This window comes from Lissotriton vulgaris, chromosome 11, assembly GCF_964263255.1.
Source record: "Lissotriton vulgaris chromosome 11, aLisVul1.2, whole genome shotgun sequence".
NCBI classification, from domain to species: domain Eukaryota; kingdom Metazoa; phylum Chordata; class Amphibia; order Caudata; family Salamandridae; genus Lissotriton; species Lissotriton vulgaris.
The window spans coordinates 892,471,977-892,616,155 of NC_141699.1; the positions used below are offsets into that span (position 1 = coordinate 892,471,977).

The window sequence follows — 144,179 nt, forward strand, 5'->3', positions numbered from 1 at the left end:
ATGACTGCCCCAGAGAAAAGAATTGAATTTTCTGACCGCCCACCAGCAGGCCAATAACTCTTTCTCGATGACCGAGAAATTCATTTCTGCACCACGCAACACTCTTGACGCATAAGCTATGGTGTTGTCGACCTGACCATTCTTCTGGGTGAGCACAGCCCCAAGACCAAACCCACTGGCATCAACAGTCACCACACATTCCTTATTGGGGTCAAAAGCTCTGAGAACACTGTCACTCACAAGCTGAGACTTGATCCAACGAAAAATTTCATCACAATTCACATCCCACACAAAGGGTACATTTTTTTTGAGCATGTTGGTTAAGGGTTGAATTTTTGATGCATAACCCTTGATGAATCTAGAGTAGAATTCACTCAACCCTATGAAAGATTTCAAACCAGGTTTATCCAAAGGAGGAGAGGCATCGACAATGGCTTTAACTAACCCTGGACGTGGTTCAACCCCCTTGTGAGAGACTACATGCCCAAGGAATTCCATTTTCTCTTTAAGGAAAACACATTTCTCCCTTTTGAGAACAACGCCTTTACTTTGCATAATGCCTAACACCTGATCCAAAGAAACGTCATGTTCCCCTTTGCTTGGCCCAAAAATTAAGACATCGTCTTGGAAAACGATCACTCCGGGAGTGTCCTTGAACATCTGACTCATCAACCTCTGGAAAACTGCTGCCGCAGAGGCAAGACCAAAGGGCATTCTACAGTATTGGAAGCTGCCAAAAGGCGAAACGAAAGCAGTTAGGTGCCTAGAGGACTCACTCAACACCACCTGGTGGTAAGCAGATGCCAAATCCAACTTAGTGAACCACCTAGCGCCCCTAGTTAGAGACAATAAATCCGTGATCTTGGGCAAAGGGTGCGAGTCAACCCAGATGTTTCTGTTAAGGCTGCGTAAGTCGACACAGACGCGTAAATCCCCATTCCTTTTCCTTGCAACAACAGGGGGAGACAACCACAACGATGACTCGATGGGTTCAATAATACCCTTTTTGCACAAATCCATGAGTTCCTTTTCAAGACTGTCCCTGACACTAAAAGGGACACCCCTTACCTTATGCTTGACCGGAATGGCCCCTTCCTTAACTCTGATTTCGTGTTCGAAACCTCTAATTGTTCCAAGGCCTTTACTAAAGACTGAGGGAAACTTAATTGCCAAACCCACAACATAGTCATCAGTTTCTACAACTGCCAAGCTCTCAGGAATTAAAACATCCTCTTCCATTCCAACCTGTTCTCTTGCACCAGGTCTTAATATTAACCGAAACAAACCACCATGGAACCACCCCAAAATGTTAAGACCCTTGCAAGCCACATAAACTTTCCCAAAGATTTTCCTGCCCCTGAACTGAATGATATCCTCAAAATACCCATCTAAAGCTATTCTGCGCCCCTCAAAGGACAAAGGAGCTCTGTCGGGAGGTTCAAGTTTTCTTCCTGGCCAAGTCTCATTAAATAGTTCTTGGGTGATCATAGTGACCTTTGCTCCTGAGTCTACTAATAAAGAGATTACTTTGTCACCCACACCGAAATTTTCGTATGGATCAACACAATCCGCAGGGTCACCAACAATGACCCCATCATCACGCACAGCTATGACCATGTCTTTGTCGACTTTGGTAGACACATCAACGGAAACTTCGCCCTCATGAACCACAACAACCATATCTCTAAGGTCATCTTGGATGGTACTAATGTGATCTTCCCCCCTGCTGGAGTTATCATTGCATTCTGTAACACAACCTACTCCAGAAGTGTTGACCTGACTCTGTGGTTTGTTGCCAAAACTCATATTTCCCTGCCTAGGGTTTTGACAAATTTTGGCAAAATGACCAAATTTTCCACAGGTGCGGCAAGTAGCACTCCTAGCTGGACAGAACTTATTATCCTTATTGTGAGAGGGATTCCCACATCTATAACAAATGTCCCGTCTAGAAAACAGATTCCTATCGTAGCGTTGTGGATAAGAAGAAGAGTTCCTCTCAACAGGTTGTTGACCAGGTCCAGTTCTGGATTCTCTGTTCTCCTTGGACCTCACAATGGAGACTGTTTCTTCATTCTTCCTTTCAAGTTCTTTAACTTCTTTCTTTGATAACTCAATGCTTTTTGCAGTGCGGATTACTTCTTCCAGAGTAGGATTCCCTAACGTGAGCAATTTCTGTTGTATCGACCTGTCTGTGCACTTGCAGATGTATTGATCCCTGATCAATTGTTCTCTGAAACCTTCGAACTCACACTCAGCACTCAATTGTCTCAGAGTGGATACATAGGTTTCCACATCTTCGCCTGGGAGTTGATCTCTTTTGAAGAACTTATGCCTGATCACGACGAGGCTAGGTTTCACGTCAAACCTCAGCTCCAATTTCATCCTTGTCTCAACAAATTCATCGATGTCATCTTCATTGTTTCTTGGAATAGGAGGTAAATGTTTGAAGATTTCCCTACCCTCGAAACCCAAAGAGTGCAAGAGAAGACACTTCTTCCTTTCTGCGCGGTATCTAGACGCGCCTATTGCACCAAGGTATGTTTCGAAGGCGTCGAACCACTTCTTCCAAATAATTGGCGGATTCCCTGGTGTTTCCAGGAAAGGTGGTGGAGGCGAAACAGATTGCATCGCTTGACCAAGTAAACTGGAATTGAAAAGAGAAAGAAAGAAAACAAGTCCTTTGATGTCGCTGTGCCAATTGAAGAACAAATCTCCCTTTGAACGTTCAGAATGCAGGCTTGTAAAGCAACGAAACACGATGCAGAGAAGGAGACTTGTTTTGCATTAAAGATTCCGCTTTGCTGGCTTTCCTTGAATTAATTTTATTGACAATAAACTGTGAATGTAGAAGTATCACGTTATGGAGAAGAGGGTTGTTAAGGTTTTAAAAGTACTTGTAGCGCAACAGTATTGTGGTTTGCCAACCACGTAGATTTATTACTTTTCGCGTCTTCAGAAAACAGCTGTCCCAGAACGTGTAGCGCAACAGTATTGTGGTTTGCCAACCACGTAGATTTCGGGAGATAAAATGGCCGCTGCGTGCGTGGACTCGCGTTGCCAACCACAAGCGTCGCCGTCAAAATGGCCGCCGGGTCGTACGCAGCGTGCCTTGCGCTGCCAACCACACGCACCACAGCGCCAACCACGACCGTTGCACTGCAGCTCTCCGCCCCCTAGATGGACGCGCAAGGAAAACAAGACGGAGCACTTATCTGGAAGTGTCCCTCGTCGTGCGCTCCGAACAGGACAGGCTCCTTCTGTGGGTTCCGCTCTTCTCCCTCAACGCGATTCTTCTTATTTTCCGGCGCTAGGGCACACCGACCTTCACTCAGGATTCTCCTTGATCGACGAGGTAAGGCAGTAGGTCCGTTTCATGCTCTTGAGCATCGTCGCCACATTTCTGTAGTGATAAATAACGAGTCGCAGGCGTAGGTTGCTGTTAGTAGGTTTAATCCGCTCAAGAGCAGCACAGCGACAGCCTCAAAGCACAGCATCCAACTGCCAGAGCAGTCAACATTCTACTCGAAACCACGGAACTCCCAACACTCAGGGTTCCAACTAACAGTGCCAAGAGGGCACAAACACAGAATACTACACACACCCTGTAGGACTTTCCCCTGCGCTGGGGCACAATTGGCTGCCATTCACCAATGCAGGCACCTTTGCACCATGGTGCAACGGTGCCTGCATTGAGGGGTGATTTTTTTGTGCAGGAAGGGACACCTTCCTACACAAAACAATCACAAGAGGTGTTTTCCTCTTTCTCTGCATGGACTGCAGCACACATAGAAAGAGAAAAAAGCAAGGAGAAATAATAGTATTTCTCCTTGTTGCACCTCGGCATAGGAGTCTGATGCATTACCAGGTTTGAGAAACCTTGTAAGTCTGGGAATGCAGCAGAGTCCATTGTTACTGCGTGGGAACACCCACAGCACACCTATGGCGCACCCCTTTCACGCAAAGTGCTGCATGTAAAGGGGACGTATTTACAAGGACACGAAAAGCCACATAGGGTGGCTTTACGTTTCCTTGTAAATATAGAGCACCAAATTGCGCTGCTGGTGAGTCACAAAAAGTGACGAACCAGCGGTGCAAGGGGCTTGTAAGTATGCCCTCATGTTCCTAAAGGGAGCTTCCCAGACCCAGCATTATTTTTCTGTTTATTAAATTACCATTTCAAGGTTTAATGGTGTTTGGCGAGACCCAGAACCAGTTTAAACATTAAGGTTAAAACAAATGTTTCATGATTGTGAAGCAAAAACATGGCATTGTTAACAGAATAGTAGCACAAAATTTAAACTGGGCAAAGCAAAGAACATATTTTGCTGACATTAAAGTGTTATAAACTGTTGTAAAATATTTACCTGATGCTGTGTAATTATGGTCGCCACTATTTCACTCGCCCAGATCCAACAACAAATGTAGTCCGTTGTCTGTTTTATTGCATGGTAGCATGGCGAGAGATACACTCTGTCTACAAATCACTGTAGCCAGAGTGGGCATGCTGTATCCAAGGTCAAGGTAGCACCTGACAGTTCTTATTATAAAAATAGACTTATATCTTGCATTAAATAAATTGGTAGGAGATAGGCACAAGGAAGCTCTGTGTTTAAAAAATAATGCATATTTTTTTTATCCATACCTGCAATTTGTTTGTTTGAATAATAAAGGCTTGTGGGGGTCATTTGGATGTCGCCAATTGTAGCAGCTGCCTTGTCCTGCTGGCATTTCAGTGGCACAGGAGGTGTACTTGCCACTACTGGCCTCTAAGGTAGCAGGGGCAGAAGCCTTGTCAAGGGCAATGCATCAGGGGTTAGACTAACACATTTTTGTGCGGGTGTCCACATCACTGCATTAACATGCATTAGTCAAGCATTGGAGCTCCCCCTTTCCAGCTACTGTGAGGAACGCTCTACCATGCTGCACTAGTCTACAGCAAATGCGCTGGTAGTGAGTGCACTAAGTATGTGTAATAACTTCACCTGATAAGCCAAGCCCTGCAACCACCACCACGTGCCTTCTATCAGTGGTGCACGGTGGTCATAAACAGTATTAATTTCAGTCCGAGCACCGACTAGTCTGAGTGCCCATGTGGAAGTGTGGCAAGAGGTGGCGCCTTGACTGTTGCTTTCAGGTATGGTGCCTGTCACTCTGTAACCATGCAGCAGTGATTGCCAGGTGAGACTGGAAAGTCAGAGACACTCAGGTTGCGGACTGCAGCTTTTTTACCTGCTGTGCCCCCACAGAAAAACTGACTTCTGTGCCTGAGGCTGAGCCACCGACAGAAGGACGATGGATGTTGCCTCAGGCAAGTAATGGATTTATCATTTTTAGGTTGAGCCTGAGTCAGCGTGCATGCGCTGCTCTGCGAGACTTGCTGTAATAGAGTATGGAAGAGACACCCCGCCCACTCGCCACCCATATTTGTGTCTTTGTCCTTCGTAAATGCTAGATTCAGTAATTGGTCTGTTAGTCCCTCCTTAGTACGGCCTTGTCTTCATTTATAACCTCCCATTGCTACTGGCCCTTTTACTTCTGTTGTTACATGGTACATCTGTTTAAGTCCGTAAGCACTACTTTCTTTTTTTAGTTTCTACTACTGTCGGCCCGACATGCTTTGCTTGCAGCCGGGACAATAGCAGCCAGTTCTTTACAATGTCCTTGCAAATTTTTTTTTAATCTTTATTTACTTTGGTTGAAATCGCTGCACTCGTGCTTCAAATGCAAACATCCTAAGCTAAAGCGCTGGTGCTGCGATTGCTTTAAAAATAAAGAAATAGATTTTTTATTTTCTATCTCTTAACTTTTGAAGCAATCAAGGCACCGTGCTTTAGCTGAAGAAGTTTACAGGTAAAGCGCGAGTGTGACAATTGTTACAAAAGGTAATAAGGAGAGAAACAAGCATTTGCAATGCAATTGTTCTTCCCTTTGGGACCTTATATGTATTTAGCTATGCAGCACATTAGCCTGGATGCTGAAACATCTACTGTTCTTTAACATGGAGGGAAAGTAAGCACCAAACTACGGGACACTGCAGGTATGGAAACACATGGAGAGAAATATTGCCTTTCAGCTTGAAATTGTATAGTCCAAAGCTCTGTTTTTAAAATAAAATCAGGGTCTTCCTTGTCATATCACTGAAAATACAAGATTTGAAAAGATTATTATTGTCTATGAGTGCTTGTAGAAGACAATTTCTATGGACTATAATCAGAATGCTAAAGTGATTCTGGTATTTTACTGACCTCTGCTGGTCATTTTCTATCAAGAAAGTTGAATTTAGGCATTTGAACAGAAAAAAAGTCCCTAAGCGGAAGCAGACAAGTCTTAGGGCTGATCTTCAGAGGCCACAAAGTACATACACATATAAGTACATACTAAAGTATATACAAGAGGTCATGAATGCTCTACCTAAAAAGCGTGCGGCCCGTATTTTCTTCTCTTTATTTACGTTGGTTATAATCGCGGAACTCGTGCTTTGGCTGTAAACATCATAAGCTAAAGCGCAGTGCCTCGATTGTTTCAAAAGTAAAGAAATAGAAAAAAAGTGTTTTTCTATTTCCTTACTTTTCAAGCAATTGTGGCACCCGCACTTTAGCTTAAGATGTTTACAGCTAAAGCACGAGTGCTGCGATTGCATTCAGATGCTTGTTAAGGGACTGTACCAGGGTTTATTGTATTTCCCAAAGAGGAGAGTAATATTTAAACTCAAGTGAGGATGGTTTTTTCATTACAGTTTCATTTTCTCTAGTGACAACCAGTTTCCCTTTTACAGTACAGGGAAATGACATTATCGGTTTCCTTTTCTCTGTTTTGTGACAACCAATAGGAAGATTACCCGATCGTTCTAGGTGTGATTTTCAAATGTTGCAGTGAATCCTCATTTTTTTTTTCTATGTAACCAATCTGCTGTAATGTCATGTTCCTGTGTAAGCGATTGTTCTAGAAATGGTTTATTCATAAATAAAGACACCTAATCACACAGATCTGACATAATTTGAGACTTATGTCCTCCATTTGATTCCTTACTGAAATAGTTACGGTATAAAATGGTAGGTTTGTGAATTCTTAAACATTGTCTACCTGATTTTTGAAGTTCAGAACTCTAAGCAGGTGGCAGCACATTTGAACCTCTGCTTACCTCCTTGGTAGGTTGCCAGCAGGACATGCTGATCCCTTGTGGTTCCAGACGTCCTATTAACACTGTCCAAAGTGCAGTTTTGTGGTTTAAGTCACTTGGGTTTTGGTTTTTAATGTGCAGGTGGCTGCATATTTATAGGCAGCTCGGAGAGACCTATTTTACAGTGTGCATACGATGTTCATCTGAGCCGGTGCACTGTGCGTTGCTCGCTGGGGTTGCAGGTGTTCACAAATCAGTATTTTGAAGGTTTACTTGTCTTGTAAAAAAGGTTTCACTGACTCAGTGTTGTAGCAGTAGACATGGTCCCTTAATCTGCCTCATATTTTAGGCAGAAGGGATCGTATTTATGACATATAGAGACTATAAAAGCACACTTTCCGAGAGCAGCACAAACAGCCACGCTGCACTTATCTGCGGCAGCCCTCCGCAAATTTACATTTTCCCATTTGAGTGCTCATTTTTCTGTAACAAGGCCTTTTGAAGACACTATTGTTATATGGCCCACTTGGGGTCATTTGTTTATGCAGGTCATAAGGCAACTATTTTTAGTGGCTTTAATGAGGGCCACTGAAATTATGCAGCAGAGAAGGCCCAAATTATGCAGCAGGGTTGGCTTAATTATTGGGCAAGCAAAGGCAAATTATGCACCACATTTTGGGAAAGAATCTGTGAGAAGTTGGCCTGATGAATGATGTCCACAGCTCTGTGGGCACCCTGTATCAGTCCAAACAATCCCTTATGGTGGTGGTTGTAAAGTCAACCTTATAGACAAGCTATCCTAGGGGTAGCATGGACTAAGCAGTCTTAGGCTAAACTCAAGAGGGCATGTGAAGCCAGCTGTTTTACCATATGCAATCCTGTAATATCAAATGAAAGGACACCACACAAGTTATTTATTATAAAAATATATGTATTTATTACTAGAATAATCCTCTGTACTCTTTATGAGTGCAGAGGCACAAGCGTTGAAACAAAAGCACAGTCAAACATTCAAAAGTTGCACAATTTTGGATAGGCCCGGTGGCCACTCAAACCATATACTAAAATAGTGGTATAAGTACCACCTCTCGAACAATGGTAAGGCCTAGGGCGTTGTGAATCACTGGGACTACTTGGGACTAGCAGTGATGAAGTCAGGAGAGGCCCGCGGGACACGGGTGCAGTGCCTAAAGCACACGCATGCATCAATGCAAAGTCAATGGTGCGAAAAAGTTAAAGAGTTACTATTTTGGAAGTCTTCCAACTGGAATAAATTACCCCACTTTAAACTAGGACACTAGAGGTGTAAACCACTACAGGAGCACCGGTGTTAGTTCGTTACATCACCCACAGGAAGCGGGTGCATAGTTGCCAAAGTGTGTCGGGTTTCGTCGTGGCGATCTATGAAGCCTGGAGATGAAGATGCTGCAGGCAGCCAGGAGAGAAGAGTCCGGTTGGATCCAAGGGTGGATCGAAGATGTAGAGTACCTGAAAGCAGAGGGGACAGAGTATGGGTCACTAGCCAGTAACCAGGATGGAACCAGGAAGGAATCAGGCAATGTCGGGCGCAATCAGGTGGTTGTTGTGAAGCTTGTCTCCGCTGCCACGTGGACTCTGGGGTATCGACGATGACCAGGAGTGGAGCATGTGCTGTCCCACAAAGGCTCTCGCTGTTGGCGCTGTCGTCTTCCAGATCGGAGTTAACAGGCCTTGGGAAATGCAACCAACGCAGGACTCAAAGATCACTTCTTACTCGGACCAGCAAGGTCAAAGCGGTGGCTCCTTTTCAGGGGAGTGAGGGCCAGTCTGGAGCAACCAGACTAGCAGTGTAAATTGTAAGGTTCATTGGTTCTGGGGCCACTAGTCAATGGGCAAGCGACCGGACCAATGCGTCGAGCAGGGAAATGCAAAAGGGCCCAAGCAGCACTCAATGAGTGTGGAGGGGAGATCTTTGGTGCACAAGCTGCTCGGGGCTGGGGCTTCTCAAACCCCAATGCACAGCTTCGAGGGTGCCTTAGAAGCTGCACGGTCAGCCCTTCGCAGTCTTTCCAAGATGGCCGGCTCCACACTTCACGTTGCCTCCACGTGTCTCAGATTCACTGGGACTGTGAATCAGGCTGTTAGAAGTCAGGGAAGCTGGGTCTTGTCTAAGGGTGGGCGTAAAATCCGTTTCGCGGGTGAATTTGTGGATTTTCCGCGATTTCGCGATCCGCAAATCTCGCGAAATCGCGGTAAAATCCGCGAATCAGCGGGGACGAATTTTCAGCCAAGCAAGGGTTATAGCAGCAGGTGCAAAAGTTGAACCTAATTTCTTTTTAACCTTTTACAAAGGGGTTACAAAGAAATTAACTTCAACTTGGGCACCTGCTGCTAAGTGCTTCCTGGCGCCTCGTTGCCTACTTGCAACTATTCTCTGACCCTGCTCTGACCCATGAAGCAGGGTCAGAGAATAGTTACAAGCTACGTTCCCAACAAGCCGCGCGGCCGCGCGCTTCTGTAACCCCGATCGCGCAGTGCCATGTGTGGCGCGCGCACTCATAGCACATCCCGCGAGAGTTTTCGCGCCGCCGCTTTTAAAAGGCGAGCGGCGCGAAAAACGGGCATTTCCTGATTGCGGTGGACGGAAGACTTTCCTGATTGCGGTGGACGGAAGACTTTCCTGATTGCGGTGGTCGGAAGGCGGCGAAAGTGATCACCTTTAAGTGGCAGGTACGTTTTACAATATGGGCACTTGCATTTGTTGCTTACCCCAGCAGCGAGACCTGCCGCAGGCGCTTCTGGATTCAGCTGAAGCCCCGCACAGTATCATTTTGCTTATATGCAACCTTTGCGGACAGGGTGCCAGCTGTGCGGTTGGAGGCACATTTGAGAAGTGTTTACATGTGGCTCTGAGGATGAGAACTTTGATGTACTGTATTTCCCAGTTATACAGCGTGAAATCGACCGGAGGCAATTGGAGCGCTAGCGCTGTACACGAGCAACACTAAAAACAAACAAAAAAAACACTGTTTTATGCATTTTCGTTTTTTTGGCGGCCTGCTTTCTGCATTAAAGTTTGTGCGCCGGCAGAACCGGGTCAGGTTGGAGCATGAAAATAACAGTAGTAGCTAGCAAGCCTTCTCCATCTAAGTGACGCCACCGCCGAGCTCCGTTTACACTTTTAATTTCCTTCGCCGCCGAGCCCCATTTACACTGTTAATTTCCTTGCTCAAACAAGCTTCTGCACACAGTGTCATTGCATTTGGTGGGCCACGCTGTCTATGTAGCATTTCGCCAATTACTTCTATGGGTCTTGTCATTAATGATAACATGTAATTTAATTAAATCGAAGCCCAGCGGCCGTGATTGGTGACGAGTGACGCCCTATTGTACATGAACAGCGCCGAGCAGGCTGAGTTCTTTTAGCATCCTTTACTGGCAGGCATGCTGGAGGACATGGGACAGCGACAGGTGGTGCTGGGCGTTTTGGGGAGGGAGGGGGCAGGGGGAATACTTTTCCATACCCCATCAGGCCGAGCTTTTCTCTTCCTGCTAAACTGCCACATATGGAATCTCATTGCTTCCTGCTATCTCAGCTAGCTCCAAGACGCCTTTTTTTGGATTCAAGCGCTTTAAAAGAGGTGAGAAGCTTTGGATAATTAGGCCGACATTACAGAAGTGTGGAGTTACATGCACCACAAAGAGAGGGAAAACTCTGCCAGGGGAGACAGAGGGGGAGACAGGTAGGAGCAGACAGAGGTGGTGATGACTGGAGAAGAGGGAGGAAGGCTTGGTACCGAAGGATAGGCAGACATTGAGGGGAATGGGGGGGTGCAGACATGGGGTACCCCTTTCCTTCAGACGAGTATTTATTCTTAAATTCTGTTTGTTGTTTTATATAGCACAGACTTCACAGGATTTCAGAGCGCTGTACATAGTTTGTGTGAAAGCACCTGGCAGAAGTCAACAAAGTGTTAACTGGACACAGAGCAGAGAAAATACTACTTACATTACAGCTAGTGTTTGAGGAACGCATGTGGGTTAGTTGCAGTGATATAAGGGGTGGATAATAGGGCATTAGGTTAGTTCAATGCAGTGTATGCTGGATATCACGGGCCAAAGGAGCCCTAGATTAAATATTAGACATGATGTCACATATAGATGCAGCAGTTTCAGGTGTAGGTAAATTAGAGCCTAGGATGAAGCAATGATTGCCAAGTACCGAAACCAATAAATCAATCTATAAATCAACTACAGCAGCAGTGTGTGTGAGGCATGCGTATTCATGCAAGAGGGACGTATGAGCAAATACTCTAGAGTAAAGGTTCAAAAGCATAGGAAAATGCACGAGGACAGAGTAAGACAAAACAACGCTGAATAGGGCATAATTGGTGAAAAGAGGCCTCAGAGGGTAGAGATTAATGGCAAAGGAATGGTAATGGGAGATGGTTGATCCCAGAAATGGGGGAGGTTTGGTAAACACAGAGCTCTGTTCCCCAGCAACGACTGACGAAGACAGCGGCATGTACCAACTTGTGTCTGTGGGGTGGACGAGTCCCCCATCTATATGTCCAAGAGCGGGAATCCCACACTTGTCAGAGTCCAGCCCTACTCTAAACTTCACATGAAAGTTGCCAAAGAACTCCATGTGTGTGCAGTTCTGCGGGGCTGGCGCATGCAGGCCATTAGGATTGGTTTCCTTTTGGGGATATATGTTAGTGTCTTTGAAAGAATAAAAGTGCTGTGATTTTTTTACATATATAATTGTTTGAATCGAAGTGACATTCCTTAGTCCCAGCACCACAGCGTACATTTTCAAAGTAATACGAGTAAGGTTTTTGTGTCTGATTATACACTGCATTATAGGTCTGATAGATCTCATTTCAGTACATATTAGGAGGGTGGTTGATATTTAGGGTCAGCCCTTACAACAACTAAATTGGTACACACTTTGAGTCTTGATATATTCCATTTTGTGCTTTTCGTTTATAGCAGAGAAGGAGTCCTCTTGCAGGATTACAGCTGGTGTGGTTTGTGGCACACTAGCAGAAGCAGAGGAATAGCTGGCAGGTAAGCTCAGAGCAGGGCTTTCGGGTCAAGTTTGCGCTATATAAAACTTCAAAAGAACCAGGCCTAAAATGTGAGTTGTGCTGCATGGTTACACACAGACAGACAGACAGACAGACACAGACAGACAGACACAGACAGACACAGACAGACAGACGCACACAGAGACACACACACAGACAGACACACGCACAGACAGACACACGCACACAGACAGACACACGCACACAGACAGACACACGCACACAGACAGACACACGCACACAGACAGACACACGCACACAGACAGACGCACACAGACAGACAGATGCACACAGACAGACGCACACAGACAGACACACGCAGACAGACACACGCAGACAGACACACAGACAGACAGACAGACAGACACACAGACAGACAGACACACAGACAGACAGACACACAGACCGACAGACACACAGACAGACAGACACACACAGTCCGACAGACACACAGATAGACAGATAGACACACAGACCGACAGACACACAGACAGACAGACACACAGACAGACAGACACACGCACACAGACAGACACACGCACACAGACAGACACACATACACAGACACACGCAGACAGACGCAGACATACAGACAGACACACAGACAGACAGACACACAGACAGACAGACACAGACAGACAGACACACACACACAGACAGACACACACAGACCGACAGACACACAGACAGATAGACACACAGACCGACAGACACACAGACAGACAGATAGACACACAGACAGACCGAGAGGGCCGACCAAACAGTCATTGGGCACTTTGGTGTGGGCAAACCACTCCTCCCCTGCTCGGAAAGCAGAGCAGTCCGGCCCACCTGCCAGCTGCAAAGCAGCAGGACACGTCAGGAAGCATAAAATGATAATAACTTAAAAGTTATTATAATATCATGTTTCTCTTCTTTACACTGCTTAAAAGCGGTGGGGGATGCTCCACTGCCAAAGAGGAGGATCCGCCCCTGATCAGTACAACAAGAAACAAGAACAACCACATGCAAGCATCCTTTCAATCAGGATATAAAGCTCATCAGAGCACCAAACTCAAGCCCAATCAAAATTGTGGATGACTCCTTTGAGCTAGTTTTACACATCACAGAAGGTGTAACACATAATGCAGATTTTTAGACCAGTTTAACGTAATGAATGCTAATAAGGAAGTACCTGGGCACATGCCTATTTGCCTAAACTGGAATCCCAGGTAACTATTTGGTTGTTTTTTCTATTGGAGTATCTGGCCAGTCCCATTCATTGTTTGTAACTCGTAGAGCCTTTGCTAACCATCTTGTTTTCAATTGCAGGTTTGCAGTCTGTTAGGTATTCGGATTTGAATAGTCAGGCGTGAGTACCCACAAAGACAAGGTAATTCTGTTTATGTTCCACATTTGATTTTGGGGGGTGCTGGGTAAATAGATTCACAATCTGCACCCCATTTCTTTTGCAGGTTTGTGAGACTGTGTTACAAATACAGTTGTACAGGCAGACGTGAGTAGAGGCAGAACAAACAGGTAATTGTTTAGTAGAGTTAAATTGTGGTGCATCTTATACATTGTAGTATAACAACATACCTTACATATGTTTTCTTCCATTGCAGGTTCTGTAGACAGTACCCCACACATTTGAACGGGCATACGTGAGTACAAGCACAACAGGTAATTGTTTGATAGAGGTAAACTGTGGAGCATCTTGTACATTGTAGTATAACAACATACCTTACCTATGTTTTCTTCCGTTGCAGGTTCTGCAGACAGTACCCCACACATTTGAACGGGCATACGTGAGTACAAGCACAACAGGTAATTGTTTGGTATAGTTGAACTGTGATGCATCTTGTACATTGTAGCATGACAACATACCTTACCCATGTTTTCTTCCGTTGCAGGTTCCACGGACAGTCCCCCACACATTTGAACGGGCATACGTGAGTACAGGCACAACAGGTAATTGTTTGGTAGAGTAAAATTGTTGTGCTTCTTGAACATTGTAGTATAACAAAATACCTTACCCATGTTTTCTTCTGTTGCAGGTTTTGCAGACAGTACCCCACACATTTGAACAAGCATACTTGAGTACAAGCAGAACAGGTAATTGTTTGGTAGAGTTCCCTTATGGTGCACATGGCATATTGCTGTATCACAAATTCGCAATGTGCTGAAATAATCTTTACTTCTATTGTAGGCTCTACGGACAGTGCTATATTTAAGTTTGGAAGAGCAGGGCAGTAAACAGAAAAATCCAGGTAATTGCACTCTATGTTTTGCCGGCAAAGCATCAGTACTATGTGACAGATTGCAATCATGAGCATAGGCATCAACTTTAGCCATGTTCCTTTATTTTGCAGGCTTTGTGGCGTAGCAGGCTAAACCCAGTTCTCACAAATATGTTCAAGCGCAAAGCTGTACCTTCTGCAGAGTGCGATGCTTCACCACAAAGGAAGAAATGTTGCCTTGTTTTCAAGGAAGAGTGGATGAAAGAAATTGTGGAGGCTGAGACACAGAAATCCCGAAGCAAGGTTCGCGTCCAACTTGGGGAACTATTTCAATACAGTCCAGACGTGGGCTTGATTTGCAAAACATGTGCCGAAGCCAAGATTGTTGGGGACTTTTCTACAGGGAAGAAATGCAGTGATGGCTGGAAACTGGATTACCTGAACCGTCATCTAATTAGCAAAGTTCACAAGTCTGCCATTGTGATATTGAGAAACAGAAGTGCTGCTGCCAGGTTTGTTTTTGGAGTGCGAGCAATGCTGACAGAAACTGCCACTGACAAAGCAAATAGAATAGAAGTAGTTGAACGACAAAGATCCCTGCCTGATGAAATAAAGATTCTCATCAACAACGTGTTGCTGGCAGTCAAGATGAACTCTTCAATGTTATCTGTACAAGACATCCATGACCACCTAGCTTTGTATGTGAAGATACCAGACAGCTGGAGGAGCAAGAACTATGCCTTTGAGTTCCTTGAGGCCATCAATAGCGTGATACACTGTGAAGCTATGGCAGAACTTCGTAACGCTTTGTATCACACACTGATAATTGACGAGAGCACAGATATTTCTGTTACAAAAATGCTCATCCTGTACTTCAAGTTCCGACCTGTAACCTCAACAGAGCACAAAACACTGTTTGGGGGCATAGTGAAGCTGACTAGTTGTAATGCTGAGGCTATCACTATTGCTGTGAAAGAATTCTACACTGCCAATGAACTGGACCTCATGAAAATGGTCATGTTCACATCCGATGGTGCGTCTGTGATGCTGGGTAAAAATAATGGTGTTGCTACTCGCCTTAAGCAATCCATTCCCCATCTAGTTGAGCAGCATTGTGTCGCTCATCGTGAAGATTTGGGAGTTGATGATGCCTGGAAGAGGGTTCCCATGATTAAAGAGATGGAGACATTATTGAGGACTGTCTACACTGTGTTCTCCAGATCTCCTGCAAGGAAGTCCAAGCTGGATGAAATGGCATCGGTCACTGATTGTGAAGTGGTCTCTTTTCGACCATTGAATGAAGTCCGGTGGCTTTCAAGGCATTTTGCAGTTGGTGCACTTATTCGGAATTACGAGGTTGTTCTTAAGTACTTTGAGCATGAGAAAGTTGAAGAGAATGATCCAGTAGCTAAATATTGTTACAAAAAGCTATCTGACTCAAACTACCATATTTCCCTTGCAGTCCTTAATGATATTCTGAGTGAATTTGCATCTTTGTGCAAACTGTTCCAAAAAAGTTCTTTGACTACTGTAGAAGGTGTAGAGTATGCAAGAGCAAAGATTGGCCAAATTAGGCAACAGTATTTGGGGGACACTGTCTTTTGGAGCAGCAATGTAAGAGATCTGATGGTGTTGTACAAGGAAAGGCAAGAGTTTGACAGTGGGCCTATTTTGTCTTTTGTTTCCCTTCTTTGTGAGCACATGCAAAAAAGGTTCCCTGAAGATGAACTGAAAGAATGGGCAAGTTTTGAAATCCAGGCAATAGCAACACAATCCCATTTTGATTTTGGGACTGAAAATATACAAAGACTTGTTAAAAAGTATAAAAATGTCTTGGTCCTGGGTGATTGTGAGACACCAGAAGATGTTGTACGACAATACAGAGACTATAAATATGTGGTGGCAGAACATGTAAAGGGTGGGTTATTTACCACCTTTCAAGATACGGTGAATTTCACTGTACGCAATGCTGCTCAGTATAGTGTGGTGTCTCAGCTTGTTGATATCTGCGCAACATTTCAAGCTTCTAGTGCTGATTGTGAACGAGGATTTAGCCTCATGAATACTATCAAGAGCAAATTGAGGAATAGACTAGAGCAGAAGGATTTGGATATGCTGATGAGGACAAAGGCCTACCTCCTGAATGGGAAAGTTGACCTTGACAGAGTTATCAGCACTGGAAAAATGGCAAGGATCGCCGTGAGAAGCAACCCTGTAACCCATCTAGTGATGCCACTTGACATGTCTGACCGGCCCTCTCCCACAGTCCATGTTTGCCTAGATGTCAGTTTTACAAACTATGTGTGGAGGGATAGCCCAACGTTACTCAGTAGTTTTCACTTCAAATTGTAAATATGTTATGTCATTTTTGTAACTTATTGTGTATATGTGATATTGTATAGGCTCTCAACATTTCCCCACCCAATGAACAGTGCTCCAGTTAAGAATATTTAGTAAAATCTTATGATGGTACCATCGTTGGAGTCTTGTGCTTTTTTAACCATTAAGTGTACTTGCCTGTGTAAGCAGTAATGTTTTGGCATGTATTTCCAATTCGCAAACCGGCCTTAAGACCCTTAAAGTGGTGCTGTATGTGTGAAAATGCACCATCTTTTCACTTTTTTAAGTACACGTTTGGGGTGACATTTGGCGCTGCGCGCGGGGTCTGGCTCCTAGCGCACACAGCCATGGTTGCAGCGCACAGAGACCCTCCACTGCCGCACACAGAGGAAAATAATTAGAGGGAACATTGGTTACAAGTAGGCAACGAGGCACCTGTCCAAGGAATTAAACCTCATCAGGAAGCACTTACAGATATAAAAAACAGGAAGAAGGGAGAGGATGGCAAATACACCCATTTTGAGTTGTCAGGAGGGGTTAAACTAAAAGAGACCTTTACAGCCTCTCTTTCTTTCTCTCGTTCTCTCTCTCTCCCTCTCTTTCTCTCTCTTTCTCTCTATCTATCTCTCTCTCCCCCTCCTTTCTTGCTCTATTTATCTCTTTCTCTCTCTCTTTCAAGTTCTTCCTCTTTCTCTGCTTATCTCTTTCTTTCTCCGTTGTTCTCTCTCTCTTTCTCTCTATCTCCCTCTCTTTCTTTCTCTCTCTCTCACATCCTCTCTTTCTCGCTCTCTCTTTCTCTCTCTCTCACTCTCCCTCTTTCTCTCTCTCTCTTTCTCTTTCAATCTCTCATCCTCTCTCTCTCTCTCCCTCTCTGTGTGTCTTTCTCTCTTTCTCTCTCTTTCCATGTCTCTCTCCCTCTTTCTCTCTCTCTTTTACTTTCTTGCTCTTTCTCTGTCTCTTTCTTTCTCTCTCGTTCTCTTTCTCTCTCCCTCTCTTTCTCTCTCTCGATCCCTCTCTCCTCTTCTCTCTCCCTCTCTCTCTCTCTCCCTTTCTCCCTCTCTTTCTCTTTCACTTTCTTGCTCTTTCGCAGTCTCTCTCTTTCTTTCTCTCTCATTCTCTCTCTCCCTGTTTGTTTGTTTGTTTCTTTCTTTCTTCCTCCCCCTCTCTCTCTTACTCTCTCTTTCTCTCCCTCTCTTTCCCTTTCTCTCCCTTTCACTTTCACTTTTTTGCTCTTTCTCTGTCTGTCTCATTCTTTCTTTCTCTCTCTCTTTCTTTCTTTCTTTCTTTTTTCTTTCTTTCTTTCGTTCTATCTTTCTTTCTTTCTTTCACTCTCTCTCCCTCCCCCTCTCTCTCTCTCTCTCTCTCTCTCTTTCTCTCTTTTGAAACATTGCAAAGATCTTGTAGATGACAAAGTACAAACAAGCATTTGCAATGCAATAGGTCTTGCATGTTTTGTATTTACGTGACTTAGCTGTATTGATATTACAAATTACAATGGCTTTTAATTTTTTTAAATAATTAATACTTAAATAAAAGTGATTTTAATTTATAATGGCAATAGCTTAAACTTTTGTAAATAACTTTTGTGAAGATTATGTTCAGTGTATTTTATTGTGACGAAAATCCAAGAACAGAAGTGCAATATTAACATCTTTTTGTGACATTTGTAATAAAGTTTGAAACATTGAGAGAACATATTTGAACCAGTTGTTGTTGAATGGTTGCGCAGATTGATGCTGGGGTGGCGCTGAGTGGTGCTGTGGTGGTGCTGAGTGGTGCTGTGGTGATGCTGAGTGGTGCTGTAGTGGTGCTGAGTGATACTGGGATGGTGCTGAGTGATGCTGGTGTGGTGCTGAGTGGTGCTGTGGTGGTGTTGAGTGATGCTGTGGTGGTGCTGAGTGATGCTGTGGTGGTGCTGAGTGGTGCTGTGGTGGAGCTGAGTGATGCTGGGGTAGCGCTGAGTGATGATGAGGTGATGCAGAGGGCAGAAAGGCACAAAAAGCAGTCTAAGAAAGGGCAGAAGGGCAAAAAAACAAGGGAAAAACGAGTCTAACAGAGGGCAGAAGGGCACAAAAAAACAGTCTAACAGAGGACAGAAGGGCCGAAAAACAAGGGAAATACGAGTCTAACAGAGGGCAGAAGGGCACAAAAACAAGTCTAACAGAGGGCAGAAGGGCACAAAAACACGGGAATAACAGGGCAGAATGGCACAAAAAACGAGTATAACAGAGGGCAGAAGGGCAAAAAAACAAGGGAAAAATGAGTCTAACAGAGGGCACAAGGGCACACAAAACGAGTCTAACAGGGGGCAGAAGGGCAGAAAAACAAGGGAAAAACGAGTCTAACAGAGGGCAGAAGGGCAGAAAAAAAGGGAAAAACGAGTCTAACGGGGGGCAGAATGAATCCCGCCCTGCATGTTTGTCCACGAAGATGCCACCTTTTTGTGCAATACCTCTACTCAACTGGAGTACTTTCTACTGTCTAATCAGTAAGTGCTCCCTTGTTGGCTAAATGTATAGGGGCAGATTTACAATAACTGGCGCATCCCCAGGGATGCACCAGTTATTGTGCGCCGCAGCTCCGCCACCATGTGGCAAAAACGGCACAGATGCGTCACGCATCTGTGCCGTAAAAGCAGCGCATTGCTGGAGCTGCGTTGCGCTTGCAACGCAGCTCCAGCAATGCTCTGGGGGGCCCTATCTCCCCAATGCTGCATCAAGCCTTGCGCCTGATTCAAGCAGGCGCAGGGTTTTGACGCAGCATTGGCCTAAAAGTGACTGAGTGAAATCTTGTAGATTTCACTCCGCCACTATTAGGAGGCTGAGTCGGAACGCCTCCTGATGGTGCATGGCTTTACAACGTGACGCATCTCACAGAGAGATGCATCACGTTGTTAATACCCAGCACCATGGAGCTGCCGCTGCGTCACAAAAGGTCTCGGTAGAGGGTGGCAGTGGTGGACCAGAGGGTGGCAGTGATGAACCAGAGGGTGACAGTGATGAACCAGAGGGTGGCAGGGGTAAACCAGAGGGTGACAGTGCTGAACCAGAGGGTGGCAGTGCTGAACCTGAGGGTGGCAGGGGTGAACCAGAGGGTGGCAGGGGTGAACCAGAGGGTGACAGTGCTGAACCAGAGGGAAGCAGTGCTGAACCAGAGGGTGGCAGGGGTGAACCAGAGGGTGGCAGGGGTGAACCAGAGGGTGGCAGTGATGAACCAGATGGTGGCAGGGGTGAACCAGAGGGTGGCAGTGGGGAACCAGAGGGTGACATGGGTGAACCAGAGGGTGGCAGTGGTGAACCAGAGAGTGGCAGTGGTGAACCAGAGGGTGGCAGTGCTGAACCAGAGGGTGACAGTGGTTAACCAGAGGGTGGCAGTGGTGAACCAGAGGTGCTGTGATGAAATAGAGGGTGGCAGTCGTGAACCAGAGGGTGGCAGTGGTGAACCAGAGGGTGGCAGTGGTGAACCAGAGGGTGGCAGGGGTGAACCAGAGGGTGGCAGGGGTGAACCAGAGGGTGGCATTGCTGAACCAGAGGGTGGCAGTGGTGAACCAGAGGGTGGCAGGGGTGAACCAGAGGGTGGCAGGGGTGAACCAGAGGGTGGCAGTGGGGAACCAGAGGGTGGCATGGGTGAACCAGAGGGTGGCAGTGGTGAACCAAAGAATGGCAGTGGTGAACCAGAGGGTGGCAGTGCTGAACCAGAGGGTGACAGTGGTTAACCAGAGGGTGACAGTGGTGAACCAGAGGGTGGCAGTCATGAACCAGAGGGTGGCAGGGGTGAACCAGAGGGTGACAATGCTGAACCAGAGGGTGGCAGTGGTGAACCAGAGGGTGGCAGGGGTGAACTAGAGGGTGGCAGGGGTGAACCAGAGGGTGGCAGTGCTGAACCAGAGGGTGACAGTGGTTAACCAGAGGGTGGCAGTGGTGAACCAGAGGTGCTGTGATGAACCAGAGGGTGGCAGTCGTGAACCAGAGGGTGGCAGTGGTGAACCAGAGGGTGACAGTGCTGACCCAGAGGGTGGCAGGGGTGAACCAGAGAGTGGCAGTGCTGAACCAGAGGGTGGCAGTGGTGAACCAGAGGGTGGCAGGGGTGAACCAGAGGGTGGCAGGGGTGAACCAGAGGGTGGCAGGGGTGAACCAGAGGGTGGCAGTGATGAACCAGAGGGTGCTGTGCCCATAAACGACTGCAGGGGTAACTTTACCGTGCAAGCGGCCCGCGAAGACGCAAAAAGCCCCGCGAACACGCAAAAAACCCCGCGAACACGCAAAAAAACAAAAATCCGCAAATTCGCACAAATTCGCGAATTTTGCGGATCGCGAATTCGCAAATCCGCAAATTCGCGGATCGCAAATTCGCAAAATTCGCCCATGCTTAGTCTTGTCAATCTCTGTCGCTCGAGTTCTGGCGGGAACTGCAACAAAGCAAACCGTTGGGCGCTGGATGGTGCCTGTTTGCCCAGGGTGGTCACTCCTTGACCACAAGGGAGATTCTTCAGTCTTCCACGTCGAGTGGGATGTCGAAGGGTCCAGAGTTCTGTATCAAAGTTTCGTTCAGGATAATCTAATGCTCCTGGGCCCAGCTCCTACCTTTATTCCAAATCAAGGGGCTGGATTACCTGCTAGGTCCCTCCTATGGGTGGAACCCAGGAAGGGGGTGGTTACACCCCTTTCCCTTTGTCCAGTTTAGCGCCAGAGCTGGGACTGGAGTGTCCCAGCACCGGTTTGAACTGGACTATGCATGGGAAGCCTTGTAATCCCCAGGCAGTGTCTAGTTTCATTCAACCCTCCCTGCTACAATCCACTGTCTCCTGTCTGGGGTGTTGTAACACCTACCTGTGACAGGATATCTATTGTCCAGTCCTCCCCTGCCGGAGTTTCGGTCAGCAGCAGGAGGCCAGACTCGTGTCTGTGGCAGCAGCATCCATTTTGTGATGCTGGGGCTTTGGTTAGATTTAACTGCGTTTAAGCAAAGTAACATGTCTTCTCCCTCTAGAAGGGTGGAATGCTACCCCCGTCGCCAGGACTGGCGAGGGGGTAGTATTCCAAAGTGTATGACACCTTACACGACATGTTTTGATAAAGCCAAACCAAAGTTAGCAAGTAACCGCAAGGATTATAATGCACTTAAGAGCAATATCCCGGAACAGCTAAGGGAGTTGGTCCCGACAGCTGCAGACAGGCTCAGCTCATGCTAGAGCACCATCTCACATAAAACCAAGCACTCTGCCTCCAGGATTGTTAAGGCCTGCCATAGAAGTGACTTATAAGTGTATATGTGTCCAGCTATAGGTTCAGATATAGGTATACTATATCTAAGCAAGGGGTGATTACACGACCTTGCCCCAGCTGAGTGATCAGTCAGTTGTGTCAGTTTGGATAGCCAGCCAGGAGTGGCAAAAGATATGCTGCAGCCCCTGGTAGGCCTTGGATACACCTATGCCCTGGGTACCTGTAGTACACTGTACAGGGGCTGATAAGGTGAACCAATGTCCAAATGGGTATGTACCTAAAGTACATGGATGTGAATTTAGAGAGAGAACAGCAGGCTGTGGGTCTCATTAGCAGGCCCACAGCCACATTATGTCGAAAACCAGTGAAGCAAAAGCAAAAATCTGGGGTGACCATAGGAAAGCAGACCCTTCTCTCCTACATACCCTCCCCCACCCCCAAAAGGCAGGGACATTAAACTTAACCTTGACCAGATAAGTCTTCATGTTCTAAGTGGAAATACCTGGAGAGACCATCTGCATTGCCATGGTCAGTCCCTGGTCTGTGTTCCACTGTGAAGTCCATCCCATGTAGGGAAATGGACCACCTGAGCAGTTTGGGATTCTCACCCTTCATCTGATTTAGCCACAAGAGGGGCTTATGGTCTGTCTGAATTAGGAAGTGAGTGCCAAACAAGTATGGTCTCAACTTCTTCAGGGCCCAAACCACAGCAAAGGCCTCCCTCTCAATGGCTGACCAACGTTTCTCTCTAGGGGTCAGCCTTCTGCTAATGAAAGCAATGGGCTGGTCTTGACCATCTACATTAAGTTGTGAAAGCACAGCTCCCACCCCCAACTCAGAAGCATCTGTTTAAACAATGAACTGTTTGGAGTAGTCAGGACTCTTCAGGATAGGTGCAGAGCACATGGCCTTCTTCAGGTCATCAAATGCCCTTTGACAGCTAACTGTCCACTGAACCTTTTTTGGCATCTTCTTGGATGTCAGATCATTCAATGATGTCACAATGGACCCATAGTTCTTTACACATTTCCTGTAATACCCAGTCAGGCCCAAGAAGGCTCTGACTTGTGTCTGGGTAGTTGGAGGAGCCCAGTCCTGTATGGTCTGGATCTTGCTCTCCAATGGTTGAACCTGACCCCCACCTACTAGGTGGCCCAGGTACACAACCTTGCTCTGCCCTATCTGGCAATTGGTAGCCTTGATTGTCAGGCCTGCCTTTTGCAGGGCCTCCAGATCTTTCTTCAGGTGGATCAGGTGATCCTCCCAGGTGGAGCTGAAGACAGCAATATCATCTAGATATAAATGGGGGTGGGGTCGCACACTACTCACACACCGGCGGTGTCGCCCCTAAGGACTCTGGTCAATGCAGTAACGTGTTCGCGATGCATCATCTTTCGATCTTCTGCTATCTTCGCTGTCTTCGCCATCCCTGGACACGTGTTTTGGGGTATTACCCCTCATCAGCAGGGATAGGCCGTGTTCTGGGGTTGCCGATGGCTGCCAATATCTGCCAGGTATAGTACCACTCCGGCGCGTAGGTGCGGGATCCCAGGCTCGTCAGCCCGCTGCTCAAGGGAGCTTTAAAGTTACAAATGGGGGTGGGGTCGCACACTACTCACACACCGGCGGTGTCGCCCCTAAGGACTCTGGTCAATGTAGTAACGTGTTCGCGATGCATCATATTTCGATCTTCTGCTATCTTCCCTGTCTTCGCCATCCCTGGACACGTGTTTCGGGGTATTACCCCTCATCAGCAGGGATAGGCCGTGTTCCGGGATTGCCGATGTCTGCCAATATCTGCCAGGTATAGTACCACTCCGGCGCGTAGGTGCGGGATCCCAGGCTCGTCAGCCCGCTGCTCAAGGGAGCTTTAAAGTTACAAATGGGGGTGGGGTCGCACACTACTCACACACCGGCGGTGTCGCCCCTAAGGACTCTGGTCAATGTAGTAACGTGTTTGCGATGCATCATCTTTCGATCTTCTGCTATCTTCGCTGTCTTCGCCACCCCTGGACACGTGTTTCGGGGTATTACCCCTCATCAGCAGGGATAGGCCGTGTTCTGGGGTTGCCGATGGCTGCCAATATCTGCCAGGTATAGTACATCTCCGGGGCGTAGTTGCGGGATCCCAGGCTCGTCAGCCTGCTGCTCAAGGGAGCTTTAAAGTTACAAATGGGGGTGGGGTCGCACACTACTCACACACCGGCAGTGTCGCCCCTAAGGACTCTGGTCAATGTAGTAACGTGTTCGCGATGCATCATCTTTCGATCTTCTGATATCTTCGCTGTCTTTGCCATCCCTGGACACGTGTTTCGGGGTATTACCCCTCATCAGCAGGGATAGGCCGTGTTCTGGGGTTGCCGATGGCTGCCAATATCTGCCAGGTATAGTACCACTCCGGCGCGTAGGTGCGGGATCCCAGGCTCATCAGCCCGCTGCTCAAGGGAGCTTTAAAGTTACAAATGGGGGTGGGGTCGTACACTACTCACATACCGGCGGTGTCGCCCCTAAGGACTCTGGTCAATGTAGTAACGTGTTCGCGATGCATCATCTTTCGATCTTCTGCTATCTTCGCTGTCTTCGCCATCCCTGGACACGTGTTTTGGGGTATTACCCCTCATCAGCAGGGATAGGCCGTGTTCTGGGGTTGGCGATGGCTGCCAATATCTGCCAGGTATAGTACCACTCCGGCGCGTAGGTGCCGGATCCCAGGCTCGTCAGCCCGCTGCTCAAGGGAGCTTTAAAGTTACAAATGGGGGTGGGGTCGCACACTACTCACACACCGGTGGTGTCGCCCCTAAGGACTCTGGTCAATGTAGTAACGTGTTCGCGATGCATCATCTTTCGATCTTCTGCTATCTTCGCTGTCTTCGCCATCCCTGGACACGTGTTTCGGGGTATTACCCCTCATCAGCAGGGATAGGCCGTGTTCTGGGGTTGCCGATGGCTGCCAATATCTGCCAGGTATAGTACCACTCCGGCGCGTAGGTGCGGGATCCCAGGCTCGTCAGCCCGCTGCTCAAGGGAGCTTTAAAGTTACAAATGGTGGTGGGGTCGCACACTACTCACACACCGGCGGTGTCGCCCCTAAGGACTCTGGTCAATGTAGTAACGTGTTCGCGATGCATCTTCTTTCGATCTTCTGCTATCTTCGCTGTCTTCGCCATCCCTGGACACGTGTTTCGGGGTATTACCCCTCATCAGCAGGGATAGGCCGTGTTCTGGGGTTGCCGATGGCTGCCAATATCTGCCAGGTATAGTACCACTCCGGCGCGTAGGTGCGGGATCCCAGGCTCGTCAGCCCGCTGCTCAAGGGAGCTTTAAAGTTACAAATGGGGGTGGGGTCGCACACTAATCACACACCGTGGGTGTCGCCCCTAAGGACTCTGGTCAATGTAGTAACGTGTTCGCGATGCATCATCTTTCGATCTTCTGCTATCTTCGCTGTCTTCGCCATCCCTGGACACGTGTTTCGGGGTATTACCCCTCATCAGCAGGGATAGGCCGTGTTCTGGGGTTGCCGATGGCTGCCAATATCTGCCAGGTAAAGTACCACTCCGGCGCGTAGGTGCGGGATCCCAGGCTCGTCAGCCCGCTGCTCAAGGGAGCTTTAAAGTTACAAATGGGGGTGGGGTCGCACACTACTCACACACCGGCGGTGTCGCCCCTAAGGACTCTGGTCAATGTAGTAACGTGTTCGCGATGCATCTTCTTTCGATCTTCTGCTATCTTCGCTGTCTTCGCCATCCCTGGACACGTGTTTCGGGGTATTACCCCTCATCAGCAGGGATAGGCCGTGTTCTGGGGTTGCCGATGGCTGCCAATATCTGCCAGGTATAGTACCACTCCGGCGCGTAGGTGCGGGATCCCAGGCTCGTCAGCCCGCTGCTCAAGGGAGCTTTAAAGTTACAAATGGGGGTGGGGTCGCACACTACTCACACACCGGCGGTGTCGCCCCTAAGGACTCTGGTCAATGTAGTAACGTGTTCGCGATGCATCATCTTTCGATCTTCTGCTATCTTCGCTGTCTTCGCCATCCCTGGACACGTGTTTCGGGGTATTACCCCTCATCAGCAGGGATAGGCCGTGTTCTGGGGTTACCGATGGCTGCCAATATCTGCCAGGTATAGTACCACTCCGGCGCGTAGGTGCGGGATCCCAGGCTCGTCAGCCCGCTGCTCAAGGGAGCTTTAAAGTTACAAATGGGGGTGGGGTCGCACACTACTCACACACCGCTGGTGTCGCCACTAAGGACTCTGGTCAATGTAGTAACGTGTTCGCGATGCATCATCTTTCGATCTTCTGCTATCTTCGCTGTCTTCACCATCCCTGGACACGTGTTTCGGGGTATTACCCCTCATCAGCAGGGATAGGCCGTGTTCTGGGGTTGCCGATGGCTGCCAATATCTGCCAGGTTGGCGAAGACAGCGAAGATAGCAGAAGATCGAAAGATGATGCATCGCGAACACTTTACTACATTTACAAGAGTCCTTAGGGGCGACACCGCCGGTGTGTGAGTAGTGTGCGACCCCAACCCCATTTGTAACTTTAAAGCTCCCTTGAGCAGCGGGCTGACGAGCCTGGGATCCCGCACCTACGCGTCTGAGTGGTACTATACCTGGCAGATATTGGCAGCCATCGGCAACCCCAGTACACGGCCTATCCCTGCTGATGAGGGGTAATACCCCGAAACACTTGTCCAGGGATGGCGAAGACAGCGAAGATAGCAGAAGATCGAAAGATGATGCATCGTGAACACTTTACTACATTGACAAGAGTCCTTAGGGGCGACACCGCCGGTGTGTGAGTAGTGTGCGACCCCAACCCCATTTGTAACTTTAAAGCTCCCTTGAGCAGCGGGCTGACGAGCCTGGGATCCCGCACCTACGCGCCTGAGTGGTACTATACCTGGCAGATATTGGCAGCCATCAGCAACCCCAGTACACGGCCTATCCCTGCTGATGAGGGGTAATACCCCGAAACACGTGTCCAGGGATGGCGAAGACAGCGAAGATAGCAGAAGATCGAAAGATGATGCATTGCGAACACTTTACTACATTGACAAGAGTCCTTAGGGGCGACACCGCCGGTGTGTGAGTAGTGTGCGACCCCAACCCCATTTATCATCTAGATATGCTGCACAAAAGTCATCCAACCCAGCAAGGACTTGATTCACCAACCTTTGGAAAGTGGCAGGTGCATTCTTCCAACCAAAGGGCATTACCACAAATTGATAATGTCCTCTGGGGGTTGAGAATGCTGGTTTGGCTTTAGACTCCACAGCTAACCTGATTTGCCAATAGCCAGCTGTCAAATCAAATGTCCTCAGAAATTTGGCAGAAGCCAACTTATCTATGAGCTCATCTGCCCTTGGAATAGGATGAGCATCTGTCCTAGTGACAGCATTGAGACCTCTATAGTCCACACAAAATCTCATTTCTCTCTTTCCATCTTTGGTATGAGGTTTGGCACAAGGACTACTGGGCTGGCCCAGGGGCTCTCTGATGGCTCAATTACTCCAAGTTCAAGCATTTTCTGCACCTCAGCCTTTATACAATCCCTGACATGGTCAGGTTGCCTGTAGATGTTATTCTTCACAGGCAGACTGTCACCAGTGTCCACCTCATGGGTGCACCAGCTAGTTTGACTGGGTGTGGGAGAAAACATACGTCTATGAGCCTACAACACCTGTCTGCAGTCCCATTGCTGTTGGTCAGTGAGGCTGCCTGCCAAGGCTACTCCATCCACTGAACCATCATCAGGGGTTTGGGATAACAGGTCTGGGAGAGGGTCACTCTCTTTCTCCTGGTCCCCATCTGTAGCCATAAGTAAACCCATGTCTTCCCTGTCCACAAATGCTTTCAATCTGTTTACATGGAGTACCCTGTGGGGCTCCTAGGGGTGCCAAGGTCCACCAAGTAGGTGACATCTCCCTTTTTCTCCAGTATGGTGTAGGGTCCAGACCATTTGTCTTGGAGAGCTGCCGGGGCCACTGGCTCCAACACCCACACCTTCTGCCCTGGCTGGTACTCAGTCAGAACAGCCTTTTGGTCATGCCAAGCTTTCTGTAATTCTTGGCTGGCCTCCAGGTCTTTTGGTTGCCCTCTCCATGTATTCAGCCATCCTGGAGCGGAGACCAAGTACATAGTCCATAACATCAAGTTTAGGCTTTTTGAGAGGTAACTCCCATCCTTCCTTCACAAGACACAATGGACCCCTTACAGGGTGGCCAAACAAAAGTTCAAAAGGGCTGTAGCCAACCCCCTTCTGTGGGACCACTCTGTAAGCAAAGAGTAGGCAGGGTCAAAGGATGTCCCATCTTCGCCTGAGCTTTTCAGGGAACCCTTTTATCATTCCCTTTAGGGTCTTGTTGAACCTTTCAACAAGCCCATTGCACTGTGGATGGTAGGGTGTGGTAAACTTATAGTTCACTCCACACTCTTTCCACATTGCTTTCAAATATCCAGACATGAAGTTGGTACCTCTGTCTGAAAGTACCTCATTTGGAAAGCCCACTCTGGAGAACACTCCAAGTAGGGCCCTTGCCACAACAGGTGCTGTTGTGGTCCTCAGGGTAATTGCCTCTGGATACCTGGTGGCATGATCCACTACCAACAGTATAAATCTGTGCCCAGGTGCTGTTTGGGGATCCATTGGTCCAACAATGTCTATCCCAACTCTTTCAAAGTGTACCCCCATCACAGGTAGTGGTATGAGGGGGGCTTTTGTGGTGCCACCTGATTTGCCACTGGCTTGGCAGGTGACACAGGAGCGACAAAACTCATTGGTATCTTCTGACATGTGAGGCCAGTGAAAGTGAGGGACAAGCCTGTCCCAAGTCTTGTTCTGGCCTAAGTGTCTTGCTAAAGGAATATCATGGGCCAAGGTTAGAAGGATGCCCCTAAATTGCAGAGGTATGACCAACCTCCTGGCAGCACCATGCTTGGGGTCTCTAGCCTCTGAATAAAGGAGCCCATCATCCCAATACACTCTATGGGTACCTTGAGCATTCCCAGCAGCCTCAGCAGCAGCTTGCTGTCTGAGGGGTTCAAGAGAAGGGCAAGTTAACTGAGCCTGCCCCAGATCTGCCGTTGAGGGTCCCCCTGTCCCCAGAAACTCAACTTGATCAGGTTCAAGCTCTTCAGAGACAGTCTCCTCTTGGATCACAGAATCAGACTCCTGTGAGGTCTGATCCTCAACCTGGGGCAAGTGGGAAGGCACTGCCTAAACCCTCTTGCTCTTCCTCTTGGGTTGTGATTGGTCTATAGTTTCAAGATCCACCACAGGTTCAGGTAGGCACTTCTTGGCCTGGGACCTGGTTACAGCAAGGACATGTGCTGAAATACCTAACATCTCTGCACGAGTCCTGTACTCCATTTCTGACCATAAAGAATTCTCTAGATCATTGCCCAAAAGACAGTCAACTGGGAGGTCTGCACTCACAACAACTTTCTTGAGGCCATTTACCCCTCCCCAGGAGAAGTTAACAACAGCCACACTATGTGTAGTAGTGGCATTGCTAGCGTTGGTCACTAGGTAATTCTCACCTAGTACAATTTGTCCAGGGCCCACAAAGTTAGGTGTCACCATAGTGACACTGTCACATGTGTCCCCGTAGGCCTGAGCCAGTTTCTAATTGATCAAAGGTGTCTGCCTATACTTGCCCAAAGTATTGGGACTCATAGTAGTGGGCATGGATATGTCCACATCATAGAGCAGAACTGCCTGAGTAGGGATTCTGACTAGGCCAGACTCCATCTCAGTGCCCAGGGTTAACCCTACTATACCCTTTGGTTGTGTACCACCACTGCTGACTGTACTAGGGGGTGCAGGTGCCTTAGGGGCTGCAGTGGTAGGGACTGGATTTTTCTTGGTGCATTTACTACCCCAGTGTGAAACTGATTTACAGGTATTGCACCAAGGTTTCTTTGGGACATCATTCTTCTTCTTCTTGTTTCCATTCTGGGAACCACCCTCCTTATTAGAATTATTTTGGGAGCCTAAAGAAGACTTCTGGTCTTTTTCTTTCTTATCTCCGCCCTTCTGGTCTGCCTTTTTCTGATCACCACCTTGGTTCTGGTTTTTCTGCTTAATCCTGGTTCTGACCCATTTGTCTGCCTTCTTTCCCAATTCTTGGGGAGAGGTCAGATCTGAGTCAATCAGGTGTTGATGCAACAACTGGTTCTAGCAATTATTAAGGATCTGTTCTCTCATTATTAGATTGTACAATCCTGTATAGTCTGAAACTTTACTTCCCAGCAACCAACCTTCCAAAGCCTTAGTGGCACAATCAACAAAGTCAGTCCAGTCCTGAGTCTGAGCTTTTTGGGTATCTCTGAACAACAACCTGTATTGCTCAGTGGTTAAGCCAAACCCATCAATTAGAGCACTCTTCAGGACAGTGTAGTTTTTAGCATCCTCGGGTCTAACAGTGAGGAGCTTATCTCTCCCTTTCTCAGAAAAGAAGTGCCATAAGATTGCAGCCCACAGGTCTTGAGGAACCTGCTGTACCATGCAGGCTCTCTCAAGAGCAGTTATCCACTTGTGGATGTCATCCCCATCTCTGTAGGGGGGCACAATCTTGCTCAGGTGTCTATTATCATAGGACCTGTCTTTATCTCTAGGGATAATGTTGCTGCCACCAGTGGGATCTAATCCACACAATTTTTGCTCCCTTGCTAAAGCAAGTTTAGCTTGGGCCAGGGCTACCTCTTCCTTCTCTATCTGGAGTTGGACAGTTCTCATCCTAGCTTCATGTTCTCGTCTCTGGGAGGAAGTCATTCCCCTTTGAGATCCCCTTGAGGCATTAGAATGTTTAGAGCCTCTGGAGGGGGATCTAATCCTTCTATTGCCATGGTTAAGTCTACTATTGGGCCTGGACAGGTGGGCACCTCCTCCATTCCCATGTAGGCTTAAGTTGGCCTGGTTCAATATTCCAACTTGAACCTGGTCATCCCCCCCCCTCAGTCATCTGACTCATCTCCATCCTCATCTTCGTCTACCTTTGCAGGTACAACTTCTGGGACATCAATGTTATCAGGGGGGTTTCCCTCTCCTACCTTACTTGAAGGACCTGAAGCAAATTCCTTCTCAAGATCAGCTTTCTCTAGGATTGCTATAAGGATAGGGATGGTGGGGTTGTGACCCCTTTTCAACACCCTTGAAGTGCATAAGGCACCCAAGTCCTTGTGGCTGAGTTTTTCATAACTTGATGGTGCCTTTGGCTGGTCACCCACAGGTAGAGAGCTTGATGCTTCACCTGTGCCAGGCATGACTAGTGAGGTGTAAGTGGTGCACTTACCTACACTAAGTGTTTTCCTACTGGAACCTTGCTAGTGAGTTGTAGGCATGGGCGGATTTTGCGGATTCGCAATCCGCGAATTTGCGGATTTGCTGATTGCGAAAAGCCGCAAAATCCGCGAATTCTCGCGGATTTTGCGGATTTTTTTTTTGTGTTCGCACGGGTTTCTGCAAGTTCGCGAGGGTTTTTTACAATTTCGCAAATTGCGAACTTACTTGTCGGGTCGCCAGTTTTGCAAACTTGTTGTTTCTACGTGCCCAGCCTGTTTGCAAGCCTTTCTTCATCACTGCCACCCTCTGTCACCACTGGCACTCTCTTTGTTCACCCATGCCACCCTCTGGCTCACCCATGTCACCCTCTGTGTCATCACAGCACCCTCTGGTTCACCAGTGTACAATATTGGGGGAAAGCAAAGCACTGCCATCCTCTGTCAACACTGGCACTCTGGTTCACCCATGCCACCCTCTGGCTGGCACACCCATGCCACCCTCGGTGTCATAACAGCACCCTCTGGTTGACCAGTGAGTGTACATTATTGTGGCAAAGCAAAGCACACCTGCTAAGTGCTTTAAATTTTGCAAAATTAAATTACAACAACACCTGCCCTGCCCCAACTGACATTAATGAAGGCTGGCACCTGCTTGTCTGCTCCCTTTACTTTGTGTTGCAATGTAAAATTTTTTTAACAGGATCTTTGTTGCCAATGGCATACTTGTAACTATTCTGTGACTGTCAGAGCAGGGTCTCACAATATTTGCAAGTAGGCAACCGAATTCTGGAGGGCCCCCTCAGGAAGCACTACAGGGAATCGTTACAAATCATGAGGTTGACCTTATGCACCTGCTCATTGCTTTTGCAAAAATCGTTTTTTGGTAATTTCGCGCTATTCGCGAGGCGCGGCGTCGTGCGAAACCGACCGCGGAAGCCGCCAATTCGTGCGAATGAGCTTTATATTTTTTTGCGGCGTGTTATTTTGCGATGTTTTTTGCAGTATTCGCGAGCCGCTTGCAGCGCAACACGCGAATTTACCCCAAGGTCGAGTACGGGCGCGGCCATTTTGTTTGCGTGACGTATTTCCGTTTCCGCCCGCTATGTATAATCTCGCGAAGTAAGCGCATTGCGAGTACAAGTTCGCGCGAGATCGCGAGGAAAATCGCGTGCGAACTTACTTTCGCGCTCGTGAACGGGCGGCCATCTTGTTTTTCATTCATTTCCTGTGTCTGGGCATGGTGTTTATCCTCTTGCTATCTTTGCCATCCTTTGCTTGTTTTCAGTTTTTTTTCGAACGATTTTGCTTCTTATCTATCCCTCTCTTTTCCTAGCTGTATATTTTTGTCTTTTCTGTTATTTTTGTTTACTTTTAAACTACTTTTTTAAACTCTTTTCTTTTCTTCTTCCCTATCCTATTCCTTCTTAATTTTCTACTTTCTACCTTACCTGCCCAGACCATGGTGAAGTAAACAAACAAAGTGGCCGGACAGCTTGAGTCTCTATGATCATTCACCACCTAGTTTGATTAGTTACTAGGTTGGACAAACATGTGTCTTGAATCACTTTTTATTTTATAAAAAGGTTTAGAAAAAGTTTTTTTGGCGTCGGAAGACACAACGCAACATTTACAGAATTTACAAACAATACATTCAATAGATTGAAAGCAACATAACAAAAAATAAAAACTTAGACCAGAGAAATTCAAACAAACAGTTTACATGGACAACTGTGCTATGCCTCGGGTTAATCAATCTTTGAGGCACCAATCCTGAATATAGAATGAACAAGTGGACTAACAGAATGAAATACTAGCCTACTTGTTACCACCTACAAAAGATACACAGTATATTTGTCACCAAGTGCTACAAAATAGGAATTACACAGAGGCTGCTCAGCAATTTGCACATGTATTAATTACATTCCTATTGAGCCTTAATTCATTGGTATCTTGCAGGTAAGAACGTCGACGCATTTCGAACCCAACCGTGTTTGACGGGTTCTCCTCAGGACATGGACTGGGGGTTCGTTGTCACTATGAAGTAATTACAAAAACGGTATCAGAGAAGGGCTGACTAATATAAACTTCTTGCATGGACTCACACACTTTAAAGATAAAGGTACCTTTTTTGACGGGGGGTTCAGATCACTCCCTACAATTGAAAAAGTATAAAGATCCAAATTAAAATCGTGCCTCCAGTGTCCCTATTACGCTACAATTATGAACTACAACGTCCAAGACATACCTCGAGGATGCGCAAAGGTAGCGATCACTGGGGAGGGTGCCGGCAAACGTCAGTTGTTCGGTGTGCAGAGCTAGAGAACTGAAAAAAGCAGGGGCACCTATTAGTAAGCCCCGTTAAGACTTGGTGGTGTTGGAAAAAGTTTAAACGAAAATGGGTCCTACCTAGGTATGAGCGGATTTTGCGGATTGGCAATCCGCAAATTTGCGGATTTGCGGATTTGCGGATTGCCAAAATCCGCAAAATCCTCGAATCCGCGCGGATTTTTTTTTTTATGTTCGCACGGGTTTCTGCAAGTTCACGAGGGTTTTGTACAATTTCGCAAATTGCGAAATTGTACAAAACACGTGCGAACTTGCAGCAACCCGTGCGAACACAATTCTATGAAGAGAAAGAAGCTCCTGGTCACAGGAACAGCACGGGGATTGCGCTCATGAAAGTCAAGGATGCAAAGGCCTCTACCCAGCATCACAGCTGATTTTCCACAGTAGATTTGGGAAGAGGCACACCTGTCCAGCCTCGAAGACGCTCATGATTGTTTTTGGGCTAATGAATGAGTCACTGATTTTGAGCATCAACTAGTTCGAGTGACCATGTGTGTGTTACTATGCAATCGCCCTGAAGGGCGCAGGGGTCCCTTGAGTGACCTGTGTAAGGCTGTGCCTGTAACTATTTTACAATGGCGCCAGCAAGCTGCCAGCGCCGTTGTAAAATAGTTACAAAGTTAGCTTGCACAGGAAGCACTTAGATAAAATAAAGCAGCACCTGCTTCGTTTTATCTAGTGGTTCCTGTGCAAGCTAACTTTGTAACTATTTTACAACGGCGCTGGCAGCTTGCTGGCGCCATTGTAAAATAGTTGTATGAGTGGGGGTTCAACTTTTTGAACCTGTTACGTTCGCGGATTTTTTTTGCGGATTTTGCGGGAAATCCGCAAAATTCGCGGATTGCGGATTTCCCAAAAATCCGCAAAATCCGCGAGCGTAACGAATTTCCCGCTCATGCTTAGTCCTACCTTCGTTATTCGGGCATGAATCCCTTCGCTGCACGCGTGTACAAGCGGCAGCCGCCGCCTGGGCTTGTGCGCTGTTGAGACACAAAGCGGGCGTTTTAGTAAAACGTAATATTCCACTCTCTTGATGTGGAATCTATTCAAATACGGTGTCTTACTTCTCTATGGCGTTTGAAAGCGCTTCAGTCCGGCACCCAACTCATTGTGAAAAGACAGCTTGTGACTCAAGGGGGCGTGTCTAACTGTATTTGAATCCGCCGTGTAGGCAGTGTCCCACTTCCTGAAGAAAGCACACTCGGTCAATGACCTTAAATGGACAATTTTAGCAAGTATCAAAAACACCCCAGGGGCCGGTGGAGACCCAGATGTACGACTGGCACAAAAAGAGGCCTACCTCATCCTAAAATTTAATACTGCCATGGCTGGATTGAATGATCTAAATGAATTCAGAAACCTCTAAACTCTGCATGTCCGCTACGTGTTTCTGCTTCTGCTTGCTGCAGCTCATGTGACTGTGGCATACTAAATCTGAAAGTTTTACAGCTAAAGGACTTTCCTTCCTTTTTATCAAGTTATAATAGATCTATATATGCCTCCACGTAACACTCTTCCTTTGTTGCACCGTATATTCTCACCTCTTCCTATAGAGAAATGAGTTTAAACGAAGGTAGGACCCATTTTCGTTTAAACTTTTTCCAACACCACCAAGTCTTAACGGGGCTTACTAATAGGTGCCCCTGCTTTTTTCAGTTCTCTAGATCTGCACACCGAACAACTGATGTGTGCCGGCACCCTCCCCAGTGATCGCTACCTTTGCGCATCCTCGAGGTATGTCTTGGACGTTGTAGTTCATAATTGTAGCGTAATAGGGGACACTGGAGGCACGATTTTAATTTGGATCTTTATACTTTTTCAATTGTAGGAGTGATCTGAACCCCCCGTCAAAAAAGGTACCTTTATCTTTAAAGTGTGTGAGTCCATGCAAGAAGTTTATATTAGTCAGCCCTTCTCTGATACCGTTTTTGTAATTACTTCATAGTGACAACGAACCCCCAGTCCATGTCCTGAGGAGAACCCGTCAAACACGGTTGGGTTCGAAACGCGTCGACGTTCTTACCTGCAAGATACCAATGAATTAAGGCTCAATAGGAATGTAATTAATACATGTGCAAATTGCTGAGCAGCCTCTGTGTAATTCCTATTTTGTAGCACTTGGTGACAAATACACTGTGTATCTTTTGTAGGTGGTAACAAGTAGGCTAGTATTTCATTCTGTTAGTCCACTTGTTCATTCTATATTCAGGATTGGTGCCTCAAAGATTGATTAACCCGAGGCATAGCACAGTTGTCCATGTAAACTGTTTGTTTGAATTTCTCTGGTCTAAGTTTTTATTTTTTGTTATGTTGCTTTCAATCTATTGAATGTATTGTTTGTAAATTCTGTAAATGTTGCGTTGTGTCTTCCGACGCCCAAAAAACTTTTTCTAAACCTTTTTATAAAATAAAAAGTGATTCAAGACACATGTTTGTCCAACCTAGTAACTAATCAAACTAGGTGGTGAATGATCATAGAGACTCAAGCTGTCCGGCCACTTTGTTTGTTTACTTCACCATGGTCTGGGCAGGTAAGGTAGGAAGTAGAAAATTAAGAAGGAATAGGATAGGGAAGAAGAAAAGAAAAGAGTTTAAAAAAGTAGTTTAAAAGTAAACAAAAATAACAGATAAGACAAAAATATACAGCTAGGAAAAGAGAGGGATAGATAAGAAGCAAAATCGTTCGAAAAAAAACTGAAAACAAGCAAAGGATGGCAAAGATAGCAACTAATCAAACTAGGTGGTGAATGATCATAGAGACTCAAGCTGTCCGGCCACTTTGTTTGTTTACTTCATGAATAGTGGTCCAGGCCGGACCGCGACAGGACCCAATCCTTTCCCAGTTTTCCCCAGACCATGGTGAAGCCAGGCGCCGTGAAGCTGCCCAGGCACTTGAGGGCCGCAGCGGCGGCGGGGAGGAGGAGTCCTGGACCCCGTGCCAGGACAGCATGCGGGCGATTGAGGGGGGGAGCAGGTGACGCGACGGGAGATCTTCAGCCCGGAGGAAGTGGGCACGCTGGTCTTCTTCGTCCAGCGCCGCCTGCCCAGGACCATCGCGGCAGGCGGCAGGATCACGGCCGGCTACAACATCCGGGAGCGCCGGAAGCGGTGGCAGAAGGTGTGCTGGGCCATGTCCCAACTCTCCGGGGTCCAGCGCACCTACAGCCAGGTCACCCACCGCTGGACAGACCTCCTGGACCGGGAGCGCGACCTGCTGGACCAGCTCGGCTTGGAGATCCCCGGGCTTGGTGAGTAGTAGTAGCTATTTCATCACTCACTACTATGTTTTCTCCTGCTCTGTGTTGTTGTATTGCAAATATTTGTTTTTTACATGGAGCAAGCCAATAATGCTGCTGACGATTACATTTTAGTTAAATTATATTTCAAAATCTTCTGTGCATTTCAGGTGCACTGCTCTCCTTCTCAGTGGCGTTGCTACTATGCTTATTTGTTTTCTATTTTGTGGTCTCATTGGCCTGAGTAACTATTATGTATGAGTGTACTTTACAGAACTGCGTAATGCTAGACACTAGGGGGCAGATTAAATTTACAAGCCCCTTGCACCACGTTTACGTTGCCTTGCGTGACGCAACAGCGGCGTAAACGTGGCGCATCCCTGTGAGTCATTTACAGCGTGACGCATCTAGGGAGATGCGTCACGTTATAAAGCCATGGGCCTGCGCCAGAATGGGTGCGTTCCTAGTACGCAGGGTGGGCGGTCCGGCGGCTGTGCGCCTCGCAAAAGTGCCTGCGTGAAATCTACAAGATTTAACGCAGGCACTTCTGCGACGCTGCTACGTCAATTCAATTCCTTATGCCTGCTTGAAGCAGGCGTAAGGACTGACACAGCATGTTAAGTATTGGGTGGCCCTGAGCATTACTGGAGTTGCATTGCGTTGGCGACGTGACTCCAGCGATGCGCCGCTCTTACGTGACGAGATGCGTCACGCAAGTGCCTACCCTTGCGCCAGGGCGCGCCGCATTGTAAATGAGGCGCATCTGCCGTGTCGCAAGGGTAGTTTTGCGTGACGCATGTGATCTGGCGCATCTCTGGAGATGCGCCAGAACGCGTAAGTAAGTATGCCCCTAAGGGGCAGAATTGCAATTACCGTTGCATCCCTGCAAAGTAGCAGGGATGCGCCAGTAATTGTGCGGCCCGCTACCACACCAAACATGGTGCGCCGTATTTGCAATGCGGCGCACCATGGGCCCAAAACGTCACCGAAGCTTTACTGCTGGAGTTGCATCGCAACGATGGCGCAGCTCCAGCAATGCTCTGGGGTACCCTATCTCCCCAATGCTGGGTCAAGCCGTACGTCTGCTTCAAGCAGGTGCAGGGTTTGTGTGATGCATTATTGTCCTAAAGGTGACTGATTGAAATTTTGTAGATTTCCCTCAGCCACTTTTAGGATGTGTTCCAGCGCAGGAATGCCCTCCCTTGCGCCGGAACGCCCCCTGATGGCGCAGGGCTTTATAACGGGATGCATCTCCCAAATGCGTCACGTTGTTATAATATTATACGCCGCACCATGGAGCTTCTTTTGTTCAGTTGCTGCGTCACAAAAGTCACGCAAGAACGGAGCAAAAGAGCCGAAAGGGGCTTAAATTTGCCCCTTCCTTTGTACCCCTGACAATAAGAAAAATAGTGGCGGTGGATTGATAGTTTGACTATTTAAATGACTGGTTATGTAGCAGGCAACTGTTAGTGTTGTCACTGATCTGACTGAAATCACAATGGAGTTTGTCTGTCACTTTGCGTCTTGCCTGCGGACTGCTGCCTGCCAGTCCTAGGTGAACCTTTCAGTACTTTGTTTAGTGAGTTACGTGACTTTCGAAGTCGCAGGTCCGCAAATCAATGAAAACTAACCCTAATCAATATAATTTCGCGGAAATATTTTGTTATTGTTGTTTTGAAATGTTTGATTTGGTTGACATTGACAAGCAACAATCATCCATGTTTTCTGTTCTTTCTTTCATGTTGTACGTCAGCTCCCCCCAGGGGCGAGGGGACACAGGAGCAGCAGGCGGCGGCGGATGCTGTTGAACAGGGCCAGGATCGGGCAGGCGAGGGCTCCTTTGCTGGCCCCAGTACGTTTTCATTTTAGACTAGTACCTATTTTTCCTAGCGTTCCTCGTTTGATTTTTTCAAAATCGTCTTTGATCTTCTTGTAGACTGTATCTAAATTCTTATCCTGCCTCTACTATGACTCCCTGTGGTATTACTAGATTATTCTTATTAGTCTGTCTGTGTAGCTAACTAAGATTGCACGGTTGGCGAAACTCCCATTCTAGTCAGCAATAGCTCTATCAACTTAGTGCAGTCCTCTGGGATTGTCCATAATGTCTTTTGAAGTGTTCTATCTGCTTTGAAAATTCCCAACTATAAAATGTGAATGACCACCAAGAAAGAATAAGATACTACCTTTTGGTTTGGATAGGAGGACAATCCATACCACTACTGTTGCGGGGACAATTCTTCTGCAGAAACAGAACTATGGACAATAAATAGTGCATTGCTTATCAATTATAATAGGCGCTGTTAGAGTTTCCACATACCTCTGTGATAACAGACTTTGAACCCCCAATGTCCTTACTGACTACATTGCGAGTGGGCAAGACAAGTAATTGATAGCCAGGTTGGTGAGCTCTCGCCATATGTTTCTTTTCCCATGCCAATACGCCAATGGGTCCTCAGTAATATTGACCGCTGTTGAGTCATCCAGATAGGCCTGCACCATTGAAACAATGTTCTCCCGGATTCCTGTACTTTGCACTTCTGTGCCCTTTCTGGGACAAGGAAACCCTAGCTGACTTAGCCAATCCTCTTCAGACATATCGCCTGGGCCTGGTGCAGATGATACGGTTGCTGGTGTGGTTAACGGCTCAGAGGAAAGGTCACTCACTTCTGCCACAGGCACAGATGCAGAAGTGCTTTTTTGGGACGCCTGATGGCCTGCTGATTCACTAGTAGTACCGTCTTCTCCTACAGTTTCCTTCCGCTCTCTTTCAAAATGAATGGCTGACTGAGCTAGCCAACCTTTGTACTCTGTAACATCTGATGTTTCAAAAGGAATTAATACTTTGCCAAACAATGGCTTTTTGGAACGTGGATCCAGAATAGTAGCACAAATGTAGTGCGGTTGTTTCTTGATATTTACAAGACGTTCATTGCTAACTAGGCGTTGTAATAATCTCTGCGCCAACTCATATGCTTTATTCGTTCCAGCATCCTTTAATTTTGAAGACACCGCCTTGACTTGGTGCTCGAGCTTCAGCAACAATGGGATAGCTTTTCCCAAATTACAGTCCTCCCTGCTGACTTCACGCGTGAAGACCCCAAAAGGACGAAGCATGTCTGTCAGGCTTTTAACTAGCTGCCATTGCTCCACCGCTAGCATCATTTCTGTCGTAGCACCACCCAGGTTTTAGACATACTCATTGACTACTGGAAACAGCTCATGCAGACGCTCAAGCATGTAGAAGGTTGAGTTCCAACGTGTTGCCACCTCCTGGATAAGTGCTTTCACTGGCATTCTACGTTCATTTTGCTTGCGCCTCAGCTCCTTCCGGGCCTTAAAAGAATGGTTGAAATGGGTGCATATTCTTCTGCAGATGGTCAGTATTTTGTCGATTGCAAGTTCTTTTTTCAAGAACTTTTGCACGACCAGGTTTATACAGTGCGCCAAACACGCCACTCTGAAATAGTCACCGTCCTCCATGGCCTTAACTACATTGCTGCCATTATCAGTGGCAACATAACCAACCTTGCATTTTCTTGGGGGCAGCCATTGCGAGACCTTTTTGTTAAAGTCATCCAAAATGTTATCTGCAGTATGACTTTTCTCCAAGCCAAACATGGCTAATGTTGCATGTTTACGAGCACCCTTAAAAATCTCGACCAAGTCACCACCTGCATTTATCTGTTTTGCAACCCCTGAAAAAGAGACCCAGTGTGCAGTGAAGCACATGTAATCAAGGGCTTGGCAACTGGTCCACATGTCTGTTGTCAGGTGTATAGTGTGAACAGCACTCTTCTGCAAAGCTTCCCCAATCAACTCAAGCACCTCTTTATGTAGTGCTGGAACAGCAACCCTGGCAAAATAGAACCGGCTAGGAACCTTCCATTTAGGGGCCAGTGTTGCCACGAGTTCAAGAAAACCCACACCTTCGACAAACGAAAAAGGGAGAAGGTCCACCGCTAGCATTTTAGCCAGCTTAGTGTTATACAGGCGCACAATTGGGTGGTTGCGTTGAAATGGCGTATCTGAGGAGAACATGGCTGTAATGGTGCACTGGACAAATTTACTGGATGATGCTGATGACTTCTTCGACCCAGTTGTGCTCAGTGTTGACATTTTCCGCATTGGTGTGTCTCCCAGACTCTCAGTGTGCCTCCTATGTGTTGCGGAGGGTGTGGTGCTGCCAGGGGTACTGGGTGCGACCGGACAAATGTCTGACGCTTCTTCTACCTCCCCGTCATATTCAGATGAAACACCTAGTACGGGTATATTTTGGCCACTTGCCCTTTGGGATTGCTTTCCCTTGATGTTTGCTAGGTGCGCAAACCATTCGACAGCGTGCCTTCTTTTAAGATGACCTATCTGGCCTCCGGTACCATAGTTGGCACCAGTCTTACCACGGCTAACTCTAGTCTTACAAATAGAACAAATGGCTATGTAATCATGCTTTGCATGGACACTAAAAAAGTTCCAAACTGGGGACTGGAAACTTCTGGTTTTGCCGCACGAGGTGATACTGCCAATGCCAGATGAAGCAGTGGTGGATGAGCCTTGCAGACATCTACTGGGTTGTGCAATTATTGCAGCAACCCTACTTGAGGGAGTCGAGCTGGATGGAGCGCCACTCTGGGGAGAAAATATGGGAGCTGTAGGTTTTGTTGAACTTGTTGTACTACTTGACTGCGTTGGTGGTGCTACCAGTGCCACGTCGCCAGGGTCACGCTCAGCATGACGTCGGGATAGGGTATAAATGTCTGTCTGCTGCATGGCCGGTGTGGCTGGAATGACGTGTGTGATGACTAGGTCATTGCTGTCATCCTGTTCATCAACATCAGAATGCACCACTTCATCAAGTCCGACGTTCGGATCCATAAGTATGTGCTTTCCGGGGCCCTTCCTTTTAACATTTGATACCTTTCTCAGCTCATGGTGTGCCTCCCTCTCAGACGTCGGAGATGGTTGCCAATCTTGATCCAGATCATCTGATGGAGCGGGGCTTGAAGAGGAACTTCTACACACCCTCCGTGATCTTTTCCTTGCTGGGGAGCTGGGAGAAAATGAATCATCCGGAGGAGTGGCTTCGTCTTCCTGACATGATACCCCGGCTCCAAAGTCAATTTCCTCCTGTGCCCCTACTTCTGGAAGAACAACCATTGTGGGCACTTGCACCGCTCCATGCGCCGCTACATGGGCCTCTTCACTGACCTCTACTTGCAACTCTCCATGGACCTCTCCTTCTCGGCCCTCTCCTTCTCGGCCTTCTCCTTCTCGGCCTTCTCCTTCTCGACCTTCTCCTTCTCGGCCTTCTCCTTCTCGGCCTTCTCCTTCTCGGCCTTCTCCTTCTCGGCCAGCTCCTTCTCGGCCAGCTCCTTCTCGGTCAGCTCCTTCTCGGACAGCTCCTTCTCGAACAGCTCTTTCTCGGACAGCTCCTTCTCGGCCAGCTCCTTCTCGGACAGCTCCTTCTCGGACAGCTCCTTCTCGGACAGCTCCTTCTCGGACAGCTCCTTCTCGGCCAACTCCTTCTCGGACAGCTCCTTCTCGGACAGCTCCTTCTCGGACAGCTCCTTCTCGGACAGCTCCTTGGACAGCTCCTTGCGCATGTACTTGTGCTTGTACTAGTAGCCCATGCAGTTGTTGTTGCGGCTTTGGTTGTTGAATAGTACTTGTGAGATGAGTTACAACTTGTGTTGATTGTGTGCTGCTACTTTCTTGCAATGAGCCAACATCACTGGTCGTTGGTGATTGAACCACTAAACAGGCTACCTGTGCAGCACTCATGGTGGACTTTTGTTTTTTCCACAAAAATGTAGTGGTCGAGGCACCAGTCTCCTTGGTAAGTGGTGCCACTTGCTTCTTCTTCTCCTTAGTAGAGACATCTTTCTTGCAAGAGGAGCTACGGGCACCTCTTTTTGGAGCCATCTTCTTCAGATGTCGGAACAGCAGGCCGCAGCAGGACTTCTTCCTGGCACTGATGCTCAACGATGATGCAGAGTTCTTGACTTTGTGCACCTAAAAGCAAACGAAGACAGAGGAACATCAGTTAAATATATGTTGCATATGTAGCGCTTCAATTAATAGTTTGCAAGTAGGCATTTATGAATACACACGTGCACACCACAATATGGCAATATCAAAAATAAGAATTGCTAAATTTTTGGGAAACAGGAATTTAACATTGATCCAAGAGAGCCCACAGAGAGGGTTGTAGTTTCATGTACCACTGACTCCCCCTGGGCACAATGGGTGAAAGCAAGGCAAAATGGGTGCAGGCCTATGGCACAAAGCTCACTGCCTGCCTTCAAAATGGCTGCTTGACCCCCATCCACATGGCCAGGACCATGCCTCAAAATGGCCCCCACCAACATAGCCATCCCCCAACCCCTACTCCAAAAAGTCAAAAAACACAACACAAATCACCACAATCCAATGCCATCCATCAAGTTTCAGAAGGTTTATGCTGCCTGCTGGTGGTTTTCTGGTGCAGAATTGCAATTTTTGCAATTTCGCGAGTGCGAGATTGTTGCTTCACGATGCGAACGTGGCGATAGACCCGCAAAATCCGCGAACAGACCGATTCTGGGCCCCCTGGGCATAATGAATGAAATCAGAGCACACTGGGTGCAGGCCTATGGCACAAAGCACACAACCTGGCTTCAAAATGGCCCCTAGACCCCCACCCACACGGGACCAGGCAATAAAATGGCCCCCACCCACATAGCAAGCCCCCAACACCACCCCAAAAAGTCGTAAAACACACAAAAATCACCACAATCCAATGCCATCCATGCCCTGGGCAGAATATTGTTAAAATTCAACAAAACAGTTGAATCATGCACCCATAACTAAGCCTGGTCCATATGGATACTGTGGCTAGCCAGTAGCCACTATATAATATTTTACTTAATGTTTTGAAAAAAGTTCCAAAATTGTAGCTAATGCCCCAAACAAACATCAACTTATCAACTTACTTGTGAAATCAAATTTCTAATCCAAAAGTAATCCAAAGATAGTCAAAAAGGCCTCAAATCCAAATATCCAGCAGCATCCACAATAAGTAATCCTTCCCAGTCAAGATCAAATTCAAAATGGACAAAGCAATGGGAGGAGCTTGCTGGACAGGAACAGGAAGAACTTGGTGACTGGGGCACTTCCTTCACCCCCTCACCCCCACCCCCCCCCCACAAAATGGACTCCTTGCAATTAATTTTGGTGCCTGCTGGAGGTTTTCAATTCATGTGCAGAATTGTAATTTTTGCAATTTCGCGAGTGCCAGATTGTTGCTGCGCGGGACGCGAGCAGTGCGAACACATGCAAAAAAATCCGCAGCTCGCGAACTTGCAGATTTTCGGTAAATCCGCTGGAGTTCTAGGCCCCCTGGGCATAATGAATGAAATCAGAGCAGACTGGGTGGGCCTATGGCACAAAGCACACTGCCTGACTTCAAAATGGCCGCTTGACCCCATCCACATGGCCAGGACCTGCAGGACCATGCCTCAAAATGGCCCCCCACCAACATAGCCAGCCCCCAACACCACCCCAAAAAGTCGAAAAACACACACAAAAATCACCACAAACAAACAACATCGACTTATCAACTTACTTGTGAAATCAAATTTCGAATCCAAAAGTAATCCAAAAGGCCTCAAATCCAAATATCCAGCAGCATCCACAAAAAGTAATCCTTCCCAGTCAAGATCGAATTCAAAGTGGCCAGGAAATGGACTAAGCAATGGGTGGAGCTTGCTGGACAGGAACAGGAAGTTGGAGACTGGGGCACTTCCTTCACCCCACCCCAATGGGAGGAGCTTGCTGGACAGGAACAGGAAGATGGAGACTGGGCCACTTCCTTCACCCCTCCCCAATTGTAATTTTTGTAATTTCGCGAGTGCGAGATTGTTGCTGCCCGCGCCACGGGCCGCGAGCAGTGCGAACACAAGCAAAAAATCCGCAGCGCGCGGATTTGCGGATTTTCGGTAAATCCGCGAGAGTTCGCGGATTGCGGATTTACCGAAAATCCGCAAAATCCGCGAGCGTAACGGATTTTCCGCCCATGCTTAGTGAGTTGTAGTCAGGGTGTGCTACTCCCTTTAGTCTACAACTACTAAGTTCAGTAGAACTTAAGTATGCTAAGCTTTTGCTTTATATGTACCTATAGTACTTAATGTGATCTTTCAAATGATATACAGATTGCAATGGTAGAACAAAAGCAAGCTCAAATCCCAACCGCTGCACACCAATGTGAGAAGTTGGCCTGATGTATGATGTCCACAGTTCTGTGGGCACCCTGTATCAGTCCAAACAATCCCTTATGGTGGTGGTTGTAAAGTCAACCTTATAGACAAGCTATCCTAGGGGTAGCATGGACTAAGCAGTCTTAGGCTAAACTCAAGAGGGCATGTGAAGCCAGCTGTTTTACCATATGCAATCCTGTAATATCAAATGAAAGGACACCACGCAAGTTATATATCATAAAAATATATGTATTTATTACTAGAATAATCCTCTGTACTCTTTATGATTGCAGAGGCACGAACGATTAAACAAAAGCACAGTTAAAAATTCAAAAGTTGCACAATTTTGGATAGGACCGGTGGCCACTCAAACCATATACTAAAATAGTGGTATAAGTACCACCTCTCGAACAATGGTAAGGCCTAGGGCATTGTGAATTGCTGGGACTACTCGGGACTAGCAGTGATGAAGTCGGGAGAGGCCCGCGGGACACGGGTGCAGTGCCTAAAGCACACGCATGCACCAATGCAAAGTCAATGGCGCGTAAAAGTTGAAGAGTTACTGTTTTGGAAGTCTTCCGACTGGAATAGAATTACCCCGCTTTGTAAACCACTACAGGAGCACCAGTGTTAGTTTGTTACCTCACCCACAGGAACGGGTGCATAGGTGCCAAAGTGTGTCGGGTTTCGTCGTGGTGATCTATGGAACCTGGAGATGAAGATGCTGCAGGCGGCCAGGAGAGAAGAGTCCGGTTGGATCCAAGGGTGGATTGAAGATGTAGAGTACCTGAAAGCAGAGGGGACAGAGTCTGGGTCACTAGCAAGTGACCAGGATGGAACCAGGAAGGAACCAGGCAATGTCAGGCGCAATCAGGTCGTTGTCATGAAGCTTGTCTCCATTGCCACGTGGACTCTGGGGCATCGACAATGACCAGGAGAGGAACAAAAGCTTCCCACAAAGGCTCTCGCTGTCGGCGGTGTTGGCTTCCGGATCGGAGGTAACAGGCCTTGGCAAATGCAACCTATGCAAGACTCAAAGATTGCTTCTTACTCGGACCAGCAAGGTCAGAGCGGTGGCTCCTTTTCAGGGGAGCGAGGGCCAGTCTGGAGCAACCAGACTAGCAGTGTAAATTGTAATATTCATTGGTTCTGAGGCCACTAGACAACAGGCAAGCGACCGGACCAACGTGTCAAGCAGGGAAATGCAAAGGGGCCCCACGCAGCACTCGATGAGTGTGGAGGGGAGATCTTCAGTGCACAAGCTGATTGGGGCTAGGGCTTCTCAAACCCCAATGCACAACTTCGAGGGTGCCTCAGAAGCTGCACGTTCAGCACTTTTCAGTCTTTCTAAGATGGCCTGCTCCACGCTTCTTGTCACCTCCACAGGTCTCAGATTCGCTGGGACTGTGGATCAAGCTGTTAGAAGTCAGGGAAGCTGGATCTTGTCGATCTCTGTTGCTCGAGTTTTTGCGGGAACTGCAACAAAGCAAACCATTGGGTGCTGGATGGTGCCTGTTTGCACAGGGTGGTCACTCCTTGACCACAAGGGAGATTGTTCAGTCTTCCACGTCGAGTGGGATGTCGAAGGGTCCAGAGATCTGTATAAAAGTTTTGTTCAGGATAATCTAATGCTCCTGGGCACAGCTCCTACCTTTATTCCAAATCAAGGGGCTGGATTACCTGCTAGGTCCCTCCTATGGGTGGAACCCAGGAAGGGGGTGGTTACACCCCTTTCCCTTTGTCCAGTTTCGTGCCAGAGCTGGGACTGGAGTGTCCCAGCACTGGTTTGAACTGGACTATGCATGGGAAGCCTTGTGCTCCCCAGTCAGTGTCTAGTTTCATTCAACACTCCCTGCTACAATCCGCTATCTCCTGTCTGGGGTGGTGTAACACCTCCCTGTGACAGGATATCTATTGTCCAGGCCTCCTCTGCTGGAGTTTCGGTCAGCAGCTGGAGGCCAGACTCGGGTCTGTGGCAGCAGCATCCATTTTGTGATGCTGGGGCTTTGGTTAGATTTAACCACATTTAAGCAAAGTAACATGTCTTCTCCCTCTAGAAGGGTGGAATGCTACCCCCGTCGCCAGGACTGGCGAGGGGGTAGTATTCCAAAGCGTATGACACCTTACATGACATGTTTTGATAAAGCCAAACCAAAGTTAGCAAGTAACCGCAAGGATTATAATGCACTTAAGAGTATATGGTATGGCAATATCCCGGAACAGCTAAGGGAGTTGGTCCTGACAGCTGCAGACAGGCTCAGCTCATGCTAGAGCACCATCTCACATAAAACCAAGCACTCTGCCTCCAGGATTGTTAAGGCCTGCCATAGTAGTGACTTATAGGTGTATATGTGCCCAGCTATAGGTTCAGATATAGGTATACTATATCTAAGCAAGGGGTGATTACACGACCTTGCCCCAGCTGAGTGATCAGCCGGTTGGTTCAGTTTGGATAGCCAGCCAGGGGTGGCAAAAGATATGCTGCAGCCCCTGGTAGGCCTTGGATACACCTATGCCCTGGGTACCTTTAGTACACTGTACAGGGGCTGATAAGGTGAACCAATGTCCAATTGGGTATGTACCTAAAGTACATGGATGTGAATTTAGAGAGAGAACAGCAGGCTGTGGGTCTGATTAGCAGGCCCACAGCCACATTATGTCGAAAACCAGTGAAGCAAAAGCAAAAATCTGGGGTGACCATAGGAAAGCAGACCCTACTCTCCTACAGAATCACTTCATTATTTCTAAACGTGTTAACACTGTCTGGGTATTAGTTGCAACTCATTAGTACCACTTTTACACCCAAACACAGCCATAAGTTACAGAATTATGACCAGTCAACCTTTACAAAGTATCTTCTACTGCGTAGCAATACCTTTTGCTATGTTTTTAATACATTTTGAACTGTTTGAGCTCGAAACTATTTGTTATTAAAATCTGCATATAATGCAGTAGATGATGGATTATGTGGCAAATGTAAAATTGTATGAAAATCGCTGCAGCAGCATAATCACATAATTCCAGTTGCCCTGGACTTAGTGTTGCTCTAGCTCTGAGCACAGCTTCACAGCCAGGCATCCCTGCTACTGACACATATGCTAGTGCTCCGCCCCATTTGTGACGTCTGACATGACGCTATGCTCCATGTTGAGCAGAGCATATGAGTGACGCACTGAAGGACATGCAAGACAACACACATCTCTTTTCCTAAGCCTAGACAGCAGACTTCAAACCACCCAAATCTCTGGCTATACACCCAATTTTCGGAAATACTGGGAGTACTTTTATTTATTTTAATTATGTGGTATTTCGAACTCGAAGAGCTGCTTTATTTACTAATACTCAGGGAAAATACCTTGAGAGAAATGTGCTTCAGAATAAACTGGCCACATTGATTTACAATAGATTTGAAATGCAGTAGGTCTCGCCTTTAAGCGAGTTTAAGCTACTGTCATTGTAAATGACAATGCCTTTTATTTAAGTTTTAAAAACCGGAACATAAATAAAAAGGCATTGTTATTTACAATTCCAATAGCTCAAACTTGTGTAATTGGAATACCTATTGCATTGCAAATTCTTGTTTTGCTTTGCCCATGCACCATGCAATGCGAAGGCAGGGTGACGCAAAACCTAAAATCAGATTTGCCAAGTCGCTCAAGGCCACCCTGTATGACTTGGTGAATCTGGTGTAACACAATGCAGCCCAAGTGTCTGCCTTGTGTGGTTGAGGGGTTTCTTGGGTGGAGCGTGAATGTTTCCACCCATCCACCCATGCATTCTGATGCATTCCTAGCTTTACAACACTAGTGGGCCTGCGTCAGAATTGTACGCCTTCCCACCAGAGGCACAACGAGGAGAAATGTCTTTATTTCTCTTTGGTGTTTCCTCTTTCTAAGTGTGCTGCCTTTTCCAACACACTTAGAAAGGGGAAATTGCTTCTATAATTTTGTGCAGGAAGGTGTGACAAAATCAATCCTGCCTGCAATGCAGGCAATCCTGGACCACGACATAAGGGTGCCTGTGATGGCGCTAGGCTGCACTCAATATGCCAGCTCAAGGAGAGGACAGGAATGTGCCATATAATGGTAAATGTGGGGCATAGCTACCCTATCCTTTTCACCCAGCGCAGTAAGGTGTCTTGCTGTGTTGCGTTGCATGAAAAAATTAGAACTATGGGCCATAGTTTGTTCAACCACAGCACATAAAGCATTTTCGTCTGGGCTTCCCCCGTGGATCCTCCTTCAAGGTATCCTCCACTGTCAGCTTTATATCCTCGACCATGCACAGCAGCGCAAATATGACCGTGGGCTGCTGCCCTGCTACAGACTGGCACATGAAATTCTTTACAGTCCTGTGGCCCTGGCAGAGCTGAGAAGTGGTGACCCAGGCTTGGTGGCTGGTGTGCAGTGTGAGTCCTTTCACATTGTGTGGGCAGCATACGTTTGTCACTCGTCCATGGGGCAGTGAACATGTAAATATTATGCATGTTGTGGTTTATATTTTAGAGATCGACAAGTGGGTGTGTGTCTAAACAGACACATTTCCTTAATATCCATCCCTTTAACATTATGCAAACACCAAGGCGGTCTACAGAAGCAGGACTTCATGACTTTTAGGGCCATATGTATCATCAACCTGATTTGCAATTCTGAAATAGCGATTTTTTAGAAATCACTATTTCAGAATCGCAAATTGGGATGTATTTACAAATTTGCTATTTTTTTCAGAATTCTTAGTATTCCTTAATTGCGATTAGCAAATTGCGAATTGCCATTAAGGAATACTTTCCCATTCATTTCTATGGGCCAGGAGGCCCATAGGCATGAATGGGAAGTTATTCTCAATTTGCAATTCGCAATTCGCAATTTGAGAATCGCAAATTGAGAATAATTTCAAGGGTGCAGGGGTGTCCAAAGGACACCCTGTTGCACCCCTGAAATAAGCATGGGTGCACATGTGGCGCACATACATGCCCTAAGGGCATGTATGTTCGTCACATGGCACTTTGAAAAATGCAGAAATGTGCATTTTTCAAGGAATTCGCAACTTACCACCAACTTGAAGTTGGTGGTAATTTGCGATTCCTTAAGGACAATTTGCAATTTTTTTTGCTTCATACATTGCATTTAAGGAATCGCAAAATTTGCGATTCCTTAAATGCAATTGCAATATAAGGAATCGCAAATTTTGCGATTTCTTATTTTGCACCAGATTTTCCTTAATACATACCATTTAGCAAATTCGCATTCGCAAACACCAAAATTCTGCGAATTTCGGCGTTTGCGAATGCGAATTTGCTTGATACATATGGCCCTTAGTCTTGATTTAGCATTCAAATTAAAACACATGTTAGTTTCTGTGCTGCAATCACGTTCTGTAGCTTTTTGTACTAAATCGCATATTTATGAATTTGCAAATTTGTGTTTTCAAAATACCAAATTTGAATAATGGTTTAGAGAGACACGAGGTCTGATTAGCCCCCACAGGCACTGGATGCAGAGCATAAAATTCCCTCACATTCCCTGATGTTGGGGGGAGGGGCAGAGAGAGAGAATGAATTTGTGGGCAGCTAGAAGAGAAGAAAGATAGCAGAGAAGTAGGAAAGGATCTTTGGTAAAAGCAGATAGCTGTAAAAATTAAGAGAGGGAGAAACAGTGGAGAAAGTTGAATGAGTTTAGGTGTGAAAAAGCGAGAGAATGGAAAACAGTGAATGAAGGAGAGTGGGAAGTGAAGTAAAGAAAGTGTTGTGTTTCTATCTAGGACCCTAACTCAATATTCCCGATTTATGCCCTTATGTGGTTATAATAAACTATATCCTTATAAAGGCATACGAATCATATCCATATTTAGTAATAGCCCATGCAGTCCGAATACAGCGCGGCTACTCCCCTTAGACTCCTAGAAAGTACAACGCGTTCTTTAAACAAACCAAGTCTCCAGCAGCCCGGGAAATCCCCCCTGCTTTTGTTTTGATTTGAACAAGAACTCCTGGAGTACAGAAAGAACTGTTAGTTCTTAGTGACGTCTTATGTCCAACCTTACGTCAAACCCGGCACCTTCCAGGTATAAAATACCAACAGTTGCCTTAAGCAAACACACGCTGGTTTGGAGCAGAGCGGCCATCTACTTGCCCGAGAGCCCAGCTGATGCGAGAGCCCACGGAAGCCGCCCCTCCTGTTTGACGCACTGAGAGAGACGCTGTCTTTTTCTCCAGCCGAGAAAATCCAGCTCCGGTGTTTCCAGCCTACCCTTGCGGGTTGCTGGGATATCGAGTCCTGAGGAAAAGAGATGCCAGACCTCCCACATTCTATTACCAAGGTACAGAGCTGACTAAACCCTTGAGAGAATTCTTGATGCAGATTCTTGGCAAAATAATCTTAACCAACTTAACTTAAATTGCTACTTACTTATCCCTTCCCACGTATTAGGCTTAGGTCAGGTACACCGGGGTAGGCTTAGTTAGAAGCACCAGTTGAGTACGTTAGTCAATGTATTTATGTATGTATATATTTTATCCTTTTTAAAGTATCATATGGCTAAGAAACCATATCAATGCTTTTACAGTATTATTTCATAATACTACTTTTACTGTACGCACTTTACTTTACTTTAAGTATTGCAATTGTGGCAATTCATTTCTCTTGCATGAGAAAGAAGACTGCTCAATAAATAACACCTTTTAATTGAAAACGCCCGTCTCTCTATTTCTCTGCATTCTGGTGAAACTAAGTATGCACTTCTGACTGAGTGAAATAGCTGTCTATTGTTTTCACAGGACTCTAGAGATATACTCTTATTCTGAGGGAGCAAAGTTGTCATGTTTATGCGGTTGTCGGAAACTGAATCCCTTCTTGTCTGAGCCAGGGAAGCTTGTCCCTCCCTATTCATTCAAGAAAGTTTCCAGTGACCTCTGAGCTAGCTGGCGCAAACCTAAATTAAGTTTAACATAGTCAGTAGAGACCTAGATGACCTCAGTCCTACGTCAACACTGCTGTTTATGTTATTCCAATGCGCAGAGCCTATTGGGAAAATAGGAACTACACTACAAAAGGAGTTCAAAAGGTGACAGCAGTGAATGGTGAAGTGAAGGAAGGACAAATAAAGGAAAGAGTGTATTAGTAGTTTCCAGGATTGTATCAATAAGAGGACAGATAGTGCCTCACATGCACTATCTTAGTTCAGCAGTGTAATGGGCTACTTTAATGTTGGGTGGTAAGGCAGAAATCTGGGCCTGGATTTATCAATAGCTTGCATTACCTCTCCGTCGCCCAAGGCAATACAACCCCTTAAGTTAGATTTACTATACCACACACAGCCACCTTGCAAAGCTGTGTGTAGCGTAGTAAATCTGGAGTAACGCAAGGCAGCGCAAGTCACAGGAAAGCGATCCATGTGTGGAGCATAGGTTTTGCCACGCATCCACCCATGGTTTTTGTTTGCATTCCCACATTTACTAAGACCAGTGTACCTGGGAATGTGTCAAAATGCTACACCAGGTGAGGCATAAAGATAAGTATCTTTATTTCTCCTCGTTATTTCCTCTTTCTACATTTACTGCAGTCTGCAGCAAGCATAGAAAGTGGAAATGCTTCTGGAGATTATTTTCGTACAGGAAGGTGTCTCTTCCTACACAAAATCAATCCTAACTGTAACACAGGCAGGTACCCTTGCACCATGGTGTAAGCGTGCCTGAACTGGCACTGGGCAGCCACAGGTGCACCAGCACAGAGCGAAGGAGCAGAAACTTTAGTAGATATGGCGTATTCCTGCTCTCCCCATGTGACTCAGAGCAGCAAGTTATGTTGCTGCAAGGCGCTGCATCAAATCGTAGTAAATCTGGGCCCCGATTCCTAAAAGAATTGGTGAACCTCACAGAGAATCAATCAATTGATAGTTTCTTCACCATTCAGAAAGCATGGTGCAGAAAATGCTACTGGCATACTCTACTCCTGTTTTAACATTTCATTAGAAAATAGCAAACTCTAGATTAGGAATGGGCCTGTCCACTTCCAGAAGCAAAGCAGGACCCTTAATAGTCGAAATCTGCAAATACCAGTGTCCAATACAGCAGACAGTTAATGATTGGTAGCGTATGGGTTAATTTAGGATGGGTTATCATGACTGACCCTCACCCTCCATCCTGGTGTAAAACTTTACCCAACACAGGGCCAAGAAGACACGTAAATGTCATCACTGCTAGGTGGCCTGTAAGGGATAGGTTAGTGATCACGTATGAGCAGTTCAGGAGAGCTAGAGCCGTTTTACAACAATATCTAGACTATGGCATTGCTCAGAAGGAGCCATTCTGATACTTCTCTCATTACATTCACATAACTGATTGTTTTACTCCCTACATGGTGTCATTGTAAGTGTCACACATTCAGCCTCAAGTGTCACACATAAACACGCTCAAAGAATGGAAATGTCACACATAGGCAAGCTGAAAACTTGGCAGCTGTGGAGCAGCGTGATGCGAAGCGCAGCAAAACAGAGATCTAAAGATTCCATGTGTTGCCCCTATTTTACATTACCAGAAAATAGCTGTGCACTTTTGTTTATTAGGGTGGCAACAGTATCCTGACCTTATGTGCCACTGATGATTGGCACACTGCTGCTGTGCGATGAGGGGCATTTTTCAAGGATATTTCTCTCTTCCCATGAACATAGCAGTGACTGTCCTGCCCTTATAAAGTCGTGTATTATGAAATCATGTACTGTCACTCTGTTCATTCAGTTCGACCCCAGAGCATGTCTAAGTTAGGCTTGAATAGGGCAACCACTCCTGCTGTTCTTTTCATGATGGTTGTTGCAGTGGGTTGCTTTTATTTAGTGGGAAAAACAAAACAACATGCACCAGAATGGAAAAAGTCCTGATATGCCACTGCTATGTGGAATAAAAGTACACCACTGCTGTCCTTTAAAGTGTACATTTTGTAGTGCACTTTCAGAAGCCCCAAGAGATACAAGCCATGAGATTGCCTTCCATAGGTACAGTGGGCTATACTGAGCTTAATCTTTAAGCTGTAGAATTTTGAAACCAGAATAAAACGTGGGCCAGATTATCGAAAGTGTAACCCTTTTTTTAAGCCAGTCCTGCCAACATGACCTTGATGTGCAAGATCTACCAATTGCTTCCTTAGAAAACTTGGGGGAATTAGCCTGTTCCCACGCAGCACCAGTTCATTATCTATGGAAAGCCCGTCTTAGGCTTTGTAAAATGGTCTAATATCAACAGTCATGTTCCTTTCCTGAGGACAACCTTTAGTAATGGACTGTCTCAACTTGTCTTGCCATTTGTCTTTCCCAGCACACTCCTTCCATTCCAACTACGAAATAGTTTTACTGGCAAATACCACACCATCCACTTTCCCAACAACACACTCAACCTCATCAACCACAGCCTATACATCACTGTTCTGAATAGGACACCTAGGTAGAAAGTCCTCACTGGCATTCTTGGGGCCCGATTCACAGAACTAACCTAAGACAAACTCCTAAACTTACTACTTTTGGTATTCACAGAAGTTAGGATTTTGTCTTAAGTTTGTCTTAAGACAGACCTAAGACAAAATCCGAACTTAAGTCTGTCTTAAGTCTGTCTTAACCGCATGCGCGCTAGCGGAATTCCGCTCCTGTGCTGAGTTTTTTAAAGCCGCACTTTACGTGACGAGCTGGGCTCGTCATCAAGGTGCGAGGAGGCTACGCCATGACGAGCCCAGCTCGTCATCAGCGTGGAAGGGGTTAAGTTTGTCTTAAGACAAACTTAAGACAAAATCCTAACTTCTGTGAATACCAAAAGTAGTAAGTTTAGGATTTTGTCTTAAGTTAGTCTGTGAATCGGGCCCATAGTTCCGGAAATGTGTTTTACATCAAAACGTACCTCATACATTCTCGCCAGAAGCGTCCCCAATCTGGGACTTGCCTTACTCAAGTTGTCTTCAGAAATCAAAAATTCTAAAGGCTTGTGATCTGAAATGAGGGAAAACGTGCGTCTCCATAGATATGTGGAAAACTGGCTAGTCACCCAAACACAAGTCAGCACGTCTTGTTCTATCATACTATAGTTACTCTCAGTCACGGACAAACGCCTAAAGGCAAACTCTATTGTACATTCTTTCGCTTCCATCATGTGTGACAGCACTGCCCCCAAACCAATCCAGCTGGCATCTACTGTCAAAATTGACATAACATCATCTTTAAACGGAAATAAGTTAGGAGCATTAACAATTAACTGTTTCAAACCTTCAAATGCTTCATGTTCCTCAGTTCCCTAAGCATATTCAGTCCCTTTTCACAAAATTCTCCTAAGGGGCTCAGTTTGTAAAGCAAAATTCTGTACAAATCTAGAATAATTTTCACATAAACATAGGAAGTTTCTTAACTGATCCTTGTCTGTGGGTTCTGTTTAATTGTATCAGCCAAATCGGATTTGGGTTTATACCAGCTTTGGACAAAATGTGCCCTAAATACTCCACCTCTGGAGCCATGAAGCAACATTCATCTTTTTCAGTTAGTCCTTATTTTTCAGGGTGCCCAATACAATATTTAAGGCTTTCAAGTGATCCTCCTCATTGGTAGTGAATATTAGGATATCGTCTTGGAATGCCAAAACCAGTTTATTATCTCCAAAGAGTTTACACATTAGTTTCTTAAAGACTGATGCAGCCAACGCTAGGCCAAAAGGTAACTGCAAGAACCTGTATGCACCAAAAGGTGTATTAAAGGTGGTTGAGGTTCTGGAATTAGCACACAAATCTATCTGGTTATCTGGTGTTACGCTGCTCTCAGGTCAATAGTGGAAAATGCTTCAGCATCACCCAATTGTGCTAATATCTCTTGGATTTTGGGAAGGGGAAAACAATTCACTAGAATGTTCTTGTTGATAGATTGGCGGTTCATACAGAGCCTCATGTAACTATTTTTTGTTTTTGCTACCACTATGGGGGAAACCTACTCTGAGGAACTGTTGGGCTCAATGACTTTAGCTTAGCACAGTTTATATACATGATTCTTCAATTGACCCCTAACACTCAATGGAACATTTCTTACTTCATGCACAACTGGTATTCCATCTGTTTTTAAGAGGATATCGTGCTTGAACCCCTTCACCAATCAAAGGTGACCTTCAAAATGAGATTTATGATTATTAAGTAACCTTGTCATTGTTTGGGGTTGAGATTTATGATCTACAAGTAACCATGTTATGGGTTGGGGGTTGTACCACATGATCCACTAAGGATATGGGACATTCAGTTACTGGTCTGAGCACAATGCCAAGTGCCCCCTGATCACTTCACCCCAAAATATTGTAGCCCTTTACTGCAAAATAAATCTTGGTAGAGATGGACTTCCCTTGTAATGAAAATACATTCTCAAAAAAAGCTCATCAAGTTAATACTATGACCACTGAATGCATTTCTGTGTTTGTCAGGAGGCGACTCAAGGACTTAAAAACCTCTGAATGGTATATTTTGTCAGTAATAATAGTGATGGGTGAACCAGAATCAACCATGACCTTTAACTTAGCTTTACCAATACAGATATCACAAATCAGATCTCCACTTTTAACATTACCTTGACTACCCTCCACCATCTTTTTGGATGACACTACCCTGGTGTCTAATTCTTTTGCCAACTCTTGATACAGAAGGGACTCTTCTTCCTTCCCAAACCCCAACTTTTGCACACTCCTGCACACTTTTGCAAAATGGCACAACTTTTTAGATTTCCAACACAGTTTATTGGCCGCAAGTTTTGGCATTGGCTAAATGGTTGTTAGAACCACACCTAAAGCATGTTTTGGAATTACCACTAGATCTCCCACCCTTCCTTGAATTTTTATCAAGCGAAATATGGTATTTGGCTTGAGTGTGATTGCATGTACCTGTTTTGTAGTTACTTGTTCCTTGTCTTTGTTCAACTCCTTCAAAGCCTGGATCAATCCATGAATTCTTCTGGCTATCTCTAGTTGTGTATGGACATTGAGATTGCGACAGCATAGTAATTTCTGTTGGATACGCTTGTCAAAACAATTAACCTCAATTAGGTTCTTGAAATAATGTTCCAGGCTCCCATCAAACTCGCATGCTGAGGCTAACACTCTCAATTCTGCCCAAAAATGATCAATGGATTAAAACTGACATTATGTTCTGGTAAAAAACCTATGTCTTTCCACTCTGATGGTGGAGTAATTCTTTAAATGATTTTTAAGTCTATTAACTGCCTCCGTGTATGTATCCCACTTCTGTGGCGGTAGGACAGAGAGCTGTGGATAAATGGTCAACTGTGTGTTGGCTTTCAGCACCTAAACAATTGTAAAATAGGGCCAACTTCCTTCTTGCATTAAATGTATCCCCATCAATAGCAATTAAATAGCTGTCAAAGTTTTAAAACCATTGAATCGACGTGTACTTTTGAACTGCAGCTTAGGCTAAGAATGGTGGCGAAATATTGGCATTTTGCATCTTACACAAATAAAGGTAATAATAAAAACACAGATATAAACACAAATATCACTTTACATACCAAAGTACTTGAATGTGAGACACCTCATTTGTAACACACAACTGCATCACCCACAACAACATATATGAAAGGTATAGAGCTAAAGAATGACCTAAAAGCCTATATGTTTGTTTCCACAAAAGTAAAAAAAAATAGAGTAAATTTCTAGAGCATGTCTGTCGCTGAATAGAAATCCAGTAGGGGAAATACCTGACCACATGAGCCAAAACACTTACAAAGCTTCAGGGCTCTCTGGTGTGCTTCCTTTACAGGAGACAAGAGGCAACTTCCACACAGCAAATCTGTGAAAAAGAAGCTTCTGGGTGACAGTGAGGTGTGCTTATCGCTAAAGACAAGCCAACAACAAAGCAATATTTTGTGCCTCTCGCTGCAAACAGGCAAACAGGCAATAAATCCTGTAATTGACAATAGGGTGTGCCTATTGCCAAGACAAATGCAAATAGAGCAATTGATGAACAGAATGATGCACAATGTCAAACATTCAGCCAAGTACAGAGATCTAGGCCTAAATACATTGTGTTTTGTTCCCCATGGCTTTCCAGTTCCGACCCAGCCATATGCAAATCAATCTTGACCTTGTTCCCCATGGGAACATTCTAGCCTTCACTGCCAGGCAAGGTCCTCCCTGGACTGGAAACAAGCATCCTGGGACCTGTTTCTTGACTCCAGTGGCATGGAGAACACAGGATTTTGGCACCCCCAGGAGTCCTCACAGGGTACTCCATGTCAACAGACTAAAACCGGGGGCGGAGCTTGCCTGGCTGGAAAATGGCTGCTTCGTATCAAGGCTTCGCCGCACACCACAAATATCTGGCATGAATCTGTGAATTCCTCACCTTAATCCGCTGCTGTTATGACGGATATGCCCTTCTGAGCCCTCGATCCCCCCGAGGCTGTCTTTGTCTGCCTTGAATCACCACTGGGAGACATTGCATCGCTGCCAGGGGATCGCAGCATGGTGTGGCCTGCTGACCGCACGCTCGTGGGAGGGAACTGCCCGAGTTTATTGCTGCCCGGTCTGTGATCGCGACGCTGGGGCTGACGACTGCCCTGGTTTGTCCCGCTGCTGCTGTTGCTCCCCTCCGGGCCAGCTGCTGTGCTGCGCTGGCTCCCCTTGCGCTGCGGGGGCCACGACGCACCTGAGATCTGGGAGCGGCCCGGGCAGCCTGGGAGACTTTCCTGATCAGCGCCTGGGGGACGGCGCAGCTGCTTTCTGCATGCCCGGCCCAGCGGATGCTCTGCAATATTTGCCTCTTCCCCGCTCCTCCAGGACTGCAGCACCCGCGGAGCATTGCTGGCGGCACCATCCACGGAGATGAGATGACCTTGACCCGAGCTGCGGGAGGCTGGCTAGGTGTCTGCCCTCTTGGGCACTGTGTGTCCTCCCCTGCAGCCTGGCCTCACATCCTATCTGAGCCTGAGGCAGGACTCTGCTTCCTACGTTTGTGGGCAGCTTTGCACCTGCAGTTTTTCTGTCTCCTGCGGGTCACTCCACTATATCCCATTTGGGGTTCCCCGTGTCTGGCTTTTGGACTGGCAGCGGTCCCTATTAATTCTGTCTCGGTGATTGCTGCTCTGTGGTGATGCTGGGGATATATTGGAATTTACCTTCGCCCTTGCATAGGCATATGCTCTGTGCTCCCCTTCCATCCTGGCGTGACTGTGGGATTGTTGGTCGCTGGCTGTCTCTTCTTAATTGCTGTGTCTGCGTCGCCCATCAGGGCCTGACTCTACGGGCACGGCATCCGAACGCCCCTGGTCTCCACCTGGCCGCTGACTCTGGTGTGTGTTCCCCTGGGTTGCACATTGTGTGAGAAACTGATGATGGGGAAACCTGATGAGTCCCAACCCAAGCTCGATTTTGAGCAGAGCAAGTCTCAGCGCTACGAGGAGGTGGGGGACAATGCGCTTTCCAAGTCGGAGGCCCCTGCTGAGGACCCTGTCGGTGACATCAAGCACATTATTGCACCAAGCAAAAGGGGCTCACTGCCATCAACGCCAAGATAGACATGCTGGCATACAGAATGGACAGGATGTCCGAGAGGGTCGATAAACACTCAGAGCGCATAGATATGGCTGAGGACCATATCACCGAGATAGAGGAGTCCCAGACCGATGCGGGTGGCACGCAGAGGCGGGTTGAGCGCACACTGGCTGCGCTACAGGATCGAGCTGAGGATTTGGAGGCCAGGTCGCGCCGCAGTAACCTAAGCACTACGGGCCTTACGGATTCCACAGTTACTTGAAACATGGAGAAATTTGTGGAAAATCTTTTGACCTCCCTGCTGGCTGCGGATACCTTTTCCCACCTATTCGTCCTGAAGAGGGCACATCGATCGCTTGGCCCCCACCCACAGCCTGGTGCCCAGCCTCGGCCTATAATAGCAAAACTCCTCAACTACTGGGACAGAGATGCTGCGTTGCGCAAGGCACAAGAACTGGGAACTCTGCAATACGAAGGCTCTTCCATCTCTCTGTTCCCGGATTTCACCCTCAAGGTATAGGAGGCCAGGCGGCAGTTAATTTCCTTGAAACAGAAACTGCATGAACACCATATTGAGTACGCTATGTTATACCCGGCACGGCTCAAAGTTTTGTTCGACGGCAAGCCCAGGATATATTCGGACCGGCAGACCCTGCAGAAAGCGCTCCGGGACTGTGAAAAGCTGGCAAATGTGCGAGGGATCAGAGCGTGCCCCTGTATTGGACAAAGTTCCTGGAAGCCTCGACGATAACGACTGAGATAATGCTTACATTCCGTAAATAGTATGCTGCTTTGTTCGTGTTTTTTTGTAATAGTTTTGCAAAGTTATAACGTGCTTTTTGCATCGCTGGCCCGTCTAGCGGAATAAACAATATGAGGTAGAGGAGAAACGAGTTTGTCGCAGGTCAGTTTATTTCCACCAATTCCATCTCCTGCCTCTAGGATGTTCCCTGGATTGAGGTAATTTGTTTGCAGGTTGCATCACAAGGAGGTGTGTATTTAGTGCACTATCGGTACCAACATGGCACGTCCTTATTTGCTATTCACCATTTATTTCTTGCTGTGTGACATGTAATTACGAGGTTCTTGTAATCCGTCGGTGGTGTAGTGGCAGTGGATTGGTTTAGTTTGTGTTGCTGGGTAACGTCTGCCCCACTGCGTTTATCGCTGTATTATTTCTCCTTTTTGAGTTTGTTTGCATTATTCAGGATGTGATTGCATTTTGGTTGTTATTTTCTGTGGTATGTGGGAGGGTGAATGCTCGCCTTTGCAAAGTTGGGGTGTGCAAGGCGTGGGTATGGGGCGGTATGTTTAATCTGGTTGTCTACTCTCCTTTTTTCTTTTCTTTTAGGGATCACATGTTCATTTTCTATATGCGTGGTGGTGTGGGGGTGGGGGTATGCAGGGGGAGATTACACTCTGTGCAATTGTTGACAACATGACAGAATCTCAGGCTAGGGCTGGCTTGCCCAAACGTATGACCTTCATGACATGGGACGTCCAGGGTTTAAATGGCCATCGAAAGGCGCGGAAAATTATCGCTTACTTGAAACTATTGATGTGGCATTGCTTCAGGAGACACATTTGCCTCCGGGCTCTGCACTCCTTACTGGTAGCAGATTGGCAGGGATTTCTCATGCGTCTGGCTTTACCTCCTATTCTAGGGGTGTACTGACATGGCTTAACCCTAAGGCTGGCTTCAAATTAGATCCACTGATGACGAACCCGACAGGCAGATATGTAGTGTCCCGATGTTATAGTCCGGAGTGGGAATTCCAGGTTGTTAACTTTTATGGTCTGAATTATGATGATCCGGGGTTCTATCGCTCCCTCTTTGCTTTACTCAAAGATCGCTGTTCCCTTCCGATATTCTGGGGGGGGATTTCAATTGTATATTAGACTCCACTCTTGATCGTTCGAAGGGCCCAGGTCATCCTCTTTCGAAGTCAGCGAAGGCTGTGACAGATACTGCTTTACAACTTCAGCTCACTCAGGCGCCCGTGGGGGGTATACACATTATTCTGCGCAATGTGATATTCACACGCGCATTGAATATTGGTTTATTTCACAAACCCTGCTGCCTAAGGTGTTGGATTGTGCAATTCTGGCCAGCTCTTTCTCGGATCATTCCCCGGTTAAGGTCACTGTTGCAGTGCCTCCTCGTTCCCCTCCTCCTTTTTTATGGCGTTTTCCTCCCTATTCTTTATTAGATTTGGTTTTCCGCTCCAAGTTGATTGACGCGATCGGGGAGTACTTTGATATCAATGTGGGGTCGGTTGATTCCTTTGCCACAGTATGGGAGGCATTTAAAAAAAATTTCAGGGGCGTCGCTATTAGTAAGCAAGCAGGCATCCTCCGGGCTATTTGTGGTATGCCTCGCTTTGCTGGAGTCCCGTCTAGCGGACCTAGAGACACGCCTAATACTCACTAATGATCCTGGAAATACGTGAGCCGCTTAAGGCCACACTGACTGAATTTCAAGAAGAAGCTGACAGCGAAGTCAAGCATATGGCCAAGTACGCTTTCGCTAGAGTTTATGGAGAGTCTGATCAGCCTGGCTCAGTGTTGGCGGCAATGGCCCTTCACCGACTTGACCCTGGCGGAATTGTGGAATTGGAAATTGATGACGGGATGGTCTTTGACGGATCATTCTGAAATTAATGCACAGTTTTGCTCTTATTATCAGGAGTTGTATTGCTCTAAACTCGCCCCCAGTGATGATGATATCTCTAACTACTTAGAAAACATACAGCTCCCCTGGTTACAGAATTGGCAACGTGAGTTCCTGGTGCACCCTGTTGAGGCGACGGAGGTTCGCCTTGCCTTGGGTTCAATGCGTGAGGGCAGTGCCCCTGGGCTCAAAGACCTTACGGTCACATTTTATAAGGGCTTCAGCGATCTTCTAATTCTGCATCTTATAGCTCTGTTTCATGAAACGGCTGCGGACGGTATCATGCCCCCATCCATGCGTGAGGCGTTGATCATTACTATGCTTAAGCCCAATAAAGATCCCCACAGATGCCCCTCTTATCGTCCGCTTTCGTTACTCAACGTGGACACTAAGCTGTTCGCGAAAATCTTGGCGAACCGTCTGTCGCCGCTTCTCCCTCAGCTCATAGGTCCTGAACAAGCTGTGTTCATCCTGGGTCACGCGCTCTCACACAATCTCCGCACAGTATTCGGGGCTCTGCAGCATGTCCGTCTGGAGGTCACGGCCACCGCGGTTTTCTTAGATGCCAAGAAGGCTTTTGATTTGATCGAATAGAAATTTATGTACGGTGTGTTGCGCCGACTTGAGGTCGGTGAAGTTTTCTTGCAATTTGTATCGGTGCTATATAATTCTCCAGTTGCTCGGGTGCACACGGGTGATGTGGTCTCTGTTCCTTTTCCAATCCGGCAGGGTACTCGGCATCGGTACCCTTTGTCCCCGTTGCTGTATGCAGTAGCAGCTGAACCCCTGCTGCGGGCATTGCGTGAATATCACGGGCACAGAGGACTTCGGTTTCCTCAGTACAATCTCATTACCTCTGACTACGCGGATGATACGTTTTTATATATTAGAGATCCTGAGATCCATTTATCACCTGTGATATGAGAGGTATTGCGCTTTGGTTGTCTTTCCGGCATTAGGATTAATTGGAATAAATCCATACTGTTTACGTTGACGCCCTCCACAGCTCCGTTTCCGGTTGAGTTTCCACTGCAATGACCATTATCTGGGCGTTCAGGTCCACTCTGATGCGGATGTGGTGATTAAAGCCAATTTTGGCAAAGTGATCCATAAGCTTGGCAATGATATAGAAAATGGATATGACTCCCATTGTCCTTGGCCGGTAGAGTTCCTTGATGAAAATGGTTGTGCTTCCATGCCTGCTTTTCTTTTTATTAATATTCCCATAGTGGTGCCTCAGCAAGTGTTTCATGAACTCTGCTCCCTGATGGTCAAATTGGCGTGGGCTGGTAAGTCCCCTAGGGTTGCTTTGGACACCCTCATGCTCCTGTACACAGCTGGCAGACTGAATGCTCGGAATTCAAACTATATTACAGGGCTGCACAAGCCTCTCATGCGTACAGTTGTGTGCATGGCCCCCATGATTTGCCGCATCTGTATATCGAGAGGGCTACCGCCGCCATGCACTTCCTGCCTCGTTTCCTAACGCAAGCCCCAACGAGGCACTGCGGTATATTGGACTTGAACAACTCTGTTGTTCATGCGTGGAATGCTCTGCTTGTAATGTATGACGGGGCGCAATTATATTCACCCCAAATGCATGTTGAATGGTGCTAATGGGTTGCACGTAGTTCGGAGAAAGGGACCCTGTACTCCCTCAACAGACTACACATACAGAATATGGGTGACGTCTTCAAGCATGGGCGGGTGGGTTCATGAGAAGAAGTTGCAGGCACAGATAACGTGCACTCTGCACTGACCAGATTCACCTTTTTCAGAACCCGTCATGCTCTGCGGGTAACGCTAGGGGATGATTTACAGGAGCCCTTGGCCATTCCCCCTTTGACAGTTCTCCTGAGTGCTCAGTCCCCATGTACGCTAATTTCTAAACTAAATGCCTCAGCCCTGGTAACGAAGACTCCCTCTCTTAGCAGGGCTAGACAAGCCTGGCATTTGGATGTTTGCACTCCTATTACAGATTACATGTGGTTCTGTTGCTGTGAGGTTACCCGTAAGATTTCTATTAATGGGCATCATCGACTTGCCTATTTTAAATTTTTAAATAGAGTTTACCATTGTCCCCTACATCTGTTTGGGTTTGGTTTGAGAGACACTGATAATTGTGAGTGGTGTCAGACGCTGCATGCTGTTTTTTTTCATCAGACATGACTGTGCCCACAGGTACAATATTACTGGGGCACAAAATTCCAGAAGCTGAATTACATACTTGGGCTATCCCTTGTGCCAGATCCCCTGCTGGCACTACTGGGTTATACTAAACCCATTAGAAGAATGTACACAAGTTGGTAGCAATTGGTCTTCTCCTTGCCAAGCGTCGGCTAAAGATGCATTGGATGAGAGGCCCGGTCCCCACAGTGGCAGAGTGGGAGCACGATATGATCTATTGTAATACCCAATCTGATGTTTACAATGAATTGCTCCCTCCTTGTAACTGCCCGAAGAGTTTCTGGGGTCAATTTGTTCAATATCAAACTGCACAACAGGCCCCGGCAGATGCTCCTGATGACTAGGGAATGAGAGTGGGTACTCTATGCTAATCAACGCCTTAGAATGTTCTCGGCTGGTAATTCTGTTATTCTATAATGTTCTCATGTCCATTGGCATACTGTATGATAGAACTGGCCCAGAAGGACTATCCAATTATTTGTCTTTTTTTTATCTATGCTTTTTGTCATGTCACTCGCGCCTCACCTGCCCCCCTCTTACCGCTGCATTGTGCCGATACTGTTAAGGTTCCATCTGTTTCCGGTGTAAGTGATCCACATTTGTGTTACTTTTTTCTTCTTTTTTTATTGTTCATTGTATGAATGTTAGTTTTTCATTGTGTCTTTTAAAAATAATAAAAACAATAATAAAAAAGCAGACTAAAACCTCACCAAGACAGGGCAGACATCAGAATGATGTTAGTCACAGATGAAGGGGGATAAGGAGCATAAACCTCTGCCAGACCTCTTCTCCACCAATGTGCAACATGGGTCTGTGGAGGGATTAGAACCTTTTCCCAAGTTAACAGACCAGCAGCACAAAGCCTGCAGACAAATTGGAGCAGTTCACTGGGCTGTTCTCCCTGATCCAAGGAATAACCACTTAGTGTGTCCACGATATTGACACTGGTGACAGCCTACCTTTGAAAAACAAGCTGTATCTGTTGTCTGACCAGTTTAGTTCAGAGCCAGCATTAAGACTGATGTAGCCAAGATGCTGGACCTGGAGGCAATTAAGCCCTCTGACAAGTCCTGGGCCAGTCCAGTTGTACTGGTGCCTAAACCTAATCCCCAAAGGGGAAATAAAGAATTGAGGTTTTGGGTGGACTACAGAGATTTGAACGTAGTCACCAACACTGATACTCACCCCATACCTAGAGCTGATGATGAGCTCATTGACAGGTTGGGGGTGCAAAGTACCCAAGTACACATGATCTGGCCTCAGGTGAATGACAGATTGCTATAGGTCTAGGGGCAAAGGAGATGTTAGTATTTTCCACTCTAGAGGGCCACTTTCAGTTCGCAATGATGCACTTTGGCTTAAACAATACCCCTGTCATCTTTCAAAGGTTGGTGAACAGAGTCCTGCCTGGGTTGGAAACTTTCAGTGCAGCTTATCTTGATGATATTGATGTGCTCAGTTCCTCCTGAAAGGAGCACCTGGTTCACCTAAAGGAAGTCCTTCAGGCCCTGCAGCAGGCAGGCTTGACTATCAAAGTAAAGCAAATGCTAGATAGGAAAGAGTTCAGTGCTGTACTTGGGCCCCTTTATTGGTGGAGGTCATGTACAATCTCTCTAGTCCATGATACAGGGGGCAAATAGGAAAATCATCCTTTTTGCCCTGATCATCCCCATTTTTCTTGACTAATACTGGTGGTTACTCACTCTGAATGTGTCTGGGGCTCTACCAACCAGGTCCAAGGCCAGTCTCTGTCCTTAAAAGGTACATGGTAATTGGTGTAATTCTATTTGGCCAAGACAGCCCAATTGTAAGTCGCCAATATATGGTAGGGCATGTAGGCTTAGATACCCCAGTGGACTTAATGCACGTAAGTGTGCACTGATGTGATGTCTGGTGTCATTTAAAAGTCAGCTCTGCCTTGCAGGTTGATTTTAAAATAAAACTGTTTCCAAATTTGACTTTAAAATTAAAAGTGCCGCTCACAAACAGCTTTTGCAGCTCACCTGAGGATCGCACTCTGCTTTTTCTGCTTGCCGCTTGAGGAACAGCAAGCCTCCCCATTCAGACTGCTTCCGCTGGTGTGAGCGCGTTCTGCAATCGACAGAACTTGTCACCGCTCCCAGCTGGAAGCCGTGTGGGTCGAGGGCAGTTGGGGCTCAAAGGACAAGGCTACCGACCGGGGGACTGCGAGGACCAGTATTCCTCAGCTAGCGCAGCTGGTGCCTCTTCCCCCGGCGGCCACGCCCACCGCCTCCGGTCCATAACCTTTCGCGACACACGCTCCGCGGGTGCCGCTCACAAACAGCTTTTGCAGCTCACCTGAGGATCGCACTCTGCACTTTCTGCTTGCCACTTGAGGAACAGCACGCCTCCCCATTCAGACTGCTTCTGCTGGTGTGAGCGCGTTCTGCAATCAGCAGAACTTGTCATCGCTCCCAGCTGGAAGTCGTGTGGGTCGAGGGCAGTTGGGGCTCAAAGGACAAGGCTACCGACCGGGGGACTGCGAGGACCAGCATTCCTCAGCTAGGGCAGCTGGTGCCTCTTCCCCCGGTGGCCACGCCCACCGCCTAAACGTACATAATTGACGTGATCCCTACCGCAACGCGGGACGCGCGCGGGACGGAGCTCGGGGCGAAGACCGGGCAAAGAGCGGGCCGTTTGAGGCCGTTCGAGTACGGCAGAGTCCGGTCCGGGCTATCCCCCTTGGCCCCCTTTATTCTGCTGTTGGAAACACATTTGTCATCGGCGCACGCTGAGGATACGGTATAATGTCTACACGAGAGTATAAAAGCAGGGCAGCAAAGGGGAAACTGAAAAATGGAACACTCGACGATTTTCTCACCAGAACAAACACTGCCATAGACCTGGAGATCAGTAAGATGCAGCATAGGGTCTCCCTCGAACTCGATGCAGCCAGGAGACTATCCCAGGAGCTGGCAACTGCCAAGAAATCCTCGCTGGGGCATTTTGCCCATGCTAAAACACCGGATCGCACAATGGGACCAGCATCGATTCTAACGCAGGCAGTGATCCACTGCCCACCAGCCCCACCTCCTACAGCCCCAGTAACGAAAGCTGGGTCTCCATGCCCAGCACCCCCCATCCCCAATTTATCACTGGGCAGGGTGGGAGGGGAAGATGGGCCCCCGTTAACGCCAATACCAACTGTCAATCCTAAAGTCAAGAGTCCGAGGATTTCCCCTAACCCCACTAAGGGCTCCAATCAGAAACGGAAGCGTAAGACCACCACTGCCTACTCTAGGAAAAAGGCTAAGGTAGCGAAGACACAGTTTCCCTCTCAAGTATTAGCCCAGCCATCCCACCCACTCCTTCCCATGGGAAATAGTTGCCCTTTAGCACTAGAATCTAGTCCAGTTAAGTCGATGGGGAAGCATGAGTATCTGATAATTGAAAGTGAGAATGGTGGGGTACCACTCTGTATGATTCAAGGAAAGGATGTGGAATTTTTAACGATTATCTGGGAAACGGTAAAAAAACTCCTTACCCCGTTGGAAGTCAGATTGTCTCGAATAGAAACCCAGCTTCTTGAGACAGAAAAAAGTATTCTAAATCTGGCCACCTGTGGTAAATATTTAATTACCGTCCTAATTTCTATGCAGGTAAGTACTTATAAAATAACTCAGTCGGAAAGAAAGAGACAGAGTCCGTGGTGTTAGAGTTCTAAGGGGTTTTATTCCTTAAAAAGGAATGGTTCAGAACCGGATATCATGTTCCTGACACCGCTGGGGTTCAGGAAGGGATAGAGCATACTTTATTGACAATACATAACTTTTATACTTAATACACATAATGCTAACCAATACAGAAGGCGTAACAGCTGAGAGAAACAAGATAAGAACACACACGTGTTAGCAATACGTAATCAGAAGGCGTGAACTAGGGCGTGCACAGAGATGTGTGCTAGAAACGTCACATGAAAGTGTCACATGTGGGTGGGTACATAGCAGAATCTTGCAATGTCAGCAGAAATCTGAGGTCTGGATGCGCGCGCAGCTGCATGACGTGTGATTGACGTGAAGCTGGAGGGTGCAGGGGACTTGACATTTACACTAGAGGAAAGAGACAGAAGTCTGGCATGTCAGATCAACTCGTTCCTATATCATATCTGATATCTGATGTTTGGGAACCATATTATCTAGAAGGAAAGGTCTCTTGGGCAGAGGCTATCCTATACTGACTATGAATGCGTGCATATGTGCCTACGTGTCTGTGTGTAAAGCGAGGGGGCCATGGGCCTACCATGGTAACGGGAGCTATGAATTACTTGCATGAAGACAGAAAGGCCGGGCCCTTTGCTCTGCAGCTGAGGGGTTGTTTATCTATCCTGCTAGACTGGAATGTGTTTTCGGGAAGCTGAGCTTGGCTATGCTGATAACGTGAAGGTAAAATACTGTCTTTGGCAGGCAAGCAGGCCGAGCCAGGCCCCGCTCGCCTCGCAGGGAGTAGGACAGAGTTCATGGGGGCATCCAACGTTGCAGTTTCAGGAGACAGAGATGACTTTGTAAGAAGAAAAGGCTCGATGACAGAAATCGGGGCCTATCTCACACAGAGCCAGGAATACAGAAAGTGCACCATACAAAGACGGTGGCAAGGCATACTTAGGAACGGAATATCCGACCCATTCAGGGTGGATCTGAAAGAAGACATGTTAACGTTGGACGCAAATGTATTTGCGTCTCCATAGCTGGCACAGGAGGGAAGTTACATGCACTTTAAGCTCGTACATGGAGACGGTGGGGTACACGTTAAGGAACATTCTGGACCATAAAATTTCTATTTCCTCATTCCCTCCTTGTTCCCTACGGACCCTTCATGATATATCAATCTTCATTAATCCATTTATCTGTGTAGTGAGCATCATCTGCTCATCCTTTCTCAAACGGGATTTAGAACGTTGACTTGAATGGGGAGTGCAGGATGTGGCGCACAAGCCGCAAATCGCTGGCCCACATTGTAAACATAGACAGCAACTGAATACTATAAGTAGTATTGTTCCAAGGAGTGACAGTATTTTCCATCCCCAAGCTGAGATAGTAGTCCAGAGCCAACCGGACCAAGTCCAGGTGCCTGGGTTCTGATGTATCTGACTAGCTATCTTATGGAGACGGGTAATAGCCTTATATACGGACGGAGCATTATCTGGAATGAAAACACAGCAAGCTGACCCGAGGACCTTACAGGCTCCTCCTCGATCGGCTAGTATGACGTCAAGGACGAGACGATTTTGAAGAACGACAAGTCTCATAGCAGACTGTTCTTCGGTCAAGTTACCTAGGGCAGAAGTAGTCTCTTTCACTACTGCTTCGAGAGTTCTGGTCAAGTGACGGATAGACTTACTATTAAAGATAGCACCTAAATAGGGAAAGAAACCTTTATTGAAATCTGTGTACTGTTCCCATGCTGTCTCAGTATAGTCGACAATTGGGAGATCTCTTTTGGGTCTGTGAACTAGACGGGAATTTCTATGATAATCAGGTGGAGCTAGGAAAACAGGTGGCAGTAAGAATCCAATGTAACAGGTACCATCCCAATCTAGTGGCAAACGTATGTATGCTGTCTGACCACAAATGAAATAGGAATGACGAGTGGCTTTGAATGTGGACTTGCCCTTATCACTAAATTCGATCACAGTAGTACATTTACTATGACCCAGGTGTACTGAACCATTCTTTCTGACACATAATTCACCCTTGACTGGTAATACTGACATAGTGGGCAAGTCTGGCTTGGTTTCGGATTCAACATTCAGAATCATGAGGTTAAGTGTAAAATTTCCTAATCCATATACTTCATTTTCTAGATCAGTCCCTGTCCTTTTGGGAAGTCCCTCCTTGTCAGGATAACATACTTTATGTAGAACTGTGTTCAGATTTCCCCATACCCAGTTACCCTGATAAACTACGGAATTTGAATCTAAAGAATTAATCAAACTAAACCATGCGCCACATGAACCATTGTGTGTGAATGGGTACGGGAATAGGGGCAGAACTCCCTCATATTTCTGGTAGGGGGGAGTCGGCCACATATCCAACAATTTGTAGCGTTGCTGGTCTGATGAGAGTGATGTAACATACTAATGAATGTATTGTTGCGCAGCGCAAGTCGGTAAGACAACTCGTGAGGGGGTAATTCGCTGAAAGAATGCTCGGCAGTGTTATTAGAAGAAGAATGTGCATGTGTAGCAATAGGAAAATAGATATGCAAAATTACACTTGTGACAATAATCGTAAGACTTAAAGAAAACATGATCCATAAGGTAACAATACAGTAACTTTTGAGAGATTTGCAATATCGTTGCTTCTTGATCTGTTTCTCTCTATCTCTCTCTCTATTGGGGTCTAGGGGATCCATGTCAGAAACTATTTAACCGATTCACCTAGGGGAGGACTTAAACAATTAAACTGTCTGACTTGCTAGACCGCAACTTTGATTTATACTCCTCTTGCGGAGTTTTCTCTACCATGGGAAGTTTAGAGTCACTAGAATCTGGGCAGTCTTTTGAAGGGGTGGAAGAGTCAGTCTCTGGCAATAGTTCATTACATTTTTTAATATGACTCGAATGAATCCACCCCTTACGGCCTTCAACTTTGATTGCAGTCCTCGTGGTCAGAAGGACGAGCTTCGGCTCCTGCCAGCGGGGCTCCAGCGGACTCCTCCTATCAAAATTTCTCACTAGGACAGTATCTCCTGGAGGGACATCGTGTGGCTTTACATCAGTGTTGTCGGGAAAGGCTGCAGCAACCTGTGAACGACATGATTGGAGTGCAGACATCAAGGAGGCAAGGTAATCTGTCAGCATATTACAGTCAACATCGGTTATTTTCTTAGGCATGGGCGTCCCCCACATATTTGGTGGCCGACAAAAGACCACTTCATACGGGGATAGTCCTGATCTCGAATTTGGGACCATTCTCATATAGAATAGTGCAACTGGCAGGGCGACTATCCAGTCGACCCCTTTCTCTTTACATATTTTAGCAAGGCGTGTTTTCAGTGTCTGGTTGTGCCTCTCTACAAGGCCAGCTGCCTCGGGATGTCGGACGCAATGGAATTTCCACTGATATCCTAGCAGGAGTGAAACCTGCTTCATGAGCTCGGATAAGAATGGCTGTCCGTTATCTGAGTACACGATACGAGGCAAGCCGTACCGTGGGAAGAATTCTTGAACCATCTGCTTGGCAGTGGTCGGGGCAGTGTAATCTGGGACTGGATATGCTTCTGTCCAACGGGAAAGTGCACAAACAACTACGAGGACGTACTTGAATCCTCGACAACGTTCCATCTGGATATAATCCATCTGGAGGACTTCAAAAGGGTGATCGGGAGGATGAAATCCACCTTGCTCTACAGGGACGCTTTTACCTGGATTGAACTGACAACAGATCATGCAAGTACGCACTTTCTGTTTTGCTGCTGCTCGTAAATGTTTGTTGTACCATAGATTCTGTAAACTGTCTAACATAGCTTTTTCTCCTAAGTGTGCTGGACTATGTGCTGTATTAATTATGACTTGAACCATAGAGTCGGGGAGAAACCATGTGGCTTTCCCTTTTGTCACCCATCCCTGGTCTGTCTGGATCCCTCCTAGTTCAGTCCATTTCTTGATTTCGTCTGGAGTAGCATGTGTCTGAATATCAATTACATCTAGTGTGGGATCCCTAACTGTCATACAATGTGTCGGTACTATTGTCTTTGTCACATCAGTTGTCTGGGTGTGAGTCAATGCTGTATGTTTTGCTGTTTGGTCTGCCAGGTCGTTACCCTGGGAAATAGAATCTGTAACTCTAGTGTGTGCCTTACACTTCATGATGGATATGCCTGAAGGCAGATGTATTGCTTCTAACAGTACTTGAATGAGGGGACCGTGTTGGATCTTGGCTCCGTGAGAGGTCAAGAAACCTCGTTCTTGCCATAACATTCCGAAGTCGTGTACAACTCCGAAGGCATAACGTGAATCTGTGTATATGTTAACATTTCTGTTCTTGGCTAGTATACAGGCTCGGGTCAGAGCGATAAGCTCTGCTGCTTGAGCAGACAGTATATCAATACGGTGTGTTTCTTTGACTTCAGTTTCAGTGGTCACTGCATATGCGGCCACTAATTCTCCTGTGCTTGTTCTCATACATGAACCGTCCACGTAAAGTGTCAGGTCTGGATTAGTCAGTGCAACATCTGTCAAGTCTCGTCGGGGCTTTGTTACTGCATTAATGATCTCTATACAATCATGCGGGGCTGAATCTGTCATAATCGAGGGTAACAATGTGGCAGGATTGAGTATGTTACAACGTCTGATTTCTATGTGTGGCTGGAATAACGTCAGTTCATAACCTGTCAGTCGTGCTATAGTCAGGTGTTGTGTCTGTGTTCTATTTAGCAGGACTTCTACAGAATGTGGAACTTGTACTGTCAATGGATGTCCTAATACTATTGAGTCGCTTTGTCTGATTGCTAGAGCTGTCGCTGCAACTGATTTTAAGCACGCAGGCAGAGCCTGGGCCACTGGATCTAATGTACTTGAAAAATAAGCGCAAGGCTTATGTGAACCTGCTTGATCTTGTGTGAGGACAGACAACGCTGTACCATCACGTTCTGTAACAAAAAGTGTAAAAGGTTTGCTGTAACATGGTGTCGCTAGAACTGGTGCTTGACATAAAGCTTTCTTTAATTCCTCAAAAGCCTGTGTATGTTCCTGAGTCCAAGGGAGGACAGTCGAAGTCGCTGCCTCCTGTGTTGTCAACTGTATCAGTGGTTTAGCTAGAAATGCATACTGAGGAATCCATTGTCTGCAGTACGAGGTGAGGCCTATAAAGGCCCGCACTTCCTTTTGTGTCTTGGGTTGTGGTAACTGTGCAATTAACTGGATGCGATCAGGTGTGAGCTGTCTCCCCCACTTGGACAGCAAGTGCCCAAGGTACACCACTTGCTGAACACAGAATTGTAGCTTCGAAGGAGACACCTTGTGTCCCTTGTCAGCCAGAAAATGTAAAACTATCAGTGATGCTTGTTCACATTCGGGTTCACTTCGTGCGGTGATCAGCAGATCATCGACGTACTGTAGTAAGGCAGTGTTAACTGGCATCTGGATACAATCAAGTTGTCTTTTCAGTGCTTGGCTATAGATGCTGGGGCTTTCTGTGAATCCTTGAGGTGCGCGTGAAAATTTGAAGCTTCGGCCATTTAAACAGAATCCGAAGGGATATTGGCTCTCCGGATCAATGGGTACACTGAAGAAGGCGTTCTTGAGGTCAATTACAGTAAAGAACGTCGCCTCTGAATCAATAGCAGTCAATAATGATGAGATGTCGGGAACCACAGGGTACTGTGGTACAATGCATTTATTTAGTTCTCGTAAATCAATCACCAACCGATATACAGGCGGTGCATTGGGATCAGTACGTTTAAGAATCGGAATGATAGGGGAATTACAGATATTGGAGTCGGTTTCTACGACCACTCCTTGGGCAATGAGCTCTTCAATGATTTCCAGTAAAGCCACTACAGCATCGGGTGGTAATTTGTATTGTCTGATTCGGGGTAATACAACTCCTGGCTTGAGTGTGACACGGTATGGTGTGATGTGCATACAACCTACATCGGTTGGGCCTTGTGCCCACAGGTGTTTCGGTACATTTTTCAATCTAACATCAAACTCTCGTAGTACATAGTGACCTTTAAAGTCACGTAGGAAAAGTCTAACTCCCTCCGGAGAACAACATATCACTGCTCCTAGAGCCTTCAGTGTCTTGATACCTAGCAAGTTTTCTGGACATGACTTCGTGAGTAACAGGTCTGTAACACGTGATAATGGACCTACTGCTAGGGGGACAGGTTTTGATACTTCATTTACAATAGGCTGTCCTGAAAAACCAAGGGAAACATTCTGTGAGCCTGAGAGGGGTGCCCCTGGAACTTCGTCATGACTGATCGTTGTGCGACTTGCCCCTGTGTCAATTAGAAACTTTCTGTCTTTTCCCAATACTTGACTATGTACATAAGGACCCTCTTGATCTACAGGAATTTCAATAAGAGGCAAGCCAACCTCCCTCTCTAGGCTGTTTCATGTGTATCGCTGATAATCGGGATAATCAGATTGGGCATACTGGTACATCTGCTGTGAAACTTGCTGCGTCGCGGCAATAGGCTGTGGCTGTGATACCGCTACGGTCTGTACTGACTGAGGTGGAGCATGCGTAGGCTGTATGTTCTGGGAAGTCTGTTGCTGGACCTGATCTTGCAAGGCTGACGTGGTCTTTCTTTAGTTTTACCTGTTGCTATATTATATTTTAGGACCGAACATTCATGTACGTAGTGACCTGGCTGCTTGCAATAGTTGCATGTCCCTTTAACGGGAGCCGCTGAATTACTTGTCTGTGTATGACCCTTTTTCTGACCGTCAGCTGGAACTGACTGAGCAACTAGCATTTTCATTTTCGTGTCTTTCATACGTCTCTGTTCGTGATCTTGTTCTTCTCTAATTCTGTTCTGGTGATATTGCAACATTTGTAACATCTGGGATGGCGTATTTGCTTGCCAAGTGCTTTCGACCTTATATACACGATTCTTAACCTGTGTCAGGGAATTCTCGACTAATTTTGTTACAAAAAGGTGCGGGTATGACTCGCTACTTGGTTTCAGGCCACTATTAATAATAAAACATTTCTCGAATCTTGAATAGAAATCACTAGTATCTTCATCGTGTTTCTGTTTACAGGCTGAGATTGCGTCCCAGTCTTCCTTTTTAGTTGTCAGTAGTCTTGGCAAAACCTGTACTATTAAACCTGGTAATGCTTTAGCTTTGTCCCCAAGGCCTAGCCCTGGAGTGCGACCTTTTTCCTCGTCCTCTATTTCAGTCCAAATAATCTTTTTATCTCCCTCCTCCCATTCTTTTTCCTTGAGTTTCTCGTAAATGCCCGTGGGCAACAGTACCTTTAACATTTTCATAATATCCGTATACGTGTAATCTCCCATGAGTAACATGTCTTTAATTTCTCGGTGGAAACCTGCCGGGTCTTTATCGTGGCAGGGTACTAGTTTCTTCATTTCTAGTAATTCCATTTTAGTTAAAGGTGTGTATACAAATACACGTTCTAGCGTGTCATCATCTCTTCTTACTGGATGTACTTCTCGTAAAGGATTCTGTCTGTCGAAGTGAAACATTTTTCTTTCTGGGGGCGGAGCTGAAACATATTGTGGGCCTAAGAAAGCGTTATATCTGTGTCGTTGTTCTAGAATTATTTTAATTAACTTGGTACTTAGGCCTCTCCATCTATTTAAAAGTAGTGCTTCTAATGTATCAGGTAGGGGACCTGGATCAGAATGTTGATGTCTGTATAACGTGATGAGATGCTGAATCATGTACATACCAGCTAATTTCTGCTCGTCTGGGGGACGATTTAAAAATGTCTGAGCTACTGTATCATCATTATATGTGTTAGGATTGTCAGCCCATTCTACTGCTGACCGGGCTAGTTCTTGTTCATCCATAGAATTGAGTACATGGTACCCCAGTCGTTCTTGAAGTATTTTATCGGTAACCTGAAACAGATATTCAGGAGAGCTCGTTTTTGAGATGCCAGGGAGAAAAACCCTCTTGCTTTCTGGACGAATGCCTTTCTTAAGGTAATTTCCCTTACCTACATATGCTATCATTTCTTTGGTCGTGTCGTTATCCTCTGGTTCTTCCTCCTCTGAGGATTCAATCTTGTCGCTATCTCCTTCCTTTTCTGGTTCCTTTCTTTCATGTATTTCTATTACTGCTTTCCTGATTCTTTTGTACATATTTGCTATACTGCTCTGTTTATCATGCTTTCCCTCGGCTATATTCTGGCCCCACTTGTTTAGTGCATCCATATCGTCCTTGTCTACACCAGGCCTGTCTTGTTCTCTTATTAGACAATTAATGAAGAAGCGTAATATACAACCTTGAGTGTCAGTTTTCTGATGAGCCATGGCCTCTTTAATACTTTCAGGACCTTCCCCTGTCTGGATAAAATGATATATTCTGTCTAGATGATCAGTCATTCCTGGTAATAACATTAAATAATCTGTAACTCGTCGTAGGCGTAGTGATGCTAGCTCCATTCTATCGGTTTTACCGGGTACTGGATCATATCTGCAATCTGGAAGGGGTTCTTTAAGGAAGTTGTAATTCTGTATTTGGGGTGTACGTTGCTTTGCTAGGTCCCTAAGGGTTAATCTGTGTGTTTGTGGCGGGGTCTGGTAACCTCCTGTCGCACCTCCTGAAGCGGAGGCTAGAGCATGGCTTGTCTGTGGAGTCTGTATGTGTAACTGAACTTGTCTTTTACCAGGATCAGACCCGAAAGGATTTAGTGGATTAATAGTAGGAGCGGGAAGTGGTGGGGGAATAGGTATGGGTGGTACAGGATGTTGAACGGGTGTAACTTGTTGCGGTACTGGCTGGGCATTGTCTTGGAGTAGGTTGCCATCTCCGTCACCGTCAGTAGGCGGTACGTGAGCACGTGGATTTGTATAAGCGGGAGCTACATCGTCTAGATAGGAAGAAAGGAATATGTCTTTTGTGGTCTTGTGCCTTACTTTAGTCGGAACCTATGGTGGCGGCAGATCTTTCGGTATTTCTGGAGAGGCTTTAGGCGAACCCTCGGCCACTAGATACATGCCATTTGCAAGAGTGTTTCGCATACGGTCTACTTGTTCTGCTTGTACTCGGATACCTTCAGCAACTAATTCGTTTTCTCGGACCTCATCCGACTCTTCTCTATGTTTTTCTGCTTTTCGGAATGCTTTTTCTGCACGTTTATGCGATTCTTTACGCCACAATTCTATGGCGTCTTTTTGAGATTGTCTGGCTTTCTTTTTCCATAGTGCTTCCTCTACTCTCATGATGCACTCGGCATCCCATGTCCCTGTAACAGGCCACCTATGTTTCTCTTCTAGGTGCTTGGTATAATCGGCCCATAAATCTAGATACAGTATGGCATCTAAGCCATGTTTATGGTACATAAAATTTCCGGGAGTGTCCCTAGGTGGGACAGGAACTGCTTCCTCTAGTATCCCTTTCCTAGTTCCTAGCTGTCTTAATTTATTGAATAATGGCATCCTGTTGCTTGGTACTTGATACTCGATACTTGTTACTTACTTTACCTCGAACACAGTTAATATACAAAAACACAATAATGTACATCAAAACAGTCACTCATACCACAACATTAATCACATGAAACATTTTGAACACATATGGACTACCCTTGAATTCCAGAAAACGAGAACAAAAATCGAAACCTTGAATACTTTATATACTGCTAAACAGTACAGATACACTGTCTAAAACAGTGCAGACCGTGTTTGTGTACCCAAACCCGTCTTTACCGGATACATAATAATGCACCCGTCTAGATGCGTCCCCAGCAACGGTACTCACCGGGAAGCACGGAACGGAAGGCCTCGGACAACTCGACTGGACTGGACCGGACTGGACTCGGCTCGACTCGATACGTGAATACTTCGGAACTGGTGGGCCTCTTGACACCTCGGACCTTGTTTCTTTCGGCTAGGCTCTGGTCGGGATCCTCCGCACTCCTCACCGCCTCGTCTGGGTGCTGATCGCAGTCTCCGTCACCTCCGTAGGCCTGAGGGAGATACAGGAAATCCTGCGGGTACGCGTAATTGTCCGTCTTGACTGTGGCAGGGGGCAAAGGCTGCAACGCACCTACCGGCGCGTGGGGTGGGGGAGGGGTCCCTATTCGGGCGCCAAATTAATGTGGTAAATATTTAATTACCGTCCTAATTTCTATGCAGGTAAGTACTTATAAAATAACTCAGTCGGAAAGAAAGAGACAGAGTCCGTGGTGTTAGAGTTCTAAGGGGTTTTATTCCTTAAAAAGGAATGGTTATGTTAATGTTAATGTTAATGTTAATGGGTGACTTATATAGCGCATGGCTACTCCAAGGAGTGTCCCGGCGCTTTCTGACCCATTATTGAAAAAAGGAGAAGGACAACAGAAACAAAGCAGAGTTCCTAATGAAAAAGCCAGGTTTTCAAGGCCTTTCTGAAGGCAAACAAATTGGGAGTATGGCGGAGATCAACGGGAAGGGAGTTCCATAATGTGGGGGCGAGATATTTAAAAGAACGTCCACCTATTCTGACTTTCTTAATAGGAGGTACAATTGCCAGGCCAAAATTTTCCGACCGGAGAGATCTGGTGGGCTTGTAGAAAGAAATCCGTTTCTGAATGTATGAGGCCCCTACCCGATGGAGTGCCTTATGGGCCAGAGTAAGTGCTTTGAATATGATACGCTTCTTAATAGGAAGCCAGTGCAGGGAGGAAAGCAACTCAGATGATCTGGCATGCCGGGGTAGGCCGAAGATGGCTCTTGCCGCAGAATTCTGGACAACCTGGAGTTTGTGCAAGAGATAGTCTGGCAATCCCAAGTAGAGGATATTTGAATAGTCAAGCCTGGAACAGATCAAAGCTTGAACTGTCAGCTTCCTGTGGGCCAAAGGGAGCATAGGAAGGAATTTGCGCATCATTTTTAATAGACCAAAACAGGTACCCGTAAGGACTGTGATCTGTGTTTTCAAGGCAAGGGTGTTATCAATTTTAACCCCGAGGTTTTTAGCGACCAAGGAAGAGGAGGAAGGGGGGGACATGCAAACCGGCCACATTTTCCTGACACCGCTGGGGTTCAGGAAGGGATAGAGCATACTTTATTGACAATACATAACTTTTATACTTAATACACATAATGCTAACCAATACAGAAGGCGTAACAGCTGAGAGAAACAAGATAAGAACACACACGTGTTAGCAATACGTAATCAGAAGGCGTGAACTAGGGCGTGCACAGAGATGTGTGCTAGAAACGTCACATGAAAGTGTCACATGTGGGTGGGTACATAGCAGAATCTTGCAATGTCAGCAGAAATCTGAGGTCTGGATGCGCGCGCAGCTGCATGACGTGTGATTGACGTGAAGCTGGAGGGTGCAGGGGACTTGACATTTACACTAGAGGAAAGAGACAGAAGTCTGGCATGTCAGATCAACTCGTTCCTATATCATATCTGATATCTGATGTTTGGGAACCATATTATCTAGAAGGAAAGGTCTCTTGGGCAGAGGCTATCCTATACTGACTATGAATGCGTGCATATGTGCCTACGTGTCTGTGTGTAAAGCGAGGGGGCCATGGGCCTACCATGGTAACGGGAGCTATGAATTACTTGCATGAAGACAGAAAGGCCGGGCCCTTTGCTCTGCAGCTGAGGGGTTGTTTATCTATCCTGCTAGACTGGAATGTGTTTTCGGGAAGCTGAGCTTGGCTATGCTGATAACGTGAAGGTAAAATACTGTCTTTGGCAGGCAAGCAGGCCGAGCCAGGCCCCGCTCGCCTCGCAGGGAGTAGGACAGAGTTCATGGGGGCATCCCACGTTGCAGTTTCAGGAGACAGAGATGACTTTGTAAAAAGAAAAGGCTCGATGACAGAAATCGGGGCCTATCTCACACAGAGCCAGGAATACAGAAAGTGCACCATACAAAGATGGTGGCAAGGCATACTTAGGAACGGAATATCCGACCCATTCAGGGTGGATCTGAAAGAAGACATGTTAACGTTGGACGCAAATGTATTTGCGTCTCCATAGCTGGCACAGGAGGGAAGTTACATGCACTTTAAGCTCGTACATAGAGACGGTGGGGTACACGTTAGGGAACATTCTGGACCATAAAATTTCTATTTCCTCACACCCTGACCCTATCTGGTAATAAACCAACTAGCCCACCAGCTGCGAGTCACACTTCAACAGCAGCTGCTGTTACTTTACCATCCTCTCCGGCGATCAAACCCGTCCCAAAACCCCGGCAAAAGGTATCTGCAAGTACCTCCACCAATAAAGTAGCGGGAAGTGCAAACCAGCATCCGGCCCCTTTAGTACCAGCTCCGAAAGTGCAGGCAGCCCGAGGCCTAAAAATCGCGACACTTACCACGCCATCCCACAGAGAGATACATTTACAAAAAATCATTATAGGGGTTATGTTGATCTTCCTCCAGATGTAAGACCTTATGTAGTAGTCCTCACGGGGGTGCCAGAAATCCCATACCAACAGCAGGAGGACTTTGGGTCACTAAAAAATAAGGTCATCCACTGGCTTAATGTGAACAGGCCATTGCCCAATCACCTCAGAAGTAAAATTCTTATGGTGCGACGGGTCACTTGGATAGGGACCTCGCACAAATCCATCCCAGGTGATTGTGTAACTGTCTCATTCGAAGATCCTAACACTGCACACTTTATTCACTCATGAAATGGTCATGGTGCTAAGTCGCCCATAGCAACTAGATCATTAACCTATTTCTATCCCCCGCGTTCTCATTCCCACATGGGGGGAAACCGGAATTGGAATACGATTCCGGAACGAAACTTTGTGCAGGGTGGGCCATCTAACCACTGGCAAGACAAATATGGAGGGTGGAATGGGGCTCCCACCCACAACAGATTTGGATGCCTTGAGGACATGGATTGACTTCACCATTGGGCTTTCGATACCTTCTCTTTGACAGATTCACATTGTTCTCCGTCTTACCCCCCACCTTGTTCTGTTTCACCAATATCTCACAGGGTTAATGAAACATTGGTACCATCTCCATATCTCCCTGGAGACTGCAACCAAACCACGGGTGAGATTAAGCACATAGAGAAGCAGGCTGTTGACCATCTCACTGAGGGTTCATCTACTGTCCATACAAAAGAAGAAGATGAGCTTACCATCCCATGCCCAGCTGATATCCTATATGCAACTTGTTCACTGGTATCAGAGGGTTTGTCCTCCTCTAATTACTGCCAGGGCAGGATAAGTAGGCGTCCACTGGTCTCTAATTCTATCGAGGAGCGCGGGGCACCAAGCACACTTTCGATGCTGTCTTGGAATGTGGCCGGGTTGGCTAATAAATTTGATTCCCCAGAGTGGGTGGAATTCGTTGAGGAATATGACATATGTCTGTTCCAAGAAACGTGGGCTAGAGAACAACACTCCCGCACAGGGTTCGCTACCTTTGAGATCGTGGCAAAATGGGGTGGGAGGGGACGACCGTCCGGTGGTTTGTCAATCTGGGTAGGTTCCCACCTTGGATGCAGGGCGAGAAACATCGCAACCAACTCACCGGACTTCCAGTGTGTTGTCCTAGAGTGGGCATCCGGTGTTAGAGTAGCATTAATAAATGTTTACTCTAGACCGGTTGACATTACGGGCACTTCAGGAACAATAGAGGAGTTGGCTGTGTTCCTCGACCGTGTCACCCTCTGCCCATCACTTATAATCGGGGGGGACTATAACATCCAGTATGAGCCCATCCCGGAACATCTGGATGGTGTAATTAATGAAGAGGATGATCTTTGGGAGATACCCACCTTGTCGGGCCCACCGGTAAAATCATGGTCACCCCTAGCCACCCAAATAATGTCCCTCACTGTATCCCACTCACTGAGGGCTTGTAATGGGCGGATCAAGGGAGACATCCCACCCCAGCCCACCTTCAATAGACCAGGGCACGAATCACGGATAGACTACCTCCTGGTTCGGACAAAGGATTGGAATAAAGTGAGGGATTTCACTATACTTAGAAGGTCCGACAGTGACCATAATGTACTGTCATTGAGGTTCGCTGTCCAGGGTATGCCAACGGCAAACACGGACATAAACACTGCATTTCCGGAGGGTCTAGTTGCATCTAGCAACAGACGCAGAATTAGATGGGCAACATTAGTGCAGAACCCAAAAAACACCCAGAGGCTATACGAGGCAGTGGTCCCTGCCCTTGAAAAAGTTAGGGATCTCTTCCTTCAGTCACCCACTCCCGATAATTCCAGAGTGCTCGGGGATATCCACTCCGAGCTTTGCACTAACCTGGCAGAGGTAATGAACCCGGTGGCCAGGACGAAAAAAGGAAAGCAGAAGAGAGCCACATGGTTCAATGCTTCTTGCAGAAGTGCAAAGACTGCCCTCCTGGAGTCCCTTAAAAACCGGGATACCCCTAGTAAGATCAGGGATAAGAGGATGGCCTACAAGCTCACCACCCGTAATGCCAAAATAGAATGGGACCAGCACAACTGGTCGGAAATGACGGTTGCCTTAGCATCTCATGATGCCCGTAAATTTTGGCAGATCGTCAAGCACGGTTCAGCTGAACCTATAGTGGCAGTAGATGCAAATATTGCTGCCACTGTGTGGGAAGACCACTTTAAATCCTTGTATAGTGTGCCTGACTCGGGCCAACCAGGGAACCTACTTGATCCACCAATGGTTCAATCTTTAGAAACCGTAGTCAAGATGGATGGGTTTACCCTGGAAGAACTTAATAGGGCAATCTTGAACCTTGCGGCCGAAAAGGCGCCTGGCCTGGACAAGCTTCCGGGTGACCTGTATAGGCAGGAGGTCATGATCTGGGCCCCTTATCTGAGGGTGCTGTTCAATGCAATTTTGAACGGCATGACAATCCCCCCGACTTGGCGGGGGGCAGAGATAGTCCCTATATTTAAGAAGGGTTCACCTTTGCTCCCAGCCAACTACAGGCCAATAAGCCTGATAGATGTCTCCCAGAAACTCTTCACTAGGATACTACTGGAGCGTTTATCTGAATGGATGTCGGACCATGATATTCTGAGTCCATTCCAAGCGGGATTTAGAAGGAAGATCTCCACCATTGACCAGGTCTTTCGGCTCGCCCTCATTTTCTGAAAAACGGTACAGTTGGAGGGTGGTAGCATCTATACTGTATTCGTGGACCTGAGGGAGGCCTTCGACCTGGTCCCCCGCAGAAAACTCTGGGAGGTGCTGGCCAAACTGGGGGTCCCCGGGGGCTTGTTGGAGATGATCATCCGTCTCCATACCGCCAACTTTGCCCAGGTGAGGTGTGGCAAGGAGGGGGCGCTGTCAAACCGATTCCCCGTTGACAGGGGGGTAAGGCAGGGTTGTGTGCTTGCACCAACCCTGTTTTGCCTCTACGTCAACGGGGTAATCGCCCACCTCAATGGGGTTGCCAACTCTGACGCTCCTAAGTTGGCAGGCAGCAGGGTCCCGGCGATAATGTTCGCCGACGACACCCTGTTGCTCTCAAAGTCCCTATACAGCGCGTCCTAAATGGTTTTGTGGAGTTTTGTGGGGAACATGGCCTAGAAATTAACACCTTAAAGACCAAATTTATGGTCTTTAATGCCCCACAAAGGCTACGAACCGCCCCTACCATCGGCCAGACCAGACTTGAAAGGGTGCTTACCTTTGAGTATCTTGGGCTCTTGTTAAATGAGAATATGACCTGGTGCACACACCAACAGAAAGCACTACTTAAATTGGCCCAGTACTCGGGAGGGGTTATGAGGCTCATGGGAAACAATAGGTCATCTATCAAACCCGTCGGCCCACTACTCCAGATCTACAAGGCACAGGCAAGGGGGGCCGCCATGTATGGTTGCGAGCTATGGGGCCACGTAACCTCTCCAGAACTGGTGAAAGAGGAGAATAGGTTCATTAGGCAGGTGGTACGACTTTCGCCTAGCACGCCCCTTGTTCCACTGAGGTTAGATTTAGGGCTGCAACCTTTAGGCGAAGAACTGGCACTGCGTCCCCTCGTTTACTGGCGCAGGCTGTGGGCAGTTCCAGAACTGAGCAGTTACAGGCAGGGTCTACAGGAAGTCTTAGCCATGCCCAACGCTGGGAAAATTAAATGGCTTAAATTTATTAGAACCGAGATGGAGGGTCTAGGCCTATCGTCACTCTGGTTTGATCCTCTATCTGCTTGCCCATTAATTTCTAAAAAGAGTCTGGCAAAGGCATATTACGACAGCAAATTAGCGGCACTCTGTCGTCAGCAAACTCTGGGCACATACACGGAGTTATTTTATCTATTAAGGACAATTACAGATTCGAACCAGCCTTGGACAAAATATATCCTCCTCTTCTCAGGAAACTATATTTACAATGGAGGCATGGGACTCTTCCCATCAGAGCTCTAACTAGCAAGTGGAGTAAATCACTAATTAGCTTATGCTCGGCTTGCAGAGTGGACAATGAATCAGAACTCCACATAGTCTTTTTCTGTCCGGCTTACCACGCCTCCCGCAAGAAATGGATTATCCCCATATGTAGGAGCTTGGGGTTCGCGGAGTGCCTGGCAGCGTTTAGAGTACTGAAATCAGATCTGACTGATCACATTGTCTTTGCTGTGGCTAAATATCTAGGTGCAATGTGGTACCTGAGAAGTCAGTACCTTAAGGCTGGACACTGATTATTGACTGACTGTAGAATAAAACCAGAAACTCTGTATATAGGAAAACTTATGTACCCGGATGGATTGTGATGTTTTAAAGTTTTATTCTTTTAATACTTATGAAATAAATTATGTATATCTTTTATGGTGATATAATTACCGAAATAAAGATTTATGAAATGAATTAAAAGTACTTTCAAAGTCTAAAACAACCTCATTCTTACCCCCAAGTAACTCTTATGGTCTGCCCCAAAGGTAGAGTGCCTTGGTATAAAAAGCACGGGTATTATAACATATGTTTTATATGCCTTGGTTGGGGAGAAACAGCCAAAGTAATTTTCCCCTTTGGAGTGATCCTAGCTCCATAGGCTAACATGGGAAGGCTTTATCAAACTTTAATAAAGTCAATTTGGCGAGATGAAACTTGCTTCCTGTAGAAGCCAGGGATGGGAAAAGGGCTGGGGGGAGAAACTGAACTTCAAAGGTAGAATCCTAGATGTCACAGGGCCCAGGCAATCCCCCACTTCCATGATGCCCAGCTAGATGGGAGCCCCCTAATTAGATTAGGAGAGAGCTGGAAGAGGAGTGTAACAACCAATTTGCCACACCTGTGGGTTGTGTTATCCGGACCTGCATTCCAAGGGGAGTATTTCTCCATTTTGATTTTTGGAGAACTGTGCATTCTGAGTCAAAAATGTGCCACAGTTACCAGGAAGTGGTCATAGCAGAGGGTGGCAGCTTGAACCCCATTGTTTGTTATGCCCCCCTCTAACCAGCCCAGAATAAAGCATGCATATGGGTGATATGCAGGAGCCCCTCAGATGCCTTCCTGAAATATACGGAAAAGTAGTACTGCCCTGCTGGACCCCTGGACTACTCGATAGAAGGACTGCTCTTGGAAGGATCGCACCTGCTGCACTCTCAAGGCTGTACACTAGAAGAACTGTGCTTGTCTTAAAGGATAAAAGGTGCACTACCTGGGCATCAACAGGTAGAACATTGCTGGAAGAAGACACCTGCAACATCCACTGAAAGGGCTACTCCAGCTGACCAGCTTGGCCTACATTTTCCTTGACTGACCTGGTGCATTGTTCCAAATTGAGTCCCAGACCCCAAGAGGCAAACCAGAGCTTATAAAGCCTTTACTGGGGTTGCTGGGCACTTTCTGGCCCTCAGGGAACCTTTCAGAAGAAATCTGGCAAATCTTCGTGAAAAAGCTCAGAAGGAAGACCGGCAATAATGATGAGTCAAGCCAGTGATGTTGCGCCACGACACAGCCTGACCTTGCTGGTTTTGTTCTGCTTGAAAGCTCCAGAGCGGATTAATTTGTTGACCACAAAAACCTCCTGGGTCATCCTGGCATGGCGCTGCAGAACGCCATCGTCATCGATTCAAAACTCAGATCCAAAGATTCGATCATTCGACGTTTAGAGAAAAAGCTCCAAAAAAAGTGACTAAGTCAGAAGGTAAAAACTTGACCAGGGTCAACCACTCATCATATCCGACTCGTGCTCCATCGGGGTTGGTCTGAAATGTTGTCTATGTCTTAGTGCAGAGCAACCAGATAGCCAGAGTTAGTGCTTTATGCTTTTTGGCGGTAGAAAGCACATTTCTTTATTGAAACTTTAAAAACTCATATCTCCGGTTTCCTATATTGGACTTTTGTCTTTTTTGTGTCATTTTAAAGAAGGAAATATTCTCCCCATTTATAAATTGGTGTTGGATTTTTATTGTGTTGTGTCTTTTACTTTTTTACTTTTTTATTGATACTAAATGATGTTATTCCTAAGTTAAGCCTGATTGCTTAGCTGCCAGCTACCATGAGTTGAGCAAGGATTAATTTATTGAGACTTGACCGGACCTTATTAGTGATTGTAATTTTATTACTAGATGTATGTACCTACCTGCACCTACTAATAACCCACTTTCCTACAAAAATAGTATGCCTAGATAAACGTTAAAACAATTTCCAAGTTAGACTTCTGCCAGACAGTGCAGCACACATGCAAAGTGGGAAAAGTTAGGAGAACTATAAGCATTTCTCTTTTTACTGCCTGCTTGCAAGTGGCGTATGTTTTGCCACAAACCGCTGTCTAGTACTGTTTGTAGATAGGGTTTTGCATCAAAAAACATGAATGGTTGCATGGGAATGCATATATCACCCTTGAAATGCCCCCTTAACAAAGAGTGATTCCAAGTAGTGGACTGAGCTGCTTTTAGTTTCTTTCAGCTAACTTTCCAACAAATAAAAAAAATCTTGCAACTGTATGAGTCATATTTGTAACACATTTTGTGATGCAAACCCAGCAAAATGTTTGTTAATTTGAAATATAGGGGCATATTATCAAGGGGGTTTATCTCTGCTTTTTTGGCTTTAAAAGCCAAGAAAGCGAAGATAAAATTATCTCCCTATTACCTAGCTGTCGCTAACACCAGTTAGCGACAGCTAGTAGGAGATAGCGACCATCTTGGGCCCCACTTTGCATGTCAGTGATATTTATCACTAATGACATGCAACGTGGGCGTGCCAAGATGTTAGCGACTGGAAACAGTTGCTAACATCGCTATCTCCTATTACCAACTTATGGAGATGTTCGTGCTAAGCGCGAATATCTCCAAAAGCTAACACATGCCCTGAGCAGTTTTAGCCATGTTATCCAATGGGAGGTGGATAACATGGCTAAGAGCATTAGCTCGGTAATGCATGAATATCGCTGACTTTTCAGCCATATTCATGCATTGCGGCAGATTTTTATCGCATTTGCGATAAACCTTGGTAATACCAAGGTTTATCTGCGATAAAAATCGCTGCAGCTCAGCGGTAAATTTTTGTCTCTAACTAAGCAATAGCGATAATTAGCGCTATTGCTTAGTAATATACCACATAGTGTTAACATTAAAAACACTAATTGGGCAGACCTTGCATAACCTCTCCACAACTGCCTTTCCTGTTTCTATTAGTTGGCACAATTGTTGCAAGGGATTTCAAGCTGTACTTTATCAGTAGGAGCAATGCTGCAAAGCTTGGTTTATGCCCCAATACCGTTTTCTTTCTTAAACATGGATGCTGCAAAAGGACCAGATTGCAGACAAAATAAGGCTGAGCGAAATACACACTTCTGACATAAGGCAAATGGAGACGTCTGATACATGGCGTGCTTTGCTGTTTATTTATGAGCTCCGAGATTGTTTTTGGTATACATTACATTACAGCCATGATATACTTTAAAGTAATAGAGATCTAAAACTGTCTCTCGTGCATGGCAAACCAAACAATCCATTTCAGGAGGAATTATACATCTAAATTCAACAGAATGGGGTGATATAGTCATACTCCTCTGAGAGGAGCCAAACCCCATGGTATACTTTAAAGTAATAGGCTATTGCAGAAAGCTGTGCTGTCAAGCAAGACTTAGAAAAGGTTATCTATTGCACCATATTGGCCAGAAGCTGCAGTGAGTGAAACATAAAGCAAACTAATGAGCTTCGTATGCAGCCCTTTTTTAAAATAGCTCGACGAGTGCTGCACTCCTCCTGCACAGCCACTAAATGGTATCTCCCTACTATAGTGCTTTACAATACAGAGCAATGCTTTCCACATCATTTTCATGTAAGTGATGAGGTCAAGCGAGCATCTCTTCTGCGGATATTATTTCTAGATGCACTTTTCATTTGCATAAGTTCAGCCACCGTAACATATGATAAAACATGAAACTAGGAAGACAAAAATATAATTATACTTAGTTTCCATGAGGCACAAGAGAACTAACTTTTACAAAGTCCTCTAGACAGAAGTAAGTGTGGTGTCTTGGGCCCTACGCCCACATGCTGAGCAAGTAATCACACGGACACCATAGTATGGGACTAAGAACTGGCCCAGGGCACGTGCGCCCGGCCCCTTTTATTGACAGGGTCACCTGACTGGTGACGCCTGTGGTGTGTGGGTGTAGAGTGTATGTCACATCCTGGTGGAACACTAGAATGTATCCGGCTGGATACTACATCCCTCCCAAACTTTAATGAAAACACAACAAACAAGAGTCCAACCTGTAAGAAAACAAATAAACAATATACCGCACCAAATGAGTCTCTTTAGGCCATCATCCAGGCAGCGCTTGAGCTTTGGACCGCATGGTCAGGATTCTTTCATTTGCCTTGGCGATGTTCTTTAGACCAGCCTAGTCTCACGGTGTAGAAAGTCTATGTATAAAAGTTCAGTGTCAATACATCTGGAGCTGTGGTGAAAATCCACTTTGGATTCGGAGATGATCTCTGTGAGTGAGGCTTCCTGTAGAGTGACGTGCTAGGTGACCTTCCTTACTCCCGACTGCTGAGCGACGTCCAACTTGCCTCTCTCGCCTGGACTCCTCTGCCTCTGGAGCCTCTTGGATGGCCTTCCTTGCTGGCTGTCATGGGACTGTGTGGGCCGTGCAGGGCTTCGTGTGAGCCGAGCAAAGGCGTTGCTGAGGAACTGCCAACGGATTCAAGGCCAAGTCGCTCATGTAGCCTCTGAGGGTGGTGTCGTTGTCTGGGCGTCGTCTCCATCTGGACTCGGGTTCTGCTCCTTCCTCTGGCGATCTTGTGGGTGACCAGTCTTCAACCGTAACCTCATGCTTCCCGCGCCTGACGTGGAGCTGCGGCCGACACATCTCTCCTACTCGGGCTCCCTTTGCACGAGAACTCCATTGAGGCCCTTGTCCCCTGGACTGCCACGTGACCGCGATGGCTGTGCGGGCTTTTGCCTAGGCCACGCTTAGGGGTCACTGCGGAACTCCCAACAGGGCCACAGCCAAGTCTTTTGTAGTCCCCAAGGGCGGATCTTCCAATGGCCGGGTGTGCTCGACATCGGCAGGCTGTAGGTTGACGGGGGTGCACAGAAGGTTCCTGGGTGATTCGCCTCAATGACCTCCGGTTGTTTGGGGTGTGTGTGGATTCACTCGGGTTGTGCGATGCTCCGTGGCGATGATGCACCTGGATAGTGATAACAGAATGTTGGTTTTCTTCAGTGGGCAAACAGGCGGCGATCTCCTGTCGAGGTGACCTTAGGGAGTGAGGAGGACTTGAGGGACTGCGTGGCACCTCTCTGTTGTCTTCCAGTAGGTGCACTGCAAGGCACGGTGCTATCTATACCAAGCAGCCGGTGACAGGAGAGAGGACGGTCGAACTGCGAAGCTTGGGGCCAGGACGCAGATCTCGCTTGCTAGCGGCTTACGGTCGGTCCTCCCGCGAAGCTGTCTCCAGTGACGTCTCTGCACCCCGGTGGATGGCTTGTGGTGATGAACACCTTTCTCAGTGCTGGTGCGAGTCCTTTGTCATGTCACTCTTTCTGTTCTATCTTGCACGCCTGTGGTGGTTGTCTGCCCTGTGGCGTCATGCCACTGTTCTTTCTTCCTTTGCGGGCTGGCATTGTGCCATGTTCTTCTCCTTCTTCCGACCAGGCTTTCACTTAGATGTGGCATCCTGCCACCTGTCTCATGTTGGCGCCACATGGACATCTCACTGGTCGCATTGCTCTTGTGCAATCTTTCCCTAGATTTTTCGGGCCTGTTGCAGGCCTCTCCTGTCTGTGGGACATGCATGTGCTTCTTGGGGACTTCCATTGGCACCATCCCCTCCTCAGGGATTTTGCAGTGTCCCTCTTCTCTTCACTGGAGGGCATCGTGCTTGCACCTTGGGGCTGAGCCGTTGTGGCAGCTGCTTCTTCCTTCTTTGCCGGTGCGCTTGTTCGTACTGGTCCCTTTGCGTGACGGGTTCCTTGTCTGCTGTGCGGTGTGACGTCCGGTCACGTGTCGCCATGCTGTCGGAGCGTCTGTCGCTGTGGCGACCTGCCATATGGAGTGTGCGACTCCTCTCTTGCCTGTCTTGGGTCCCTGCCGACTCTGTCTTGAGACAGTGTGAGGGAGGGCACTGTGTTGCCTTCGGCCAACTGCGAGGCTTCGCTGAGGCAATGGAGATTTGGATGCTCTCCTTCCTCCTTTTAGCAGTGCTTCTTCATGTAGATGATCTTCTCTGGGTGCTTGTCCGTGTTGTCAGCTTTTGGGTGCCTGCATCGGCGCACCTCAGTCTTTGCGCTCTTGGACCTTCTTTCAGGCACCGTCTTCTGGAACTGGGCGTGCCCATTTCCTTAGCTTGCAGTGACATTGGATCACCGCTGGGGCGTGTGTAGCAAAATCCTTCTTGCCTGTGGTGGCGTTAGACAGCCACTGGGAGTTGCACGTTCAGCACACGTCTTTCTTGCCCCTTTGTGGGCTGGTAACTTTTGGCTTTCCTGCTTAGGTTTATCTTGGCGCTCGGAAGCTCTTAACCTTGGCAGTCCTTTCCCTGGCTGGGCAGCTTTTGGGCCTCTGGTGGCTCCCTGACGAGTTCGTAGTCCTTCTCCCCTTCAGATGAACAAATAGACAACAGGGGGTGGGTGACACTCTGTTGGTCAGTCTCTACTTCTTTTCTGTGGAGAGGTCTCACTCTCTTGGGTGCCTGCCCATGCGGTCAAACTTCTGGGTGCTTGTGTCAGCACAGCTCGGACTCCACACTCTCGGTCCTTCTCCCAAGCGCTCTCTTCTGGCATTAGCGTGCCCGTTTTTCTAACTTGCGGTGGTCGCTACTCACCACTGGAGGCATGCGGCGCAATTTCCCTCTGTGGTGGCGTCAGATAGCCAGCACAGGGGTGTGCGCCCAATCCACTTTTTCCTGTGCCTTTTGTGGGGCATGCTTGGCTGCTTTGGTTAGTCAGTGGGGCTCAAGGTGTCCGGGCAGTGACTCTCAACTTTGCAGGAGTTTTTTTTTTGCAGGGCCTTTGGGGAGATACGACAGTCTTCTCTGCTTAGGGGAAATAAAAAGTGTCAGTTTCTCATTTTAGTGGCAACAGGAGGCCACCAGGGACGTGTGGTGGTCTCTATTGGCTCTCTGTCAGTTGGTTCCTTCTATAATTCTGTCACTGCTGGCAGTGGTGTGTTCCCTTACACTCTAAGCCACTGCAGGGTACATATGGTCCAGCTTGTTGTCGTTTCCTTTCACAATTTGTAAGTATTCTGCACAGCACCTTTTGATGGCCACTAGGTGGCACTGCAGGCAACAACAATGAGGCCACGGAAGTCAAGTCAAGTCAAGTCAAAAGGTATGTTTATTTAGATCGTAATCTTTAAACAAATACATGACAATTAGTTATTTAAAAAAATATTCCACAACAGTCACTTATACAGATTTATAGTTAAAATCTTATTCCTTTGATTATTAAATGATCTTCCCCTAGACATATGACATTTAAAATTGGGTGCTCATATAAATGATATCTCCGTTTGATTCCTATCCTATTAAAATTAATAAAACTGGCTATCTCTAGACAAGATTCAGTTTCCTCGTTATAAAATTCTAAAAACTATTTCTGACTTATTATAAAACTCTGTACTACCTTTATGAATTTCCCTAGGGCAATTGCGATGTCGACACTAGGTAATTCTGTGATCAGCTCAATTGCTTGCCCCCTAGTTCTTATGTCATATTTTACAAATATTGGGCGCAGCCAAAGTTTGCGCTGATCTAAAATGTTTATACAGTCCAGCAAAAAGTGCACATAGTCCCCTTTTGTACCCAGCCTACATTTGCAACACCCATTGGAGTCCAACATTTTGGTTTTAATTTCTTTATTTATTAGCCATGGGTTAATCCCAATGCGTAACCGTAAGATCTCTTGCCTAAACCACGGGTTTGGCAGGAAATCTAGGTAGGGGAACCAGTTTTCCTTTGCCCATGCATTAATCATGATTTCTACCGATATTTTCTTACCAAGATATTCCCTATCTGCGCTTCTAGTAGCAGCTTGTCCGTTGAACTTTAGCTCATTTTTTGAACACTCTACTATTAGGGAATCTCGGCATATGTCCACTTTCATATTTTCGCAGGCCTGTACCATTCTCTTCCTGCACATGTTTGCCCATTTTAAGTTACTTAGTTGTATATCTTTCCGACACCATTGTGCAACTTTTTGTCCTTTTTCATTTTCAAGGCGTTTCCAAAATCTAATCACTGCAGCTTGTGATTGAGTTTTTTTTTTTGCAGGGCCTTTGAGGAGATACAACAGTCTTCTCTGCTTAGGGGAAATAAAAAATGTCAGTTTCTCATTGCAGTGGCAACAGGAGGCCACCAGGGACGTGTGGTGGTCTCTATTGGCTCTCTGTCAGTTGGTTCCTTCTATAATTCTGTCACTGCTGGCAGTGAGTGGTGTGTTCCCTTGCACTCTAAGCCACTGCAGGGTACATATGGTCCAGCTTGTTGTCGTTTCCTTTCACAATTTGTAAGTATTGTGCGCAGCACCTTTTGATGGCCACTAGGTGGCACTGCAGGCAACAACAATGAGGCCACGGAAGGTTTTCCTGACTGTACGAGCCTGGTGAAGCTGGGAGTGCCGGTGTAGGGATGCAGGTGCGGGTCTCAAGGGATGAGGCAACTCAGTAAGAACACCGGCATAGTGGTGAAACAGCAAGAGGCATCTGAACCTGCCTTTCTCTGCTGGCATGCTTCGATGCAGAAGAGTTGAGGTCCTACCTGCCATTGGCGATCTTGTTTCAGGAGAGCCTATGTGGCACTCCCCCATGTGCATAACCCTGCAGACTGCAGCACCTCTCTGCATCCAGAGTTCAGAAGTGTCCTTATTTGTGCTGAGATTTTAGTCACTCCTGGTAGATTCCTCTTGGCCCTCATAGCTCAGTAGAATACCATGTGAGTCCCTGCAGAGTGGAATAAATTGGAAGCCCCCCACTTTCTCTCATACTTTGTACTAAAAGGAGGACCCATGTGAAGACTTAGACTCAGACTTAGACTCAAACCTGCCATAGATCATAGATGTGATTTCCATGTGGACCTCTCTTAGTTAGTACTTTCCCTAAGCTATGAGGCACACCAAAGAATTGTCTATAAGTCTATCCTAGTAGGTGTAAAAAGATAAAAACAATAGTCAGTGTTTCATTGGCAATAGTGAACAATAAAAAGTATACAACATGTATGTCACTAACATTTTATATGTCCTAAAGAGATTCCCTAGGAATATGCTGTAGCTGCTTGCGTGATTTGAGAGGTTCTGACCATGATGGCGGCTCCGTGATTATGGATATTGATTGACCCACGCTGAATTTAGTGACCCCTGGGATATTGACTACCCCGAGCTAGATGCGAGTGAGAGCGCACACAGGCCAGCTGCACATGAGTAGTTGGTCCCCTGTGAGTAACCGTTTACCTGCCGCTGTCGAATTAAGTTCCTGGAGTTCTTTGTCGACCTGTCCTGAAGAGGCCAGACTTGTTGGAATGCCGAAACGCGACCGCGTCAACACTTTCCATAAGGAGGAGTCATTGTTTTGAAATTATTTTGGAAATTGATGCCATTTGACACACTTGAAGATTTAGGTTCTGTGAGGTTTTTGCGTTGAACCAGTTGTGTCTGACTACCTCCCAGTGCACCCCCTGGATTGAATAGGAGGGCACTCAGCTTTTGCTGTAATATTCTTTTAGGGTGAAGAAGAAAAAGTGTTGTTGACTTTTGTTGTGTTTTGATTTTTGTATGAAGTGTATATGTCGTTCATTTTTTGTATTTATTGTATATAGGTGTGTACATAGGTATGTATATTTGTGTATAGTGCATAAAATTGTTTTGAAAAATTCTTTTTTGTTTTCTGATAAAAAAAATGAGATGAGAATACTTCTGTTTGATTACAATAAATAAAATGTGTAATCATGTCCCCCCCCTTTGTTAGTGATGATGTTGATAATGTGTGACTGATATAGCAGTGGACTTACGCCACAAAACAATAGGAGGATTTATAGTCACCTATTTGAAAAAGAGTTATATATATTTGTTCCTCCTTTCTCCACTTTTTCCTGTCCGCTGCGTGATTTGAGAGGCACACATCAGCGCATAGGTTTTAAACAGCTCTTTTCAGAAAAGTTCTCCAGTGTCAATCAGTGGCATGCTGATAACAGACAAGAGGTTCTTTACAGTTCCCTGGATAAAGATGCACCTCACCGTTCATTAGCAAAACAGCATGCCCCTTGCGTCGCTGGTATGTCACTTTTAATGTGGGGAAAAGTGACGTACCGGCGGCGCAAGGGGTTTGTGAATAAGCCCCCATGTCCTTATGCTGCCTCCTCCACAAGGTAAAAAAGAAAGTTTAAAACAGGGCTTCTTTGTTTCTCATGATTTTTCATGGGAATATGTGGTGGGAATTCTACACACTTGTAGTAAATTACTGGATTAATATCCAATCAATCAATCAATATTCTTTAGTTCGCTATAATTGAATGGCATAAAAAGGCATACCAAAATCAGATTTGCACACAATCGAAGTGCAAAAGTACAATGAAACATATTAATACGACATTAAAATTCCATTAGAACAGCTTCCATAAAATACTCCTAGAGATAATGTAAAAAAGGGGGACAGGTACAGTTATTGATATAATTAACAATCAGTTCAATCGTTAGTCTTGTTGCGGAGATCTGCTCCTCAAAGAGGGCCAACAAAATGATGCTAGGCAAAAACATGTTAAAGGATCAATTAGCATTTGCATCAAATATAAAGCTGGACGGCATTGTCTGAAGTTGTGTTTACGAATAAGCGGGAGAATCTGGGCCATATGTATCAAGCCTTTTTCGATTCGCAAAGGCCGGAATTCGTCGAATTCCGGCCTTTGCGAATCGCAAAAGGCTGTTTTGCATTTTTTGATATGTATGAAAAAATCTCATCATAAGGAATCGCATAAATTTGCGATTCCTTATTTTGCTAGAGCATTTAGGGAATCGCAATTTAGCGATTCCTTAAATGCTATGTATGAAGCATTTTTCTATAGCGAATTAGGCTTAAGAAATCGCATTTACCACCAACTTTCAATTGGTGGTAATTTGCGATTTCTAGTAAAAATGCACAAATTGGCATTTATGAATGTGGCATGTGACGCACATACATGCCCATAGGGCATGTATGTGCGCCATATGCACACACATGCTGACTTCAGGGGTGCAGCAGGGTGTCCTTGAGACACCCCTGCACCCTTGAAATCAATCTCATTTTGCGATTAGCAAATTGAGAATCGCAAAATGAAATGCATTTCACAATCATTCCTATGGGCCTCCTGGCCCATAGGATTGAATGGGAAATTATTCCTTATTTGCGAATTCGCAACTTGCGAATTCGCAAATAAGGAAGATTAAGGAATCACAAAAAAAAATCGATTTTTTTCATACATACCGTTTTGCGATTTCTAAATAGCGATTCCTTAAAAATCGCTATTTAGAAATCGCAAAACGGAACTATGATACATATGGCCCTCTATCTTTACCTTGGCACAAGGTAAAAGTTGCCGAAAAATCAATAATGCAGGTCTGTTTGAGGGGATGTGCCATCACAGGGACCAGCTGGAATTTAATCTATAGTATGGGTGTTAATGGGGTGACCTAGCATCAGCGGGATATAATCTAATCTGAACCTCACTAGGATTAATTTCCATAAAAGCCAGCGTTCAGATTTTTATTCACAGAAAGTATTAAACTTAATGCACAAGTGTATTGAAAACACACTATCAAAGAAATCATAATTATGTTGCAAAGAATAAACAAAGCATCAAGTTATGGGATACAAAACACATATCCTATAGGTCATACTTGGGAGGCTATATTCCACTGGAGTTGGGTCCAAAGGGCCACAATACAGTCCTGCATGTAGTGAGGCAAACAAGTGCCTACTGGACAGCCACTGGCTCTGGGATGGTGTTTGTTACTCGCCTCAAGAGATATCAGTGATTAACAGTGATTCAGTTGTTAAGAGCGTGAAAGCCAAATATATCACTGGCACAGACAAATGGTGTCCTAGAGGGAACATCCTTTTCAACGCGGATGTTATTCCGCAGTGCTTTTACGACGCGTCCTTTACAACGCAAGTCGTATCCACGACTTGCGCTGGAGGGCGCTAAATGATAAAGAATAGTATATTTACCATTCCAACACCTTCCCTGCTATCCACGGGGACTGGTGTTAGAATAGTAAATTATACTATTTACTATCCGCGCCCAACAACGCAAGTCGTTGTAACGACTTGTGTTGTTAAAGACGCGTTGTAAAGGCACGCGTTGAAACAGTACGCGTTGTACCGTCATACATCCGTGTCCTAGTAATCCCCATAATCAGATCTGTCTGAACCACCATATATTATTGAGCTCTTCTAATGACCAAGTCATAAGATATCGAAGCTTCCACTGGAGGAGCCCAGGTGGGCTCAGACCATACATTCATAATAGCAATTCATGAGAACCTACATTGGAAAGTGATTGGTTTCACCAGCCATTTATTGCAAGTAAGGTGTTTGCTTTTAGCAGCACAGATAAACAACTAGTTCGATGAAGTTGTAATGAGAGAGTTGTGCTGCCAAAGGAGCCTTCTGCTATAATTTCAAACTATGCGATCATTTTTGATTTTGTTTTATGAGAGGCCTGTGGATTAACCCAATCTGGTGATCACTAGATGGACTGCATTAAAGGCTTTGGGGCTGATCTCTTCTTGTTTCAGAATGTCATGCATTGATATTACTCCGTATCAGCATAGTAAACAAGCACTGGACCCTGACAGCACTCCTCATGTTCACACTGTGGCTAAGAGGGGCTTTCTGCGTGACCTGATCGAAGCTTCTCTGTTCTCCCCTGTCATCTTTGCACACCTGTCAAGTACATATAGGAATGCATTGTTCTCTCGATATTGTATTTTTGAGTCACAACATGCTAGCAGCATTCTTAATTGTCACATTTCTGGTGGTGGTTGCATTGTTGTGCTTTCTAAGGTTAAACTTAATTGCTAAATAAACAGATAGAGTGTGCTTGTGGTCTGGGGGGATTTGCTCCTAATTCTACTTAGAAAGAGTTAATTGTTTCTCTGCAGCCTCTACTCTGTTGTTTCCCGAACTGTGTAATCTGATTATGGGGGCACAGGAATCAGCATCACAAACACATTTTGGATTACACTGTGCCATCTCATGGTCTCTTATAATTCCTTCACTAAAATTAGGATGACGTTTTAGCAACAATAAAATGCTTGCACATTGACACAGATTTCCCTCCCTCAAAGTCCTTCACTTATCTGAAATACAAACTCATGACCTGCACACCCAGCAGAACCCATTTCTCACTAAAAACCCTTACAAGCTGATATCCTATATACATGATGATGTAATGGACCAGCATTCTGAACCACCTCGCTTTCCCGATTCTTTACACTAATACACCTAGGCATGCACCCAAAAATCTAGCCCTCCCGATGTATCTTTAGGTTTACACTTTCCCTCTATTGATCATACTGTACTAAACTGTATTGTATAGCATAAAAATAATACTGCATCAACTACCTCACCAACAACTACATCACAAGGTAAGTAGAAATAAGTATAGAATACGAATTGTAATTGTATACTTACCTGGGGGCGCCAGAGAGCTGACCTTTAGGATGGCTGCCTCAGTGTGAGACTCTGCTAACCAAGTAGTGCATCCAGCATGCATCCGTAAAAAAGCCAGAGCAATCTGTTTGTAAATAGACATGGGGATGGCCCGAGATGGTGTGCTGCCAAGGGATTCAATTGCTGGCAGTAAGAACAGCACAGAAATCGAATAATGGGACTGCAGCTTGCCACATCTTTTCAGGCTGCGATCTGAATTTTGACCAATGTATTTTATTTATTTACTAGCAGCCCGCCCCGACGTTGTCCGGGGGCAATCAGGCTTCGCGCAGGCAGTCCGCCAAACTTTACCGCTCCTCCTCGTGCTCCAAACGGCCCGCTCCACTCCGCCAAAGTTCACCAATTCTCCCCTTGCTTGACCCTCCGGGGGCAATCAGGCATCGTGCAGGCAGTCCGCCAAATTTTACCACTCCTCCCCGCGCTCCAAACGGCACGCTCCAGTCCGCCAAAGTTTACTGATCCTCCCCTTGCTTGACCCTCCGGGAGCAATCAGGCATCGCGCAGGCAGTCCGCCAACGTTTACCGCTCCTCCCCGCGCTTCTAAGTTAACCGCTCCTCCCCTTGATTGACCTACCTCAGCCCCCTCCAATCTGCCAAAGTTCACCGCTCCTCCCCGCGCTCCTGTCCACCGCTCCTCCAAGCGCTCCTGATGATGACAGCACGCACGTCGTTAGCGCACAGGGCCGGTGCTACTTCCAAGGGACTACTTTTTTTGGAACGTATATTTTTTAAGGAACGTATATTTTTTTGTGGTATGTAGCCTATGTCACTCTGTAGACCCTGCCAATTCCAATGATGTATTGGGTGTTTGGATTGGCGCTGTGGTTCCCGAGTTTACCCGCCTCAAAGGTTCACAGTTCTCGCTTTATAATAGTAGTATAGATTTATTTATACATTTTTATAAAGCGCGGACATTACCTGCAGGTGTCAGAGCGCTGTACGATAGAGCCAGTTACATTACAAAAGAACCGTGGAACACAATAAAACATTGCAAAGAAAAACAGTAGTGCTGTACAATAGAACCAGTTACATTACAAAAGAACAGTGGAACACAATAAAACATAACAAAGAAAAACAGGAGACTAAAAATGAAGTTTACATAGACACAAATTCCGATAAAGCATGCAGGAGAAAGGAATATACAGGAAAAAATACAAAATTTTACAATGAGGAGCGAACTTCCAAGAGGGGCTTGAGAATGAAAGTATTAGTTGTCAAAGTGTCTTTGCAAGAGGAGAGATTTGACATCAGCTTTGAAGATCCGGGTAGAGGAGGTGGCATGGAGCAATGGGGGAAGTGAGTTCCAGATTCTCACTGTATTGCCAGTGAAAGATTGTGCCATCGATCTTTCCTTTTTGAAGATGGGGGCTCAAACAGGAGCTTTTCCGCATTGCGTGAGGGTCGAGAACCTCTGGACAATTTCAATTTGTTTGCCAGGTAACAAGGGGAGGACGTGTGTAAGGCTTTATGCGTGATGCAGGCAGTTTTTGTAAATGGATCTTGCCTCAATCGGAAGCCATCGAAGAGCGGACAGGATAGGGGTGACGTGGTCGCTTCGTTTAGACCCTGAAATGAAGCGAGCTGTTGAATGGAGGATGGATTTGAGAGGGGAGAGGTGGGATTAAGGTAGGCCCATCAGGAGAGAATTGCAATAATCCGGTCTTGAGAGAACCAGCGATTGTAACAAGGTTTTTAAGTCTTTCTCCTGGAAGTACCGACAGATCCCCCAAAGGAGGCGCAACTGGTATGGTGCAATCTTGGCAATAGAGTTGATGTGGGAGATTAGGTTGAGTCTTTTGTCAAGAATGACCCCTAGGGATTTAGCGCTGTCGACAATCATGGGTTTGCTGTTTAGTTAGTTCAGCCCATCCATCCACGATTGAACACGAGGATATGAGAGAGGTAGAAAGGAGGAGGATTTCAGTTTGGGCGGGATTTAGAATGAGTTGGTGACCTAACATCCAGTTGTAAATGGAGTTGAGAGTAGAGTTGAGTAGTGAAAGATCATGTGCAGAAGTCACCTTGAGGTAGACTTGAGTGTCATCCGCATATAGATGGTAATGCATCCCAGATTTGCTTAGGAGGTTCCCTAATGGTTCTAGGTAGAGATTAAACAAGGTGGGTGCCAGGATAGAACCTTGAGGGACACCTTGATCTACTGCCAATGGGGATGAAAGACTGTGCGCTATCTTAATCATTTGGGATCTGTCCGAGAGGAAAGAGGCAAACCATTTAAGAACTGTGCCATTCATTCCCATTCTCTGTTGAAGAGTGTTAAGGAGGGTACTATGATTAACAGTGTCAAAGGCTGCAGAGAGGTCTAGAAGAATCAGAAGGCACGATTCCACAGAGTCGAGTATATGCAGTGCATCATCAATCATTTACAGCAGGGCTGTTTCAGTGCTGCAATTTTGGATAAAGCCAGATTGGAAAAAGTCGAGGAGATTATTGTCCATAACATGTAGGGCCAGTTGTTTCGCAACACATTTTTTGGTGATTTTCGACCGAAAAGGGAGGTTGGTGAGAGGGCGGAAGTTGTTGAGGTTGTTCGCATCAGTTGAGGTTTTTTTTAGAAGAGGGGTAACCTGTCCTGATTTAAGGGCGACAGGGAGGGAGCCTTGACTGAGGAAGAGATTAACTAGCCTTGTCCAGTAAGAGAGAGTATGGGTGTAGAAATCAATGGCGATGCCACTAGGGATGGGGTTAGAGAATGGTTGGATGGTTTCGTTTCGAGGGTTCATTTGAGGAGTTCAACTTCTGAGATGACGTCAAAGTGTTGCCAGGTCACTAAGGATTTCCGCTCCTCAAAAAAGGTGGGGTGGGTGACCTAATTCACCAGTGCTTTGACCTTTTTATTAAAGAAAATAGCAAAATCGGCTGCTTTCTTTGTGGAGTCCTCAGGCTTAGTAGTTAGGGGAGAACAGTTCGGGATTTTGATGAGGTGAAAAAGTTTTTTGGGTCTGTTTTTGGTTGCGTCGAGGAGGGATCTGAAATGTGATGCTTTTTCATGGAAGATGTGGTTGCGGTATTTGGACCTTGCTGAACGTAAATGAGAGGAGTAGAGGTGGAAGGATATTTTCTCCAATGTTTCTCCAGGGTTCAAAGGTTTTTCCTTTCATCGTAGAGGGCTTTATTGAACCACAGTGCTGAGGGGGTGGGTATTTTCCTTTTGCTTTGGAGTGGAGCTACAGTGTCAACTTCGACTGCTAGGACTGAGAGGCACCGAGAGGTGAGAATGTTGACATCCATGTTGGGGGTCAAGTCTAGGAAGTGACCGCATAGCCGAGTCACAAAAAGTGACAAGATCAATGTTTTTGGCGTTGTGGAACCAGGTAGTAGCTCTTGTAGGTTGACCCAGCGTTATAACATGCGAAAGGTGAAAATGGAAGGGAACAAGGAAGTGTTCAGACCAGTCTACATGGATAGGGGGAGCAGTAGTTAGCAGGTTTGCTTTGGATATGACAAGATCCAGAATTGAGCCCTTGGAATGAGTAGTTTCCGAGCAATGTTGGAATAGATCATTGGCTGAGAGAAAGGTGGCAAGCTTGTTGGCAGCCGAGTCTTCCAGAGAGCCCTAATGGAGATTAAAATCACCCAGGAAGATCTGCCTGTCATTTTGGGAAAATTGGTCAATGATGAAGTCAGTGAGTTCCTCCACAAAGGCAGCGCAGTTACCGGGTGGGTGGTAGATGGCATGGAATCTAAAGGGTGAGCCATGATGTATTTGAAGTTCTAGAGATAGGCATTCAAATGTACGGAAAGGGATGGTAGAGAAGGCTTTCATTTGAAGGGAATTACTGAAGATGATCGCAACACTGCCCCCGATTTTGTCTGGTCTGTCATTTCTGAGGATAGAGTAGTCGGTGGGTGCCAGAAGATCAAACAAAGTATGAGAGGAGTCATTAAACCAGGTCTCAGTGAGGAAGGACATGTCAAAATTCTGGAGGGTGATAATGTCAGAGATTTCTAATTTATGCTCTGGACCTTGCTATGTGAGGAAGCGTTTTAAATGGTATACCCCCTGTCGAACCTTGCGTTCGACCTCATTGAATCTAATAGAGGAACCCACGTTTTGTCTTCAGAGATGGGGTGGAAAAAGCTTTTTTAGCATTTCCACTAGATAGTGGAATAAGCTACCATTTGATCTGAGAAATACCCCTGATCTGCTATCTTTCAGAGGAGGCCAAAGACCTAACTCTTTACTCTGTAACCTGGAGATAGTCTGAGCCAATGACAGTCAACGTTCACCAGATGTAGACTCCTCAAGCTCCTTGACGCCTTCAGGTATATGTTGAGCTATATAAATATTTAAATAAATAAATAAATATGTTTGATTGCAGATCTGCAGTTGTGGAGCAAGCAGTGCAGCTCTGACGCAACTGTTTTGGTGACAGGGGTGTTAGGGCTGTTAAGGGAGATAGGGATGAGATTCTTGAATGAGGGTGTTGGTAAGAGGGAGGGTGGTAGGTTCTGACAGAGGATATGGTCTGAATAGTGAACTGCGTAGAATTCTTAGGAGAGGATGGTGGAGAGGGGGTGATGCTGGTGGACTTGTAGCTGGCTAGTAAGTTGGAGATGCCTGTAGAGGACAGACTGAGGTTGGCTTTATTGGGGCGCGGGAGAACGGAACTCCGCCGGAGGATATTAGTGATGGGGGACATCTTTTTTTTTTTTTTTTTGGCGCTTAAAAGTGAGATAGACGCTACAAGCTGGGAGATAGAAGAGGTGAGACAGAGATTTTCTAGGGAGAGGAGAGCGGAGCACAGAGTGTTAGGCACAAATGAAAACAGTGGGAGTGCAGAGGGTGTGTGGGAACGGGGAGGGGTGGGGGAACAGGATAAGGGAGGTGGTGCAGATGGTGATTGAGGGCGGGGAGGGATGGAGGATCGGGAAATGGGTGGGAGAGCAGGGAGTGCGGGGGGACGGGGCTGGGTGGGGGAACGGGATAAGGGAGGAAGTGCAGAGGGAGGTAGGGGAGGGGTGGGGGAATGGGTGGGAATTTGGGGAGCAAGGGTAGAAGGTGGGGGAAGGTGGTGGGCGATAGGAGTGGATGGAAAGACCGCGGTGGGAAGAGACAAATTATTACTGGTGTTAAACAGAGGAGAGGAGTAGAGATCAAAAATAGGAGGAGAAGGTAAAAGGAAAGATAGGAGAGGAGAGGAGGCTGAGCAGGAAGGGTAGGCCAGGTGCTTAGATGAATGTCACAGCTTCATGGAGAAGAGAGGAGAGGGGGCTGTACAGGGGGGAGAAGGGGAGTCCCAGGAAGGCCAGTAGTATGGGTAGAAAAGAGAGGATGGTGATGGATAGGAACTGAAGGTCATGAACGGTGGCTGAGGGGGGACAGGTGCCAGGTGGAGTGGGGGGGATTGGGCTAGATGAAAACTGAGCGAGAAAGGGACTGCAAGGTCAGAGGGAGAGACAACAAATGAGTTGTCAAGGAGGGAGACATGGTTGGGAAGCAAAGGAAGAGGGAGGGGAGGTTGAAGAGAGAAGGGAGATGGAAGAGAAGAGTTTGGGGTATGGGGTATGGGGAAGAGAGGAAAGGGATAGGATGAAAGGGGGAGGGAAAGGAGAAGGTATGGAAAGTTGAACAGTAGAACTGGTTGTAGAACAGGTGGAGTAAGAGGGGTAAGGTTGGATGGAATAGGGGGGTGGCGAAAGCGTTAGAGACTCAGGCAGGGGCAGGGTGGGAAGGGGGAGTGGGTGCCGGAGGCAAGGCATACGGGATCGGGGGAAGAACATCTTGGGAAGTGGGAAGAGTGGGAGAGGAGGGCACAGAAGTAGGGGGGAATAAAGGGTGATCCCGTGACTCCCGGGAAAGCTGCCTGACGGCGTATCGGGGAGTCAGGGAGGAGAAAGGGAGAAAGCAGAGGAGCTCAAGGAAGTATCTAGGGAGATCATCATTTATGGGTTGGACGAAGGGCATGGAAAAGATGGTCAAAGAGAGAGAGAGACATGAGTCTGTAGCTTGAATCATGACAGTGCCATTATTGTAAAGTGTAATGGTGAGAGGGACATTAAAGATGGCGGAAGGGGACATTTTTAGCCGCTGTCCATGCGGGATAGATGAGGAGGAGGAGACGTTAAAGGAATTGAAGAAGCTGGTTGACCAGGAAGGGATATCGTGAGTGAACAAAATTAGGCCATTTTTTAGCTTCCCTAGGCACCCATTGTGGAATTGATCAACAAAGAGGGAATCAGGGAACTGTTCAATGGTGTTGTGCTTGAACCGTTTTTCTGCTGCTTTGGACAGATTAGGGGGATAAATGACTTTGAAGCAGCTAACTCTAGACTTAATTCGAGTGGAAGCCATGATAGAGAGGGAAGGCGCCACTAGGGTAGCGATAGCGCAAAGAAGAGGAAGAAGAATAGGAGGGCGCATATTCCGGAGGTCGAGTGAGGATAATCTAATAAGATTGTGGACAGGAGGCAACTAGAAGTGCAGGGCCAGGGATTCTGGTCAAACTCCCCTCTAAACCACCGTACCAGTGGGATAGAGAGCTAGTTTGTCTCCCGTGGCGAAACTAGAATGTACTTCAAGTAGGATTCCTCCTCTGAGCTATCTGCAGTTTCCGTTGGACCTAGAGCAGCGGCTTGCTCTGTGAAAGATTCCATTGTGCGCGTTTGGCGCTTGCTTTCAAATTGGATCGTTGGTTGTTTAGGGTCTAACTTGCCCATGTTCCTGAAACAATGGTTTCTTTTTGCATGGCTCCCTCCACAGATGTGTCTCACCATGCAGTTGTTTATGGCATCACAGAAAGCAAACTTTTGATGTTAACCTTGGCTTTGTAGGTGTATAACTAGTCCCGCAAAGGTCAGTGCCGTGGACTGGAACCCTCGAATTCCCTCTATTAAACTGACTGTGTAGCCACTAGCGCGGTGTAGTAGCCAATGACTTCAAGGCAATCGCAACGGTTGACAGGGAACCAAAGGCACAATGCTACCGAAGGCAAAGATCAGCTGATATAAGATTGCGCAGGTGTACCACAGTACCGTAGCCACCGGAAAGCAGGAGGCCCACCAGTAATAGGATGCAGTTCTGTGTGCATCAACGGGCCAAGTGGCCGCCCCAGAAAAGGCAGAGTCACATACAATGCGGGAGGTTCGCAGTGTCGAGGTGCACAACCACAGGGTCAGTAGCTAGCCTGTGGATTCCCAGAATACACAAAGAGGGCAACTCCGCCAAACAATGTGAATGAAGTGGATGGTGGGTATGTGAAGTATTTGAAGAGGAAACCCTGCCCAGGTTGCGGAACGCAAGAAGGGTTACGCGTCGAGCCACCGCGGCCCTCAAGCCCCCCCGCAGTATTTACAAGGGGGTAGGCCAGGGGCCACCCGTGTCCAGTTGCAGCCAACACCCATGGATGGAGGGGGCGGGCAGGGGCACAAATACCAATCAACGTGCAGCAGTCCAGCTCTAGCTCACCCCGGGCCCGCCAGACAAAAGAAGCTAGACGGGGCCCCGGTCGCGCAGCGCAAGCCCGCCCAGTCCCAGGTCAGATATTAGGCCTAGCTGCACTAACCTCGTCATTGCCTTATACCTCTGAGATTACACTGGCAATCATCACCACAGGCAGCAGTTAATCAAATTTCAGAGTCCCACCGCAGTCTCACCAGGATGGCCCACGAGCCTCACCACCTTCACTCTGGTGCAGTGAGTTCTGGATCGGCCGGCCAGTTCGACCGCACTGCAATGCATCGCCTGCTCGCTTCCCGCAGTGAGGAGTTACCCACCGTGTCCCTGGAGTTCACGCTGGGTCACCATCAAATGTAGAAAGACTAGCAGATGCTTTCGCACCGGAGAGAAAATTTCGGTAGCAGTGGTATTGGTGCAGATCTTACTAGACAGTGGCAGCTACAGTCGTCCCTTTTACTTTCTCTTAGCCTCGGTGACTTGGGTCAAGCTCATCCGCATTTATCCACAGTCCTTGTTGCGTCTTTGAGTCGTCTCTCACCGCAGAGCGGGGGCCATACTCCCTCCTCGAGAATTTGGTTCTGGTCCTCCTGCTCGCTTTGCTGGTGCGGGGGTCCCCTCTTCCACCCTGGCACCCCCCTCTCCGCTCAAACTCTGTTCAACTCTATAGCTCTGGTCAGGTGGCGGTGGCGGTGGCGCTTATAGGACTCTAAGTTTCGGTTTCGTTTTGGTCACCATCTTCTTTTGCCTCTGTGTTCCCTAGAGATGGGTTCACACGATTTTCGTTCTCTTCTTCGGGCACGGGTGACTCTGTTTCCGTATGAGCGAACAGTGGTATTTCAGTGTTTGAGGTACCACGCTGTTATGCTTGCTATTGACTGTGTTTTAAACTGTTTAAATTGATGGCATTATTTTTATTTTGCTGGGAATAGGACATTGCACTATACTTCATTAGGGAAACGTTTTAAATCCTTTTTTTTAAAATCAGGATTTTGTGTTTCAATTTCACCTCATTAGTGGAGACATTCTAACTTGGGCTTTGGTGTTGGGGGCTTCTTCAGAGTCTTGTTCTCCTTTCCCGGTCCACCACGGCTTGCCAATTGATGTGGAGGGAAGTGAGGATCTGATTTAACCCCTCCTCCACATTTCCTGCCTCAGCGCCGCGGGATGCGCTCGAGTCTTTCCCGGTCCCAGCTATTTAAGCACATGCTGGCCTGAATGCGAAGCGGACTCGCGCAGTGGAAGCGCGCAGCGGACGCACGCTGCGGGCGTGACGCTGTTGCGCCGAAGAAGCACCAAAGGCAAGCCCGTCTGCGCCCGTCCGCGCCAAGTCAGCGCCCTGTGCCAGGAACTCTGGCCAACTCCCCCAAACGCAGACAATCGCTTGACCTACCCCAGAGAACTGCTCTTGGACTTGCAACCTCAAGAGCAGGGGGCCTGCAGGTTCGTTAACTTGCAGGTTCTAGAGGATGGTCACATGTTTATATGTGTTAACTGTGAGGCGTCTTTTCCACTAGGGGCTGGTCATTATCCTCTTAAGGATGGGTATGGTGGGCCTAACCTTGTTCCATTGAAACAATTGTTCACTGGGTATCTTCTTAATGCTGGAGCCCTAATTAAACATGCCATTGAATTCAATGATTTTGTGTCCCGTCAAAAACCTGATTTGGTTTTTATTACAGAAACCTGGACCAGAGATTGCTCGGGCCCTGATCTAGTGAAAGCCATTCCCTCGGGGTATCTCCTTGTGAGGCAGGTTAGGGAGGGGTACTTGGGGGGGTCTAGGGGTAATGTATAAAGATGTCTACTCCTGCTTTACAGAGGCTCTCACCTCTCCTTCAGATCCCTATCAGGCTCTTTATTTTTCCCTGAAGGTTCTTCTGACTGAAAGTTTTAGTGGAGTGATTACTTATCGGCCTCTTGGACCCAGAGCCCTGTTTCCCCAGAATTTTAGTAACCAAATAGAGCCCTATTTAGCCTTCTCAAAGGTTACGTTTCTGGGGGATTTTAATTTTCACCTGGAGAAAACGGTGTGCCCCGAAACGCAGGCCTTTTTGGAAGTTATGGAACCTTGTGGTTTTCCTCAGTTAGTGAAAAGCTCTAACATACGGCAGGACATATCCTTGATGGGATTGTTTCCAATGACCCCAGGGTCAAGGTCATGGATCCGCTTCCCCTCTCCTGGTCTGACTACTGCGCTATTCTCTTTACTCTAGGAATGGCAGTACCTCCCTTTGACTCTAGGAGCAGGAATAGGGTAGAATGGAAGAGAAATCTCAGACGGGTTAGTAAAGAGGCCTTTCTTGATAAACTCGGTAATTATTGCCTCTCCTCCCATGTCGATGTTAATGTTGTCCACAAGGAGTTTATCAGCTGGCTAATAACAGCTTTGGACTCTCTTGCCCCCCTTAAGAAGCACTATGAGGCAAGAAAACCTCCTTCTGCCCCTTAGTTCTCCGAGAAAATTGAGAAGTCTTACGCAGGTCTGCCGACAGCAGGAAAGAAAATGGCCGACCGACTTTTCGAGAGCAGAAAGGGATCTACATAAAAGGCGGTTAATTGAATATAAGGAAGCTATTAGGGAGGAACAGGTCTCTTATTTTCTAGCCATGACCAAAGCTACCAGATCCTCTAGGGAACTTTTCTCTGTTATCAACTCCATCTTAGTCCCTTCGACTAGTGCCAGCACAGAGGCCTCTCAGGACTTTTGCAACAAAATGGCAGACTTTTTCCATGCCAAAATTAAGGACATTTACACTTCCCTGGAGAATTCAAATTTGGTGAGTGTTAAAATACCTCCCCCTCTTGATTCAGTGGAAGTTCCCACAGTGGACTGTCACTTGCGTTCTTTTCCGCCTATTCTTCAAGAAGAAACTGAATCATAGTTAGGTCTAACAACTTTCCTCCCGAGCACTCATACATATAAGATCAAATTATAACATGAATATTTTGTGTCAGTAAGTCCAATTCAATCAAAATGACACAGTCACCAGAATGCACAGTCCAAATATTGATCCAATATCCTAGATCGAATGTTCCAAAAGCGATTTATTTCTTTAAGTCCTTGTCCATCATACAGATATAATTAGTTTCTTCAGATGTAGCAGCCAACACATGTTTCGTTGTGACATGTATAGGCACATTGACTTCCTCAGGGCTGCAACCCAAATGAACAATAAATGAAACCCTACCCATATCCAACCGTTCGTTAGACATAGATTTTAAACAGAGTGAGTAATAATAAAGGTATCAGGTTCCAGTGAAAAAAGAGAAAAGAAAAAGAATGGATCGCTCAATTTTTGTCTGCCCCTAAACAACTGTTTTGTGGAGTCCCTCATTGCGTCCTACTCTCTTCAATACCTATGTAGCCCGCTCACTGCTGTGGTTAGGTCTTTTGGTTTAGAAGTCCTATCCTATGCTGATGACACTCAGATTCTGATTACCATCACAGAGAGTGTCTCAGCCTCAGTAGAAAATTTTAAAATTTGCATGCAAGCGGTGGCAGCATGGATGATGAATAATTAACTCAGACTCAATGGGGACAAAACAGAGGTTTTAAATTTTGGAGACAAGTTGGATATTTGGTCAGAGGCCTGGTGGCCTGTTTCTCTAGGATCCTACCCCGTCCCTTGTCTCAGTACCAAGAATCTAGGCATTATTGTAGACTCCTTTTTGTCATTGAAGTCACAAATAAATAGAAGTGTTTCAACATGCTTTGGGATGATACGGACTCTTAGGAAGATCTTCCGTTTTCTCTCCCTTCCAGCTCGGAAACAGCCAGTGGTCACCCTTGTGGTATCCAGGCTGGATTACTGCAATGCCCTTTATCTTAGGGATAAATAAGGGACTCCTGCATCGACTCCAACTGGTGCAGAATGCAGCCGCTAGGCTGGTGATGGGTCTCCCTAAATTTTACTCGGCCTCAGCTACCATTAGGAACCTTCACAGAATTGTGTTCAAGGCCCTATGCCTGGTACACAAGGCTGTTCACAATAGGGGTTCTGAAGGCATTAATAAAATGTTTCACAGATACATCCCTAGCAAGAACTTGAGATCTGCTAGTGTGAATTGGGTAACAGTCTCTAGGTTTAGGAAAGTGAGGTGGGAGGGAGGGCATTCTCGCTGATAGGCACCAACTTGTGGAATCTGCTTCCTCTCTCAATCTCCACTTTGGAAATACATTCTTCCTTCAGGAAATCCTTGAAGACCTGGCTTTTCTCTTGCTCTAGCTGCCATCTCCCTTAATCCTTTAGCTCTAGTAACTTGTGAACTTTGATACATTGATCTCTGTCCGCAGCGCCTTGATGCCCATGGGCTATGTCCGTGCTCTAAAAGTCTTATATTCATTCATTCATTCATCAGCAGCTATAGATCTGATGTGCCTAAGTTCATTTCAGCACTTTACTGCTCGCTGCATCTCTTGGGATCGCTGATCTTCCCCTAAATCTGATCTGAGCCCCTGCACGATCGTTGTCTATCTTCAGAGTATCTGCAACAGGTGAAACCAAATTGTGTACAACGCCGAGATACATGTTCTTGTGAACATGGAATGTTCAGCTGGAGATGGCCAACATAGGTCCTGTTGAACTCACTGTAGACTCATGGCTGTGATTTACACTAGGATGACCTGCAAAGACAATTACTGAGCATTCTAGCTACGCGAATGGATGGAGAAGAAGATGCGTGTGAAGGAAGCCGGCTCACGCCGCCGTTTCACTTGTGAGCTCGGGTCTACTCTAGGGTGTGCGGGAGGGATGGCTGTAGCTACCTCAGCAGGGGACTGGTGAAGAAAATAGGGAGAGCAAGGCCATCCCTCCCCCACAGAATGGGCACCACTTTATAACAAAGTTTCCCTGCTGGAGGTTTGTCTGAGTTCTGGCATGGGGACTGATCCTCATTGGGCTCCATGAGCTGTGTTCTGTCTCTGCTGTGGCATTGTTGATGGGAATTGGATTCTGTTGCCAGATTTCAAGAGCCGCCCAAAGCCTAGAGCCGTCCAGGTACTAGCCCAAATTCAGCCCAATGAAGACCTGTGTCAGTCCAAAAAGCAACCCAAAGCTCCAACTCTCAAATAACGCATGAATAGCCTTCAGGAAACATTTTCCTTCCTGAGGGAATATACAAAGCAGGCATGAATATATAAATCTAATGGCTAGGATGCCATAATAATGCAATGTGATACTTGTGCAGTCTATTCACAGTGCATTTTACCTCTTTATACACTGTGTCTTTTTGATGTATGCAGAGTTACTGAAATAACTTGAGCCTAACTTAGGGGCAAAAGAACACTGCACAAACTCATGCAAGAATAGGTATTGGTGATATCCTAGCTCACAAAAAGGAGAAGGACTTAAACTTGTTGACAGAGGAGACCCTCCTGTGTGCAGTTCTGTCTGTGTCTCTAGCAGAAAAGAACATATAGAGGGGAAAATCAACAGATTTTTAAATACTTCCCTCACCCACAATTAAGTGGCATGCTTTATCATAGGGCAGCTTATGACACCCAGGTGCGGACCAACACACTGGGTGGAGTGCTGAATTTTTTTTAAAGAAAAGGTAAAGCAAGAAGGAGGGTGAAATGAGAAAAGAAAAGATTTTCCCAAGAGGGATCACTAGTGCAGAAAAAAAGTGTGTGCTAATTCTACCTCAGGAAGTACCACTTGCAATCCTTTATTTTGGTAATGCAATGGGGGTAAGGCGTGGTAACTTCTCCATACACCTTGTCTAAGATTTTTTAATACTGCTGAGGGAGACCCAAAAATAAAGGATTGCAAGTAGTTCTTCCTGAGGTAGTTTTAGCACACATTTTATTTCTGCAAAAATGGAAGCTTGAGGGAGGTGGGAGGAAACACATGACTTGTGTCTGTGCACCACCCCAAGGTGGGCAGGCACTCCCATACCATACAGACCAGGGCGGCAAAAGAAAAACATTCCCCCATAAATATATTTCAGTCAGACAACGACTGTTTGCTTCCTGAATAAGCAGTTTGCATAGTGCTGTAGAATGTAATCACAAAATGAGGAATGAGTGTCAGAGGGAATGATAAATCTACTGTTCATGACCTATTACTCCTAGTCCATAGAGTCTTTCCTATTCCCAACACCCTCTTGCCTCTGTAATAGGTCAGAATCAATACACACACACACACAATGGGACAGACCTTATCATGATCAAAAGTATGAAGGCAAGTGGTCGCCCACTGCAATTTGAATGTTATCTGTAACTGACACTAAGTTCTCTGTGGTAGGACAATTAACACACTCCAGTGTATACTTCAAAGACAGAACCAGCTAGGCTGCATTGCACACACACACACACAAAATGTGGTTGCACAAACCTAAAAAACGTGCAAAGCTCAACGCTTACCCAAACAAAATCCCACAGAAGATTCCATATGAACCACAGCTTTGCTTAGTTTCACAAAGCACAGAAAGCAGCCTTCAGGACTCTGTACCTGGCAAAAGACAACTTCCAGATAACCCCTGAAGTTCTCATGTCTGAGAGACACTGCATCCCACACTTTGCTGGGAAGTAAAGCATTCAGGATGTGTATGTCACTGTAGCAGTGCCCAGACGATCACCCAGTATCTGCTACAGATGAGGTATCTACATATGTCTATCTGTGGAGCACAGCCCCTTCCTGACTCATCCTGGCACTAGCTGCTAGACCTGGATCAAAGAAGTGGCATGGCCACAGCCGTAGCATTTGGACCAAAGAGAAGCTGTCATCTGCAAAAAAAGAACAGAAACACAATACGAGCGGGCTCAGCACTCCGTTGGACTGAAGAGTGTTATCAGCGGTTGAAGTGGGGAAATTTAGAAGGGGAACTGGGTTTGGAGAATCAGAGAGTGGGAATAACCTAAGGGTTGGGCCAGTAGGTGGAGTCAGAGGTGTGGCTGGAAAAAAACAAACATTTCAATTATTGGTATTTGTTTGGCACTTCACTGACCAGTTACAGCTATTATGCTATTTAATTCAACGAATTGATACACATGTTTATTTATGGTTAAATATGAGTTATTGACATTATATCACATTCACAAAGTGGGAAACGTCTCCAATCCCAAAATGTCCCAAATACGCTTAAAAGTGGAATCACAAGCCATTTGTCATCAGAGCTTCTTCCTTTTTCCACAGGAGCAGTTCAAACATGAATGGCAAAATATCCTAGTTTGCAAATGTTTTCCACATAATTATGCTCTGCCACATTTGCCATATAATACATCATATGTTGCATAATCTGACATTTTTAACTCACAAATTGTTTGTAGCTCAAACGTATCAAAAGTTACTACGAAATGTGACTTGTGTTGCTGCGAATTGGAGGGCTTTTGCAAAGGTTGCCTGGTCACCTTTCTCACAGCTGCATTTGTATGTTACTCTGGTACAGTGGCAAAGTATTTGCAGAGATTGTTAGTATGTGTGAAAATGTCAAAACATTAAAGTATCAAAGAATTTACTGCATTACGCTGCAGCCTATTTTTTGCTGCATAATGTAGTCAACACTGTGAGATAATGTTGTCCTCCGTTGATGCATAATTCCAGTGGCTCCAAAGCAGGCAGCATATGTTAAAAGTGCTTGTGCATGAAGCAGAGAGAGAGAGTAAAGCTTGAAAACTTAGTTTGGTGTGCGTGCAGATCCTGCATTGCCAATCCCTGGTGAGTTGCACTACTACTGCTGAATCAAGGCCATTGCAGGTAGCGACGTGTGAGGTGGACTGGCCTCTAGGTCCTGTGACCTCAGTGACAAAGTCACTGTTGCTCTAGGGGGTGCTGTTTCATATGCCTGCCCGCAAGACTGGAGGTGAACTTCAGGATGGATTATGGTTGACATGCCTTCAAGGTTAACCCACACTTGGCACCTCTAGGGTGCACCCGCTGGTGCGCAGACACCAGGGCTTCTATGGTAAAGCATGGCAATGTGTTCCTTCAGGAGAGTGGACTGGTGGTCTGGTCATGAAACCATATTGCCACATCTTCTCCCCCACTAAACACCATACCGCTCCACGGAAAGAAACTTGCACTGCCTTCAGCTACAACCCAGTTGTGCCCCATTATAAACACCTGGGTGTGACTCAATTCAACTTATGCACTAGACAAGAGTAATATGTTGCCTGAAAAAAACAACCTCCTGCAAAAAGCACACTCATAGGGAATGCAAGATTAAGCAAAGTATGTGAAATGTAAGCAGGGACAACATGGTTATCTTAACGCTTGTGCACTCATTATTCAGAAATCAATGAGTGTTTTTGCCTGAAAAGGTAAGGACATGAGTACAGAAAACAGCTGACGAGGATCACATTAAACATTTTCCACTCCAGGCATCAACCAGGTATTGCAGTATCTCCAGGAATGGGGCACTTACCCACCCCGGGAAAACAATGCTGTTCAAAGAAAGACGAAAAACTAAAGTAGAGCTTTACTGGCAAAGCATGTCAGTTGGCACTAATATGTTTGGGTGTGAATAAAACCAATCTGGTCACTTTGCAACCACTTTCTCTTACTTTGTTTAGTTACTAGCAGCCCGTCCCGACGTTGTCCGGGTATGAATTGCTGCCAGCCAGTAGTATATTGTTTTGTAGGATTTCGTTTTGATAGCATTTCTTATCTGTGACAGGCCTGTGAAATGCTCTGATTCACAGTGCACTGCTGATGCACTTAAAAGTGTGCGTTCAGTAGTGTGTGAACTCGAGTTTCCCTACTTTATTTTTCCTTGCAATATTATATAGCGCAAACTCGACAACATGGCATGAGCACAATTTAAATTACAGAAGAACACATTTATTTGTGGTAGGCACGGGGAGACAAAGCGATTTGCCTGGAATCACAGGATGTTGAGCTGATGCCAAGATTCGAACGTAGCTCCCCAGCTCTAAAATTCGCAATTCTAGAACTTGTGGCGGGAGGTGTTTCTAAAATTGTATGTCGGTGCTGGCCATCAATGAGAGAGACCTGTGCATTTTTCAAATCGGTGGTGAAAAAATACGAGTATGTTGCTGGAGATGTGGGCCGCCGTGCCACCAATGTACTTACCGGGGGAGGGTAAACACCCATTATTCCGCAACTTTCTTGCCGCATACCATCACTCCGCATACTTTCATTACGAAAGTACCATGACTCCGCAATGCCATTATAACACATGGCATTACATTTTATATGCTTTTACCATGCATACCTTTACAACGAAATTCGTTGTAAATGCATGAATGGTAAAAGCATGTTTTTTTTAATGTTTGGATAAGGTAAGTATGGGTATAGGGGTATATGTTTTGGGGTACGGAGGTATATGTTTTGGGGTGTTTGGGTATTTTAAGGGTTCAAATATAGTTTTGGGTTATGGAGTACAGGGGGAGTTTTAGGGTTTAGGGATAGGTATGGGTTTTGGGGTACAGGAGTATTTTTAGGGTTCAGGGCTAGGTTTGGATTTTGGGGGACAGGGTTATTTTTATGGTTCAGGGCTAGGTTTGGGTTTTGGGGTACAGGGGTATTTTTAGGGTTCAGAGGTAGGTTTGGGTTGTGGGTACAGGGGTATTTTAAGGGTTCAGGGCTAGGTTTGGGTTTTGGGGTACAGGGGCATTTTAAGGGTTCAGGGCTAGGTTTGGGTTTTGGGATACAGGGGTATTTTTAGGGTTCAGGGCTAGGTTTGGGTTTTGGGGTACATGGGTATTTTAGGGTTCAGGGGTAGGTTTGGGTTTTGGGGGACAGGGGTATTTTAGGGTTCAGGGGTAGGTTTGGGTTTTGGGGTACAGGGTTTTTTTATGGTTCAGGGCTAAGTTTGGAATTTGGGGTACAGGGGTATTTTTAGGGTTCAGAGGTAGGTTTGGGTTTTGGGGTACAGGGGTATTTTAGGGTTCAGGAGTAGGTTTGGGTTTTGGGGTACAGGGGTATTTTTAGGGTTCAGGGCTAGGTTTGGATTTTGGGGTATAGGAGTATTTTTAGGGTTCAGCGGTAGGTTTGGGTTTTCGGGTACAGGGGTATTTTAAGGGTTCAGGGCTAGGTTTGGGTTTTGGGGTACAGGGGTATTTTTAGGGTTCAGGGCTAGGTTTGGGTTTTGGGGTACAGGGGTATTTTAGGGTTCAGGGGTAGGTTTGGGTTTGGGGAACAGGGTTATTTTTATGGTTCAGGGCTAGGTATGGGTTTTGGGGTACAGGGGTATTTTTAGGGTTCAGGGCTAGGTTTGGATTTTGGGGTATAGGAGTATTTTTAGGGTTCAGCGGTAGGTTTGGGTTTTCGGGTACAGGGGTATTTTAAGGGTTTAGGGCTAGGTTTGGGTTTTGGGGTACATGGGTATTTTTAGGGTTCAGGGCTAGGTTTGGGTTTTGGGGTACAGGGGTATTTTAGGGTTCAGGGGTAGGTTTGGGTTTTGGGGTACAGGCGTATTTTTAGGGTTCAGAGGTAGGTTTGGGTTTTGGGGTACAAGGGTATTTTAAGGGTTCCGTGCTAGGTTTGGGTTTTGGGGTACAGGGGTATTTTTAGGGTTCAGAGGTAGGTTTGGGTTTTGGGGTACAGGGGTATTTTAAGGGTTCAGGGCTAGGTTTGGGTTTTGGGGTACAGGGGTATTTTAGGGTTCAGGGGTAGGTTTGGGTTTTGGGGTTCAGGGGTATTTTTAGGGTTCAGGGCTAGGTTTGGGTTTTGGGGTACAGGGGTATTTTTAGGGTTCAGGGGTAGGTTTGGGTTGTGAGGTACAGGGGCATTTATAGGGTTCAGGGCTAGGTTTGGGTTTTTTGGGTACAAGGGTATTTTTAGGGTTTAGGGATAGGTTTGGGTTTTGGGGTACAGGGTATATTTATATGGTTAAGATGGGTTAGTGTTTTAGGTTGTTGGGGTATTTTAAGGAGTACGGGTGGGTTATGATTATGGGGTGCAGGAGTATTTAAAGGGAGCAGGGTGGGATTAGCACACAATAAAAGACATGGCATGAAGGACGAAACGTACCACACGCCCCGAGCGTTTGTCACGCCCCCAGCACACGCCCACAGCACAACGCTGACATGCCCACAAGGGACTACTTTGCTGGCACTGTTCTTTCACCTTTTAAATGTATATGGTGGGCGTCTGCACAGCCTATTTCCTTCTGCTGCAACTGCCCTTTCCAACGCTGTATTGGGTGTTGTGATTGGTGCTGTACTTTTTGAGTTTACCCGCGTCAAAGGTTTAGGCTGTCTCTTTATATTATTAGTATGGATTTATGTATTCCATTTCACAGGGGAACGAATGAAGGAAAGGAGAGTGAAAAGAGGATAAGAGCTGTTTCTTTGAGCCACGGTTTTCAGCAAAGTGAGGAGCAAGACTGAGATAGAAAAAGAGGGAGAAAGAAAGAGAGAGAGAGAGGGGGGAGCAGCTGCAGGTGTAGGAGCAGGAGAAGGAGACACTATAGGCATGCGAACTGACAGAATACAGAGGCTATCCCCTTCTTCAAGCTGGGGGAGCAGGCAAGTCAGACTCCTTCTCTCTTGTCACAACTTCAAGGACCCGAAAGAAAATGTTGGTACATTAATGATACATATGCCAACTCTATATGTACCTGATGCCCTTTGAATAATGAAATGTCTTTCATAACTGAATTATAACTTCAAAGAAGTCTAGGACCATTGTTTCCTATACCACAACTTCAAGGACAGCACTCGGAGCTTCACCCGGTCAGCAGCAGTTTTCTCGCAAATTAAACAGGGCGTCATTGCAAGCGCTTTCTCGCACTAATATATTGACAGCTGTGCAGACAAACACCACTGTGGGGCACTGTCAATAATGACACAAGTAGTTAGTGTAAGGCACTTTACATTGCACCTTAAAGTAACTGCTTACATCTAAGCCTGGTGATGAACTCTGCTCCGTTTGCTCCATTTGCAGAGATTTTCACACTCCGCGATCCCAGGAGCTCGAAGAGTTTGAAATAACTCTGCTCCGTATAGAGAAGTGGAGTTGTTTCCTCGCTTGTGCTCACCAAGGGTAAGTTGGCGAGTGCTAGCAAAGAAAATCCAGCGCTGGACCACTTCCCAGCCCGATTTTACAACGCGGGTGGTTGTGGATGGTTACTACCACTGGCGTTGAGAAACCTTCCGTTCTCGTTGAGGAAGCTGCCATTTTAGTAGAACTTCTCGAGTGGCAGCAAGAAGCAGCATATTCTTGCACTGTGTGAAATGCCGTTTGCGCTGAATTTACAAACACCCGGCACTAAAAATAGGTGCGAACGGCACAAGGTAATCCACTCCACCTCTCGCAGAACTCCGCGTAGCTTGGCAGAGTTTTTTTGTCACTGCGAACTCCACCCAGGCTTACTTGTGTCATTTGTGTGTGAACCTGCTGCCTCATAGAAGAGGGTGAAGGCTGACTTGGGGGAGAATGGGCAGTGCAGGTTAAGGAGGGCCTGAGCTGGCTCGAGGGAAAGAAGCTGGACACCTGAATCATGCCTGTACCTTAAATGCAGTCGAAAGCATTAAAGGGGGCGCCGCCTGCCCTTAAAAAATTCCGCACACAGGGCCAAGTCCAGTCCAAAAATAAGATACCCACCACATGGGTTTTCCCCGCACAAATGGGAAACATATCACCATTTATGTTGGAAATAGCCCAGTCTAGCAACTCTGAGCTTGCTAGGCCTGTCAGATTTTGAAGTAATAGTTGATTCACAGGAGGGAGGAATGTATGCAAATGTGTAAGCACAGATAAAATATTTTTTTAACTTTTGATCAAAGTACAAACAAACATGTAAAGACAAAATGCAAAAAAGGGTTTGTTTATGAAAACATTTCATAAATACTGGTTGTTATTAATGTAATAAAACAATAATTAGTAAGTGCATTGACTGTAACAATGCAGTGCAGTGCAAAGTTGTAAATGAAAACATGTGCAAAGATGTATACCAAAATACAAAAGTATTATTACTCACACAATAGTCTGCAATGAACTATTGCGTCATATAGTTACTGAATCCCCAACAAAAAAGGAGAAGAATATCAAAGCTTATACACTTTAATAATAGTCAATACTTTCAGTCCATATTGCAAGAATTAGAAAGTCGATGTTTTGACTTCAGTGGTTAAATTGGCCAAGGTCATCATCAGGACAATTGTTGAAAGTCACCTAAATAGAAAAGCAACCTAAGGTATCAGATAAAGAAACATGGAAAGAGAGTGTCCACCAACCATGTATCAATGACTAAAAAAATAAAAAACATAATTAACCAAAAGGCTTACATAAAGGAATAACAAAGGTATCAAATGCAAAAGGTATGGGCAAACAACCTTTAGCTCCCAGGTGAAACAAACCTCAAATCTAGACAAAGAAAAATGAGTTGACAAACCATCAAGGCCCTAAAAAACAGTAGATTGCCACAAAGCCAGCCAAAATACAAACTGTAATATACTGGAAAAGAACTAAATTTGAGATATTGACCATGCATCAAATTTTCAATGAATAACTGTCAAATAACAAACAAAAAACACAAAGGGAGGGAGGTCTTTGTAAAATTTATTTGTCCAACAAGGCACCAACCAAATGCAAGAAAGATTCAAGAACGAAGTAGACAACTTACAAGTAAGTCTAGTTCAATAAGCAAAACATATCCGAACTGAAAGGGATATATTAATGTAAAAAAAAGTACCAGGACAATTCAGAACCGCAATAGTCAAATGGCTTCTTGTGAAAGCTGGCTTGACTTACGGTCTCATGCACTCCACTAAACTAAAGGTCAGAGCCAAAAGGGAAGGTCCACTCCTTTACTGATCTCAACGTTGCCAACAAGCTCTGCTGAATTAGTTAGTTGTACAGCTGATGGAGTGGTCATGGAGCCACCTCAGTGGCACTGATTGAGCTCTGAATTATTATTATTATTATTATTATTATTATTATTATTATTATTATTATCATGGATTTGTTGAGCGCGTAGCTGCCCTAGGGCTTCCCAGCGCTAAGAGACACCTAGTTGAGTAAAACAGGAAGAGCTTAAAAGTGTTGTTTTAACAGCCAGGTTTTAATCAGACCATCGGCGTTGAATGATTTGGCATGCCGACTGTGTTCATAGAGCATGTTGACCAATTTAGATGGATATTGCACTTAGATCCTTGTGGTCTACTCTTTTTGAGGGTTGATTAGTTTTAAGTGGATGAATATATATTCTGAGCCTTTTGTCCTTGAAAACTCAGTACAACAAGTGACATATAAACGGGAGCTAAATTACTGACATGGATTAGCTGAACATTTATTACATTCATTGTTCTGAAATCATTCGTTTTTTTCCCCAGTTAAGTGAAAGACATCAATATAGGCCAGATAGTGACCCGTTTCAATGTCTGTTGTAGAATACTGACACCTGGAGGGACCTGAACCACTTAAATCCCTGCATTCTAGACTCTATTAGGGAAAGGAGGGCAGATACCGTACTTTGCATAGCATCCTGGAGGGAAAGACAGTTCTGTAAATAAGGCCCAAAAACCAATTGCCCGGACCTGTTTCTTACAGTATGGCATAAAATACTGGGATTTGAACAATAGACTATTATAAGGGGTGGCGATTTTAAAGTAATGTTGAGTCCAGTCTTGCATAAATGCCACTCTACAAAATTACTGCACACAAGAGCGGCCCAACATTTGCAGACTGTCATGGATTGCTATGCCTTACCTGACACATTGCGTGATAGACCCCCACCATGATAAGGAGGCACTTGTGTTACCAACTCTTGCAATGCCTGGTTGTGTATAGATTACTAGTTGATCAATAGATGACACAGTTGCATAGACGTGCTGCCTGGAGCATTTGTGCTGAACCCTGTCAGACCATGCACCAGTGCTGTTCACACTGGTACTGCTAGTGATGAGGACTGTGTCTTTCTTGGAGGCTGCTTCCTAATGCACTTAGGGATCTGGTCATCAGATTTGATACTAAAACTGATATTGTTGAATACTTTTCTGTCAATGAACGCCTGGTTTCTTCCTCTGGGGTACTGTAGGGAAGCCTGTAAGGCCTAAATTGTAGGCGCATGTATTGCTAAACTATACAGCATCCTGCGAACCCTTTGGGCACGCCTTGCTCACCTTGAAAGAGGTCTTAATTGGCTCAAGGTCCAGTTTTTTGCTTCTGATGAGAGCCATGTGTTTACTCAGATCCTGGACAGTCTTTCTTAAGCTCCAAGTTCACGCTACTTTGTATCACCCTCAAAGCAATACATGGAACAGGACCGTTCTTCATCTGGAATAAAATCACCAAATGCATTCCAAAACGGAACCTCTGCTCTAGAGTAGCTCCTAGCCTCAACATCCCAGCGTACAAGAAAAAAAGCATGAGTGGCACATCCTTCTCTGTTCAAGCAGCCAAACTATGGAACTCTTTATCCCTGAACATAAGATCTGCGGATAACTACCTTATCTTCAGAAAACTACTCAAGAATTGGCTCTTACCTGCATAGCCACCATTCGCAAACAAACATATGCAGTATATCCCTCTGTACATAATCATTTATTTGGACTATAGATATGTACTAACATATGTGTATTCCTTTGTACAAACATGTATAATAATTTTGTTTTGAAAAATATAGATATTCGTTAGCTCTGTTTAACAAATGTACATATTACTTATAGTTACATTATTCTATGTTTTTAACATTTATATAACTGACTTCATTAAAAAATAAGTTCTTTTTTGTTAGAACTGGCTATTTCTGGTTGGCTAAGGCTGACGCCAAAGCTAAGCAGAAACCACCATTCTAGTCAGGGCAAGGGAGTCACACGCCAAGATAAACCCTGCTCACCCCCTTGGTAGCTTGGAACGAGTAGACAGGCTTATCCCGGAGGCAATGTGTAGAGCATTTGCGCCAGCACACACCAGCAACAACATCCTAGGCACACAACAAAAGGAACTCCACACAAGGTTATATAAAAATAACTTCTGTATTGTAAAAACACATCAGATAGAAGTCACACATGTACATTGTGCCAACTGGCACGGGCAATATTCACAAGGGATTATTTACACAGGACAGGGCCACATGGGCGCCTGTCAGAATCAGCACTTAGTAGAAAATAGAATATAGGATATAAAATCACTGTAGCAAAAATTAGCAAATATAAATCACAACCAGTAACTACTGGTAACAGGTAAGTACCACCTACGCAACCCTAAACACCTTTGGAGAATGTCACGCAGGGAACCAGGACCTCACTAGGACCACCTGTACTAGAAAGAACAACCACCTTAGTATCACAATACAATTAGGGGTATAGGCAAGAACACATTACACATGATGCATCACAACATTCAGAGGTGTAGGGAAGGAAAACACATGATGCATAAAACATACATTCAGCGGTGTCATAACAAGGCACATGATGCATCAAAAACACATTCAGAGGTGCAGCACAGTAAAAACACATGATGCATAAACCAACACATTCAGAGGTGTAAGAACAAGGAAGACACATGATGCATAAAAACATTCAGAGGTGCCAGAACATAACTCAATAGCGCAAAAACACATGATGCCCAAAAACATTCAGAGGTGTAAGATCAAGGTGCGTAATCATATTAAATGCATTACATTTCCTAGCACCACATCACATTGCGCAAACTCACATTAGGCAATTACCATCACATAGATAATCACAGTGCGCCTAAATAAAATCACATACCAGTCCCCATCTGATAAAGGGACTAAAGAGCCCTGTGTCCAGAATGTCAGGGCGCGCTGCCAATGCAGCGCCAGTCAGGGGTGCGCCACCGGCGCAAAACCTAAACGTTGCAGGTGCCCACTACTTGTTGGGCACCTGGGAACATCACAAGACCTAAACGGTGCAGCTGCCCACTAATTGCTGGGCAGCTGGAGATCAAAACTGCGACAGGGTCCTCACTGACCCTAGAACAGAACTGCGCCAACTGTTGGAGCCACACAGGCTCTGAAAACACTCGTGTCCACGTTAGAGCCACACAGGCTCTGACATAACACATGCCCCACACGTGGGAGCCACACAGGCTCTGAAACTGTGCCACATTGCGCAGAACGTTGGAGCCACACAGGGTCTGAAACTATGTGTCCCCAGGGCCCTCTAGAAGAGGACAATGGCCCCCTAAATCACGCTGGAGCCTCAGGGGCTCTGAAACAAAATATGCCCTCAGGGAACTTCTCGGGCTCTAGACTACGTTGGGGCAACCCGCTGCCAATCGGGGCCGCCCTAATTGCACCACCATCGTGGAGCGCACAGGCTCCTAAAATCATCGTGACCCCCAAGGGCCTCTTGTGGCCCTCAAACAACCAGAATGGCCCCCGGAGCCTCTTGGGCTCAAAATCACACTGCGCCCACACGGAGAGAGCACTGGGGGGGGGGGGGGCGGGCACTGGCAATGTGTCCCGACGGCCTCCCTCTGTCACCCACACTGGGCCCCACTCACCAGTGGCTCGCACAGGGACGTCTCCTCTCTCGGGGTAATTCTCCACGCTGGGGAGCTCCACTTTGCACCCGGTCGTGCTGCGGTGGCTCTCGGGCTCTGGGGCTCTCCCTTGGTGCCGGGAGCCCTGAGGAGGCAGGCACCACTCTCCCTCTTCACGCACCGGATCCCCGGGTCGGCTCCCGGCAACTTCCGGCTTCCTCTTTCCTGTCCGAGGCCGGCAGCCAATCAGAGGGCGGCCCGGGGAATGATTACACAAGGTGTCCCTCAGTCCCACCCCCTGCCTGCCTGACTTCCTGGTCGCGGCCGGGCAGCAACGGGGACAATTTCGCCATGCAATGCAGGGTGGGCACCGGCGGTAAAGATAAGTAAAGCGCTTCTCAGGCGCTAGCAGTAAAATACAGCGCTCTCCAGTGCTATGGCAGAAGGAAGCCCCCCTAAGCGCTATGAGCAAGGAAACAGCGCTCCTAAGCGCTATGGACATTAAAGCGCTCCCAGGCGCTTTAAATACAAATCAAGCACTCCTAAGCGCTGGCAGGCCAACAGAAGGTCCAAATAAAAATAAAGCGCTCCCAGGCGCTAAGGGGGGGGGCAGAGTCCATCAAGCCCCCAAGGCAAGGACTCCCATAGCAAAGGGGTCCCAGCAGGCCTGGTAGGATAAAGATGGAGCAACACAGGTCCCAGTAAGGAAGATCCTTTAGCCTCTAAGTCCATCAGATATCCAGGGGCTTCGCAGGGCTCAGGGAGGCAAGCCTTCCCCTGAGCCCAAGCAGCAGCACGCCCCTGGCAGGATTCAAGTCAGAAACAAGAACATTTTGGAAGGGGACACAGCCCCTTTTTATACTATAAAATCCTTTGTCTAGCGGGGTGCAGGCAGTGTGAGAACCAGCTAGAACTGGTTACAGGGAATTCCTTTCACTGGCCAGGCTAGGGACATCAGACGCACCCCAGGGGGTGGAGCCAGCATTGTGTGGGGGAAAACCCAGCCCCATTCAGGACCCTCAAACCAGACAGTCAATCCACAAGCAGACCCAGGCTCACTCCTCCCCTCACATCAGCATGCTAAACACTCCATTCACCACCGGGGCAGACCCTCCTAGACTCTTGGAGCCAGGCTCACCAGCCAGCCTCAGCCAATCACACGCCAGAAACAAATTACACAAATATGCCAACTTCTAGAAGTGGCACTTCTACACTACACACAATCATGCCACATATACCATTGCGCAGCATTCAATCTCACGAGTTTGCACATACCAAACTCGACCCTGCACTCCCCACACATCAGGAACTACCATGGGCATACATATTCCCAAATCATTCCAATGGGAGGGCAGGTCACTCACCACACATACACAGAGAGCTCACACACTTTACACTGTACCACAGTGAAAAAGTGCGCAGAGGCCTAAAATCACCACCACCAGGTTCCAGAAACAGGCTAGGAAAAAGCAAAAAGTCTTGGGGTGAACCTGCCAAAAAGGGCCGGGTCCAACATTTATCTAAACTATTTACCTACAATACCTGCACTATGGAATTACAAAAAATGAAAACAAATAAATCAATTTAAAGTACAACAACATTTGAAAGCTGGAGTTTCTTAAATGCATATTTAATCTACATATATTACCTTCCTTATGCATATATACCTTCCATGTAGTTATTTATCTATATATTTATTACTTTGCTTCTAATTCTGCATATCCACTGCACTACCCTATTTCTCACTCTATACCGCTCTCAATATATTCTCTACCTCAACTCTCTGACTCATCTTAAACCTCATCTTACTACTCTTTCCAATGCACTACCCTATTTCTCACCCTATACCTCTATCAATATATACTCTACCTCAACTCTCACATTCATCCCAAACCCCATATCACTACTATGATCCCCAAAATAACCCTTTCTAGACTCTTCCCTCTCCTACCCCTCCTTGCATCATATCATACCTCTTTTACTATTCCGATCTCCCAAACAAGCCTTTCTAAGCCCTTCCCTCTGACTCTTCCCTCTCCACCTTCCCTTTTTTCATCCCAAACCCCCATCTTCTACTGTGAACTCCCACAAAACAATCTAGACCCTTCCCTCTTTTATCCCTCCACTAGTCCTTTTCAATCCAAATAACAGACTAACATGTTCTCCACTCAAATTGATTTCATATTTCCCTATACTAAATCTCTTCTCCATCCCCTCTTTACTCAACCCAAGCCCCCTCCTATGGATTTACACTCCAAAAAATAAATCAAAAAAATAAAACATTTCTAGACCCTTCCCTCTTTTATCCCTCCACTATTCCTTTTCCATCCAAACAACAGACTACCATGTCCACCACTCACAATAATTGCATATTTCCCAATACTAATTCCCCCCTAATCATGTTTGGATTCCAAAGTGGCGTGCTACTCACAGAAAAGCGCTTCAACATCTCACAAGGGGTAGAAAGTGCTATATAAATGCAAACCTTTTCCCTCTTCTATCCCTCCACTATTCTCCTCAATCCAAATAATAGATTAACATATCCACCACTCAAATTACTTCATATTTCACTATACTAATTCACCACTAATCCTTTATGGGTTCCGGAGCAGTGTGCTACTCGCCGAAAAAGCGATTCGACACCTCGTCAGGGATAGTAAGCACCACATAAATGTAATTACAATACAATACAATACAATACAACATAATACAATATAACAAAAAATACAATACAATGAGACTGGCGAAAGGTAAACTCACTTCCTGCTTTAGGAGGCCTCTGCTAGGCAATATAGAGAAGGGGGTGAAGGCTGGGAAAAATAACTTTGGCGTCTCTGCTTAAGAAACGGGGTAATATGTACATTAATGAACTATTCACAGATGACAGAGAAGCATGTCACTCCGGTACAGACATTGAAGAGTGACCATTGAAGTGATCCCTGATGATATTGCCACCTACTTTGATTCCTTTCAGTTGTTGCGGCTTTATGAGACACATAGAGAGTATTTACATGTTGCCTTTGATAACAAGAGTGTAATCCATGACATTCAGAGTATGCCTGGGAATTAAGGTCTGGGTCTAAATGGGCTCACAACCAACTCAATTTTACAAGGAATATGCTGGGATACTGGCTCCACACTTGAGAATAATTCCTCTGCAAAGGTACCCACCAAGGGGTACTCGCTGTCCCTGATCCTGTGTGCCATAGCTGTGGAGCTGCTCGTGGCTTGCTTGAGGCAACACATGCTGACTGGGGGCTTAAATATACAGCAGATTGTAGTATCCATATATGCACACAAAGTGGCTGTGCTTTACAAATCCTAATCTGAACCTTGCACCAGTGTTGCAGGAGTTTCTTAGATTCAGGAGGGTCACTGAAATCAATATCAACTGGTACAAATTAGGTATTTTCTGGGTCAGCCTGATCTTGATGAGGTATGGCAGGAAAACTATGACAGGCCTGTGATGTGGCTGGGAGAGCCATCTCGACATGGCCAACTTGTCATTGTCCCTAGCTGATAGGATTGCTATTGATACAATGGTGATCCTGCCAAAATGTCATCAGTATACCAATTCTGCTGACAAGATCCTACTTTACTTGTATCAAATACCTCATGATCAAATTGGCATTGGATTGGAGACAGCCTAAACTGTCATGGAAGGTGCTAACATTTATATTTGAGACAGGAGGTCTGTGTGCACCCGGTTTCGAGCTATTTTATTATGGTGTGCAAGCACATTTTGTTCATCATGGCTCTACCCTACACTGTACCTGCCACATGTTGTTGTTGAGGCTGATGCTGCTCGCCATGCCCACTGGCTACAGTGCTTTGTCTCCATCCGCTTCACCCCCAGTTGAGATAAATACTGCTAGATATAAGAAATGGGTGTGGTATTAGCTTCAACTAATGGGTGGACTGCCCTGCGTGTTCTACCGGAGCCTGCAACTGGTGTAGAATCCATTCTTACCCCTTTCAATGGCTGAGATTATCTGCTGTCAGCTCAAGCATATGGGGTTCCATATGATAGATGATCTGTACCGTGATGGTACATTATTGCCTTGCAGGATGTTCTGAGTATATTGAAGTGCATGCCACTGGACACTATACTTACTATCACCTGCGGAGTATATGTTAAAAGTCCCAGAGCCTTGCTGTGCTAGATTGCGTGATGACCACCTCTTCCCCTAAATGGCTGATCATGTGACTGCACTCATTATGCAAGATAAAGCCCCAGTTGTCACACTTGGAGCAAGGCTGAGCTGGCGAGTTGCTCTGCCCTGCGTCATAGGGAAAGGGCAGGTATGCACGATATTTATCCAATATGTTACATTCCTGTACCTTCCCCTTGCACTGGTGCCATTTTGGCAGCCTAGAGCCTACCCAGGCCCCCTTGAACCATGGTGCAAGGGTGCCTGTGTTGTAGTCAGGATTGTTTTTGTTGCACAAAAACAATCCATAGAGGTGTTTTCCTCTTTCTGTGTGCTGCAAAATGTAAAATGCAGCACACATAGAAGGAGGAAAACACGAGGAGAAATATACATATTTTTCCTGGTTACGCCTCACCGGGGGAGGCATGTTGTTTTGGCGCATTCCCATGTTTGCCACATTTGGTACATCTGGGAATGCATAAAAAATCATGAGATTTGTGTGGGAAGACCCACCATAACACCCATGGAATGCCTCACTTGTGCAGAGTAATGCAACACAGTGATTTGCACTGCGTTGCACAACTTCGCATTCAAAGCAATGCAAAGTGGCTTTGTGTGGCTTCATAAATATGACATTGTGTCATGCATGTACCACGTTGGATGGGAAACAACCTTTACAACGCAACTTTTACACCGCACTACCTTTACAACGAAACTTTTACAACGCAACATCCATTACAACGCATGCATTTACAACGCAACCATTACAACGCATGACACTACAACGCACACCAATACAACGCATGCCATTACAACGCAGTCATTACAACGCATACCATTACAACGCATAGCATTACAACACATAGTACCCTTACACTATCCAACACTTACCCTACTGTTGCACCCCCTGGAGTTAGAATAGTAATTTTTACCCCTACACTATCCAACACTTACCCTACTGTTGCACCCCCGGGAGTTAGAATAGTAATTTTAACCCCTACACTATCCAACACTTACCTTACATGCAATGTAATGCTATGCGTTGTAATGGTATGCGTTGTAAATGTAGTATGCATTGTAGTGGATTGCGTTGTAAAGGTAGTTTCAAAGAATTTGTTGTAATGGCATGCGTTGTAAAGGTATGCGTTGTAATGGATGTTGCGATGTAAGAATTGCGTTGTAAAGGTAGGCGTTGTAAAAGTATGTGTTGTAACGTCATACATCCACGTTGGATGGTGCGAACATGATGCAAGGCCATCGTAAATATGTCCCTCAGTGTATACTTCCCATTATGATGAAGTGATAGGTGTGCATTGTTATTGTATTAATATTGATTTGACTGGCATCAAAAACAACTGGAGTTTCCCTCCCATTGCCTATTTGATGTCACTCACAAACCCTTGTAATTCAGGTACCCAGGCATAACTCTATATTTAGACTCTGTTATGCCATTGTTATAATGAAAATGCACATGAGTTGCTGTAATGCTTAACAAATAATCAACTGTAGAAGGAAATTAAAGTAGTCATGACTGAGAATATATGTCCCTACTAATAAAAGAGCAAAACGAGTGACGTGCATTGCTAAACGTGGCCGTAATAAGATTGGTTCTGTGAAACATTGAATGGGTAAAATGCAATTTAGCTCTTCAGGGTGATGGCCTACTCGCTGCAATCATAGGTGATGTAATGAGATAGAACACTTAAAGTGAACTTAGCAATTCCTGATTAAAAACTAAAGCATCTATTTTTTTAAGCTCGGCTCATAGAAAGGTTCTAGAACGTTCACTGGAAGAGCCTAAACCTGTGCTTTCTTTACTAATGGAAAACCTGCCTTTGCTTCAGAAATAAAGAACTGCATTTAAAGGTGACACAGCACATTTCTGTGCCACAGAGTGAAAACATGAGCTCTTGAAATTCACAGACTTCAGCCAGACACGTTTATTTAGCAATTTATGTAACCCATGTGCAAGTAATTCATAGTTTGATTTAAATGTGTTTAGTTCGATGTTGTTCTCACTATGAATATGTGACTTTAGCTTGTGAAAGTGTTACATTTGCTTTAGTAGAAAATAACTTGCATTTTAATTAGAAAGACATTTTATAATGTAGAAAGCAGAATCAGCTGTGATTCAGCTTGCTCAGTTAGTTTCTGTTGGTTTTGCTCTCTGCGTGAGAACCGTGGCATGATTTACAGCTGAGACCTTGGTCTGAGCTTTATCTCTGTAGTTGCTGGAAATGTTGAACAAAGTCTCATTTAATTCTTTGCTTTAGTGAGAGTAGAAAAACATGTATTTTAAAAGTGCATTACCAAGCTTAATGTTTCTTGCTTAATTAGAAAAACATTATTTTGCAGTTCATGTTATGTGTGTAGTTAGAAATAAAATGTCTCTTTTAAAAGGAAGGTTAGGAGATGAAATTGTATTAAATAAGATGCAGAATGTACTGTGGGAAGGATATTTGCCTGTCTGAGAGATGACGTATGAAATTCGCAGATAGGTGGAGGCATCCTTTTGGAGAATGCTGGATTGCAGTTGAAGGAAGAGAAAGTCACGCCATGTGCTTTGTAATGTTATTATTTGATAAACGTGTTCCTAGTTAGGCGTTTCGGAGAGCAGAGGGCAGAGAGAGGAGAGAGAAGAAGAGGGGACAGGACGCTTTTCAGATTACAGGCAGGAAGACTTTAGGAGCCCTTTGAGAGAGACATACAGAGATTTAGAGATGCAAGGCTGCAAAGGAATTTCAGACTCCGGTGCAGAAATGGAGAGGGCAGAAGTGATTTTTAGGTGCAGTGAAGGAGAGGGCAGACCTTTGATGGAGAGCAGAATGTAGGTAGACATAGGCAGATTAGATGTAGGTTTAGTTCCATTCTGATTTGTGCTTTGACTAATTGGCTTTGTCAAGGCTTATTTGCTCTGTTCTTTGTTTCCATTCATGGGAGATTCTGCAATTATTAATTATTGATTGGCTTATGCAAACTCACTCTTGCTTCTGGGACTTTTCAGGAGTTCTGACTGACATCTTTTGAGCCCCATTGTCTTAAAATAGAAATGTTTTCCATTATGGAATGCACTGCTTGCAAATTGTGATGCCTTGTGCTAACCTACTTTTTCTGTTATCAATTCTGTAACCTGATTGAGACCTGACTACTGAATGAAGAGTCAGAGATTCTTACATTTTGATTGGAAAATAAATCCCTTTAAAACTGCTCATAACTCTCATTATTGGCTAAAATGTTTATTTGCATTTTATGAATTGCTCATGTTTATGTAGAAGCTCCTTGGTCATAAACAGTGGCAAAGATCCATTGACCTGTAGCGGAAATCAGGGTAACGGTAATTAGAGGTAATGGTGCCATCTTTATTAGACTTTACAAAGAGAGATTACCATGGGATTTCCGCTGCAACAGGATGGTAGCAAAGGTAAAGTTAAACACCTTGACTAGAAAGAGCAGAGTTTAAGTTAATGCCCTGGAAGAAAGTTCAAAAAATTGCCCAAGTTAGAATAAGCCCCAAGCCTCAAAAAGTCCTGACTCCTGATTCCAATGCCCAGAACTTGAAGATTGGCAAAGCGGTATTAGAAGGCTGTCCAAGAAGGTGGTAACTGAAGAAGGTGTGAGTATCAATAGGGAACAGCGCGTTTGCTGTAATTTCTGATTGCGGTAAATTTGGATTGCGGTAATTGCATTTGCTGTAAATGCGTTTGATTAGATCATGGTATGCGGTAATGTCATATGCGGTAATTGCATTGAATTCGATTGTGGTATGCGGTAATTCCAGTTGCGGTAATTGCATGGGATGTGTTTGTTAGATTGCAGTGATGTACAGACTGTGCAAGGTGGAAATGATAGTCGTGTGATTGAGAGATCAGGCTGTGAGCGAGGGCAACCTGGGAAAATCTTAGGCTCAACGAGTAGCTTAAGGGTTTAGGGTGTAGCAGACACCCAGAGTAATTGTCGACCATTGATTGGGGAGTCATGAGATGTCATCGACTACTCGGATGGAGATAGGGGGTGCGAATGTGTGAGTGTATGAGTAACCAACGCTGGTCGTAGGTTGCTGTAAGTGGAACATTGAGCAATTGTAACTGATCAGTTGAGGTGATTGTCCGGTTGTTTCGTGGACAGACAGTTTCCAGTTTGCGGTAGACAATTCCATAAGACTATGGGCGTACAGTCAGACTGTGGACGTACAGTCAGAGAAGTGATTGCTTGGACGTACAAGCAGTTATTTCATTTTGTGAAAGAGACGTGTGAGTGAGTACGAGATAATTGTAAAGGAGGGTGAACCGCTGGGAGGAGTAAAAGTGACATCAGAGTGTGCTGCGCTGTAATAGGTTTGTTGTGTGATTACCGTATTGAGATTGGTGGAAAGTCTTCAGAATAAATTTAACTGTAACTGGATTGGGGGAAAATTTGACATTTACGGAATTGAATAAAAATATTGGATTGAATTATTGCAGAAATGAAATTGTTTAAAGGTTTTAAGACACTTTTCAGAGGTAAATTGACAAATTCTATTTGGGTCGGTGGCGAGACCCCACCTGATGGAAAGCCTCTACATTTTATGTTAACGAATTTGGGATTGTTTTCATGTTTGTGGATATGCCAATGGTGTAAGGTTACTGAGAAAGAGGGTCCTTTGAGTTTTCCAAAATGTTGTACTTTTGAACTGCAAATTATTGATAGATTAAGGGAAATGTTATCTGAAATAAAGTCCCCATCTAGAGCTGCACAATTTGAAGCCTTAAGCTTGTGGGAATAGATGGCAAGAGACAAAGAGAGAGAGGACGAAAGGGTAAAGAACAAGATACAGGAGAAGGAAATTAGGGATGACAAAGAGCCTCAAACCGATAGTGTTTTAGGGGATGGAATATTGGATGCATTATTAACTGAGTGTCCTCCACCTAATGTGGTCCCCAGTACAAATTCTGATAATAGTGTACCAGCAAGTACAACAGTGGCTACTGCTTCTATGGACCCAAAGGAAATGCAGATTGAGGGAACTCTACAGACGTTCCAGATTGCCCCACCACCTGTTGATTCAATACCAATAGTGATACCTCCAGGTGTTAATGTTCCAATTGTGATTGATTGGGTACAAATATTACAAACTGTAGCTGCACAAACATTGCGTAGACAATTTTTGACTGTCCAAATTAATGTGGTCCCAACTCAAGAAGCTCAAAGAATTGTAGAAGGAGTATCAGGATTTATCTCGACATCTCCGAATTCCCAGATTATAGAACAGAAATTGCCCCACACAGTTCAAGCATTGCAAGATAGAGAACATTTTTTCTTTACAACACCAATAGCAAAGGGAGAAACAAAGTTAATTGAAGATGGGATTTTTTGACCATGGTTTGAGGAAGCAGCAGGGGTTGAAAGGACAGAGAACATGGTAGAACAATTTGACCCAGAACCTGAAAAAGAAAGACCACTTAATGTTTCAAATCTAAAAATTGAACTTGTCAGGGAAGGTTTAGATCTTGGGAATTTGAACCAGTATCAGGAAAAAGACTTAACTTACCTGAGTAAGGAAAATACAAAATGTGCAGAAACTATACATGACAGACTGACTGATTTGGCCTGAAAAGATTAAATTGAGGTTTCAGTACGTTTTCAATATCAGGAAAGCTTCAGGGTACAGATGGATGATGAAGCAATTGAGACAATGTGTTCTTCACAAATGCGATTACACATTACAGAATGGGTGAAATACATTTGTGAATGGAAGGGTTTTGAGAAATTCGGAGATAAATGGGCAAGGAAACATGAGAAGAAAAAGAAACCACCAGACCTAGCAAGGAAATGGGAGAAGAAAAAAACCCAATGAGAAGTACAGAATAGTGCAGGAGATTAGCAGCATAGTTGATCTGTATTGTCCTGTGGAACCGAATCCAGTCAACATACCTTTTCAAGTTGCATGTACTGAAGAATGGCTTACCGATATTGATATCTGCCAGGTTTATAATGAGGATAGTCAGGAGTACTGCCAGAAAGGAGATCAATATTTGGGACACATAATTGAAAAAGGAGCTAGAAAGGTGTTACACGAGGGAGTGGAAGCAATTCACCAGATGAATCCACCTCAAATTCAGAAAGAAGTCTGAATGCTGTTGGGAATGGTTGGCTACTAAGACAGTCTATGCCAAACCTTTCCCTAGTGGCTACGCCTTTACTGAGGCTGACACACAAGGATGTGTCTGATCCGCTTCCATTGGACAAAGATTTCACAAAAGCATGCCTAGAGACGAAAGAGAAAATGTGTTGTGCCCCGACACTAGGGATGCAAGTTTATTCAAAGGAATATACACCAATTTGCAGTGAGAGGGAGGGCTACGCTCTCTCAGTGCCTGTTAAAAAACATGAAGTTGCTTAAAAGACTGTGACGTGTTTTCCAATGACCTTTGACCGCATTGTCACAGAAATGCCCAGCTGCCCTAACTTAGTAGCTATGGTTGATGTCAGTCACATAAAGAGTGAAAATATAGTGATGGAACAACCAGGAATTGAAATGGCTTCTTGTTTTGTGGAATTGTTACTGAAAAATATTGAGATTGAACCATGTCAGAATTCAAATGTATTGAGTCTACTGCTAGTAAAAGAAATTGTTTGTAATGAAGCTGAACCTGAATGCCTAGGTGTCATAGATAAATGCATGAAGCCAAGGTTAGGCACTGATGATGTACCCCTGATGGAGCCTAATCATGTCAATTTTGTAGATGGACAATGTTTATAAGAAGTTACCTCAGCACAAGATACAACATTGAATGCCCTTACTATAGAATGCAGTCTAACTGCTCAAATTACAATTGTAATGGGAAAGATAGATGCTAATCCGGTTGCCCAATATAGTGTCCTGCTAGCTTACACTTTTAAGAGAAACTTCACATGTGAATCTGAAAAGGACACTGTCTATCCAATGTTGATGTCAATATCGAACACTTATGAAGAGTTGAAGGGTGTACAAGAAACTGTTTCAGAGGAAGAACAACAAGGATGGATCAGAACAGATTTTGAGAAAAACGCAAATGATATCCAAGTATCAACAGATGGGAGATCAATGTTGCTAGACAGTTTGTCGTTGCCAATGACACAATACATGCATGGACGTACACACTTAGAGAGGGATTCAATGAAGCGTCTCTTTAGAAAATATAGATACCAGCAAATGTTTAGGAAGCTCGCAGAAGGAGAGTGTCATCGAGATGTGACATGTCAACCAATGAATGCAGGGAAAGGAACACATGCTACATTGAGTCACCTAGGGAGATCAGAAGGTCCCTTCAAAAGAATGCAAAAGGGCACTGTCATCAAAATGCCTGATTTCTACACAACCAGAAGAGATGACAACCACATGGTAGCAAATGTGTTATTGCAAAAATCGATCTCCAGGTATAGATTGACAGTTTCTCTGAAATCAGATCAAAAGACCCACTCTATCAATGAGGTCCAGAAAAAGATATGTACAGAACTACAGACTGAACAAGTTTTGCACTGTAGCTATCGACCTGAAGTTTCGAGCATAATCAAGCAACAAAAAGACACTGATGAGTCTCACTTTGCAAAAGACTGTGTCTCAACATCGCTGGAGTGGCTTAATGATGTACCAGTAAAAGCACTTGTGACAAATGCAATTGAGAAGATGAGCCATTGCTGTGAAGAATTGGCTGATGGGGCGAATACAGTTTCTACCCAAGTTGCAGTGGCTACACTAGATCTGCATAGTGAACGGTGCGATAACCTGGATCTGAGAGATGATGTTTTGATCGAGAATGACATTCATAAGACTTGGTTGGAAACAAAATGGAAAAGGATGTTCCAAATGATCCTTGTCACAACGATTGCTGTGAAGAGTGATGGCCTTCCGAACTGGGTGCATGTCTTCCATGCTCGTAGGGGCCTGTGTCCCCTTGATGAAACAGCTCCTCCCCCAGAAGAGATGCCAGCGGTGGTCGAAAGGCCACGGGAGAGGGTCAGTCAAGCTGTAAGGGAACACACTGAGTTTGAATCAGCACTAAAGGAAACCGAGGTGGGACTCGAAAAGCAATACGTGGAAATTGGCTCGGATGAAATGGATGTCGAAGTGGTGAAAGAGCCAGGTCCAGCCTCTGATGAAAAAACTAGTGCTGTGGGCCCACGAGTGGGAGTGGAAGAAAGCTGGATAAAGGGGTACACGAAAAGTCTGCAGTTATCCCCTGAAAAAACATTTGCACTCATAGCTGAAAAGTTCAAATCAGAACAAAGTGAAGGCGAAGGTGGAAGGTTTGGATTGAGAAAGTCCAAAAGATCGATGGTGATCTGTTGGAGATATCCAGCACCTGAATGGTCATGTTGCATGGACAAAGCACTGAACGTCACAATCGATGAACTGTGTGATGCAGGATTTGAACTGTATTAGCCACCCTGATTTCAAGCTTGAGACAAAGAGAGAACTGAGCAAAGCTGAATTAATGACTGAGAACTGTCAATAGCTGAAAAGAAAATATTATTGATGAAAAAAAAGAGAACTGTTCTGCTGAAAACTAACCGTTCTAAGAAGCTACTTATAGAACACTGCACTGAACATTTTGAGTTTGGCTATATATGATCTGATTGATCTCACGTGTGAAATGAACTTGGAGTGATGATTACAAATCCTCAGAGGTGTGATGATTTAAATCATCAGAGGGAGGATTGGAAGAGCCTAAACCTGTGTTTTCTTTACTAATGGAAAACCTGCCTTTGCTTCAGAAATAAAGAACTGCATTTGAAAGGTGAAACACACATTTCTGTGCCACAGAGTGGAAACATGAGCTCTTGAAATTCACAGACTTCAGCCAGACACTTTTATTTAGCAATTGATGTAACCCATGTGCAAGTAATTCATAGCTTGATTTAAATGTGTTTAGTTAGATGTTGTTCTCACTATGACTATGTGACTCTAACTTGTGAAAGTGTTAAATGTGCTTTAGTAGAAAATAACTTGCATTTGAATTAGAACGACATTTATAATGTAGAAAATGGGAAACAGTTTGTGATTCAGCTTGCTCTGTTAGTTTCTGTTGATCCTAAAGATAAGCAAAGGAATGTTTTGCTCTCCATGTGAGAACAGTGGCATGATTTGCAGCTGTGACCTCGGTCTGAGCTTTATCTCTGTAGTTGCTGGAAATGTTGAACAAAGTCTCATTTAATTCTTTGCTTTAGTGAGAGTAGAAAAACACGTATTTTAAAATTGCATTACCAAGTTTAATGTTTCTTGCTTAATTAGAAAAAGGTACTTTTGCAGTTCATGTTATGTGTGCTGTTAGAAATAAAATGTCTATTTTAAAAGCAAGGTTAGGAGATGAAATTGTATTAAATAAGATGCCGAATGTACCGTGGGAAGGATCTTTGCCTGTCAGAGAGATGACGTATGAAATCTGCAGATGGTTGGATGCATCCTTTTGGAGAATGCTGGATTGCAGTTGGTGGAAGAAAAAGTCAGGCCACATGCTTTCAGAAATGGAGAGGGCAGAAGTGATTTACAGATGCTGTGAAGGAGAGGGCGGACCTTTGATTGAGAGCAGAATTCAGGCAGACGTAGGCATATTAGATGTAGGTTTAGTTCCATTCTGATTTGTGCTTTGACTAATTGGCTTTGCCAAGGCTTGTTTGCTCTATTCTTTGTTTCCCTTCATGGGTGATTCTGCAATTATTAATTATTGATTGGCTTATGCAGACTCACTCTTGTTTCTGGGACTTTTCAGGAGTTCTGACTGACATCTTTTGAGCCCCATTGTCTTAGAATAGAAATGTTTTCCATTGTGGAATGCGCTGTTTGCCAATTGACGATGCTTTGTGCTAACCTAATTTTTCTGTTATAAGTTCTATAACCTGATTGATACCTGACTACTGAATGAAGAGTCAGAGATTCTTAAATTTTGATTGGAAAATAAATCCCTTTCAAACTGCACATAACTCTCATTGGCTAAAATGTTTATTTGCTTTTTATGAATTGACCATGTTTATATAGAAGCTCCATGGTCATAAACGGTGGCAAAGATCCATTGAACTTTAGCGGAAATCAAGGTAACGGTAATTAGAGGTAATGATGCCATATTTCCTAGATTTGACAAAGAGAGATTACCGTGGGATTTCCACTGCAACAGCACCAATTTCAATCGACTATGTAAGTATGTAAGAAAAGCTACACTGCCGCTGCCATCAAGAATCGCAGATACATTTATAAACAATGGTTATTTTTATTATGCATTACTTTGTGTATTAATGCCACAAAGAGAAGGATATAAATAATTGGGAATGAGAGGGGCCTATCAACACCTGTTTAAAGGATACCATTTTGGCACAATCGTTTACTTTAATCATGATGTTGTCAGATTGACTGACACATTTACATATACATACTTGACATTGTACTATTGTATTTGAAAGAAATGTGTTCTGTCTTTTCCTGGGTTATGCTAACTAGACCTCTATTAGGCCATGACACTATCTTGTTCAAAATGGATGTCTGATCTTGCATATTCACTGTTCATTATTTCTGCAGGACTCAGTCAAGCGGAGTCATGTTCCTTTATTTCCATTGATGTTCTTGATGTTCTCGAAAGAAAGAAAGAAAACTTTCCACCATGGTCCCCGTAATGTTGCTATTTTTCAAAATTCTTATTCAAGCTCACTGCACTGCAATAACTCACAATAGTCAGCTGGTTTTTTTGTAACTAGTGTGTCCCGCCAACTCCAGATGACATTAGCATACCATGGGCAGAATTAATATTCATGTAGTGCAATAGCTAAAAAACTTGGAAATGATGCCTCCGTCCTTTTCAATTATGGGCCTCTATCACTCCTTCTATTTATGTCAAAAATCTTGGAAAGATTTGTGAATAGGCAATTGACTAACTTTATAGAAACAAAAATGTATTAGACCCCTCACTGACTGGTTTTCTGGCTAATAACAGCACTGAGTCTCCACTGCTAGCAGTTTTGTATGACATCAGGTTTAGTAGTTGATCAGGGCAAGGCCGCAGCCCTGCTCCTACTTTTCTACGAGGTTCGATGCGGTCTCTCACAGACAATTAATTAACAAAATCTGTGTTATTGGCTTACATTCTAATGCTCTTCAGTGGTTTTGCTCCTTTTTAAAGGAGAGACATATTCAGTTCAGCTTGGGTTTTTATATCCCATTACCACAAATCTGTTTGTGGAGTTCCACAAGGCTCTATGTTGAGTCCAAACCTTTTTAGTATTTACGTGGCTCTATTAGCATAAATCTTAAAGAAATGGAATTTTGATGTCTGCTCTTATGTCGATGATAACTTGTTGACTATATCACTGAGTGAAAAAGAAGAAGAATCTCAAGGCAAGCTACGTGAATGCCTAAACAAAATAGCAAGATGGATGACTAATCACTGTTTAAGTTAACCGCAGATAAAACTGAGATCCTGCTATTCGGTGGGGCCCAGTTAATATGGGATCCCACTTGATGACCAGATTCATTGTGGGATATTTCCACCCCTAAGAGATCAGCAAAAAATCTGGGGATGATTGTGGATGAGTCTATTTCTATGAAAGAACATGTCAAGGACACTTGCGGTAAAGACTGTGGCATTCTCAAGTTGTAGAGAAGAGTGTCAATTGGGTCCTGATTGCTTGGTGGAAAACCATCATCCAAATTTTGATCACCAGTCCTTTGGATTATGGTAATGCCCTCTTTGTGGGCATAGCAGTTTAACTTTTTACTAGATTACAGGTAATACAAAATGCCGCCAAGCTACTTTGCAATAATTACAGATTTGCTTCACCATCAGCCTGCTTGACTTCTTTACAATGGCTTCCAGTGCAGAAAATAGACAGTTTTATGCCATGCACATAAGACCTTGCACAACACTGGGCCTGAGAGTTTACGGGGAAGAATTGAATTCCATAGGCCTGCTCGGAACTTGAGATCCAGAAATATGGCCTTAGCTAAGGCCATACGAATAAGGAAAGCCATATCAGGTGGGAGTTCATTTTCAAACTTGGCAGCAGCTCAGGGGAATTCTCTACCTTTCACCCTCCACCTTACTGATAACCATCTTCAATGCGGAAATTGAAAACCTGATTGTTCTTGGGCTAATACCCCTCTGTAGTGTAGTGTAGTTCCTATATACCCAATAGGCTCTGCACATTGGAATAATATATCCTATAGATTAGACGTAGGATTTATGTCGACTAGGTCTCTATCAAATATATTAAACTTAATTGTGTGTGTGCCAGCTAACTCAGAGGACACTAGAAACTTTCTTGAATACACAAGATGGGATTAGTTTCTTACAACCGCATAAACATGACAACTTTGTTTCCAAAGAATAAGAAATATATCTCTCATAGTCGCGGAAACATTAGATAAGTATTTCACTTAGTGAATCGTGCATGCTTTGTTTCGACAGAGTTGCAGAGAAATAGTGAGACAGGCGTTTTAAATAAAAAGGGTTTATTGAACAGTCTTTTTTCTCATGCAAGTGAATTGAACTGCTACAATCGTTATGCAGACTGCAAGGTATAAAGCGTACAGCGAGAATAGTAATATGAAATAATACTGTAAGAGCATTGTATGGTTTCTAAGCCATATAAAAATACATACACAAATAACATTGACTAAAATACTCAACTGGTGCTTCTAAAATATGCCTACCCCAATATACCTAACCTAAGTCTAGTATGAGGGAAGAAGCAAGTATTGTGTAGCATAGTTTTAGTTGTTTTTGCCAAGAATCTACCAAAGGTTTCTCTGGGTTCTAATCAGCTCCATACCTTAGTTAGAATGAAGGAGGTCTGGTATCTCTGTCTAAGGACTCGATTTCCCAACACCCCGCAAGGGGAGCTTGGAAACACTGGAGCTGGATTCTCGTCAGGAGAAGGGCAGCCTCCTAATCAGTGCGTCAGATGGAGAGTCGGCTTCCTTCTGCACTTGCTGTAGCGAGCTGCGTCGGGCAAATAGGTAGTCAAACTGCTCCGAACCACCGTAGTTTGCTATAGCAAGTGAAGGCATATTTATACCATGAAGGTGTTTAGGAATGTCATAGTTTGACGTAAAGTCGGGCATATGAATGTCAGGAAAGAACCCCTAGGGACTAGTTGTTATTTGAAAAGTAACTGAGTTCTTGGACAAATCAATATTCAATCAAGGGGAAGTTCCCTAAATGCTTAAGCTTGTGTTCCAAGAAGTTGTTGTGACGTTTGGTACAGGTGGAAGTAGCCATGCCTGTATTTGGGTAGCATGGGCTATGCCGAAATAAGGGATTGATTTCTATGCCTACATAAGGGCAATGTGAATTGTACCTATATAAGGGCATGAATCGGGAAAATTCACTCGGAGCTTAAAACGCCACACAACACCCACTCCACTTTCCTATGTATGACATTACTAAGTTCTAAACACATTAAAACATATCTAAACATGATGTGTTAAAACCCCACCAAAATACATAAAAATGCATTGGTACTGGTTGTACACAAAAAGCAAATGTGCTGTACGCATTTAAAACAATGTTTTATTCAGGGCATATAGATGACATTTGAAAATGCTATCCAAATGAATCATGAAAATACTTTATGAAATGGCTCTTAATTACAGAAGAAAAAGTCAAGACCATTCCATGGCAGATTATATAAACTGTTTGATTGTGGAAAAGGTCAAATATTGTCTCTTGGAAGTTTTTCAAAGAATTCTATTTCTCTATCAATAGTTCTACTTTAAGCAGATTACTTTGTGCCAAAAAATGAAAAAATACAAATTTGGAAAAACAAAAGTTTGATCATGGAAAAAATAGAGTTCCAAAGTTAGAAACTTTGTTTTGAAAAATGAAGATCGAATTCAGAGTCTCTCAGAACACTGTGTGCCAAATTCAAAAGCCACTGTTATTGTTAGGAGAAAACGTCAAATCTTCCAAATCTGAAAATAATTTGTCTACCATTGTAGGTGAAAGTTGGATTACCTCGTTAAGAATATTAACTGCACATAGAAGTGAAGTATCGCCGTCAGCGTTGGTTGCATTAGCAATGTTCGAATTGGATGGTACCTGTGTGCCTCTTTCCTCTCGTACCCCACCTTCAGCATTTTGCGTCTGTGACATCTCAATGAATGCCATCATCAGGACTGGTAGCCGCTGAGGACAACACAGTGCATGAGCTGTCACTGGTCCAAGCAAAGTATCAACATCCATTGGCATTACTGATGAGAGTGTGAGACAGATGTCTAACATGCATTCTTCTCCACACAGCAGGCATTGTAGAACAGGTAAGATAACATAAACCATGTGGTATTCAGTTCTCTTAAACTAGTTAATCCCAAAATTTGGACTATGTGCTCATGACACTTCATCGCCAGAAAAGTGTTCTCCATGGTGATCTGGGTATCGCTGGTGATTTGGCTTGCTATCTCGAAGCAGAAGGAGCCAACATAATATCCCTGCGGCGATTCCCAAAACCAGAGGCAGTCCGCCAAACACAGAGTGCACGAAGTTTGAAAATATTCCTAGGACTGCTTCAAAGGTTGCTCAATGATTGTAAAGTGTGGCTCAATGATTAGAGCGGCACACCCTGATGCAGAGGTCTAGCCCGGGACCAGGGTTCAATTCCCCACCTCAGCGGGTCTTGGGCTCAAAAATTTCACGGACCTGAAAATTCTCGCCTCAGTGCCTATTCCAATCATGGAGTCCCACTCTGCAACTCTGGGCAATAGCTTGCTTAATCTCCACAACGGCCCCCACAACGCTAAGGATGCCTGGCCTCCACCTTGGGGGTGCCCAGGAGTGGACGCCTCACAGGGAAAGCCAGGATGGGTTTCACAGCGGTATTCGTACAAGCGCCTTGAGACCCTTGCGGGTGAGTAGTGCGCTATACAAGTATCAATTTACATTTTTTACATTTTTTTTACTAACAGTCCTGAAAAAATCGTCCTAAATACATGTACAATACCACTCATATCAGACATGTTTAAGATGCGACCTAACCTTTCTGAGAAATATATAGGGCAGTTTGTAGTTAATAGGGTGTGTACCTCTGCAGAAGTCCTTGCAACTTGCAGATCATACGTCTCTTTGGCCTAGGTCAATGGTACAGTTTTTTGTAAAAGAATGGCTTTCATTCTGCTTAAAGTATCAATTTGTATAGAAGAGATGTTCAGTGAACGCCAAAGTGTCGACTCCCGGTCTGTCTTGGTTTTTGGAAGCAATACTTGCATACAGCAAGTGACCCTGGATGACACAGTTACGAGATAGGCTAGACCTGGCAACATGTCACAGCTGCTGTGATCATTCAACATAATTTAACTTCCATTAGAAAGTTGCCTAAAAATTGGAGCAATCACCACAGCTAGTGAACCTTGCAGGTGGCAGGATAAATTGTTAGAGGAACCATCGCAGGCCCTGTGTGTTTATACCCTGACATAGGAGATGTTAGAACTGTCTATTTCTGGTTGGCTAAGGCTGACGCCAACGCTAGGCAGAAACCACCATTCTAGTCAGGGCAAGGGAGTCACACGCCAAGATAACCCCTGCTCACCCCCTTGGTAGCTTGGCACGAGCAGTCAGGCTTATCCCGGAGGCAATGTGTAAAGCATTTGCGCACGCACACAACAGCAACAACATCCTAGGCACACCACAAAAGGAACTCCACACAAGGTTATATAAAAATAACTTCTGTATTGCAAAACACATCAGATAGTAATCACACAATATTCATGGTGCCAACTGGCACGGGCAATATTCACAAGGGATTATTTACACAGGACAGGGCCACGTGGGCGCCTGCCAGAATCAGCACTTTGTAGAAAATAGAATATAGGATATGAAATCACTGTAGCACAAATTAGCAAATATAGCACACAACCAGTAACCACTGGTAACAGGTAAGTACCACCTACGCAACCCTAAACACCTTAGGAGAATGTCACGCAGTGAACCAGGACCTCACTAGGACCACCTGTACTAGAAAGAACAACCACCTAAGTATCACAATACAATTAGGGGTATCAGCAAGAACACATTACACATGATGCATCACAACATTCAGAGGTGTAGCGAAGGAAAACACATGATGCATAAAACATACATTCAACGGTGTAAGAACATGGCACATGACGCACCAAAACACATTCAGAGGTACCGGAGGAAAACACATGATGCCTAAAACATTCAGAGGTGTAAGGACAAGGAAGACACATGATGCATAAAAACATTCAGAGGTGCCAGTACACAACTCAATAGCGCAAAAACACATGATGCATGAAAACACATTCAGAGGTGAAATAAAACCACACAATTGCGCAAAACTTACATAAGCCACCACTAGTGGCAGTCCCTAGGCCAACTGGCCTTGTGGGGGCTAGTACGCCCTGTGTCCCAATGTCAGGGGTCTAAACGTGGCAGCTGCTCACGAAGTGCTGGGCAGCTGTAGGATCTCTTCTGGGCTCTCTGAAAGAATACTGGGGCCCAAGAACCACCTGTGAGCCTCGCAGGCTCTACCATCCAAAACAACTGTGCCCCTGAGCCTCTCAGGGCTCTCCACAGATGCAGCACTCAAGAGCCTCTCTGGGCTCGTAAAAGAACTATGCCTCTGTGAGCCTCTCTGGGCTCGTCACCAGTGGGCCGGTCTGAGCCTCTCAGGGCTCAACAAATATGCCCCCACGAGCCTCTCTGGGCTCGTACGCGAAGTGCCCCCTATTGGAGCCTCTCAGGGCTCTAAATCAAATATGCCCCCCTCAAGCCTCTCAGGGCTCGTAACTCCAATGCGCCGCCAAGAGCCTCTCATGGGCTCGTGACTCAAGGTAGGGGGTAGGCGGAGTCCCTCTCGGGGGAATCGACATCACTTGAGGCCCCACGGACCTCTTAGCACCAAGGCCCTCGTACTGGAGGGGAGGGGCGGGCACCGGCAATGTGCCCCGACGCCTCTCCTCTCCTTCAATCCACTCACCGGGTCTTTCTGTTGAGGCAGCGCAGGGCTCTCCTTCTCCACCGGAGCCCCGCCTGCACTCCCAGTCGCTCTTCTCCTCTGGCTTCTCCGGCGGCTCTGCTCGGCTTCGGGACTCTCTGGCCCTGGGGAG

General features: G+C 45.6%; 1 protein-coding gene across 1 annotated transcript; it reads left to right on the forward strand.

Moving 5' to 3' along the window:
- The first annotated feature begins 14,579 nt into the window (after nucleotides 1-14,579).
- LOC147683658 (uncharacterized) lies at nucleotides 14,580-62,853 on the forward strand. Its single transcript, XM_086942559.1, has 2 exons — nucleotides 14,580-16,319; nucleotides 62,275-62,853. The coding sequence occupies exons 1-2, from the start codon at nucleotides 14,580-14,582 to the stop codon at nucleotides 62,851-62,853; spliced, it is 2,319 nt and encodes a 772-aa protein (XP_086798685.1).
- The last annotated feature ends 81,326 nt before the right edge of the window (nucleotides 62,854-144,179 follow it).

What these genes read in the sequence shown, in the direction of transcription:
- LOC147683658 (XM_086942559.1), top strand. Translation starts at nt 14,580, where the DNA reads ATGTTCAAGCGCAAAGCTGTACCTTCTGCAGAGTGCGATGCTTCACCA. An exon ending in AATATGTGGTGGCAGAACAT is followed by an intron (nt 16,320 to 62,274) that starts GTAAAGGGTGGG and finishes TCTTATTATCAG; the next exon opens with GAGTTGTATTGCTCTAAACT.